The 144179-nt window shown below is 34.4% G+C and overlaps 1 pseudogene; it reads left to right on the top strand.

The window, feature by feature from the left end:
• Positions 1-4438: 4438 nt before the first annotated feature.
• LOC149533012 (26S proteasome non-ATPase regulatory subunit 11 homolog pseudogene) lies at positions 4439-87725 on the top strand (annotated as a pseudogene).
• The last annotated feature ends 56454 nt before the right edge of the window (positions 87726-144179 follow it).

Genomic DNA, 144179 nt, shown 5'->3' on the forward strand with positions numbered 1-144179 from the left:
GGCTTTCTAGCATGGGATCATAGAAGGATTCTCAAATTTTTATGATGTTATGAAAATTAGGTTGCTTTCATGTGATCATAAAGATAAATGCAAAGGTGTGTGATGCTACGAGGTTCATTGTCATCATGAGATCAAGAGCTAGATTTGAAAGGGCCCTGACATTGTGAAAAGTCAAGTGATCGGGAAGGCTTAAAATGATATGATTTATCATATCATCATAATATCATGAATGCATAATATATTAAATAATAATGTGATGTAGGGCCCGCCTAGGTACAATCAGCAAATGGAGGATGGATAGGTGGTAGTGGATAATTGGGCGAAATGAATATAAAAATAAATTCAAAGATTTCAACATAGTATTTCAAATGGTTTAAAGATTTAAATGATTTAAATGTTTTTATATAATTTTGACTATATAATCATTTAAATTTTTATTTTAGCTATGTTCATGACTTGAGAGCTATATTTTTAAATCAGTCTTAGGGGCATGATTTTTATCATAAATATGTAGTGTAGCATACCGTTGGAACCAAGAGGGGATAAGCTATCCATTTTTGGAGCTAGTTTTAACACAGATGGTCATCAGTGCATGCTAAAGGGGGTTTTGTGTTTTCAATAAGATTCTCAGTTATAGGCACTGATTTCATTAATTTAGTTATAGAATTTAGTTGGGATGCATTTGATATGCTTTGTTGGCTCATTTTGTTTGAAATTTGATGCATAATGATGTGTTTTGCTACAAGTATTTCACAATTTGCTTGATTTTGGTGGAAATTCTCAAAAAATTTGTCTTTTGCAATCAGTTATGATTTCCATCAAAATATATGAAATACTTTATGCTTTTGGAAGCCAAAATTATTGAAGATTTGATATACAATTGTAGAGAGAGATTAGAGAGATTATTTTCACTACTAGGAGATGGAATTTCAAGTGGACACATGTCATCTTGAGAACAAATCCAAGAATTCACTTCCTCCTATATCATTCTGTTTCTTTCTCATTGTAGAGGTTCTAGTTTTAGAGAAGTTTCTCACTATTGTGGTACTAGGTTGGCAGTTTTCTCTATGATACTAGCAGGGATCCAATTTTCACTGTGAAACCATGGTTGTTGATGGTTTTACTTTCTATGTAATTGAGCAGAGTTGTAGCAGTGAAGGTCACACATCCACTCTTATGTAGATTTTCATTTCATTTTCATGTATTGTTATTCTGAGATAATGAAATTTGATGCTAGATCATGTGAAGTATCTTAAGTTATATTTAGTTTTACCAATTTATGTATTTAGTCTTTCCAAGGATGAACATAAAAGGGGATTTACATGAATTATTTGGGTTTTCATATTCTGTCTCCTAATTCTTCATATGTTATTGACTTTGAGATTAAATCAATGAGGTTCATTTGATTTAAGGAAGATTGGATGAGTTGTATGTTAGATCTATTGTTGCTTTTGACTTAAGGAGTTAAGTAAATGCTTCAATGTTCTAATAGGGTTTCTGGGTGTATGGAGGGGATATTTCATAAGAATAGAATTTAGGGATTTTAGTTGATAAACTTAATTGTAATGCAATCAAGTTATGCCATTCTACTAGTAGTGACTCTATGTCCCAATGGATAAGGCACTGATCATTAAATCAGATGCAAGCTGAGATGAAGGGCATTTGCACAAATCTTTTTAATCAAATAAATTTATTTTTCCATGTTTTGTAGTCAGCTGAAAAGAATTAACCCTCACTTAGCTTATGGGTTCATAGGTTATGATCTGTAGCTATTTCATTCCTATGTCATTGCATGAGTATTAGAAGATAAAAGGGGTTTCATCTGCTATTATTAGGTTTAGGCTATATGTTTAATTTCACTAGTACCATATATTAGAACCTCAAGGTTAACCCACCTAGGTCTTACAGAGCCTGAAGTGAAGGAGTTATGCCTTATAGTTGGCCCAAGATTAAAGTCAGGTGCATCCATTATAGGAATTTGATAGCCTTAGATGCATTGGTCTAATTTCTTGGTTATTTTCAAAATGATTAAATCAGGAGCCAACAAGATAGCAACTCTACTAGGAAGATAAGATGGCAATAAATCTTGTTAAAATGGCAAGAATCTCTGGTGTTCATTGAATATTTTAGTCCTATTTTTAGTATGGTTTTGCCCCTCCAGGTCAGCCAACAAAATGGTGACTCTACTAGGGAATTGTATTGAATCTATGTTATAGAAAACCTTGAAAATTTAAAGAGGATTCAATACAGCAGGAAGAATTTGCTACAATAGTGAGGTAATTATGATGATCTTTTCATATCCTTGTTGAATTTTGTGTTCCCTAGTTAAGCTTTGTTCATGGATAGTAGTATGTTGTAATATTGGATGTAAATTGTGTTCTATGACTATTATAATTATATCTTCAATCAATTCAATCTTTGCAAGTGTTGTTGAAAAAGGTTCAAAGTCAAGAATCGATTTATGAAGTATATTCTCTTTTCAAGATGTTAGTGATCTGCAAGTTTTTCCATATTGAAAGTCTGGTTCAGAATTTACAAGTGGTAAATTGTTTCAAATCTTTTCTCACTAAGTGTGAGTGGTGTTTCTAGTCTAAATCTTTGTGCCAGTGTATGGTTTATTTTAATATTAGAGGCTTTTAGTATTTTTGGGTAGATATAGTTTGTTGGGAAAGAGGAAGTATATGTTTCTTGATTGATAATTTATGTGGTTTTATGTATCTACTAAAGTAGTTGATTTCAAAAGGTGAATCAATGTTGTGATTTCATTTTCCTCTTCAAAGAGGTGGTGGCTATACAAGGATTCTATCTAGGATGTGAAGGATTTCATGTTTGCACCTATGCTAATCAGCAGATCAGAGGTTTCAAATAGTAACACATAAAGGTATTTTCAATTTTCATATATTTTTCCTTCATGAAAGTTGAATGAACAAAATAGTTGCCTCCAGCTGGTATTTCAGCACTAAGAAAATAGAGGTAGGAGTTTAAATTTTTTAAGATGGATTCAGAGTCTAGGTCTGAAAATGATATGCCAACTCTTGAAAGTGTTCATGCAAATATTGCTTGGCTGAAAAGAGAAATTCATAATAAGACCATCATTGGCATAAGAAATATGATTGGTAATATTAAGGGTCTTAATGGATTTCAAACTTACATGAAGTTTAAATCAGTAGTTATGAATCTTGATGAGTCCTTTAGACCTAAGAAGTCTTCATGGCCAGTGGTACTCTTAGAATTTTTAATGCCACATTCTATTGATTCATTAGCAAAGTCAAGATTAGATAAGATTTTTGAAATCCAAGATTTTATCATAGAGATTGAAAGTGCTTTGATTGCTAATGAATCTAATGATAATGAATTAAATGAATCCATTGAAGATGATGACAAAGATGAGGAGTCTCAATTTTATGAATCATATGATAGTAATCAGCTGTTTGATGACATACATAATATGGATTCATCTTGTTATGATGATGATTGTAAAGAAGAGGAAAATTATAACAGCAATAAGAGTTTTTCTTCTAGTGATGAATGTAAATGTTATAAGATAATTGTTGTTGAGGTATTGACTAAAGAAGAATATGTATGGAATGATTAGAGTTCTGATTTTTCAGAATGTATTAGTAATGAGTCTTCTATTATAAATGTGCCAAGCTATCTAGATAATAATCATAGCCAAGGAAAAGAAATTAGTAATGAAGTTTTGTTAAGTATTGATGAGATTTTTGATTTGTTGGCTCATGATTTTGAAAGGTATGCTAATCTATCTGAGGATACTTGTGCTTTGCCATGTTTTGCATTTTTTAATGGTGAATTCATTTCCCCTAAATTTTATGTTGAAGAGGATATACCTTCAAAATATTGCCTGTCAAGTTTGGGAGGTGTATGTGATGGTAATCCATATATTAATACACATGACATTTTCTATGTTGAGAATGAAAATGTAGAGATTAGGTCTATTATTGGTTCATCTTTTTCTTGTTTTCATGAGGCCAAAATAAATTTTGATTGCTCATATGATGAGGAAAGTAATAGTAGTGAAGCGATTCATTCTAATGTGTTATTTGAGGAAATCATTGATACAGATCAGCATATTGGGAACATGCAATTTCATGATGACTCTTGTGGTTTGGTATCTAATCAGTTGTTTGATTGTGAAGAGATTGCAACAAATCTTCAGTCTAATTTATGGAGTACTAATATTATAGACAAGGAGAAATCAGATTTTTCATTCCCTTCATATCTGGATGCATAAGGTGAGTTACAAATTGATTCATGTAACTTGTTGAATGGAGTAGAATATCAAACTTTTGTGTTTCCAGTTGAATGTGTCTATGAATTAGCTAATGATGATCATTTTTAGTTTGATATCAATAGTTATGATCATGCTGATTCATATTTTCATAGTGAGCAAGATGAAGAAAACATGTCTAGTTTTTATATGGACTATGAGAATGGTGACAATTTTGTTTTTCCTAACGAAGTGATTGAAAATGCTGATGTGTTGGGTGAAACAAAGGAGAATGAAAATTGTAGTTTTCCTCATGAGAATGTCAATGGGAATCAGGTATATGATAGAGGTAAAAAAAAATTTTGAAGTTCAGTGGCCTGGGGCCATCATTTGTATATAGTAGGAGTAGTTTTCTTGCTTTCAATAAAGATGTTCGAGAGAAGTTTTTTGGAATGGTCTACTTCTTCCAGAGATCTAAATTCTTGCCATGCATACAAAGGAAATGCATCCCTAGATAGAGCCAATATTGGGACTTAAAATTGAAGCCCTAATTTTGAGTACTACTGATAAAATCAAACACCCCATGCAAGAAAAAATGCCCAGGCAAAATCCATAGGTATCTAGGCATCTATTCCAAAGAGAGAGAGCACTAATGGCATAGAGCAAGAAGATGACATCAGAACCATAGTTTGGAGCATAGTGGAGGATGAAATCAAGGAAAGATGAAGCCACAAGTAGAGAGGAACATGGGTAAAAGGGGCTGAGCATTAAGCACAGGCATATCTTTGAAAAATGTTTAATCCCATATTCATGCCGAGGTGGGTAATGTTGTCTTTTAAATACAAAAGCATGTAGATTGTAAGTGTCTTTAAGACATGAACCTTTTGTAAGTCTCAGGCATGAAAGAGGGGCCAACCATGGTCGGCTAGTTGGAGGACACTACGAACAAAATTTTGACCAAGTGATGATGTGTGATGACATAGAATTCGAGGAAGGAGATTGTGACACATGGATGATCCTAGAGCATTCAATACATTTCCAAGGGAAGTTACTAGATTAATATGATTGGCAACATAGAGACCAACCCAGGTGGCAGGTGATGTGGTGGTGATCATGCAATGATGTGGTGATGATGAGGAAATGAAGTGGTAGAAAATGTGGACTCGAGAGAAAATCAAATGTTGCCATGTGGCAGAACCCAAGAGGCCCATCATAAGATTGGGTGAGGAAAGTCTAGGGCCTCTGATGTTACAATCATGTCAAGAGATTGGGGATCATTTTCCAAGAAGCCAAGATGCTATGATAGCCCCCTTTTCTATGTGGTCAGAAGGATCTATTTAGTGGCTTATGATCCTACGAATGTCATAGGATCATGTAATGAATTTCAAACATCTTCGATGCTCCAAATTATGAAGTTGTCATGACATTAGGAGATAAAATTTTGGGTGCTGCAATGTTAAAAATTTGTCTTTGTCATAAGGTCTGGAGGATGCTCATCATATCATTGGAGAAGCTAATGAGGAGAATTGGAGAGCTACAACCCTACGACAGGTCATAAGATCGTAAAGATAATGCAAGGGTCATTACAATGCTATGGTAAAAGATTTCTAGCGTGGGATCATAGAAGGATTCTAAAATGTTTACAATGTTATGAAAATGAGGTTTTGTCATGTGATCATAAAAATAAATGTAAAGGTGTGCGATGCTATGAGGTTCATTGTCATCATGAGATCGGGAGCTGGATTTGAAAGGGCCCCAACGCTATGACAAGTCGAGTGATTGGGAAGGTGATGGGGTAAGGCTTATGATGATACAATTTATCATATCATCATAATATCAGGAATGCATAATGTTTTAAATAATAATGTGATGTAGGGCCCACCCAGGTACAATCAACAAATGAAGATGGATAAGTAGTAGTGGTTAATTGGGAGAAATGAATATAAAAATCAATTCAGAGATTTCAACACAGTATTTTAAATGGTTTAAAGATTTTAATGATTTTAATGTTTCTATATAGTTTTGACTATATAATCATTTAAATTTTTATTTTAGCTCTGTTCATGGCTTGGGAGCTAGATTTTCAAATTAGTCTTAGGGGCATGATTTTTATCAAAAATATGTAGTGTAGCATACTGTTGGAACTGGGAGGGGACAAGCTATCCATTTCTAGAGCTAGTTTTAACACAGATGGTCACCGATGTGTGCTACAAGGTGTTTTTTGTTTTCAATAACATGCTTAGTTACAAGCAATGATTTCATCAAAGCAGTTATAGAATTCAATTGGGATGCATTTGATATGCTTTGTTGGCTTAGTTTGTTCAAAATTTGATGCATAATCATGTGTTTTGCTTCAAGTATTTCACAATTTGCTTGATTTTGATGGAATTTCTTATAATTTTTGTCTTTTGAAATTAGTTATGATTTCCATCAAAATATTTGAAATAATTTATGCTTTTGGAAGACAAAATGATTGAAGATTTGATATACTATTGCAGAGAGAGATTAGAGAGGTTCTTTTCACTACTAGGAGATGCAATTTCAAGTGGACACCTATCATCTTGACAACAGATCTAGGAATTCACTTCCTCCTATATCATTTGCTTTCTTTCTTATTGTAGAGGTTCCAATTTTAGAGAATTTTCTACTTACTGTGATAGCAGGTTGGCAATTTTCTCTGTGATACCAGCAGGGTTCCAGTTTTCACTGTGAAACCAAGGTTTTTGATAGTTTTACTTCTTGTCTAATTGAGTAGAGCTCTAGCAATAAAGGGCACACATCCACTATTGTGCAAATTTTTATTTCATTTTCTTGTATTGTTATTCTGAGATAATGAAAGTTCATGCTAGATCATGTGAAGTATCTTAAGTTACATTTAGTTTTACCAGTTTATGTATTCAGTCTTTCCAAGGATGAATATAAAAGGGGATTTACATGAATTATTTAGGTTTTCATATTCTGTCTCCTAATTCTTCATATGCTATTGACTTTGAGATTAAATGAATAAGGTTCATTTGATTTAAGGTATCTTGGATGAGTTGTATGTTAGATCTATTGTTGCTTTTGACTTAAGGAGTTAAGTAAATGCTTCAGTGTTCTAATAGGGTTTCTAGGTGTATGGACATGATATTTCATAAGAATGGAATTTGTGAATTTCAGTTGATAAACTTAATTGTAATGCAATCAAGTTAGGTCATCCTATTGGTAGTGACTCTATGTCCCAATGGAGAAGGCACTAATCACAAAATTAGATGCAAGTTGAGATGAAGGGAATTTGCATAAATCTTTTTAATCAAATAAATTCAATTTCTCATGTTTTGTAGTGGGTTGAAAAGAATTAACCCTCACTTAGCTTATGGGTTCATAGGTTATGATCTGTAGCTATTTCATTCCTATGTCATTTCATGAATATTAGAAGATAAAAGGGGTTTCATCTATTGTTATTAGTTTTAGACTATATGTTTAATAGCACTAGTACCATATATTAGAACCTCAAGGTTAACCTGCCTAGGTCTTGCAGAGCTTGAAGTGAAGGAGTTATGCCTTATAGTTGGCCCAAGATTATAGTCAAGTGCATCCACCATAGAAATTTTCTAGCCTTAGATGCATTGGTCTAATTTCTTGGTTATTTTCAAAATTGTTAAATCAGAGGCCAATAAGATGGTGACTCTACTAGGAATATAAGATGGCAACACATTTTGTTAAAGGACAAGAATCTCTAGTGTTAATTGAATATTTCAATCCTATTTTTAGTATGGTTTTTCCCATTTGAGTCAGCCAACAAAATGGTGATTTTTATGGGGAATTGTATTCAATATGTGTGATAAGAAAACCTTGAGAATTTAAAGTGGATTTAGTATAGCAGGAAAAATTTTCTACAACAGTGAGGTAATTGTGATGTTCTTTTCATATCCTTGCTGAATTTTGTGTTCCCTAGCTAAGCTTTGTTCATGGACAGCAATATGTTGTAAGATTGGATGTAAATTGTGTTCTATGACTATTATAAGTCTATCTTCAATCAGTTCAGTCTTTGCAAGTGCTGTTGAAAATGTTTTAGAGTCAAGAATTGATTTATGAAGTGTATTCTCTTTTCAAGGTGTTAGTGATATGCAAGTTTTTCCATATTGAAAGTCTAGTTTAGAATTTACAAGGGGTAAATTGTTTCAAATATTTTCTCTCTAAGTGTGAGTGGCGACTCTAGTCTAAATCTCTATGCTAATGCATGGTTTATTTTAATTTCAGAGGCTTTTAGTATTCTTGGGCAGATCTAGTTTGTTGGGAAAGAGGAAGTATAAGTTTCTTGATTGATAATTTATGTTGTTGTATGTATCTGCTGAAGTAATTGATTTCAAAAGGTGAATCACTATTGTGATTTTGTTTTCCTCTTCAAGGAGGTGGTAGCTCTACAAGGATTCTATCTATGATGTTAAGAATTTCATGTTTGCACCTATGCCAACTAGTAGATCAGAGGTTTCAAACAACAACACATAAAGGTATTTTCAATTTTTATGTATTTGTCCTTCATGAAAGTTGAATGAACAAAATAGTTGCCCCCATCTAGTGTTTCAGCACTAAGAAAATATAGGTAGGAATTTAAAATTTTAAAAGATGGATTTAGAGTCTAGGTCTGAAAATGATATGCCGACTCTTGAAAGTTTTCGTGCAAATATTGCTTGGCTGAAAAGAGGAATTCATAATAAGACTGTCATTGGCATAAGAAATACAATTGGTAATATTAAGGGTCTTTATGGATTTCAAACTTACATGAAGTTTAAATCACTAGTTATGAATCTTGATGAGTCCTTCAAATCTGAGAAGTCTTCATGGCTAGTGGTACTCTTAGAAGTTTTTATGCCACATTTGATTGATTGGTCAGCAAAGTCAAGATTAGATAAGATTTGTGAAATCCAAGATTTTATCATGGAGATTAAAAGTGCTTTGAATGCTAATGAATCTAATGATAATGAATTAAATGAATCCATTGAAGATGATGTTAAAGATGAAGAGTCTTAGTTTTATGAATCAGAGGTTAGTAATCAGCAATTTGATGGTATGCATAATGTGGATTCATCTTGTTATGATGATGATTGTAAAGAAGAGGAAAAGTATAATAGTAGTAAGAGTTTTTCTTCTAGTGATGAATGTAAATGTTCTAAGATATTGACTGTTGAGGTATTGACTAAAGAATAAAATGTATGGAATGATTAGAGTTCTAATTTTTTAGAATCTATTAGTAACGAGTCTGTTGTTATAAATGTGTCAATCTATCCATATAATAATCATAGAAAAGCAAAAGAAACTAGTAATGAAGTCTTGTTAAGTGTTGATGAGATTTCCAATTTTTTGGCTTATTATTTTGAAAGGTATGCTAATCTATCCAAGGATACTTGTGTTTTACCACATTTTGCATTTTCATATGGTGAAGTCATTTTTCCTAAATTTGATGTTGAAGAAGATAAAGTTTTAGAATATGCTCTGTCAAGTTTGGGAGCTGTATGTGATGGTAATCCATATATCAATACACATGACAACTTCTATGTTCATAATCAAAATGTAGAGATAAGGTATATTATTGGTTCATTGTTTTCTTGTTTTCATGAGGCTAGGATACATTTTGATTGCTCATATGATGAGGAAAGTAATACTAGCGAAGCAGTTCATTCTAATGTGTTATTTGAGGAAATCATTGTTATGGATCAAAATATTGGGAACATGCAATTTCATGATGATTCTTGTGATTTGGTATCTAATTAGTTGTTTGATTGTGAAGAGATTGAAGCAAATGTTCAGTCTAATTTATGGAGTACTAATATTACAGACAATGAGAAATTAGATTTTTCATTCCCTTCATATCCGAATGCACAAGGTGAGTTACAAATTGATTCATGTAACTTGTTGAATGGAGTAGAATATCCAAATTTTGAGTTTCCAATTGAAGGTGTCCATGAATTAGTTAATGATGACTAGTTTCAGTTTGATATCAATAGTTATGATCATGCTGATTCATATTTTCATACTAAGCAAGATGAAGAAAATATGTCTAGTTTTTATATGGTCTATGAGAATGGTGACAATTTTGTTTTTCCTAATGAAGTGATTGAAAATGTTGATGTGTTGGGTGAAACAAAGGAGAATGAAAATTGCAATTTGCCTCATGAGAATGTTAATGAGAATTAGGTATATGATAGAGGTAAAAGTTCTTGTTGAAGTTTGGTGGCCTAGGGCCATCATTTGTACATAGTAGTATTTTTCTTACTTTCAATAAAGTTGTTCAAGAGAAGTTTTTGGGAATGTTCTGCTTCTTCCAAAGATTTGAATTCTTTCCATGCTCATGAGGGACATGCATCCCTAGATAGAGCCACTAATTTTGAGTACTATTGATAAAATCAAACACCCCATGCAAGAAAAAATACCTAGGGGGCATCCATAGGTATCTATGCATCTATGCGAAAGAGAGAGAACACTAATGGCATAGAGCAAGAAGAAAACAATAGAGTCAAATTTTGGAGCATAATGGATGATGACATCAAGGAAATATGAAGTTGAAGGCAGAGAAGAATGTGGGTAAAAGGGGCTGAGTGCAGAGCAGAGACATATCATTGAAATAAATTAATCCCACATTCATGATGAGGTGGGTAATGTTTTTTGTTAAATACAAAAGCATGCAGATTGTAAGTGTCATTAAGACACAAGGCTTTTATAATCCATAAGCATAAAGGAGGGGCCCACTATGGGTGGTCAGCTGGAGGACACTACAAGAAATTTTTTTATCAAGCGATGATGTGTGATGACATGGAATCTGAGGAAGGAGATTACAACACGTGGATGATCTTGTGGTAGTCATGACATCACCAAGGGAAGTTTCTTAGTTGATATGCATGGTGACATAGCAACCAACCCAGATGGATGGTGACATGGTGGTGATTTTGCAATGATGTGGCGATGATCAAGAAATGAGGTGAAGACATGGACTCAAGAGCAAATCAAATGTTGCCATGTGACATGACTTAAGAGGCTCATCATGAGATCAGGTGAGGAAAATTTAGGGCCTCTAATATTATGATCATGTCAAGAGATCGGGGATCAATTTCCAAGTAGCCAAGATGCTACAATAGCCCCCTTTTCCTTGTGGTCAAAAGGCTCTATTTGGTGGCTTACGATCCTAGGAATATCATAGGATCATGTAATGAATTTCAAACATCTTCAATGCTCCAAATTGTGCAGTTGTCGTGACATTGGGAGATAACATTTTGGGTGTTGCGATGTTATGAATTCGTCTTTCTTGTGAGGTCAAAAGGATGCTCATCATATCATCAGAGAAGCTAATGAGGAGAATTGGAGAGCTATGACCCTATGATAGGTTGTAAGATCATAAAGATAATGCAAGGGTCATTATGATGCTATGACAAAGGCTTTCCAGTGTGGGATCATAGAAGGATTCTCAACTGTTTGTGATGTTATGAAAAATGATGTTGTTTCCATGTGATCATAAAGATAAATGCAAAGGTGTGTGATGCTATGAGGTTCATTGTCATCATGAGATCAAGAGCTAGATTTGAAAGGGCCCCAATGCTATGACAAGTTGAGTGATCAGGAAGGTGATGGGTAAGGATTATGATGATTGGATTTATCGTATCATCATAATATCATGAATGCATAATGTTTTAAATAATAATGTGATGCAAGGCTTGCCCATGTATAATCAACAAGTGGAGGATGGATAGGTGGCAATGGTTAATTGGGAGAAATGAATATAAAAATAAATTTAGAGATTTCAATGTAGTATTTCGAATGGTTTAAAGATTTAAATGATTTAAATGTTTCTATATAGTTTTGACTATATAGTCATTTAAATTTTTATTTTAGCTCTGTTCATGGCTTGGGAGCTAGATTTTCAAATTAGTCTCAGGGGCATGATTTTTATCAAAAATATGTAGTGTAGCATACCGTTGGAACTGGGAGGGGATAAGTTATCCATTTCTAGAGCTAGTTTTAGCATAGATGGTCATTGTTGTGTGCTATAGGGGGTTTTTTGTTTTCAATAAGATGCTCAATTATAGGCAATGATTTCATCAATACAATTATAGAGTTTAGTTGGGATGCATTTGATATGTTTTGTTGGCTTAGTTTATTTAAAATTTGATGCATAATGATGTGTTTTGCTATAAGTATTTCATAATTTTCTTGATTTTGATGGAATTTCTCATAATTTTTGTCTTTTGCAATTACTTATGATTTCCATCAAAATATTTGAAATACTTTATACTTTTGGAAGCCAAAATGATTAAAGATTTGATATATAGTTGTAGAAAGAGATTAGAGAGATTCTTTCCACTATTAGGAGATGGAATTTCAAGTGGACACATGTCGTCTTGACAATAGATCCGAGAACTCACTTCCTCCTATATCATTCTCTTTCTTTCTCATTGTAGAGGTTCTAGTTTTACAGAAGTTTCTCACTATTATGATACCAATTTGGTAGTTTTCTCTATGATACCAGCATGGTTCAAGTTTTCACTATGAAACTAGGGTTGTTGATGGTTTTACTTCCTAACTAATTGAGTAGAGCTCTAGAAATGAAGGCCACACATCCACTCTTGTGCAAATTTTCATTTCATTTTCATGTATTGTTATTCTAAGATAATGAAAGTTGATGCTAGATCATATGAAACATCTTAAGTTACATTTGATTTTACCAGTTTATCTATTCGGTCTTTCCAAGGATGAATATAAAAGGGGATTTACATGAATTATCTAGGTTTTCTTATTCTATCTCCTAATTCTTTATATGCTATTGACTTTGAGATTAAATGAATAAGGTTCATTTGATATAAGGCATATTGGATGAGTTGTATGTCAAATCTATTGTTACTTTTTATGTAAGGAGTTAAGTAAATGCTTTAGTGTTCTGATAGGGTTTTTGGGTGTATGGAGGGGATATTTCATAAGAATGGAATTCGGGGATTTCTGTTGATAAACTTAATTGTAATACAATAAAGTTAGGTCATCCTACTACTAGTGTCTCTATGTCCCAATGGATAAGATATTGATCACTAAATCAAATGCAAGCTGAAATGAAGGGCACTTGCACAAACCTCTTTAATCAAATAAATTTAGTTTTCCATGTTTTGTAGTGGGGTGAAAAGAATTAACCCTCACTTAGCTTATGGGTTCATAGGTTATGATCTGTAGCTATTTCATTCCTATGTCATTGCATGAGTATTAGAAGATAAAAGGGGTTTCATCTGCTATTATTAGGTTCAGACTATATGTTTAATTTCACTAGTACCATATATTAGAACCTCAAGGTTAACCCACCTAGGTCTTGCAGAGCCTGAAGTGAAGGAGTTATGCCTTATAGTTGGCCCAAGATTGCAGTCAGGTGCATCCATCATAGGAATTTTCCACCCTTAGATGCATTGGTCTAGTTTCTTGGTTATTTTTAAAACTTTTAATTTAGGATCCAATAGATCTAAAGAAAGAAAATGAAATACTAAAACATGAGTTAAAGATAGTTGAACTTAAGCTAAGTCTTAAGAAAAATGGAGGAAATATTGACTCTGAAGTGAAAGTTGTAAATGCAAATCTGATATCCTAGCTAAGCAAGATAACATCTAAATTGGAATCTATTAAGTTAGAATATAAAAAAATAGAAAAATACAACACCATTGTGAAAGGTGAGTTGGTACAAACAAAGCAACAACTAGAAAAATTGTATACTAGTAGTGATAAGATTGAAGAAAAAATATGTGCACAAAGACCTAGTTATGATAAGATCAGACTTGGATTATTCCTTGGACAATCCACCAAGCAATCTATTGAGAGAAAAGAACCTGATTCTCCTAAAAATAATAAGGATATAAGAAAGAAAAATGATACACCTAAAGACAAATAGAATGTTGCTCACTCTGAGAAAGTCAAAGAATCTGATCAAGATATGAATAACAAAAGAAAGGAATCTTTTGCTTGGTGTGATGAACCTGAAGACACTGATGTCAATTATGAAGTTAAGTCTTTTAAACCTATTTTGAAATTTTATTGTCATAATTCTCATGGATATGGTCATTATGTAGTAGATTGTAAGAAATGTAAATTTGATAGTAATAATGCAAATAGTAGGATAAATAGGAACACTAACCATCTAGGAAATAAAAGAAGATCTCATAGCAATGAAAGTGGAGAAAGAAGACAAATTGTTTGCTACAAATGTAACAATCTTGGACACATTACAAGGAATTGCAAAAAATTGAAAGACAAGCTAAATTAATAGAAAAGAGATGTACTTGTATGTCAGCTATGTAATAACTTTGGACACATAGTGAAGATTTGCAGAATGGAAAGAAGAGACCTTAACAAGAATCAAAATTATAGAAGTAACAATAGAAGAAATGATGATAGTTTGAAGAGAGAAATGAAGGAGTAGACAAATGAATTAAAGGAATCATTTGTAAAGGAAAAGGAACCAGAAAACTCTCACATAGATATAGAAAATGTACTTAACAAGACAATGAAGTCACTTATTGTTTATGACTCTTCTTACCAGAATTAAGCATTCTTAGTGGAACAGAGTATCAGTTGTTGATAACTGATGCTAGAGGAAGTATCAATGGTTGCATAATTGATAGTATGTAGTAGACATTGAAATAATTCTACAATGAAGTGTGCATTTCCTGATAAGGTCAGGACAAAGATATATAAGAAGATTAAACTCTCTATTGCACAAAGATAGTATACTGAACTAGTGGCAGATATTACTGAACTAGTGGTAGACATGCATTTAATGCAAAGTATAGATTGAAAATAATTTAAAGGATGAAAACTAATTTTCATACATCATTTTCTTGTGCAAAGTTTGTGAGTGAGATTGAAGCAAGATTTGGAAAATTTAAGAAACCTACAATCATACAAAGTCACCAGCAACCCTAGTTCACAAAATTGAGGTATTTTCTAAATTATTGAGCATAATCTTTCAAGAATTTCAAGACAAGAAGTTTAAAATGTAAGCAATAGGCCTAGGTAGAATTTCAAGAAACACCCATTTGATTCTTTACTTGATGACCCCATTGGAGCATTTTCGTGAGTTCTAAAAAATGTTCTTCATATCAAAGATATTAGAGGATATATTCATTACAAGATTGAAAGAATAGGCGACTCAGAGATTCATAAAGATTTGGAGAAAAAGTGCAATAATGATTTGTTATTAAAACTTGAACATAGATATCTAGAATGTCTTAACCTAGTTAAGCATATGTTCTACATAAACTTTGAGAACACAAGGATAATTCTTAGCAAAGTACATGATGATTTTCCATGGCTAGGAGATTCTATCATTTGTATTTGACCTAATTCACAAGCTCATAGGTTTGAGTAATCAAGGAAGTAACCCTATAAACATTAAAAATGTACACAAACTTGTTGAGGCAAATCTCAACACATATTTTTATGGAAGAAACATGAAAGTCAACTCAATTCAAGATGATGGAGTGAGACTCATTTGCAATATTTTGGGATATAAGTATAATGATGGATCTAGGATAGATTCAATACCTACAAGATTTCTTCATGCAACTTACTTGGTAGTAAGAGGTGAATAGGTTAACAAGTGCAATATTATCATAACACAATTGTTGGATAACATATCAAGAATCAAGAAATCAAGGAGTGCAATTTTCAGATTTGAATCCCTATTAACATGCATATTTTTCTTAGCTACTAAGAAGTTTCCTACTAAAATAGACTACTAGTGGCCCAAGAAAAAGTAGAAGAACCTTGTAGATTAGCTCATTTGAATCTAAGGAGGAAATTGGTAATAGAATAGTTGAAGTAGTTGATCAAGAAGCCAAGACATCAATAGGATGCAAAGCATGGAAGGCTAAGGTAGAAAATCTAAACATGCAAATCATTAATGACAATAATTTTATATAATTGAATAAATACTATGATTTGTATAATAACATGGATAGGAGATAGCTAAAAAATGTTGTACTTAGGAACATGATTCTATAAGATAAGAGATTTGATAGTGTAAAAGGCCAAATACTCGAAGACTTGTATAATAGATTGCTAAATAGGAAGAGTAGAGTTGTAGAAGAAGGTAAGCAAATAAGAATGAATATGGTGAGAAAGTTATGTTCAATGAATAATGAGGAAGATATAACAAAAAATTTCAAAGGTATAGCACTATTGTTAATACATAAGAAGAGATCCTTTCTCCTCATAGGAGGAAATTATGAGGAAGTTAATAAGGAAACTCAAGAAGCTATAGTTTCGTACATGACTACTATGCCTAAGGTAAGTGCACAAACAAAGGAGGCAAGTCAGATGCCTAGAGATAGTGCATAGATAGAAGAGGCAAGCCAAATTCCAAAAGAAAGTGCATAGCTAGAGGAGGCAAGTCAAACACCTAAGGAGTGTGCATAGATAAAGGAAGCTAGTCCTACAATAAGAAATCCTCCTCATAGTTCTAAACCAAGAGCTACACCAAGTACTTCACCACATATCACTATTGGCAGTGAATCTATGCAAATAGATAATGCCAAAGTGATAGTTGACAAAATAGAGGATCCATTCAAGGATTTTGGTACTAGCATTGTTGGTAATATTATGGATTACAATAGCTTTGATGAAGAAAAGGATCAGGAGCCTATGAAAGAAGATGAACAGAAGATTGAGATCTCAAATGTAACTTTCACACCAACAATAATAACACCATCTACTAAAATAGTAGAGGTAACAAAAACAACAATTTCTACACCTCCTACTCATGTGGCAATAGTAGCAGACCAATCTGATGAAAAAGATGAAGCAAAGAATCTTATATCTTCTTTAAGTAAAATTCTTGAGAAGAAGAAATTTGCCAAGTCAATTGAGAAGACTTTGACTTCAGTTTTGAATAGAATAGAGAAAGTTGTGAGCCCTATTGACACCCCTGTAGATATTCAACAACATGTAGAAACTTTGTGCAAAACATTTGATAATGAGTTCACAACACTCACAAATGTGGCTACAATTCAAGCTCAAATAGAGCATGATGGTAAACTCCTCAACACTGTGTGCACTAATATGAGAAATGACATAGAAACCTTGAACATATGTAATAAAGTATTGAGGCAATGTATAGAGGAAGGAAAATAGGCTTATGCTAAGTTCAACTTAGCATATATTCATCTAAAATAATTTGATGATCAAATCAAGGAAAAAGTGAATGAACTTCAGATATTCACTAACAATTTTTTGAAGTAGAATCAGAAGATTGACACAATTGAGCACACAATACAACTACTTCATGATAGTATAAGGGAAATACAAGAAAAAAAGGAGAAAATTATGAAGAAGTTCACTCTTTTAAGAGTACACTTATTCCCTCATATAACATTGCTGGAGAACCAATTGGAAGAATGCTTATTAGCAAAATCTTCATATGACAAGTTTGTGGCTACAGACTTGAACATAATAGAATTGGTAGCATATGCTTTATGCATGCTTATTAGTGTATTTAATGCACTAAAGGATAGTTGGAAGAAACACTTTGTGTAGTTGAAGAAATTTTTTAGCTATTGCTTTTCTAAGTTTTGTTGTAGTTACTAGATTTTTGATAGTCTCCTTTTGATACCTTTGTCATTGATGTCAAAGGGGGAGACATATGGAAAATTTTATTATAATAATTATAATTGTAAGGGGGATCAATAAGTTTTAATAGGAAGCTATAAGGGATGTAACCTCTTTCATAACATAAGTACAATGTTTTTTAACTATGTTATGGTTATTTGTTTTTGATTGGTATGACAACATGTTTAGGACTTAGCCAATTTTCCCAAAATGTTGCCATCAATGCCAAAGGGGGATATTTTTGGCAATATGTCCAATCAATCAAATAAGGTAAGTTATGGTTGTCATTTATGGCAACATATTTGTTTTGTAGATTAGCACTATTCATTTGCAAAGGAAAATTGTTTAAGTATCAACCAGTGTTACAATAGCAAGATAGTTTTGATGATAATAGAATATTCTCTTGTGCAATTAACCAAAGATGCATGATGCCATAGTGATGATGTATACCAGTATTCCTATCCATATAGTCAATCAAATTCAAGTTATGAAGGAATTAGTGATGCAGTGATGACACAACATAGAATAGAGCATATCAGCAGAATGCGCTTAACAACTTGGTTTATTGTTTTTAATTATTATTTCTTTATGAGCTAACTCTAATAATGTTGTGTGAGCTGACTAAGGAAGAATTCAATAGTATGTTTGGTACAATAAAAGAACTTCATTTGCAAAGTTAGAAGTGTGATAGAGATTGATGATAATGATGTATGAACAATGATTTCAAAATTGATATGATCTTGTGAAATGAGAGTAACAAGTGAATGCGACATTGTGATATATGATGTGAAGCACTATTATGCTAGATATGATGTAGATTAGGTTGTGCATAATCACTCTTGTATGAAGAATTGTCAATTAGAAGATTTGAAAAGTACAAAAAGTATCTCAGAATTGTATGTATACTTATTTCTTGAAGATCTCATTATATAGTTTCCTGTTCGGGCAGTGGGCTCTACTTGCACACATTTGTATATGATCCACCAATTCCTAATAGGGTTGAAGCAACTCCTAATAGGGTTGAGGCTTCTAACAAGGCCTAGTCTCCTAACAGGGACTTGAGACACTATACATGCTTCATAGACTCCTAATAGGGTCAATATCCTCAACCAAATTCTTTATATAGTGAATCATCTAGTGAGTTTCATCCCCACTAGGGTTTTTCCTTGGCTAGGGTTTCCCTAGTTTAGAAAATCTGGTGTTATGATCTCTCTTTGTGTATGGTTTTTTATACTATTTAGCATTATTGGTTTACTTTCTTATGCATGTGGTAAAGTAATTAATAATATTCAATTGTGGACAAAAAGATTGAAAATATTGATTCACCCCCCCTTTTAGTATTATCTATTTCTAACATTCTCTCCTTCGATTGTGCAAGATTTATAAATCACTTTGACTAAGATCTTATTTTTAGCTTCTACTTTTTTGTTCACTTGAGGGTAGTATGGGCTTGATAGGGAATGGTATATCTTTAAATCTATAGTTAGTGGTTAGATGATGTGATTCACTAAGTGCCCCCCATGGTCAATTTTCAACTACAGTAGTATTCCATACCTTGTGATGATTTTATCATAAATAAATTTAACTGTGCTTACTAAAAAGTTGTTGCACAAGGCCCACACTTCTATCCACTTGGTAAGGTACTCCATTACCACCATGATGTACCTACATCTTTTGGTTTTACTTACCTTACGGGGTCTGACAAAGTCATACCCCCATCATTCAAATCACTCTTGTGCATGTGAAGGGTTGAGAGGTATGAATTCCTTCTTCAGTGGTTTCCCAACTTTCTAACATGTATTGCATGCCATGACCTACTCCCTAGCATCATTGTGCATAGTTGGCTACCATAACCCTACTAGAAATATCTTCTACACAGTTGTATTTGGCCCAAATTTCCTCTTTTAGAATGCACTATCCTAAAATTTGATTGGATCTCATCTTATCTAGTAACCCATTGATCAACTAAAATGTTTGATTCCTTAGCACCAGTTTCCTTCTCTTATTTAGTGGCATTTCCCTAGGAAATTGTACCATCAAAAGATAATCCATGATACTTGTGTACCAAGATGGTAGTACGACGATCTAGAACAATTGCACATCTAGAAATTTGTCATTAAATCCTTCAACTAGTTCTCCTAATTTGATCCTTGATAAATGGTCTATGCTCACATGACTTTTTCCTAGCCATACCATAATTTTGAATGTAAATTCTTGCAATAGTAATAACCACTTGCTTATCCTTCCCTAGATTATAGGCTTTTTCACAAAATATAACAATGCTTGATGATCCACATAAAATATGAATGATGTTGCCAATAGATAATGTCTAAATTTTTGTATTGTGTACACCATTTTGAGTGCCTCTCGTTCTGTTGTACTATAAATTTTCTCTATTGTAGATAACAATCTACTCGTAAAGTATACTAGATGATCTAGTTAGTGGTCACCTATTTGTGTCAATGTTTCTCCAATCATGTAGTTTGATGCATCAACATGGACATGAAACTCCTTATCCTAGTTTAGATAAGCCAAGATAGGTGTTGTAGCTAGTCTACTTCATTATGCTCTATATCCCACTTGTAGGGTTCTCCTTTATAGGTTAGTTTGTCCAGTGGATAGGATATTTTTGCAAAGCCCTTAATGAACCTTCGCTAATATCCAATATGTCCAAGGAAGGATTTGACCTCTGTTACATCTGTCAATGGTGGCATATCCAAGATTACATGGACTTTGTCAAGAACCATCTTTAATCTTTCTTTGTAAACTATGTGCCCTAATAGCTTCCCCTATGGTATCATGAATTTTCATTTTTTCAAATTCAGTATTAGTCTCACCTACCTGCATCTTTCCATGCATTCTTTAAGTGTAGTTATGTGCTTTTCCTCCACACTAAAAATTGATCGATCATCAAAAAATTCCTTAAAGTTCCCCACTAACATCTTATCAAATATGTGCAAGATTATTCTCTAAAATGTTTCTAGAGCATTACATATTCTGAATGACATCCTATTGTAGGCATATACCCCATCCTCAACTATGAACATTATTTTAACCCTATCTTCTTTTGTGATGGATATATGGTTGTATCTAGAGAATCCATCCATAAATGAATAGATTTTGTGCCCCACAACTTCTTCCAAAATGCTATTAGTGAATGGTGTTGGAAATGGATCCTTGATCCTTACTACATTCAGGCATCAAAAGTCCACACATATTCTTATCTGAGTGGTATCCTTTTTGAGAGATATCACAATTAGAGATACCTACTCACTTGTCTACACCCTATAAATAATGTCTGCTCCTAGAATTTAGTTGATTTCATTAGTGACCAGTGTGACATAATTTTTGTTCTTTTGGTATGGCCACTTTTGTATAGGTACTGCACCTTCTATTAGTGGTATCTAATGGACACATAACTCTAATAGTACCCCTTTCAGGTCCTTATACATCCACACAAATACATTCTTATATTCCATGAATATTTTGAACACTAGTACCTTCAAGACTGGATTCTAGTCATCTCCCATAAATATATTTTTTGGATTGTCTTCATCTCCTAAATTCATCATTTTTATTGTAGGCTCTTCATACTTAATAGGTTTTTATTCACTAAACATATGTGCAAGCATTTCATCGATCTATGCTTCTCCCTCCTTCACTTCTCTATACTCCTTTAGAAATTCATTTTCTTCTTTTGTATTTTCGACCCTAGCATGTTATAGCCTAGAAAGAGCTTGTAGTCCTCCATCTATCAATGGAGTAGGTCATTCACCAAGTCCAAGTCATCATCATTATACCCTCCTTTCAATCTCAATATTCCCTCTTTGTTAGGTTCCATTCTTTTCTTCCCCTTATCATCACCTCCACCTTCACCTTCAGAATCTGACAAGGTTGCCTCCTCTCCTACCATCTATGTCTATAAGTTGATTATAAATCTCCAAACTTTGCCTTGCATAGATAGGGTATTCCATTTCCAATCATGTTTCACCTTCACCTATACCATCCAACCTTGCCTAAGGATGGCATCGTACCCTTATCTTTTTAGTGGTATGACCACAAAATCCAAAATCCAAAATCCAATAAGAAATAAAATAAATAGATAAAATCAATTTAAATAATTTTTTTTTTCTCTACACTTAAATGCACATATCCCTAGGTGGGACTTATCTTTATCCTCTTTCCACTTTCTTCTCAACCACTCCTCTTTTCTCATTGGTGGAATTTTGTCTCACATGGATCAAACTCTATTATCCCATATTGGTTGTGAGAAGCCTCTCACCTTCATATTTTCCTTTATAAGGGAGAGCCCCCTCCTCATTTTAGACATCCACAATTTATCTATGATATATTCATGATATATCCACAATACATCCACAATTACACTATTGTTATGCTACAGGTTTGGAGAGCAATTTTTGAAGAAGGAGATTGAGCATCAAAGCTTTTTGTGGAGAACTTCTATCTTCTTGTCTTATTCTCTCTTGCATCCATGGTTTCTATCATGAGGTTTCATCCTTGAATTTGTCTATTATCTTAGAGTCATATTTATTTTTCATAGATTAGTATTGCATTGTTATTACATTTCCTTTCTTGCATTGTTTGGCATTCTCATCATATAGATTAGTTTTCATTTTCATTTGCATGTATATTTTTGGATCTTTGAATCTCTTGTTTCATGGTGTACTTGCATGGACACAAACTAGGTCAAGCTAAGGGTCTCCATTACAAACCCTTGCACTCCATGAATAGAGAGCTATGAGTCACCATTCAAGACCTCATTTTTGAGTAATCTTGGATATAATGACTCATAGAAGTGTGCTCACATTTTAGTCTCCCATTTTCATTCTTCCTCTTCTTCATGTCTTCTTGATTTTGTTCCTTCTATTATCTACCTTCTTCTATTCACCCTTTCTCTTCTTCCATACTTGATTCTTCTTCTTCTAGAACCATGAATCTTGAATATCTTGGTAGGGACCCTCACTTGAGAGAAGATGATCTTGACCTTCTAGCTAAATTTGAAAATTGTTGTCGCTCTAATAGATACATGGATGCTAACATTGTGACAAGAATGTTAAAAAAAAAAGGATAAATTAGAAACCTTTGCTAGGATCATGTGCAAGATCAAATAACAATATCCTTCTTCCAAATATTTTCCATCTTCCAAGTCTTATCATTATTCTTCTAAATATCATACAGATTTTTCATCTTCCAAGTCTTATCATGATTCTTCTAAATATCGTTCAAATTCCTTATCTTCCAAGTCTTATCATATTCTTCTAAATATCCTTCATATTCATCATCTTCTAAGTCTTATGATAATTCTTCTAAATATCATTCACATACTTCATTTTCTAAATCTTATCATGATTCTTCTAAATATCCTTCACATTCTTCATCTTCTAAGTCTTATCATGATTCTTCTAAATATCATTCAAATTCTTCATCTTATAAGCCTTATGATGATTCTTCTAACTATCATTCACATTCTTCATATTCCAAGTCTTACCATGACTCTTCTAAATATCATCCATCTAGGTCTTCACCTACTTCTTCTTCATGATATCATGCTTCTTCTACTTCTACCAAGAGTCTTATTCCTCTTATTGAGATAGATCATAATGAACAACATGAGAAGTCTTGTGATATGCTTATCTATAATTCCTCTAGTGACAATGATTATGATGATGATGACTATTATACTCCTACACATCCTAAAAGTCCTTCCAATCCTATGTTTATGCTTAAAGGGGATGAGTCATAGAAAGATATTGATGGTAATCCACATGAATCAAATCTTGAAAACAACATTGATAAATTTTGTGAACAACACCTAAATGATAAATCTGCATTTTTTGAGGAAGAGAGATTTTTTTTGTGCTGAAATACAACATCAATGGGATAAGAGTTCCTCTTATAAGAACCCTCATGTTGAAAATAAAGATTACACTCTTGAGCAAGATTATGTTAATGTTGAACCTTTGTCTTCTAATGCTCCCCCTCCATCTTCTACTTCCTCCACTATCCATACATCCCCTAAAGATTCTGAGTCTCTCAAATCTTCTACAAATCCTTCATCCAACAAAAATCCTAATGTTTTTCATGCAGTTCCCTATAGTTATCCTCAAGGGCTACCTCTTAAAGAAACTCAAGCTAACCTTCACTTGGCTACAAATACTTCCAATAATTCTAAACCTAAAGAGCCTAAGCCTTCATGCACTATAATGCCTACTTTAGCTAGTCCTTCATCATCTATTCCAAAGTCTTCCATAAAATTCCAACATGCTTCCTTCTCCTTAGTAGTGGCTTCATGTCAAGAGGACTCTAAAAATGATAAAGAAAATAATATAAAGAAAGATCAAGATCAAGAGCTCTCCACGTCATCTAGTTATTTTCATGATGTCTCTGATACATTTCATGGTTCTTTTGATCCCTTACGCCCTTTCTCATTTAGTCCACCATGTCTTAAGTCTTCTCCTAAGCAAGATCAAGATACTACTTGCACCACTAAGCTTATTAACAATAAAAATGACCTTAGTACACTTTCTCCTTCCAAAGATGATACTTCCATTAAGGTTATTAAAAATGGTGTTGTTACTTCTAATGTTGAGCCTATTGAAAATCAAGAGAAAATCTTTACACTTATGCTATCCAAAGATCCTTGTCAAGATCAAAGTCTTCCATCTTCTTGTTCTACCACTCCATATTCCCTTCCACTTTCTAATCTTCCTAAGTCTTCTCAAGCTTCAATTAATCGTATCAAAGAAATTGCTCCTATTAAATATTTTCATGTTCCTATCAAAAATTCTAATGATCACTCTAAAGATGCTAATGTCCTTGATTGGTATATAGATGTTAATGAACTTATTGATTACCCTTTTGCATCTTCCACATCCATCCTTGGACTTCCCCCACCGATACTAAATGTTTCACATCTTCCTTCCATCTTGGGTCCTTATGTCCCTTCACTTTCTCCTCCCAACTCTCCTAATTCATCATCCATCTTGGGTCCTTATGTCCCTCCCTCTCCTATCTTTCCTCAAGATCAACGTAGATACACATCCTTGAATCCTTTTCATCCACCCACTCACTTAAACCAGTCATATCATCCTTCTTCTTCCACAAGTCCCAAGTTCTTTGGAAGTAACTTGAATGTTCAATACAAGAAAAAGAAGAAATTCAAGAATCCATATAAAAAAGACCACCATGTCTCCTCTAATCGACATGGGGGTATAAAGTCAAAAGAGATATCTAAGAAAAAAATTATAAGACAAGTATGGGTTCCAAAATCCATCATTGAAGATATTATTTCTACATCACCAACAAGAAATGAAAAGAGGCCTATGGATATATGGATTCCAAAATCTCTCTTGAGAGAGTCTAATGTTGAACAACAATTGAAGTTGACACTCAAGATTCCAAAGAATTCCACTTCATCTTCTTCCAAAAGCATTCTTCTATTCCATGTGCGTAAACCTCAACCTCTTCTATTCACTCACCACATTCCTTCACATATTCCTTCATTCACATTTTATACATCCTCTTGCCACCCTTCAAGGTGTGTGTTGATGTTGATCTTGCCTTCATTTCCATCTTCCAATTTCACTTGCTTTGCATAAAGCCATATTCTCCATGTTTGTCTTCCATCTTCCTTTCTCTATTAGCATCTTTGAGCATATCATTTCAACTCCTTTGCATGTTAGGGTTTAAAATTTCAAGGAGCATTATCTATAAAGCTTGACTTCTTCCAAAAAACTTCAAAAAAAATTTAAAAAAATTGAAAAAAAAAAGAGAAAGAAAAAAAAATGAAAAATTTGAAAATGTGCCTTGGTGAAAACTTGGTAATTAGGCACCATGGTAGAAAAATTAAAGAGAAATGAATTCATCCTATGGTGAAAACCACTCCCTTGTGGCACCTTAGATAAATACCATGATGAAAATCTAACAATCAAGCATCATGTGTAGTTCTTCTACATCTTTCATCCATTTTGTCTTTTCTCTTTGATCTTGACAATGTTGAGCTATACACAAACATTTGGCTATTTTGTGAGCTATCTTATGATGATCTTGTTTTCATTTCTTTCATGTTTAGCCTTCATATATATTTTCCTGCATTCATTCTAGTCTTTTTCTACCCTTTTCCCATTTACCCCTTTGGTCTTGATCTAATAAAAATAGAGTAAAATACAATGCTATGAACTCTCTTGACATGTCTACTCCTTTGGATTCCATCTTTCCCACTTTTACATTATGCTTTCATGAATTATCTTATGCTAGCTTTTCATTTCTTGTCCAAATGTGTTTTACATGACAATTTTTTCCTAGCTTGGGTACTCTTGAGGAGTCAATCCTTGAAGATCACTTTCACTTGCTTCATACACTCCTTCCTTATCCATCATATTTATCAACTTGTTGCTCCATCATGTCCTCTACCTTGCTAGACATTGGGACTGCACGATGTGATCATGCTTGAGAGTTTGGTCCTTGTTTTTGTTTGGGGGCATTGTATATTATTTTTACATATTTATTGATCATGAAAAAATACAAAAAAATGATATATTTTAAAGTTAAAAAAAAAAAATTGATATATTTCAAAAATCCAAAAAATGATATATTGCAAAAATTCTAAAAATTGAAAAATGTCCTGAAAAAATGATCTTCTTAGTGACAACCTAGAAATAGGTGCTTTGATGTATCTCCAAAAAAAATTTATATATTCCAAAAATACAAAAAATAAATAAATAAATAAATTCAAAAGTTCAAAAAATAAAAAAAAATAAAAAGAAAAAGTGCCTTGGTGAAAACTTAGAAATAGGCACCTTGGTAGCAAAAAATACAAAAAATTTATAAAAAGTCCTAAAAAAATAAAAAATAAAAAATTCAAGTGGTGAAAACTTGGAAACGGACGCTACTTGAGGCCTTTGCACCCCTATTTCTTAGCACATGTCCTCAACACTTAGCCTTTCTCCATCATGCCTTGTCCTTGTTGCTTTGGTTTGGAATTGGTCATTGTCTAGGGGGCATAACTATGTTAGCTTTGGTCTCTAGGATGTGTTAGTCTTTAGGACACCTTGCAAATAGTGTTTTTCAACACCACCCCAATTGTATTTTTCAATACAACCGTTGACATTGAGTGTTTTTCAACACTTATTGGTTTGGTCTTACCTAGTATCATCATGTGATCTTCCCTTCCTGCAAGCATTTGATCCTTATCCTTGGAAGTCAGTATCAGTTAACACACTTAAATTTTAAATGCAACACTTAATGCTTGACTTATGTCATGATTTTTTCTTTGTGTGTTAACTATTATTTTTTTTTTTTGAGTTTCCTTGTCTAATAAGTCTCTCCATGATGCATCACTAGACGACTTGGGGCATGGGACATGTTTTTATTTGTTTTTTTCTTGCGGGTGTGGTCTTGAAACTCTAGAGTGTCTCTTGTTGTCCCCTTGAAACACTTAGGAGATTTGAGGCATCATCCTTGATTGTTTTTGTACAACCATTCTTATGGTCATCTTGGCATCTATGCCTTGATGTGAGCATGGTTTTGCTACATTAAATTGTTTAAGCTAACATCAAAGTCATCTTGACCTTTATGTCTTTGATGCTTATGTTAGAATCTTTCCACATTCTAATCCAATATAAATTACATTCATATCTTCATAGTTGCACTTGCGACTAGTGATGATTGTGTGATTTTTTGATGTCCATTAATAATGGCCCAATGATAAAAATAAGTTCTTTTACATTTTCTAATGAATGATGAACACAAAAATCCTATGTTACAGTTGCTCTTGCAAGTACACCTTTGCATTTTCATGTAGCTTGCATTATTAGACTTCATGTTAGTTTGCATTTTTAGGCTGCATTATGAGTTTGAGAGGGTTCTCTCTTCATCTTTATTGTGGACTTTTAATAAACTGTGGTCATGTTTTGATCTTCATTTCCTTATCTTCTTTCATAATCTCAATCAAAATTTCTATCTTGAATAGTTGATTGATTTTGGAGCATTCTCTTTCTTTTGGGGCATTTTCTTTTCTTCTTTCTATTTCTTATTATATCTTTCAAACTTCTATCTTCCATTTTCTTTTTTCTCACTTCTTTTCTTCTAAATCACCTTTGGGGCATAATATTTCATGCTTGATGATCTACCTTGGTTCTATGATTCTTATATCTTTCATCTTACATCAAGAACCTTATCTTTTGTTTGATTTGATCAAATTTATCAATTTTGTTGTTTCTCCTCTATCTCATTTCGATTTCAATCATGAGGAGGTAGTAATTATCAAATTCAACTTTGATTCAATTTTATCAATTTTATCCTCGAATTTTTCAAGTCAAAATTTATTTGTATTCTTTGTCCTAATGTGTTCTCAATTCGACCACACATCTAGGTTGTTTTGTGATCCCAAATCGACCTGACACTTCAATTTCTTTCTTTGACTACATGTGTTCCCAAATCGATCACACATTAGTCAAAAAGGGGCAAATGTATGCACCCTAAAATGGTCGCCTAGACTATGGGCCCCCATTATTCAATTTATCAATTTATCAAATTTCTTGAATCAATGATTTGCAATATTTTATTAAATCAATTCAAATCAATTTCCTTGATCAAATTCAATTATTCTATTTTTCTAAGGTTGATCATTTTATCCTATGTCTTATTTAATTAAAAGAAAATCTCCTCTTTTAATTAAATAAAATAAGTCCCCATTTAATTAAAAGAAAACCTCTCTTTTAATTAAATTCATCCACATTTAATTAATTAAGAGAAAAAACCCTCTTTTAATTTAATTAAATATTTCCTATTTAATTAAAAGAACTTGCTCCCTTTTAATTAAATAAATTAAACCCACTTGAAAAAAAAGAAATAAATAAAATAAATAAAATCAATTTAAATAAATTTTTATTTTCTCTACACTTAAATGCACATATCTCTAAGTGGGACTTATCTTTATCCTCTTTCCACTTTCTTCTCAACCACTCCTCTTTTCTCATTGGTGGAATTTTGTCTCACATGGATCAAACTCTATTATCCCATATTGGTTGTGAGAAGCCTCTCACCTCCATATTTTCCTTTATAAGGGAGAGCCCTCTCCTCATTTTAGACATACACAATTCATCTACAATATATCCACAATATATCCACAATACATCCACAATTACACTATTGTTATGCTACAGGTTTGAAGAGCGATTTTTGAAGAAGGAGTTTGAGTATCAAAGTTTTTGTGGAGAAATTCTATCTTCTTGTCTTATTCTCTCTTTCATCCATGGCTTCTATCATGAGGTTTCATCCTTGCATTTTTCTATTATCTTAGAGTCATATTTATTTTTCATATATTAGTATTGCATTGTTATTACATTTCCTTTCTTGCATTGTTTGGCATTGTCATCATATAGCTTAGTTTTCATTTTCATTTGCATGTATATTTTTAGATTTTTTAATCTCTTGTTTCATGGTGTACTTGCATGGACACAAACTAGGTCAATATGAGGGCCTCCATTACAAACCCTTGCACTCCATGAACAGAGAGCTATGAGTCACCATTCAAGACCTCATTTTTGAGTAATCTTGAATATAATGACTCATAGAAGTGTGCTCATGTTTTAGGCATACAAAAATAACATATGAATCAAGAAAATAGAAAAGTAACATTCACTACAAGGAAAATACATGCATTAGTCAACAAAATGGAAAGAATAGGTAAGAAACCAAGAAGCTTCATTAATAGAAGGCAAAGTTGTAGAGCATAATGCTATTGCAAAATACAAATGGAGAGGAACTTAGAAAAATTATTTACAATTTCCTTTCAAAGAGTTCAGCCATAACTCTAATTTAACCATGAAGGTCAAACCCCAAATAAGGTGGATTTGAGTTGTAGAGAGCAATAAATGAATATCAGAGTAGAATCTAATCTTGAAATCAACTTACTGTAGTAAAGTGACAGGAAGGGCAAAACAAATGCACCTAGCCATAAGAAATGAAATCCCATGAAATTTGATCATTATAATCATTAATGAGGCATGGAGATCAAAGGTGTCATGCAAAAAAGGCCAAAGAATGTCATTCAACATTAAAGAACAATCCTTGTAATGTGTCATAGCCATAAAAAATAAATTTGCACCATTGTAAAAAAAATGTGGGATGTGATGACAACAATGTTAACCCATCACGAAAAATACAAAGTTGATTCCAATAGTAGATCCAATATCTCCTTCAAAACAATGGACAACCCAGATGCATCTAGAAATATCTAAAGATCTATAGCCCAACATAAGAAAGATCTACCATGTGGCATGAAACCATTATTCGACATATTTCACAAATGCATGGTTGAAGAGACAACAATGATTTCATGATTTGAGAAAATAAGAAAAGTCACTCCCCAAAATTGCAAAAATGGTTAACGCAAAATGTTAACCCTTGTAGAAAACATGTGTTAACCTAAAACTTGGAAAATGAAGGAAAACAAGCCAACTTGGTCAAAGAAAAAACTAAACTAGCTTAGTCAATGAAGCAACCAGGCAAACTCAGCTTATGAAGGGATTGGGTTAACATGAGATGCTAATCCTGACCACATAGCACGTTAACCCATGTCAAAGAAACTAGCCCATTGAAGATCTCTAAGATTAGTTATCAATGATGGGTTGAATGGGGGGAAAAAAATGGCCAGCATTCTTGGCGACTCAGAGGGAATGCTTTCCTTCTAAACATAGATCAGTGGCCTTAAGCAATCTATTGGGCTTAGAGTCACTACCAAGAATTTACGTGTTATCCCACCTGCAACTTCACAAAATTTTGCAACAAAAAAAAAACAAAAAAGCTCTAGGGAGCTCTGGAAAAGGGAGTAAATGTGCTCATACACTTCTTGAAAAGCTATAAAATTCTACTCTATTATATACAAGTATCTACAACATAAAAAATCAAACAAATTCCTTATTTGGACCATTAGGAGTCCACACAACTGGTCCAACCTTAAAGAGTGAAATGGTGATAGGTTTAGGAGGCTCATGACCTAGCTAGTTTTCTTGCACAGGAGTGGAGAAGTTGCAATAGTAGGCTCTTGTAATGGAGGAGGCTTCTTGAAGCTCAGGATGACACATCTTGGAGAAGGGGTTACTTCTACTTCCTTGATTTGAAAATGAGCCAACTATAGCCGCATTTCCTCCTCTCTTGCTACATCAATTTTTCTTGAAAGATTCTCCTCAAAATGTATCTATCTCTCCCTCTCTCCCTCTTCTTGTTGGAGATAGGCCTAGTATACCATCTCCTCCTACTTTCTCTCAAACACCTGTTGCCTTGCAATCTCACCAAGCTACCTATCAAGGTCTAGAAATTGCTCATATTTCTCACCAATTTTCTACTCCATGCATCCATTTACTTACCCCTCTCCTATAACCTCTAGCCAATATTCCTTTAGAACTCCAACATCATATCTTCAAGATTTCTATGTGGAGATGTTGGGACTGGTGGAATAGGGGTGGGAGAGAAGTAATAATTTTGAGTATACTAACTATAACCAACTTGGGGCTAAAGATTGAAATTGGAAATATGAGGGTTGAGGAATAGAATTTTCATGATATGGGGGGAATAGTAATCATGTCTATGAAATGGGTCCATGGTTAAAGCTTCATAAAAACTACAATTTCATAGAAAACTTTGAAAATTACAAAAGAGCAAAGATGATCTTTACTTACCAATGCTGTTTCATCTTGAAACAAGTAAATGTGCACTAGAGTCACCATGGTGTTTGATGAATGCCTCCAAAGGCTAATGACACTAAGAAAAACTCCCAATTTCTCAATAAATGGACATCAAAATGGCTTCTAGTAGAATTGAGTAGCTAAAATGATTTTCCCATTGGGCATGCCAAAAATTATTGACACAAAAGTCTGCACCCTTGCTTGAGGTATGACCCTCAAGTGACCTTGTGTAAAATGGAAACAACCTCCAAGTGTGGGACTTGCACTATAAGGTTGAATCACCAGAGAAGGCCGACTTCCTTACTATCAAGATGCACCTACACTACCACTTGAGAGGAAAAAGGAGAAGAAATACATAAAATTAAATTGCCAAAGGGAAAGGGGGTGATGCACCAAGTTAGAAATATGGTTACAACCCTTTTTGTAACTACACTACACATACATGAAAGCACCAGAATACACTAGTCTTGACTCTATTCTATCTCCAAGAACCCATATGTAGGTTTGTAACTAGTTGAACTACTAAAAGGAAAGGAACTTCACTATACAACAACTGCTAACAAACTTAACATAACATATGAATCAAGAAAATGGAAAAGAAACATTCACTACAAGGCAAATACATGCACTAGTCAATAGAATGGGAAGAATAGGTAAGAAAATGAGAAGCTTCATTAATGAAAGATAAAGTTGTAGAGCATAATGCTACTACAAAATACAAATGGAGAAGAACCCAGAAAAATATTTACAATTGCCTTTTGAAGAGTTCAGGCATAACTTTGATTTAACCATGAAGTTCAAACCCCAACTAAGGTGGATTTGAACTATAGAGAGTAATAAATGAATATCAGAGTAAAATTTGATCTTGAAATCAACTTACTGTAGTGAAGTGATAGAAAGGGAAAAACAAATGCACCCATCCATACGAAATCAAATCCCATGAGATTTGATTATTACAATCATTAATGAGGCATGGAGATGCAAAGGTGTGGTGCAAACAAGGCCAAAGAATGTTTTTCAATATTAAAGAAAAATCTTTTTAATGTGTCATGGCCACAAAAAATAAATTCACACCACTATAAAAAAATGTAGGATGGGATAACACACAATGTTAACCCACCACAAAAAATACAGGGTTGACTCGTGTGGAATAAATCTGATTTTCCTAGAATAGGGGTGAACTATCAATGTAGATTTTCATTTAAATATGGATGGCCAAAATGCTACAAAAATCTCCCCAACATATAAATAAAACCCAACCATAGATCCAAGATCTCCTTCAAAACAATGGTTGACCCAAATGAATCCAAAAATATCCAAAGATCTATAGCCTAGCATAAGAAAGATCTACCACATGGCATGAAACTATTGTTCAACACATTTCCCAAATGCATGTTTGAGGAGACAACAAAAATTTCATGGAAGTAAGAAAAGTGACTCCATGAAATAGAAAAAATGGTTAACACAAAATGTTATCCCCTATAGAAAATGTGTGTTAACCTGTAGCTCAAAAAATGAAGGAAATGAGCCAACTTGGTCAAAGAAAAAACTAAACTAGCTCGGTCAATGAAGGAACTGAGCCAACTCAGCTCATGAAGGGACCAAGTTAACACAAAATGTTAACCCCAACCAAATATTTGTTAACCCATATCAATGAAACTAGTCCATTGAAGATATCTTAGATCAGTTATCAATGATGGGCTAAATGGGGGCCAAAAATGGTTAATAGTCTTTGGGAACACACCATCTATACAACAACTATGCTGTTTCTTTTGTGGTATAGTCTTTGGGGAGTTGTCCCTAGAGGTTGCATACATGAAATTGTATCATCTATTATCTAGTTGAGTCATATTGTATTTGACTTTGGCCCCCATTATTTTTATTATTATTATTGTTACCACCTTGTCTATGTTAGTTATTGTTACAGTACTAATGGAGACACAACCCAAGCATAGAATGGATACAATAGGAAAGGGAAAATTTTACTAACTATGAAAATATGCTAGTACACTTAGTGCAGAGAAACATACTCCAAAACATGCCCTATGGGCTTACAATAGCATAAATCTGGAGATAAATTCTTCTCCAAGTACCTTCTCTCAAACTCCACTCCAAACTGCCTTTTTTTGGCCCTGTTCAAGGTCATTTAATGCCCCTAACCTAACTTTGAAGCATTCTTAGGAGGTCTCTAGAAATTGAAAAACTGCGATAACTTTCAAACCGTGGGGCCTTTTGACCTGATTCTTTTTTTGAAATTCTCTAAATTACAATTACATTCATCCGACCAATTTACACCCTCTAATTTACCAAAATTATGGCTCAATTACATACTCCTATTTTTTGGCATTTACACGTATCCCAAGGTGTTCAAATACTCTAACCTAGAACATTGATAGTGGAACTATGAGAGTTGGAACCTTTATTTGACCCAAATGGGTATCTAGAAATGAAAACACATGAAACTAAAACTAAGTCTAAGTACATTTTTTTGGGTGACATAGGATTTCCCTTATACCTCTGGATGCTCTTGCATCAGACACCTAGGGTAGATTGAAAAGTGACTCTGTCACTTTATGAATGGTAGAGGAAATTCCAAATGGGAAACCTCAGCTGCTGATATCCAAGTTGAGTCTTCTATTGACTGTCCTTTCCACTTGACCAGATACTCTTCATACTGCCTATTTTTGGTACTCCTACCCACACGACTATCTAAAATCTCCTCTATCTCCTCCTTCTTAGAAGTATGAATTGGACATGGCTCTAACATCAGCTCCTCATCTGCACCATCATCATGATACTATGTTAAGTGGGAAATGTTGAAAATAGGAGAAATGTGAATTCCATTTGCCAACTCTACTTCATATGCATTTCCTGAGTCATGTTTCTTCAAAATTTTGCAAGGGCCAAATTTCTTCATCTTCATCTTGTTATAAGTACCGGCTGGAAATCTTTCTTTTCTTAAGTGTACCATGACTAGATCTCCTACTTGGAACTCCTTATGTCTTCTCCTTTGATAAGCCCTAGGTTTATACTGTTGGTTCATCTTGGTAATGTGTGCCTGGACCTCCTTATGTAGATGCTTGATATGTTTAGAAAATTTTTCAACTTCAACACTTGTCCTCTCCCCTTCCTCTATCTTCTTCAATTCTGGTGTAGTCCTTGGGCTACTTCCATATACAATTTAAAATGGTAATCTATCAGTAGTCCTGTTTATAGAGTTATTGTAAGAAAACTCTGCTTGTGGTAGAATCAAATCCCACCCCTTAGACTTATCCCCAACTAAACATCTCAGCAAATTGCCCAGACTTCTATTTACCACTTCTGTTTGCCCATCATTCTATGGGTGATGTGTGGAACTGAATTTCAGGCCTATTCTCAACTTCTTCCACAATGTTCTCCAAAAATACCCCACAAATTTAGTATCTCTGTCAGAAACTATACTCCTTGGGAGACCATGTAGTCTTACCACCTCTCTAAAAAATAAGTCTGTAATATGGACAACATCATGAGTTTTGTGGCATGGAATGAAATGTGCCATTTTGGAGAACCTATCAACCACCACAAATACTAAGTCATTACCCCTTTGTGTCCTCGGCAATCCAAGAACAAAATCCATACTTATGTCCTCCCATGGCTTTGATGGAATAGAAAATGGTTGATATAGTCTAGTATTGTGACTAAATCCTTTGGCCACTTGACAAACCTAGCAAATCTATACAAACTTCTCCACATCCTATGACATTTGAGGCCAAAAATAATGTTCTTTGAGAATAGAAATGGTCTTATCTCAACCAAAATGTCCTGCCATCCCTCCAACTGTATTTCTCCTTAATCACATTTCCCCTCATGGAACTCCTTGGAATGTACAATTGATTGCCCTTGAGCAACATACCATCCTAAATCAAATAGTCTAGCCACTTGGTTCTATCTACATCAACATGCTCTTTACAAGCTTTCTACGCTTCAACAAAATCAGGATCCTTAGGGTATAGATTCTTGAGTTCATCAAACCCAACTACTTCAACTTTCATCACTGTAAGCAACAACTATCTCCTACTTAGTGCATCTGCAACCCCATTAGATTTTCCACTTCTATGTTTCAACACAAATGTATAGCTTTGCAAGAACTCTACCCACTTCATATGCCTCTAATTTAATTTACCTTGGCTATTTAGGTACTATAATGCTTGGTGATCAGTATACAAAACAAATTCCTTTGGCAATAAATAATGCCTCCATTTCTTTAAGGCTTGAACTATTGCATAGAACTCTTGATCCTAAACATAATACTTCTTTTTTGCATCATTCAATTTTTCACTAAAATATGCAATAGGCTTACCTTCTTGGCTTAATATAGCCCTAATAGCACTACCACTAACATCACAATCCACCTGGAACACCTTTCTAAAATTTGGAAGTGCCAACATAGGTTGCTCAGTCACCTTCTTCTTCAGCATTTCAAAACTTCTCGCAGTGGCTGTAGTCCATTTGAACTCTTTTCTATCCCCTCTTATTGTGTCGGTCAAGGGTGCACATATGCCACTGAAATTCTTAATGAACTTTCTGTAAAAACTAACCAGACCATGAAATGATCCTACCTTAGTAGCACACCTTGGAGTAGGCCATTCCAAGATGGCTTTTACCTTCTCTGGATCCATTTTGAGACCTTCAAGTGATATAACAAACCCCAAGTAGACTAACTCCATTTTTGCAAAGATACACTTCTTTAGATTAATTAATAGTGTCTCTTCCCTTAACCTTTCAAGGAAACTATGAATATAAAATAAATTTTCTTTCAAAGTCTTTCTAAAAATTATAATATCATCCAAATAAACAATAACAAATTTTCCCAAGAACTTCTTAAGCACCTCATTGATAAGCTGCATGAAGGTGCTTGGGGCATTCGTCAATCCAAAGGGCATGACTAACCACTCATAAAGACCCTCCTTGGTCTTGAAGGTAGTTTTCCACTCATCTCCTTCTCGTATCTATATCTGATGATAGCCACTCTTGAGATTTATCTTCGTGAAGTACCAAGCTCCACTCAAGCAGTCCATAAGATCATCCATTCTTGGCAAAGGAAATCGATACTTGATGGTTATCCTATTTATAGCTCAAGAGTTTGTACACATCCTCCACTCTCCATCCTTCTTTGGTGCCAGTACTACAAGTACTGCACATGGACTCAGGCTCTCCCTAATCAATCCCTTCCTAAATAGCTCCTGAACCTGTCTATTTAGCTCCTCAATTTCAGTAGGAGTAATCCTGTGAGTAGCCTTCTTAGGAAAAATAGCTCCTGGGATTAAATCTATCTGATGACTAATTCTCCTTACCGGTGGCAATCCCTCTAGAACATTATCAAAGATGATATCTCCAAACTCACCTAGTAAATCTAAAACTTCAAGTGGTATTTCACTACTACCTTCTTTATCTTTCCTAGGAATCAAAGCATAGCACATCTGCTAATGTTTCATGCCATCTAAAAACTTCCTTCCATCAACAAGACAAATCCTAGCACTGCTACATACCTTTTTGCTTTCCTTTTTCATGGGCTTTAGTTTGTGGAAAACTCCATCCTTTGTTAGAGAGTATGTGTTTGCATGAACATCATATACTGCATGCATATCAAACTGCCATGGTCTACCCAACAATAGATGGCAAACATCCATTGGAATAAAATCACAAATAACTTCATCATGGTAACTCCCAATTTTGAACTTCATTGAACATTGTTCACTTACCAGGACCTTATGATCATCTTTCACCCAAGCAATCTGATAAGGCTAGGGGTGTTTCTCCCTCTTGAGCTTCATCTTAGAGACCATCTCCTCTAATACCAAGTTATCAGTGCTACCACCATAAATGATCACATCACAACATTTATCCTCACACTTGTACCTGATATCAAATAAACTCCTTTTTCCTAGTTCAATCTCACCACTTAGTAGGAACCTTTCATTTACTAAAGTCTCTCATTTTTTTGCATCCTTTGAATGTGGTGATTGTGCATCCTCATCCACATGAGCAACCCTAGCTTGACTCTCAGCTCTCCTATCTGTGCTTCCTTGTCATTGAGGGCATTCAAAGTCATGATGACCTTCCTCATTTCAATGGAAATAGGTACCATAGAAGCCTCCTCTTCCTTATCCATGTCCTCTACCTCTTCCTCTCTAATTTCCAAAGTCTTGATCACAGGAGCGGTTGAAACCCTCATTTCTCTGATTCCTGCTAGTACCCACATCTTCATTTTTATTTTGGGTTTCATTTTGGCCTCCAGATGACCTACCACTACCCCTTCCTCCTTGACCACACCCTCTTTTTCTCCCTTCAAACCTTTTATTTAGATTCTCTTCAACTCATAGGGAAAACTGGTATGCCTCCTCAATGCTGGTCATTCTTACTAGACTTAATTCCTCCTGGATGCTAGGTCACAACCGACTAATATAATGAGCAACCTTCTCCTTATTTGCTTCTACATGCCCCACTCTAATCAAAAGTCTATAAAACTCCTCTATATATTCCTGGACTAATTTTTTTGCTTGATTTAACCCATGCATCTTCTTAAACAAATCAAGCTCATAGTCAACAGGAATAAACTGCTTCTTTAGTTTGTCCACCATGTAATCCCACCTTGTGATCTTCTCCTTTCCTCTTCTATTTCTTTCCAATTGAACCTCTTGCCACAAAATTTTGGCATTTCCTTTTAGTTTGGCCTTTGCAAACTTAACCCTATCTAGATCCTTGATATCCTCATACTCAAAGTACTCTTCTAGTTCATTGATCTACTCGATCAACTCATCTGGTTTCAAATTTTTTGAAAATACACCCACATCAATTGTAGGTCTTTTCCCAAACTTAGTAATGGCCCTAAAAAGCCTCTCCTCTACCTAATTCAAAACTTCCCCATCAACTTCCCCTTCTGCTCCAATTTCTTCTTCTTCATTGTCTTCCTCACTTTCATCACTTGCAATAACATTTTTTCCTCTATGGAGCTCCTCCTGCAATGCTTGTACCTACCTTTGGAGGGCTCTAACCTCCTCAAGACTAATAGCTCCAGCCCTTCCTCCATGCTCTCTTCATAGAGGCATTTTCTTAACTCAAACACACAACCACAAAGTCCTAGTGCAAACTGCCTCATAGTTGATGCTCTGTCTACACACTCAAGAAAACCAACTTTGATACCACTTGATGGAGACACAACCCAAGCATAGAATGGGCACAACAGGAAAGGGAAAATTTTATTAACTATGAAAATATTCTAGTACACTTAATGTAGAGAAAAAGACTCCAAAACATGCCCTATGGGCTTATAATAGCATAAATCTAGAGATAAATTCTTCTTCCAGTACCTTTTCTCAAACTCCACTATGAACTGCCTTTTACAATGCCAAAAATGTTCTTAAATAGACCCTGAAGGGTTAAGGATTAGGAATACATTCTAGAAAGTTCTAGTTGGCATCCACCGACCAAATAGAAGGCTCCATAAGTCACTTTAGAAGTTGGCACAAAATTAGAAGAATCCAAAAATGGTACCTAAACTTCTGGGAGGCATAACTTTTGAACTATAGCTTTGATTGATGAACTGTTTACATTTTTGGAAAGCTCTCAAAGTTCTCTATAGCTCTATGGAACAGCTTCACTCATCCCCCATTTTTTGGCCCTATTTGAGGTCATTTAATGCCCCTAACCTAACTTTGAAGCATTCTTAAGAGGTTTCCAGAAATTGAAAAACTACGATAACTTTCAAACCGTGGGGCCTTTTGACCTGATTCTTTTCTAGAATACTCTAAATTACAATTACATTCATTCGACCAATTTACACCCTCTAATTTATCAAAATTATGGCTCAATTACATACTCTTATTTTTTTGGCATTTACACGTATCCCAAGGTGTTCAAATACTCTAACCTAGAACACTGATAGTGGAACTGTGAGAGTTGAAACCTTTATTTGACCCAAATGGGTATCTAGAAATGAAAACACATGAAACAAAAACTAAGTTTAAGTACATTTTTTTGGGTGAGACAGGATTGCCCTTATACCTTTGGATGCTCCTACATCAGGTACCCTCCCGAGGTTGTGTCATTTTTCATGTTCATTCTTGCTCCTATAGTGGACACTTCCTATGTTAGTAACACTTATTAATGTCCCTTTTTCTTCATATTGAATAGGCATTCCTTAGGTGGAATATCCCTCAATTTGGTAGAAATTGCAAAATTGGTTCTTTCGATAGGAGCCCTTTGTGTGGCCCCCCTCCTTATAGTCCATATACCATAGTTCCCCTTTTACTAAGTTAGGATTCTTTTTCAAATTTTTGAACTCCTTCATCATCTATAACATATCCTTCTGCAATGCTTGAACCTTCCTACTAGACTCTTCATTGTTATTGCTACTTTCAGAAGATGAATCATCTGAGTCTGACAATTTGTGTTTCTTCTTTTTGCTCATTTTTTGCTTCTCCAAATCCATCACATGATTATATGCATCTATGCATGATGCTGGAGGTACAATTTTCATATTTTTCCTTAATGCTAGCTTTAACTCTTCAAAAAACCATCTTTTCTTTAATCTGTCAGCTGGTTGGTTTTCCATTTTCCCCACTAGCTCCTTCAACCTTCTTGCATATACACGGAGTGTTTCATTCTTTCCCTATTTCATATTGTATATTTTTGCTACTTTTTCATTATGATCCCTTAGTAGTCAAAATTTTGCTATGAATTCTTTCTTGACATTCAGCCATGTAGTTAATTTTAGAGGACCAACATTTGAAAACCAATCAATCACTACACCCTATAGGGTCACCAAAAACTATCAGATCCAGTCATCTTAGTTTGTTACACCATTCACCATCCAAATTGTTTCACATGTTTTATAGTATCTCACTTGATTGGCCATCCCATCACCATTAAACTTTGATAATTCTTCCTTTGGTCCTACCATTGCTACTTTCTTTCAAATCTATAGTACTTGTTATGTACCCATGTTGTTCTGAGTACCAACATTGTTCTGAGTATCTTCATTATTTTGAGTACTCGCATTGTTCTACACAACCATGCTACTTTGGACAATGGTCCTACTTCTAACAACTGCATTACCTAATGTGAAGGGATCTTCTTCAAGAAATTTTTTTTGATTCTCTACCTATATCTATTTTTCAAGTGTCTCTAAAATGAAGAGTTTACCCCATGCTCATGCTCCTTTGGCACTTTGAGTCATGCAAGTACTTTCTCTTCCATTTAGGTTCTCTACTCTTGGTGTATAAAAGTTAAGGAACTCTTCCCTTGTCTCTTCCACCAAATTCAATATTTGTCAAATTTATTCAAACAAATCCTCGACTCTCCTTGATCTATTAGGTGAATGCACTCCCTCCATTAGTTCTCCTTCACCCCCTCAATGTCTATCAGTAAACTACTAAAACTTCTATCTGTGCTCTGGTTGTGCTAAAATTAATGCTTCCCATGTTGTGCATATATCATCCTTGTCTTTTATCTTATTCATGTATTTATTAAGTAGATTCAACATTAATCTTCATAACACCTCTTGTATATTAGTTTTGATTGGCAACGATGCCAAATTTTTACCGTACAAGGTAAAAGGATACTTATCATATTCAATAGATTAAGATGTAATACAAAACAAAGAATTTATTCATATATGCAATATAAAACTCCAAGTACAATGATTATAATGATTATGATATCCCAATAGTCCCTTCAAATGATGTACATATACTTTCCTGAAGGGGTGACTCAACCATCACATGCCCTTTGGAATACAATTCTACCCATTGGCTACAATATAGATTTTACCAACAACATTTCCATCCCATGCCCTTCTCTTTGGACATGAGTTATGTTAGCCCAAAGTTTCCCTCCTACCAAAAAATAAAATTCAAATAATGATCTATTTTAATGGTCACCTAGGGCCCTCATGAAATGATTTAACATTGGCCATATTTTTTGTTTCATGTTATGCCTTGTAATATTTTAAGTCATGATTGTATAATTTGCATGGTTGGAGGTAGTTGAGTGCTGACTAAGGTCAAGGTGGTGAAGGTTCACTTTGTTTTGAGTCTGATTGATCACATGATTACATTGGTATGCTATGGTTTAAGCTATGATGATGCAAAAAAGAAAGATCTTTAGTGTTTCAATAAATATCCTACACCGTTAGATCATCTAGATCTATGACCAATGCATAATCTCTATGAGTCATGAAATGGTGAAGGTTTGAGTTTCAAAGTAGTGGTTTCCTTATTTCACTTGATTGCAAGGGTCAAATAGTAACATCAATCTAAGATGGCAACAGTGTAGATGTGGTCTAACCTCAACTTTTGTAGGATTGCAATGGTTAGTAAAGAATGCAAAGTGTAGGTTGTAAGATAATGATGGTAAATGAATTGCAATTTCACAAGTGATAATAGTTATTAACAAAAGGTGATGGCAAGGTTGCAACTATGGATGGTTGAGCACTAGGCATAAGGATTGGATAGCTGATAGGGTGACATAACAATGATAAATGTTTGGTCCACATAGTAGGATTTAATGATTAAACCTTAGTTGACCAAGGGTCATGATCAAATTGGAAGTTGATGGTAGTAAGAGTAGTTCCTTAAATAATGAATTTTATCTTTCCAATCTCTTGCAAACACTTTCATCAATCCCTAGGCTTAATAAATGCAAAAGATATACTCCATTGCCATTTGTTGATCCACTTATTCAACCAGAGATTAAATAACTATCACTCTTGACCTCTCAGAGATTTGTTTGGTGTAGAAGTGATCCTCTCATGTGCAGATTTACTCAATAGCTAGATCTTTTCAAGTTCACAATAACTATTCTCTAAAATTTGATTGTAGTTGTTGGTTTCATCTCATGAGGAAAGTCATCCAAGTCATGCTTCCACTATAAAGGTAAAGTTTGTACTCTTTCTTAGCGTTAGATCTTCTCTGTTTCTCTAGTACTACCTTGGCATGCTACTATAAATTCCCTCTTACCTCTGAGTTATATTACTTTATGCCTTATCTCTTTCAACCACCGTTGTACTATGTAAACTTGTTTACCTTTCTTTGACATACTACGAATGTGTAATCTACATTCTCTATATCTCTTTGGAGTATGAATGATAAGAAGTGAAGTATTTTCCTTGTGTCACTCATATGGTTGTCTAATATATGTGTAGTTTACATATTAAAGAAAGTTTGTATTTATATATCTTTAGACTATCATAATAATAGCATTGTACATGTATGGATAGAGACTGATCTAGATGCCCTATTTTGGTGCATCACCTCTTTAGAATAGATTAGGTAGTTGTTTTCATGTATTCCTTCTCCATTTTCTCTTCAAGAATAGTTTAAGTACATCCTAATAGTAGAGGAAGCTGGCCTTCTCTAGAGACTCAACCTTATAGTTAAAGTCCTATAGCTTGGAGGTTGTTTCCATATTTCATGAGGCTATTCTTAGGTAAGAATTTGGACAAGGGTGCAAGTTTTTGTGACAATATTTTTTGGCACACCTGGTGGGACATCATATATTTTAATACTCCAAAGTTCGCTAGCATTGGGAAAAGATTCTTCTTCATGCTGAGGAGATAGTACTACCTTCAGTATAAAGCCTTAGAGAAGGCTCATTGTTCAAAAGTACTTGGTGACTCTAAGCTTCAAATGTATCTAGTCCCTAGACCAAAGTTGTTGTAATTCATGCCCAAGAGACACACAAGGGCATCTTCCAGAGGTAGGTTCCAGTATCAAGAATTTTCTCTTTCTAAACCAAAAAGAAAAGTTAGAGTATCCTTATCACCAGTTAGGAGTGGGACAATAGCACAAACCCCTACAAGATCTATCTCCACTCCTCCTATTGTTAGGTCTCAACCTAGGATGCCATCTGCTCATATCCATAGAACACTTTCTTATATGGCCATAGCTCATGCTTTCACCACCTCTAATGGTGGGAGCCTCCTCCTATTAGCCCAAAGGCATGACATACTAGTACCAACTCTCAAAAGTGTACCTGATTTTATTGGTGAAACCTCCACATCCCCTATTGAACATATTTAATAAGTGTCTAATGTCTATAATATTCATGACATCTTCAAGGATGATGGAGCAGTTAAGCTTCTAGCCTCATCCTTGAAAGGGAAGGCATTACAATGTTATAGATATTTGCCTCACAACTCTATTACTAATTAGGCTGGGTTAGGGGCAGCCCTGCAAGTATTTTTAGGACAAAAGTGACCACCTATTACTTTTAGAGAAACTTAAAACTATCAAGAGGTCCCCTCATGAATTTATGACTAATTTAAATTATAGATTCTAGAAAACATGGGACAAAATACCTACTGTAGTGAAGCTCTCTCCTGGTAATGTATTCTTGTATTATTTCAGAGCCTTCAATAGTTATATCGCTACCACCTTGCAATCTATGGGGGGAGACACTTTACCAAATGCTTATAAGGTTGCCATAAGGGCCAAAAATATTTTGATATAGGGAGGGAAGTTAGCTCTAAGGCCCCCAATGCCTTTCTTCCTTGACATGCCTAACCATCAGCCCACTGTAGCCCCTATTCATGTTCCCTCTATAAGTCAACCTCTTGTTGTGGCTCTAATAGCCCTTACATCCTCTAGTGGAGTTGATAGGATTGAGGCTATGATGTAGAAATTGATGCATAATGTACACTAAAGCATGTCTGATCAAGAAAGAAAGATGGAGGAGAATAGTGCAGTCATGTAGAAAATGAGAAATGAGCTAGTGACCATGAAGAGGAAACACACTCAAAATAATAAGCCTCTCCAACTCCAAAGTCATGCTCCCATTCATGGTAAACCCTCAAACTAGAAGCATACCTCCTATAATTAGAATAGACCTATCGACCACCCATAGTCTTCAAACAACAACCTTAACAGGGCATTAGTCCCTCTGAACAACCTTGCCCAACATCAAGATTTATACCCTTCTTGTAACTACTCCTATGGATATTGCATGTGCCAGCAGGAAAAATCTTACTTTTCCTTAACTATACCTGAGTGAGCAGTTGTCCAACAACACAATGCTACTTAGCCTATTGATACCTTTCAATAGGATGATTTTTCTTTTATGAACTACCTAGTGGAAGAACATGGTAATGTAAACTAGGATTCATGTGCTTAGAATACTAGGAGCAAGAAAAGAGTTGTGGAAGAGATGTCTCCTCAACCTCTTAATAAGCCTTCCACATAAAGTGCAGTACTACATGTATAAGCAGTCACCCAATAACATAATGCAAATCAATTTGGTGATGTTCCTCTACAATAGAGATAGGATGGAAGTAGAGATAATGTGAACAACCCACAAACTATCCTGCCTCAGACTTCTACTTCCAAGGCTCCTACCAGAACATCTAATGCTCCTTTTAGTGTGGTAGAATAGATGAGGAAGACCAATGTGAAAATTTCTATGTGGGATGCTATAATTACTATACCATCATAGAGGAGGTTACTGTATGAGTTAGAAAGCATTAAACTCAGATATCAACCACCTAGCACAAAGAATCTTGTGAGTTTGGTAAAACCATCAAAGGAGGTAGAAACAAGAAAAAAGGTTAAACCTCCTCCATTTTATGTTTCTCTACTAATAGGAGATAAGCTAGTTCACAACTTGGATGATTGATTCAAGAGCTAGTAGTTTAGTAATGCCCAAGTGTGAGTCTGATACCTTAGAAATAAAATATGAACCCATTGTTAGAGATGTGTTACAACTTGATGGTAGTACTGTCAAGACTATTAGAATCCTTAGAAATGCAGAAATGGCCTTACATGCATTTCTAGGTTGCACTATAGTTCAAGATATATCAATTACCGAGGTCAAGCCACATGTTTCCATTTGTTTGTCAAGAAAATTGACTACTCAAATAGGTGGTTACATATCTTATGATTGGTCATATATGTTTTTTAGGACTAGATATGGAACTAAGGCTTCAATCAAAGTAGAACCATTAGCCCTCCATTACATTGAGCACTATACTCCTAACCTCGTCAATATGAATTGTACCATCATAGAGCTAGATGAAAATAATACAACAAATGAGTCTGCCACTCCCTTATCTAATACACCTAATTTCCTCTTGGATGAATGGGATAATTCTTATCAGTTTGTTCCTATGTTAGAAACCTTAGAGACTGGCTTGGGCACATATTGCATATTAGAAAAGGATGCTCTTGTTCTTGATTTGATGAGAGCCAAAGAAGATATAAATGGGATATGGAGCATGTACTTTGATGGATCAAGAAATAAAAATGGGTCAAGGGCTAGTGTAATGTTGGTTTCTCCTACATTAGGAAAGTACTATTTCTCATTTAGGCTATAGTTTAGTTGTACTAATAATGTAGTTGAATATGAGGTTATGATTCAAGGTCTCTTAATTTCTTAGTAAAGGGGAATCCAAGCATTGAGTGTGTATGGGGATAGTGAATTGGTGGTCAATCAAGCAAGGAACCAAAATGTCACTAAGAATAAATTTTTCAAGTCTTACAAACATAGGGTATGGGATTTTCTAGAAGGTTTTAGTGCATTCAATATTCAAAGTATTCCTAGAAAAGAAAATAGACATGCTAAAAGACTTATGGTAGTGGGTGCATCTCATGATGTCCCAAGAAGCCTCAAAGATGAGAAGAGACAAATAACTAAAATGGTGGTCAGGCATATTGTTCCTGATAATGATATCAATTGGTAGGTCTTTGAATTTGATGCACAAATTATGAGTTTCTTGTAGAATAAAGAATAATTCTTAGATAGAATTCAATCAAGATTTCATGACCAATATGGTGATAAAATTATCAACCTTAGCTCCAAAAAATTACCTAAGGGTCTCATCACCTTAGAGAGAGTCTTCAACCCTGATGACCAAGTGAGAGAAAGAGGCATGAATCTTGCTACGAAAAAAGGAGACCATGTGCCAATCATAGTTTGTTGATGGAAGGATGCTAAACTTGGGGAAGGTATGTTCTAAAATTGAGCAAGAAATTTTTGTCCATCTATGTCAAGAATTTAATGATATATTTACTTGGACATATGATGATTTGCGAGGATTCGCCCCTAATTTATTCCAACATACTATAGATCTGATGGATAATGTAAGGCCCATTAGTAAAAAATAGAGACCAGTCAATCCTAAGATTGAGCCCCTAATGAGAAAAAAATAGTCCAAATTAATGGAGGCCAATATCATTTTCCCTATTAAGCACCCCTCTTGGGTGGCAAACCTTGTCCCAGTTAGGAAAAAGAATGGAGAGATTAGACTATGCATAGATTTTAGGGATCTTAATCAAGCCTCCCTTAAAGATCACCATCCTCTCCCTTCTATGGAAAAAATATTGTCTAAAGTTAGTGGTTCAAAGAGATTCTTCTTCTTGGATAGATTTTTCGGTTATAATCAAGTGTTGGTCAAGGAGACTGATAGATATAAAGCTACTTTCACTACCAAATGGGGTACCTATGCCTATAGTAAGATTCCTTTTGGATTAACAAATGTAGGTGTTGCATTTCAAAAAGAGATAGAGATGACCTTCAAAAATATGATTGAGAGGTTTGTTCTAGTCTACCTTGATGATATCATAGTATACTTAAAGGATGCAGTAGAGCATTTTGATCATCTTAGGTTGGTATTTGTGAGATGTAGAGAGTATGGGGTGTCCCTAAATCTAGGAAAGTGTGTCTTCACCACTAATGAAGGGAAATTATTAGGGCATATTGTATCTAAAGAGGGTCTTATCATTGATCTAGAAAGAAAAAAGGCAATACTTGCCCTCACTCTCCCTAGCCACAAGAAGGGTCTACAAAGTTTCTTTGGTAGAATAAATTTTGTAAGAAGATTTATTCCTAACCTAGCTATCATGGTGAAACCTCTTATAGATATGCTAAAAAATAATATGGCCTTCTCATGGACCAAGGAAGGGAAAGCAAGTTTTGAAGAGATCAAAGTAGCCATAGCTTTAGCTCCTACTCTCATCAATCCAAATTTTGATAAGGATTTCATCATTTATGCCTTGGGAGGTGAGTTGAGTATTGCTTTTTTCAATGAAGGACATAAAGAATATGAAAATAAATATAGCTATGTGGAAAAGCAGGCCCTTGTAGTCATAAGAGCTTTGAAGAAATTTAGACACTTGCTATCTCATTAAAAAATCCACTTGCTAGTTCCTCATGCTAGTGTAAAGGATTTCTTGTTGAGAAAAGACATTAATGAGAAAAGAGCTATTTGGATCACAAAGGTAATGGAATATGACATGGATATCTAGATCACCAAGCTGATAAGGGGAAGGGGATTGTGTGAACAAATGATCTCATCTCATGAGACTAAGGAAGAGTTTGTCTTGGTGTTGGCAGAACAATAGGAGGCACAAAATGAAAATCCTAGGAGTTGGATGGATGATATGAAGACTTTCTTAGCTAGGAATGGGTATCCTCAAGGGTTTTATAAAGCTAAGAGAAGATAGTTTAGATTATAGTCTATTCTTTATGCTATAATTCATAGTGTTCTTTTTAAGAAAGATTTCAATGGAGTCCTTCTAATATGTGTTGATACAAATCAAGTAGAAAGGATAGTCAAAGAACTTCATGATGGTCTTCATGGTGGCCACTCTTTAGAAAAGACTACTAAAATGAAGATTATGAGAGTTGGTCACTACTGGCCATCCTTATTCTATTATTTCCACAAACATATGAGGAGGTATGAGAAGTGTGCTTTCTTCTTAGGTAAGCAAAGACTTGTAGCTCTTCCACTTCACCCTATCCAGACAGATCAACCTTTTGCCTAGTGGGGATTAGATTTTATTGGTCCCATCAATCCTTCTTCAAGCTTTGGTCATAAATGGATTATAGCTACTACAAATTATTTTACAAGGTGGACAAAAGTAGTAGTACTAAAAGATGCCACATACCTTTAGTTGTTGAATTCCTTGATGGGATTGTAACTAGGTTTGGTGCTCTCTCAACTATTATTTCAAATAATGCTAAATCATTCATAGGAGCACATATTTGTACATGGGCACTTGATCATTATATTTACTTGAGCACATCCTCTAATTATTACCCTTAGGGTAATGGCTTGGTCAAGTCATCTAATAAGAATTTGATTAGGATCATCAAGAGGACTATTGAGGATAACCAAAAGTGTTGGCACTAGAAGTCAAAGACCACCCTTTGGGATGATAGAATAGTACCCAAGAGAGCCATAGAAAATTATCCTTTCCTATTAGTCTATGGCATGGATGCTAGACTTCTTGTCTCATTGGAGTTTCCTAATCTTGAGTTGGCTCATTAGCTAGAGTTGATTGAAAATGATGCTATGGCTATAGGAATGACAGATCTGATGGAGTTAAAGGAAAAAAGAGGTTAGGAAATACAGACCTTAGAAATACATCAATAACAGATGAAGAGGAGTTTTGATAAGAAGGCCAAGGCTAGAAATTTTAGGGAAGGTGATCTTGTGTTGAAATGGGATGCAGATAGTGCAAAGGCAATGAGACATGCAAAGTTTGATGCCTTATGGAGTGACCCCTATGTGATCATTAGTTGTAAAAAATCTAATGTCTTTAGTTGAGGAGGCCTAATGGAGAAGTCTTTCCCATTCTTGTTAATGAAATATATATTAAGCCCTATTTCTTATGAATATCAATATTTCATGTACATAGAGTAGTTTTTCTTTCCTATTCTTTCCTATTTTCAAAGAATTGCAAGGGCACATGTTTTGTTTTGTAGAAGAAGGGTTTGGTTCTAAAAGTTTTGCAAGTTGCAAAAGTAAAATGCATGTTATGTTTTAGAATGGAGTAGAGGTGGTAAATTGATGAGTTTCATAGTTTCAGAGACTCTATATCCCAATGGATCTTTTGATGGTCAATGGTCATATGCTAAGAAAGCTTGCATCTCCCCTGAGTCACTAGAAATGTTAGCCCAAAGTTGCCCTCCCACCAAAAAATCAAATTCAAATAATGATCTATTTTAATAGCCACTTAGGGTTCTTGTGAAATGATTTAATGTTGGCCATATACTTTGTTTCATATTATGCCTTGTAATATTTTAAGTCATAATTATGCAATTCACATGGTCAAGGGTGGTTGAGTGCTAAATAAGGTCAAGATGGTGAAGGTGTACTTTGTTTTGATTACACCTGATCACACGGTTACATTGGTATGCTATGCTTTAAGCTATGTTAATGTAGAAAAGGTAGATCTTCAATGTTTCAATATATATTTTGCATTGTTAGATCATCTAGATCTATAGCTAGCACATAATCTTTGCAAGTCATGAAATGGTCAAGGTTTGAGTTGCAAAGCAATGATTTCCTTGTTTCGCTTGATCGCAAGGGTTAGATAGTAACATCAGTCTAAGAGGGTGGCAGTGTAGATGCAGTCTAACTTCAACTTTCACAAGACTGTGGTAGTTAGTAAAGAATGCCAAGTGTAGGTTGTGAGGTAGCGATGATCAATGAATCGTAGTTTCACAAGCAATAATAATTATTAAAAAAAGGTGATGGGAACATTGTAACCATGGGTGGTTGAACACAAGGCATAACGATTGGATCACTAACAAGGTGGCATAATGGCAAGAAATGTTTGGTCCACATAGCAGGATATAATGGTTAAACCTCAGTTGAGCAAGGGTCATGATTGAGTTGGAAGTTAATAGTAGCAAGAGAAGTTCCTTGAATAATGAATCTAATCTTTTTGATCTCTTGCAACCACTTTCATTGATCCCTAGGCTTGATAAATGCAAAAGGTATACTCTACTACCATTTGTTGATCCACTCATTTAGCTAGAGATTAAATAACCATCACTCTTGAGCTCTCATAGATTTTTTTTGTGTGGAAATGATCCTCTCATCTATGGATTTACTCAATGGCCAAATCTTTTCAACTGTGTAGTAACTATTCTCTAGGATTTGATTGTAGTGATTAGTTTTGTCTTATGAGGAAAGTTATCCAAGTCATGCTTGCACTATAAAGATGATGGGGAAACAACCCAAGCATAGAATGGATGCAATAGGAAAGGGAAAATTTTATTAACTGTGAAAATATGCTAGTACACTTAGTGCAGAGAAATCGACTCCAAAACATGCCCTATGGGCTTACAATAGCATAAGTCTGGAGATAAATTCTTCTCCCAGTACCTTCTCTCAAACTCCACTCTGAATTGCCTTTTACAATGATAGAAATGTTCTTAAATAGATTGCAGAGGGTTAAGGATTAGGAATACATTCTAGAAAATGCTAGTTGGCATCCACCGACCAAATAGAAGGCTCTAGAAGTCGCATTAGAAGTTAGAACCAATTTAGAAGAATCCAAAAATTGTAACCGAACTTCTGAAAGACATAACTTTTGAACCGTAGCTCCGATTGATGAATTGTTTACATTTTCAGAAAGCTCTTGAAGTGCTCTATAGCCTTATGGACCAGCTATGCTCATCCCCCATTTTTTGGCCCTGTTCAAGGTCATTTAATGCCCTAAATCTGACTTTGAAGCATTCTTAGGAAGTCTCCAAAAATTGAAAAACTACAATAACTTTCAAACCATGGGGCCTTTTGACCTAATTCTTTTTTTTGGAATGCTCTAAATTATAATTAAAATCATCTGGACAATTTAGACCTTCTAGCTCACTAAAATGATGACTAAATTACATACTCCTATTTTTTTAGCATTTACACGTATCCCAAGGTGTTCAAATACTCTAACCTAGAACACCAATAGTGGAACTATGAGAGTTGGAACCTTTATTTGACCAAAATGGGTATCCAAAAATGAAAACACATGAAACAAAAACTAAGACTAAGTACATCTTTTGGGTGACACAGGATTGCCCTTATACCTCTAGATGCTCCTACATCAGACACCCAGGGTAGATTGAAAACTGACCCTGTCACTTTATGAATGGTAGAGGAAATCCCAAATGGGAAACCTCAGCTGTTGAAATCCAAGTTGAGTCCTCTATCAGCCGTCCTTTCCACTTGACCAAGTACTCTTCATATTGCCTATTTTTGGTACTCCTACCCACATGATGATCTAGAATGTCTTCTATCTCCTCCTTCTTAGAAGCAGGAATTGGAAATGGCTCTAACATCGGCTCCTCATCTGCACCATCATCATGATACTCTGTTAAGTCTGCAATGTTGAAAATAGGAGAAATGTGAATTCCATCTAGCAACTCTACTTCATATGCATTTCTTGAGTTATGTTTCTTCAAAATTTTGTAGGGGCAAAATTTCTTCATCTTCAATTTGTTATAAGTACCTGTTGGAGATCTTTCTTTTCTTAAGTGTACCAAGACTAGATCCCTTACTTGGAACTCCTTATGTCTTCTCCTTTGATTGTCCCTCACTTTATACTCTTGATTCATCTTGGTAATGTGTGCCTAGACCTCCTCATGTAGACGCTTGATATGTTTAGCAAATTCTTCAGCTTCAACACTTGTCCTCTCCCCTTCCTCTATCTTCGTCAATTCTAGTGCAGTCCCTGGGCTACTTCCATATATAATTTGGAATGGTGATTTACTTGTACTCCTATTTACAAAGTTATTGTAAGTAAAATTGCTTGTGGTAGAATCAAATCCCACCCCTCGGGCTTATCCCCAACTAAACATCTTAGTAAATTAGCTAGACTTCTATTTACCACTTCAGCCTATCCATCAGTCTGCGAGTGATGTGTAGAACTAAACTTCAAGTCTCTTCTCAACTTCTTCCAAAATGTTCTCCAAAAATACCTCACAAATTTAGTATCTCTGTCAGAAACTATACTCCTTGGGAGACCATGTAGTCTTACCACCTCTCTGAAAAACAAGTCTGCAATATGGATAGCATCATGAGTTTTGTGGCATGGAATGAAATGTGCCATTTTGGAGAACCTATCAACCAACACAAATACTGAGTCATTACCCCTTTGTGTCCTTGGAAATCCAACAGAAAAATCTATACTTATGTCCTCCCATGGCTTTGATGGAATAGGCAATGGCTGATATAGTCTAGTATTGTGACTAAATCCCTTGGCCACCTAACAAATCTGGCAATTTTGTACAAACTTCTTCACATCCTGTGACATTTGAGGCCAAAAAAAAAGTTCTTTGATAATGGAAATGGTCTTATCTTGACCAAAATGTCATGTCATCCCTCCACTGTATTTATCCTTAATCAGATTTTCCTTCATGGAACTCCTTGGAATGCATAATTGACTACCCTTGAACAACATACCATCCTGAATCAAATAGTCTAGCCACTTGTTTCTATCTACAGAAATAGGCTCTTTACAAGCTTTCCATGCTTCAGCAAAATTAGGATCCTCAGGGTAAAAAATATTGAGTTCATCAAACCCAACTACTTCAACCTACATTATTGTAACCAACAAATGTCTCCTACTTAATGCATCTGCAACCCTGTTAGATTTCCACTTCTATGCTTCAACACAAATGTATAGCTCTACAAGAACTCTACCCACTTCATATGCCTCTGATTCAATTTACCTTCACTATTTAGGTACTGTAATGCAAGGTGATCAGTATATAAAAAAAATTCCTTTGGCAATAAATAATGCTCCCATTTCTTTAAGGCCTGAACCATTGCATAGAACTCTTGATCATAAACATAATATTTCTTCTTCACATCATTCAACTTTTCACTAAAATATGCAATAGGCTTACCTTCTTGGCTTAATATAGCCCCAATAGCATTGCCAGTAGCATCACAATCCACCTGGAACACCTTTCTAAAATCTAGAAGTTCCAACATAGGTTGTTCTGTCACCTTCTTCTTCAGCAATTCAAAACTTCTCGGACTTGCTGCAGTCCATTTGAACTCTTTTCTATCCCATCTTATTGTGTCAGTCAGGGGTGCACATATGCCACTGAAATTCTTAATGAACTTCCTATAAAAACTAACCATACCATGAAATGATCTTACCTCAATAGTAGACCTTGGAGTAGGCCATTGCAACATGGCTTTTACCTTCTCTGGATCCATTTTGAGACCTTCAGGTGATATAACAAACCCCAAGTAGACTAACTCCCTTTTTGCAAAGATACACTTCTTCAGATTAATTAATAGTTTCTCTTCTCTTAACCTTTCAAGGACACTACGGATATGCAATAAATGTTCTTCCAAAGTCTTGCTGAAAATTAAAATATCATCCAGGTAGATAATAACAAATTTTCCCAAGAACTTCTTAAGTACCTTATTCATAAGCCGCATAAACATGCTTGGGGTGTTTGTCAATCCAAAGGGCATGACCAACCACTCATAAAGACCCTCCTTGGTCTTGAAGGTAGTTTTCCACTCATCTTCTTCTCTAATCTATATCTGATGATAGCCACTCTTGAGATCTATCTTTGTGAAGTACTAAGCTCCACTCAAGTAGTCCATAAGATCATCCATTCTTGGCAAAGAAAATCAATACTTGATGGTTATCCTATTTATAGCTCGAGAGTCTATACACATCCTCCACTCTCCATCCTTCTTTGGTGCCAGCACTGTAGGTATGACACATTGACTCAGGCTCTCCTAAATCAAGCCCTTACTCAATAGCTCCTTAACCTATCTATTTTGCTCTTTAGTTTCAATAGGAGTCATCCTGTGAGTAGCCTTGTTAGGCAGACTAGCTCCTAGGATTAAATCTATCTGATGATTGATTTGCCTAACTGATGGCAATCCTTTTGGAAGATTATCAGAGATGATATCTCCAAACTCACCTAGTAAATCTAAAACTTCAATTGGTATTTCACTACTACCTTCTTTATCTTTCCTAAGAATCAAAGCATAGCACATACACTAATGTTTCATGCCATCTAAAAACTTCCTTCCATCAACAAGAAAAATCCTAGCACTGCTACATACCTTTTTGCCTTCCTTTTTCATGGGCTTCTATTTGTGGTGAATTCCATCCTTTGTTAGAGATTATATGTTTGCATGACCATCATGTACTACATGCCTATCAAACTACCATGGTCTACCCAACAGTAGATGGAAAACATCTATTGGAATAACATCACAAAGAACTTCATCATGGTAACTCTCAATTTTGAACTTCACTAAACTTTGTTCACTTACCAGGACCTTATGATCATCTTTCACCCAGGCAATCTGATAGGGCTCGGGGTGTTTCTCCCTCTTGAGCTTCAGCTTAGAGACCATCTCTTCTAATACCAATTTATCAGTGCTATCACCATCAATGATCACATCACAACATTTATCCTCACATTTGCACTTGGTATGAAATAAACTCCTCCTTTGTTCTGGTTGAATCTCACCACTTAGTAGGACCCTTTCATTTACTAAAGTCTCTCCTCTTTCTGCATCCTCTAAATGTGATGATTGTGCATCCTCATCCACATGAGCAATCCTAGCTTGACCCTCAGCTCTCCTATCTATCCTTCCTTATCATTGAGGACATTGAAAGGCATGATGACCTTCTTCATTGCAATGGAAATAGGTACCACAGAAGCCTCCTCTTCCTTGTCCACATCCTCTACCTCTTGCTCTTTGATTTCCAAAGTCTTGATCACGGGAGCAATTTAAACCCTCATTCCTCTGGTTCCTACTAGTACCCACATCTTCATTTTTCTTTTGGGTTTCATTTCAGCCTCCAGATGACCTACCACTACCCCTTCCTCCTTGACCACACCCTCTTTGTTTCCATTCAAACCTCTTATTTAGATTCTCTTCAACTCGTAGGGAAAATTGGTATGCCTCTTCAACACTGGTCATTCTTATCAGACTTAATTCCTCCTGGATGCTAGGTCGCAACCCACTGATATAATGAGAAACCTTCTCCTTATTTGCTTCTGCATGCCCTACTCTAATCAGAAGCCGGTAAAACTCCTATGTATATTCTTGGACTAATTTTTCTGCTTGCTTTAAGCCATGCATCTTCTTAAACATATCAAGCTCATAATCAACAGGAATGAATTGCTTCTTCAATTTGTCCACCATACGATCCCACCTTGTGATCTTCTCATTTCCTCTTCTATTTCTTTCCAATTGAACCTCTTTCCACCAGATTTTTGCATGGCCTTTTAGTTTGGCCTTTGCAAACGTAACCCTATCTAGATCCCCGATATCCTCATACTTAAAGTATTCTTCCAGTTCATTAATCTAGTCGATGAACTCATCTGGTTTCAAATTACCTAAAAATATACCCACATCAATTGTAGGTCTTTTCCCAAACTTATTAATGGCCCTAAAATGCCTTTCCTCTACCTGATTTGGAACTTCTTCATCAACTTCCCCTTCTGGTCCAATTTCTTCTTCTTCATTATCCTCCTCACTTTCTTTTCCTACGACAACATTTGTTCCTCTATAGAGCTCCTCCTTCAATGCTTGTACCTACCTTTGGAGGGCTCTAACCTCCTTAGGACTAATAGCTTTGGCCCTTCCACCATGCTCTCTTTGTGGAGGCATCTTCTTAACTCAAACCCACAACCACATAGTCCTAGTGCAAACTGCATCATAGTTGGCACTCTATCTACACACTCAGGAAAACTAGCTCTAATACCACTTGATGGGGAAACAACCCAAGCACAGAATGGACACAACAGGAAAGAGAAAATTTTATTAACTGTGAAAATATGCTAGTACACTTAGTTCAAAGAAATAGACTCCAAAACATGCCCTATGGGCTTACAATAGCATAAGTCTAGAGATAAATTCTTCTCCCAGTACCTTCTCTCAAACTCCACTCCAAACTGCCTTTTACAATGCCAGAAATGTTCTTAAATAGACCCCAAAGGGTTAAGGATTAGGAATACATTCTAGAAAGTGCTAGTTGGCATCCACCAACCAAATAGAAGGCTACAAAAGTCACTTTAGAAGTTAGCACAAATTTAGAAGAATCTAGAAATGGTAACCGAACTCTTAGGAGACATAACTTTTGAATTGTAGCTCCAATTGATGAATCGTTTACATTTCTTGAAAGCTCTCAAAGCGCTTTATAGCCCTATGGACAGCTTTTCTTGTCCCCCATTTTTTGGCCCTATTTGAGTTCATTTAACGCCCCAAACCTGACTTTGAAGAATTCTTAGGAGGTCTCCAGAAATTGAAAAACTGCAATAACTTTCAAGTTGTGGGGCCTTTTGACCTGATTCTTTTTCTGGAATGCTCTAAATTATAATTAAAATCATCCAACCAATTTAAACCTTCTAGTTCACAAAAATGATGGCTCAATTACATACTCCTATTTTTTTGGCATTTACACATATCCTAAGGTGTTCAAATACTCTAACCTAGAACACTGATAGTGGGACTGTGAGAGTTGGAACATTTATTTAACCCAAATGGGTATCCAAAAATAAAAACACATGAAGTAGAAAATAAGACTAAGTAAATTTTTTTGGGTGACACAGGATTTCCCTTATACCTCTAGATGCTCCTCCATCAGACACCCAGGGTAGATTGAAAATTGACCCTGTCACTTTATGAATGGTAGAGGAAATCTCAAATGGGAAACCTCAGCTGTTGAAATCCAAGTTGAGTCATCTATTGGCCTTCCTTTCCACTTGACCAAATACTCTTCATACTACCTATTTCTGGTACTCCTACCCACACGATGATCTAGAATGTCTTATATCTCCTCCTTCTTAGAAGCAGGAATTGGACATGGCTCTAACATTGGCTCCTCGTTTGCACCATCATCATGATACTCTATTAAGTCTGCAATGTTAAAAATAGGAGAAATGTGAATTCCATCTAGCAACTCTACTTCATATGCATTTCCTGAGTCATGTTTTTTCAAAATTTTGCAGGGGCTAAATTTCTTCATCTTCAGTTTGTTATAAGTATCGGCTGAAAATCTTTCTTTTCTTAAGTGTACCATGACTAGATCCCATACTTGGAACTCCTTATGTATTCTCCTTTGATCAGCCCTAGCTTTATACTCTTGATTCATCTTAGTAATCTGTGCCTGGACCTCCTCATGTAGATGCTTGATATGTTCAGCAAATTCTTCAGCTTCAACACTTGTCCTCTCCCCTTGCTCTATCTTCCTCAATTCTGGTGCAATCCTTGGGCTACTTTCATACACAATTTGGAATAATGATTTACCTGTACCCCTATTTATAGAGTTATTGTAAGAAAAGTCTACTTGTGGTAGAATCAAATCCCACCCCTCAGGCTTATCTGCAACTAAACATCTCAGTAAATTTCCCAGACTTCTATTTACCACTTTAGTCTGCACATCAGTATGCAGGTGATGTGTAGAACTGAACTTCAAGTCTCTTCTCAACTTCTTCCACAATGTTCTCTAGAAATACCTTACAAATTTAGTATCTTTGTTAGAAACTATACTCCTTGGGAGCCCATGTAGTCTTACAACCTCTCTGAAAAACAAGTTTGCAATATGAACAACATCATAAGTTTTGTGGCATGGAATGAAATGTGCCATTTTGCAAAACCTATCAACCACCACAAATACTAAGTCATTAGCCCTTTGTGTCCTTGGCAATCCAAGAAAAAAATCCATACTTATGTCCTCCCATGGCTTTGATGGAACCGCCAATGGCTGATATAGTCTAGTATTGTGACTAAATCCCTTGGCCACCTAACAAATCTAGAAATTCTATACAAACTTCTTCACATCCTGTGACATTTGAGGCCAAAAATAATGTTCTTTGAGAATGGAAATGGTCTTATCTTGACCAAAATGTCCTACCATCCCTCCACTATGTTTCTCCTTAATTATATTTTCCCTCATGGAACTCCTTGGAATGCATAATTGACTACCCTTGAACAACATACCATCCTAAATCAAATAGTCTAGCCACTTGGTTCCATCTATAGCAATAGGCTCTTTACAAGCTTTCCACACTTGAGAAAAATCAGGATCCTCTGGGTACAGATTCTTGAGTTCATCAAACCCAACTACTTCAACTTGCATTACTATAAGCAACAACTATCTCCTACTTAATGCATCTGCAACCCTGTTAGATTTTCCACTTCTATGCTTCAACACAAATGTATAGCTCTGCAAGAACTCTACCCACTTCATATGCCTCTGATTTAATTTACCTTGGCTATTTAGGTACTGTAATGCCTTGTGATCAGTATATAAAACAAATTCCTTTGGCAATAAATAATGCCTCCATTTTTTTAAGGCCTGAACTATTGCATAGAACTCTTGATCATAAACATAATATTTCTTCTTTGCATCATTAAACTTTTCACTAAAATATGCAATAGGCTTACCTTCTTGGCTTAATAAAACCCCAATAGGTTTGCCACTAGCATCACAATCCACCTGGAACACCTTTCTAAAATTTGAAAGTGCCAACACAAGTTGTTCTATCACCTTCTTCTTCAACAATTCAAAACTTCTCGTAGCTGCTGCAGTCCATTTGAACTCTTTTCTATCCCCTCTTATTGTGTCAGTTAGGGGTGCACATATGCCACTGAAATTCTTAATGAGCTTCTAGTAAAAACTAACCAGACCATGCAATGATCTTACCTTAGTAGTAGACCTTGGAGTAGGCCATTCCAAGATGGATTTTACCTTCTCTGGATCCATTTTGAGACCTTTATGTGATATAACAAACCCCAAGTAGACTAACAAACCCCAAGTAGACTAACTCCCTTTTTGCAAAGATACACTTCTTCAAATTAATTAATAGTTTCTCTTCTCTTAACCTTTCAAGGACACTACAAATATGCAATAAATGTTCTTCCAAAGTCTTGCTGAAAATTAAAATATCATCGAAATAGAAAATAACAAATTTTCTCAAGAACTTCTTAAGTACCTCATTCATAAGGCACATGGAGGTGCTTGGGGCATTTGTTAATCCAAAGGGCATGACTAACCACTCATAAAGACCCTCCTTGGTCTTGATGGTAGTTTTCCACTCATCTCCTTCTCGAATCTATATCTGATGATAGCCACTATTGAGATCTATCTTTGTGAAGTATTGAGCTCCACTCAAGTAGTCAATAATATCATCCATTCCTGGCAAAGGAAATCGATACTTGATGGTTATCCTATTTATAGCTTGAGAGTCTGTACACATCCTCCACTCTCCATCCTTCTTTGATGCTAGCACTATAGGTATGACACATGGACTCAAGCTCTCCCGAATCAAGCCTTTCCTCAATAGCTCCTGAACCTATCTATTTAACTCCTCAGTTTCAGTAGGAGTCATCCTATGAGCAGCCTTGTTAGGAAGACTAGCTCTTGGGATTAAATCTATCTAATGATTGATTTGCCTTACTAGTGGCAATCCTTCTAGAATATTATCAAAGATGATATCTCCAAACTCACCTAGTAAATCTAAAACTTCAAGTGGTATTTCACTACTACCTTCTTTATCTTTCCTAGGAATCAAAGCATAGCACATATGCTGATGTTTCATGCCATCTAAAAACTTCCTTCCATCAACAAGACAAATCCTAGCACTGCTACATACCTTTTCGGCTTCCTTTTTCATGGGCTTCAGTTTGTGGCGAATTCCATCCTTTGTTAGAGATTTTGTGTTTGCATGACCATCATGTACTACATGGCTATCAAACTACCACGGTCTACCCAACAATAGATGGAAAACATCGATTGGAATAACATCACAGAGAACTTCATCATGGTAACTCCCAATTTTGAACTTCACTAAACTTTTTTCACTTACCAAGTCCTTATGATCATCTTTCACCTAGGAAATCCAATAGGGTTAGGGGTGTTTCTCCCTCTTGAGCTTCAGCTTAGAGACCATCTCTTCTGATACCAAGTTATCAGTGCTACCACCATCAATGATCACATCACAACATTTATCCTCACACTTGCACCTAGTATGGAATAAACTCCTCCTTTGTCCTGGTTGAATCTCACCACTTAGTAGGACCCTTTCATTTACTAAAGTCTCTCCTCTTTCTACATCCTCTAAATGTGATGATTGTGTGTCCTCATCCACATGAGCAACCCTAGCTTGACCCTCAGCTCTCCTATCTATCCTTCCTTGTCGTTGAGGGCATTCAAAGGCACGATGACCTTCTTCATTGCAATAGAAATAGGTACCATGGAAGCCTCCTCTTCCTTTTCCACATCCTCTACCTCTTCCTCTCTAATTTCCAAAGTCTTGATCATAGGAGTGGTTGAAACCTTCATTCCTCTGGTTCTTGCTAGTACCCACATATTCATTTTTCTTTTGGGTTTCATTTCGGTATCCAGATGACCTACCACTACCCCTTCCTCCTTGACCATGCCCTCTTTGTTTCCCTTCAAACCTCTTATTTAGCTTCTCTTAAACTCATAGGGCAAACTGGTATGCCTCTTCAACACTAGTCATTCTTATCAGACTTAATTCCTCCTAGTTGCTAGGTCACAACCCACTGATATAACGAGCAACCTTCTCCTTATTTGCTTTTGCATGCCCTACTCTAATCAAAAGTTTGTAAAACTCCTCTATATATTCTTGGACTAATTTTCCTATTTTCTTTAACCCATGCATCTTCTTAAACAAATCAAGCTCATAATCAACAGGAATGAATTGCTTCTTCAATTTGTCCACCATATGATCCCACCTTGTGATCTTCTCCTGTCCTCTTCTGTTTCTTTCCAATTGAACCTCTTGCCACTAGATTTTGGCATGGCCTTTCAGTTTGGCCTTTGTAAACTTAACCCTATCTAGATCCCTAATATCCTCATACTCAAAGTATTCTTCCAGTTCATTAATCTAGTCGATCAACTCTTCTGGTTTTAGATTTCTTAAAAATACACCCAGATCAATTGTAGGTCTTTTCCCAAACTTAGTAATGGCTCTAAAAATCCTTTCCTCTACCTAATTCAAAACTTCCCCATCAACTTCTCCTTTTGGTCCAATTTCTTCTTCTTCATTATCATCCTCAATTTTGTCACCTGTGGCAACATTTGTTCCTCTATGGAGCTCCTCCTGTAATGCTTGTACTTTCCTTTGGAGGGCTCTAACCTCCTTAGGACTAATAGCTTGACCCTTCCACCATGCTCTCTTCATGGAGGCATCTTCTTAACTCAAACCCACAACCAGACAGTCTTGGTGCAAACTACCTCACAGTTGGCATTCTGTCTACACACTCAGGAAAACCAGCTCTGATACCACTTGATAGGGAAACAACCCAAGCATAGAATGGACACAATAGGAAAGGGAAAATTTTATTAATAATGAAAATATGCTAGTACACTTAGTGTAGAGAAATAAACTCCAAAAAATGCCCTATGGGCTTACAATAGCATAAATCTGGAGATAAATTCTTCTCCCAATACCTTCTCTCAAACTCCACTTTGAACTGCCTTTTACAATGCCAAAAATGTTCTTAAATAGACCTCGAAGGGTTAAGGATTAGGAATACATTCTAGAAAGTGCTAGTTGGCATCCATTGACCAAATAGAAGGCTCTAGAAGTCCCATTAGAAGTCAACACAAATTTAGAAGAATCTAGAAATGGTAACTAACTTTTCAGGAGACATAACTTTTGAATCGTAGCTTCGATTGACGAACCATTTACATTTCCAAAAAATCTCTTGAAGCGCTCTATAGCCCTATGGATAAATTTTCTCATCCCCAATTTTTTGACCCTATTCGAGGTCATTTAATGCCCCTATCCTAACTTTGAAGCATTCTTAGGAGGTCTCCAGAAATTGAAAAACTGCAATAACTTTCAAAGCGTGGGGCCTTTTGACCCGATTCTTTTTTTGGAATGCTCTAAATTATAAGTACAATCATCTGGCTAATTTACACCTTCAAGTTTACCAAAATGATGGCTCAATTACATACTCCTATTTTTTTGGCATTTACACTTATCCCAAGGTGTTCAAATACTCTAACCTAGAACACTGATAGTGGAACTGTGAGAGTTGGAACCTTTATTTGACCCAAATGGGTATCCTGAAATGAAAACACATGAAATAGAAACTAAGACTAAGTACATTTTTTGGGTGACATAGGATTTCCCTTATACCTCTGGATGCTCCTACATCAAAAGATAAATTTTGTACTCTTTCTTAGGGCCAGATCTTCTCTCTTTCTCTAGTACTACCTTGACATGCTATTGTATATTCCCTCTTGCCTCTGAGTTATATGACTTTCTACCTTATCTCTTTCAACCATAGTCGTACTATGTAAACTTGTTTTTTCTTCTTCGATGTACTATGAATGTTTGTAATCTGCATTTTCTATAGCTCTTTGGCCCATGAATGATAAGAAGTGAAGTATTTTCCTTGTCTCACTCATATGGTTGTCTAATCTATGTGTAGTTTACAAATTAAAGAAAAGTTTGAATTCATATTTCTTTAGATTGTTATAATAATAACATTATGCATATATGGGTGGAGACTACTTTGGACACCCTGTTTTGGTGCATCACCTCTTTAAAATAGATTAGATAGTTATTTTTATGTATTCCTTCTCCCTTTTCTCTTCAAGAATAGTTTAAATGCATTCTAATAGTAGAGAAAGCCAGCCTTCTCTAAAGACTCAACCTCATAGTTCAAGTCCCACAACTTGGAGGTTGTTTCCATGTTTCACAATGCTATCCTTGGGTGAGACTTTTGACAAGGGTGCAAGCTTTTGTGACAACAAGCTATTTTGAAAATATTGAAAGTTGAAACATTTTTTAATTTATAAATATATTTGTTTCTCTTAGATATTAGGCTCATCTTATATGATGGCATTGACTTTAATTTGTGAATAATCATGTAAGTGAAATCTTTTTTCCTTTAATTGTTTAGCCATCTCTACTACATAACAGGCTACCTGGACATCTACTAAATTGTTAGTATTAATTGAAATCCTTTTCATACTAATTTCTATTAGGTTTACCCTATCATCTCTAAAATCTACCCTTGCACCTAAAAGGACTAGATTGTCTTTTGAGACCTTGTCAAAATTTACCTTCCCCCATCCTTTGTCCAGTATACTCCATTTAATCTTTGTTTTAGTTTATTTTTCATTGTATACATCACCTTGTCTCTTTTTTTAATCAAACAAAGAAGGCACATGGACATGCCTATTGTCATTTTATATTATTAGTAATAGAATGAGGGATAAAGATGTGCCTGACCTAGTGAAGGTTCTTGGAAAAGAAAAGCTTGACAATGTAGGCATTTACTTTTGATATTTATTGCTTCCAACAATTGTCAATTTGAGATTCCCATGGGGTGATAACTTACAAATGCTAGATGATTTTTTTCCATTCTCTAATTGAATTTTCTTCTTGGTTTCAAATTTTGATGGTTTCACTAGAAATATCATTATTACATTCTTTGGTACTAATATCACTAGTAGTGTGGGCAAGCTTGTGGGTGCTCTCTAGCTATTAACTTTAGTAGCATAATCCTTCTTTAGATTTAGTTCCATGTTGATATTCTCCTTGTCCTATTTTCATGGATGTGAACCATTAAATTTTTTTGTTGTACTTGTGTTAATGTTTTTGATTATTCCATCATTTTAATTTCTCAATTGGATACATTCTCCATCATTCTTTATCTCACATTTAATATACTTAACCTAGATGTTTGCCTACAATTAGTACAAGAAAATCATGACTAGTTTTCACCTTTTAATATTTGTATTGTATTATTTTGTTACTATATGACCAAAAAATGGGCTAATGTCTAACATACTATGAGAAAATCAGAAACTCAATAATCATATATTAACACCCTATAGTCTACCATGAAAGCCAAATGAATCAAAGAAAGAAAAATAAATTTAAAACTCCCTCTTTCACTTGTAGCTCCCATGTCCTTCTTTCTTCTACATATGATGTAGCTCCAAATTTCCTATAGTGTACAAAATATTGAAGAAAAATTCTATGATAGGGATAATGCTATGAGAATACTTTAAGATGTGATTTAAGCATGAGAGTAAGAGCAAAAAAATGAGAAAACTAGGGACCGAAAATGAGAGAAAGAATGCTCATTTTATAATCAACACACAAGGTGAGAGAATTGGATTTGTTACCCTTGGATATGTGACTTGGCAAGATATTACTTTGAGAATCCATGACACATATGACAAAATGCTAAGTGTAGGATTCTATGATGCTCAGAAGTCAAACTTGGCTAAAGAGGGAAGTGAATCTATGACACGTCATATGACACCTCAAACCCACTTAAAGTCAAGAATCTATGACAATGGAGGCCAAATATGGATGTGTATACGAGAATAAGAATATTGGATTATGACATATCTTAACCAAGTGTCAAAGGAGAATCTACGACATGTCATGCCCACATGTCATGATGATGTCAATATTTGGTGGAATATTTGAATTAAAAATTCTTTATTCCACAAAATAGAAATTAGTGAAAATCGAATTAATGGAGGAAAATATGACTTAGGAAATTAAGGATTTCCATGGTTTGCAGATGTTGAACCAATTAATCAATAAAATATCAATTAATTGAGAATGTTAGTTAAGAAGAATAATTAGTGAAATTACATAGGATTAAATTATGGGTTATTTAATCCTATAGAGAAAATTAGTAGATGATTGGCCAGTTTGATTAAATAAGTGTGATAGTATCCTTTGATGAAGTGTGATGATAATGGAGATTGACTAGAATGATGATGGATAGACCAAATCCATGTTCAAATTGATTGATTGATTGAAATTGATAACATGCCAAGGACACATGACATGAATTAAAGATACATAACATTTAACTGATTTTGTAAATGTTGCAAGATTGAGATTTATTGATAAGGTTGATCATAACAACATCCATGGACATAGACAATATTATTAAAATGGTTTGATGATGGCATGATATGACACTGAGGGATTCGAAAATGTCCATGATTGAATGACACGAATGATAGTTTGAATTAGCACTGAAAGCCACAACAATGCCTAGGATTGGACAAATGATGATGGATTTGGGATTTTTGACATTTTCTAGGTTGATTAGGATTGGTTTTGGGTGATTCTAAGTTGATTTGAAATGGATTTGAGTTGATATGAAATGATTTCAAAATGATATGAAATTGATGTGAAAGAGGATACAAATGATGAAAGACACTGTTGAGATATGAAGTTGGCCAAAAGATTAGAATTAGTGGATTGAGAAAATGGGATGAATTAGTATGAATAAGTGATGAAAATGTAGATGCAAACCATTTTGAGCATCTACATTTTTCCCCTCTTTGATACAATGTGATTTAGAGCATTGTGTCAAAGAATGCTAATGAAAAAGCTATAAAAGCATACCATAATAATGGTGGTATATATTTATGCCCCCTCAAGAAATTGACCAACATAGGCATATGATAGGTCAATTTCATAAACAACAAGAAAACAAAACCATAGCAACTAACGGATCAAAAATTAGAGCTAAAACATGAAATTTATGGGCTTTGAAGTGTAAAAGGGCATCATGACCAATACAAAAAAGGCCTCTTGCACATCCATCTAGGTAGAAACACACTATAAAAGGGCTTGGAGAGGGTTTTGAAAGTCATTTTTACCATTACTTTTGGAAGAAAAGAGCTTTGGAGCAAGGATAATGGACTAACTACCTAGGGAGCAACATCATGGTGAATGAGTGTGCACCTTCCAACGGCAGGCATACACAAGACCTTCGATGAGTACATATAGATTTTCTTTGTGTTTTTTATGTTTTTTCATTCTTTTTCCTAATTTTCCATGCTTTTCCATGCTTTTTAGGCACCTAGGAGTCTGTCAAGGTCAAACGGGGTCAAATGGGGGTCCTAGGACTAGGTTAGGGCATCCAAATGCCCCAACTGTGCTCAAAATGAATCCAAAAACACCATGGGAACACTTTCCATGCCCAAGTGTGCACTAAGTGCACTTGGTTGACCAAGTGCACCCTAGGCACTGTTGGGAGCCCCAACTATGCCCTAGGATGCTCTGAGAGTTCAAATGGGGTCCAAATGGTCCCAGATCGACCCAAAACTTGGGGTGGACTAGCATAACCCTAGGGGGATGTTAGAAACATGTTAAAAGGTAGTCAAAGGTGGTCAAAGTGGTCAAAATTTGATCAAACTTAGTGTAGATGTAGTTCAAACTTAGGTAAATGCGAACAAAGAATAGTGGAAAGGGTGCAAACAGACTTGGAATGACCCAAAAATTGGACCACATGTTCAAAAACCTAGGAAGAGCTGAAAACATAGGTTAACTATGGATAGGATGGTTAGAAAAAGTCAAATCTAATCAAACTTAGCTCAAATGGAGGAAAAAGGTTGATAAATGGATAGGGATAGTCTCAAAATGATGCAAATGAGCTTGAAATGACTCAAAACTTGGTAAACATGTTTAAAAACCTCAAAAGAGTTCAATACATAAGTCAAATTAGTCAAACTAGAGTCAAACTAAGTCAAAATTGGGTCAAAAGTAGGATAAACTAGATACAAAACCATAGGAAGTTGACATAGGCTATATGATTATGCAGGAGGAGTTGCTGCTATTATGGATGAGGGGACATAGGCCACAAAGTCTTGTGTTGCATCACCAAATGATAGCTAGTGAGTAAATCTTGTCTAGTCTTGGTTTATATCATATTACATTCATGCCAGAGGTGAGGGGGAACATGGCTCTACTGACAACTTTGACAGAGAGATGGCACTCAAAGACTAGTACATTCCATTTGTAGCCAAGGGAGGTGACTGTGACTCTAAAGTATGTATGGTACATCCTCAGGATTCCTATTCATGGAGAGTTAGCAGTGTATGACCTAGCTATAGGATGATTAGCACTACATTGCTCATTTGGATGTGGAGATGAGGAGCTAGGGACTTGCAATTATGAGATTGGATGGGACCTGTTAGTGGCATGCCATGAGTAGTTGATAGTGGTGATCTACTAGGTGATTGGTGAGCTATTGATACTAGATAGGTAGGGACATGGATTTCCCATTAGATGGGGCTAGGTGTTAGAGTAGATGGTGATGGAGGTGACTATGTTTGCCTAGGGCCCATGCATGTTGGTGATGTTGTATTACTGTCTACATCAAGTGGCATATAGAGGTGGGCTATCATTTAGCATTGGTAGTACATTGTTACAGATCTAGGCCTATGAGCACATTGCAGTATTTAGGCATTTAGGCCTCTTGTAGAACAATATTTAGTGGATGACATGCCATATGCATACAGTTATAAGGGTGTATTGGCACGAGGGCTAATAGGGTACATGAGGTACTTCTAGCATCAAATAGACACTATGACATAGTCCATCTAGAGACCTTATAGAGATTTCCCCAAATGGGATGATGATGATATTCACCTACCATACTATAGGTAGGAGTGCTATCTCATAAGGTGCACAATTATTGGGCACTTGGTCATAGAGATGTACTTTCCAGAGTAGGTGTAGAGACAGTTTGGTGAGATATAGCATGTATCGACTGGTCTAGCATTATTTGCACAATCTAGAGTAGATGTCTAAGAGTGGGGAGCACCCATCAAGACACAAGTTACATATGCACATCTAGAGGAGTTACAACTGAGGATATGGGGGGCAAAAATAGATGTAGTGGATGCATACACCATGACAGCATATGATAGATGGTTTGCACAACATCGTCCTAGGCCTTTGATAGATCTGGCAGTACTAGTACTACGAGCGAGGTCTTAAGAAAAGAAAGATGAGGAGGATGATGAGGAGGAGGAGGATGGGGATGATGATGATGAGGGGGGAGATGAGGATGTTGAGGATGATGTGAGGGGTGATGATCGGGATGCTAAGGGGGAGGATGAGGGAGATGATGAAGAGGATACTAAGGGAGAGGGTGAGGGAGGTGATGATGAGGAGGGTGGAGAGGGAGAGGATGAGGGAGATGATGATGACGAGGGTGGAGATGGTGGGGGTGGGGACAGTGTTGGAGGCAAGGATGAGGGAGAAGATGAGGATGACTATTGAGAGGCTAGGGATACAATTGCGATGGATGTGGAGGAGGATCCAATGGACTATGCTGATAAGGCACTAGTACCAGTATAGGTACGGCTTAGTCAGTTAGAGATGATGGAGGTGATTAGAGGTCTATGGAGTCAATTGGATCAGGTTATGGTAGAGAGGGATGCAATAACAAGAGAGAGAGAGAGAGAGAGAGAGAGAGAGAGAGAGAGAGAGAGAGAGATACAGTTGCAACAAAGAGAGATCAAGCTATGGCTGAGAGATATATCACAGTCTGTAGGGTGGAGATGGTAGTTTAGGAGTCTCAAGAGTTCATTAACAATATTAGAGATGAAAATTTTTGGGAGATGGTGATGATGATGAGTAGGGCACACATGGAAGCATAGTACTAGAGAGATCAGTATGAGAGAGTGGTACCACTAGGGCAGAGAGTAGAGAGATTCTATGATCAAGATCTCACTCCCATTGGACACATAGGACATAGAGTAGTGCAAGGGTGATGGGGCCTATGAGGCCACTACAGAGAGTAGGGGGATCATCCTTAGGGCTAGACATAGGCTATGAGGTGAGGGACAACACAGGATGACATTGACAAACTCATGTACAGAGGGGCTTCTCTATTTTTCTTTTTTGGTTTTTGTTATGCTCTTTCATGGTTCATGCCTATAGGCACTTAGTATTGATGTAAACCATGGTCATGTACTATAATACTTGTATGAGACATCTATAAGATGTATTTGTGTTATGATGACTATATGAGATGGATTATGCATATGCTTTAGATGTTTTATATGGATGCATTTATGCTTTTTTATGTGGACTTTTATATGATGACATCACACATTGATTCATCACATGTTATGCATAAGAAATGCCATAATTTATTTTTACCACATGTTTTTCTTGTGAATGAATGCCTAATGCAATGTAAAGGATATGGAATGAAATGTAAAATGATATGCAAATGAAATGTAAATGACATGTAAAATAAATGCAAATGAAATGTCAAGATAATATAAATGCCATGTTTATGCAAAGATGTATTGCTTTGGATCATTTTGGACTTTTGACATATGCATGCATTCATGACAAAAATGCTTTTGATGTATTAGAGTACAAGACCAAGGTAACATATGAAGAAGACATAGAAGACAGAGGAGATGATATGAGGAATTTTTAGTATTATGAGAAGACTTTTGCTTTTGTAAAGTGCACTATATGTCAAATGGAGCTTTATTTTAATATGGCAAATGGAATGCAACACATCATGGCATAAAGGGACAGAGTGCAAAATGAAAACTTTTTGCATAAATAAGCATGATGCAGATACAAAATGACCTTGTCCTTCCTAATACATATATACATGCCCTAGACTCTCAAAGGTACATTGTAATAGACAAAAAATAAAAGATGACCATGAACCATTCAACCACTCTCATAGATCAAATTATATCATTCAGTGGCATAGGAACATGATCAAACAAAAATAAATCACTCACTAAATAGCATGAACCAAAAACTATTCTTGTCCATTATTACTTTCATTTTAGTGTTTTAGGTCTGCAGATAATGTTTGAAATTTTTTTCATGTGATAGTTTGGTTTGTTGATTCAGTTGATAGGTTCATAGTGACATGTTGGATTGACTATCGATTCACATTGCTCAGATAGTGTGGTTGTCGTGGGAGTGTAGTGCTTTGAATTTCAAACTATAAAAGTGTAAGTGTTTATGCAAAAGGGATGATTGTATACATGGTTTGTTACAAATTTTTGATGGGTTTTTTTATTTTTAGGGTTTTTGGGGATATTTTATGTTTTTGTGTGACTGGTTTCTTTAGGACATTTTACAATTTTTAGTGATTTGCTTCAAGTCATTTTTATGATTTTTATGGATCTTTTTCAAGATGTTTTATGATTTTTAATGATTATTTTAGGACATTTTATGATTTTTAGTGCTTTTTTTAGGACATTTTATGGTTTTTAGAATTTTTTCAGGATCATATTTGAATTTTTAGGATTTTTTTCAGGATCATATTTGAATTTTTAGGGGTTTTTCAAGATAATTTCTGAATTTTTAGGATTTTTTCAGGATCATAAAAGCATATACAAGTGTTAGCTCTAGTTTGTTATGCGATAAGTCTAATGGATAAATAGTGCTTAGGGATATGCCCCCAGTTCAAATTCAAACTCATGTACCATGGAGGTAATATGCCCCTAGACAAGACACAAACTATGTACAAAGGCCAATGATAGGGTATGTATAGGCTCATGATGTGTTAGGTAAGATAACAATGGATATTAACTAGTTCATGAGCCATGGTCAAGGAGACAAGGATGTCTTGTAATATGATGGATATGATCATGGAATGACAAAAAGAGAGGGGGGAAAAAACTAGATGGAATCTTGATAGATGGAGGAGCAACAACTGATTACACATGGTGCCTATTTGCCAGGTTTTCACCATGGTACTTTCCCAAAGCATCTATTTCCCAGGTTTTCATCAAGGCATCCATTTTTTCATGACTTTTTTCACTTTTTCTTTTCTTTTCTTTTTTGTGACTTTTTTCTATTTTTTGGATTTTTTTAAGGACATTTTGCCATTTTAAAAATTTTTTATAGGAATTTTAGATAGAATCAAGTGTAGTACTTGTGAAGATGCATGTTGTTGATGAACATGGGCAATGGTTCACCCTCTAGATTTGCAAGCTGATATACTTTGGAACCAAATGATGCATTAACTACATAAGGTCTTTCCCAATTTGGTTCAAATTTGCCTTATTTTTCTTGATCCTACCGAGCCTTGTAGTTCATCTTTAGTAATAGATCACTAATCTGAAAATGACAACCTTAGAATTTCTTGTTATAGCTCAATTTGAGTTGATGTTGGTAAGCTTGCAAATGTGCCAATGTAGCTCATCTCCATTCATCAAGAATTTCCAGCTCATGGAGTCTAGATATTTGGTAGTTTTCATCATCAACAACATCTTCTAGGGACACTCTCAATGATGGAATTTCAACTTCAATGGGAAGTATGGCCTCAGTGCCATAGACAAGAGAGTATGGTGTTTCACCAGTAGGAGCACACACACTTGTTTGGTAGGCCCAAAGAGCTAGCTGGATTTAGTTGTAGGTGCCAGTCTCGACTAGAATCATTGACAATCTTTTGGAGAATCTTAACAATGATCTTATTAGATGCTTTTTCTTGGCCATTTCCCTATGGATGGTAAATACTAGAATATCCATGGTATATGTTGTACTTGTCATAGAGCTTATCTACATATTTTTTTTGAAATGAACTACCATGGTCAGTAATAATAGCCAAGGGGACTCCATACTGACATATGATGTAGTTTAGAATAAACATTGAAATCCACTTACTAGTGATGAAGATCAAAGGGATGGATTCAACCCACTTGGTAAAATATTATGTTGCTATGATAATGAACTTATGACCATCAAAGGATAGAGGAGAAACAACTCCAATAAGATCGAATGCCCATTGTGAAAAGGACCATTGTGATACTATTGGCTATAATTCTTGTGCTGGTGCATGGATAAAATTGCTATATATCATACACTTATGATATGTTTTGGAAAAATCACTAACATCTTATTCCATGGTTGGACAATAGTATCCAACTCTGACAAGTTTCTTAGCTAGAATCAGACCATTGAAATGACCTCTACATATACCTTCGTGAACATCATGTAAGGTAGTTTAGCTTCTTGTGAGTCAAGGAATCTAAGAAGGGTTTGATCAAAGGATCTCTTGTAAAGGGTGTTATCGATGATGATGTACATCTAGTAGTTTTATGGATAAAGGCTTGATGGTTATTTTTGGATAAGTTGGGTGGTAGGATTTGGGCATATAGGTAATCATAAATGTCTTGATACCAGAGAGAATTGGGACCAAAAAGTTCACACACAAACTCAGATTGAGGGAGCTCAAATTTTGGAATCAAAAGTTGCTCCACAAGGAATTCATAGTGTTCCACATTTTGAGGCATATCAATCATAGAAGCAATGGAAGCCATAGCATCAACTTGCTTGTTGTGTTTTCTTGGTAGCTAACGAAAAGAGATAGTGACAAATTTAGACTTCAAGAAGTCTTCCATCTACTTGTAAGGCATTAACTTATCATCTTTGGTTTCATAGTCATCATTGACTTGGTGGATGACCAACTGGGAATCACCAAATACCTATAAATGTTGAATGTCCCATTAGATAGCTATCTTGAGTCCTATGATCAGTGCCTCATATTCTACTATGTTGTTTGTACAATGGAATGCTATTCTATATGACTTGGGGATTATTTTGCCTTGGGGAATGATACACATAATGCCCACTCCTGAACCATTTCATGTATGTGATCCATCAAAGTAGAGCTTCCATTCATTAGCTATATCCATGTTAAATATGGCTTCATCCAAAAAGTCTATCAACATAGGATGATCATCTATCATAGGTGCTTCTACTAACTAATTGGCTATCACTTTCCCTTTGATTTCCTTTTTGTCTACATGTTCTATGTCAAATTCACTAAGGATCATGACCCATTTGGCTAAGTGTCCTATGAGAGTAGCCCTTCTTAGGAGATACTTTAGTGGGTCAATCTTGGAGATGAGCATTGTTTTTTGATGGAGCATGTAACGTCTTAGCTTTTGGGCTAAAAAGACAATAGCAAGGCAGGCTTGTTCAATGAGTGAATAATTTAGTTCATAGCCCACAAGTGTTCTACTGATGTAATATATGGCTTGCTCTCTTCCTTGTTCATCATTTTGTGCTAAGAGAGCTCCTAATGCTATATCAGTAGCAGATATGTATAGAATGAATGGTTTTCCTGGAATAGGAGCCATTAAAAATGGTGGATGTAGAAGATAATCCTTGAGCTATTGGGAAGATTCTTGGCATTGGTTGTTCCATTGAAAGGATACTCCCTTATGTAAGAGGTGTTAAAAGGAGTAACACTTATTTGCTAATTGTGCAATGAATTTGTAGATGGACTATAATCTTCTTTGTAGTCCTCTTAAGGATTTTAGATTTGTTGGAGGAGGCATGTCAAGTATTTCTTTTACTTTCTCAAGATCCACTTCAATGCCTCGTTAAGAAATAATGTATCCTAGGAGCTTTCTAGAAGCAACCCCAAAGACACACTTTTTTAGATTTAGACAGAGCTTATAGCTTTCCATTTTGTTGAATATATGATCTAGGATGCCCAAATGATCTTTTCTTTTATAGGATTTGGAAAGTAAGTCATCAACATAGTCTTCCATTAGGATGTGGATGAAATCACAAAAGATGGTAGGCATTTCTCTTTGGTATGTTGCCCTAGCATTTTAAAGACCAAATGGTATAACATTCCATCAGTATGTTCCCCAATGGCATGTAAATGTTGTTTTGTGTTGATCTTCAAGGGCTATTCTTATCTAATTGTAGTTGGAAAAGCCATCCATTAGTGATCATACCCAGTTGTCATGTCTACAATGATATCTATATTTGGTAAAGGAAAATCATCCTTGGGAAATGCCTTGTTAAGATCACAAAAGTCAGTACATATCTGGATGCCCCTAGAGTGTTTACTTATTGGTACTAGATTAGATATCCACTCTACATAATCAATGGGTCTGATGAAGCTGACATCCAATAATTTATTCAATTTGGGTTTGACAAGGAGGGCAACTTTAGGATGCATTTTTCTCAACTTTGTCTTTACTAATTTCATTCTTGGTTTTAGTGGCAAGTGATGAAGGACTAGTTCAGGATCTAATCTGGGCATGTCTACATAAAACCATGCAAAGTTGATCTGCCTCTCTAGAAATAATCTGACAAATTCATCCTTTTCCTCTGGTGATAAGGAGGCTACAAAATGTATAACCTTGGAGTTGTTAGGAGTTCCCAGATTAATCTCTTTTGTCATTTCCACGAGTAATATTGATCTTTCCCTCAATGGAGGTGTGTCCAATCTTCCATCCTCAGGTGTCTCAAAGAGGTTGTCACCCTTGGGTATGTCCTTTATTTTTACTTTTTCATGGTCTAATGGCACCTTTTAGTTTCACCAGGAGACCTACTTGTGTCTTTTTTTTGTTATTTTCTCAATTTTATGACTAGAAGATGGAGTTGACTACCTAAAATATGCCATGATGTTTAGATCAGTGGAAAATCACCTTGTGCTAAATCTTCACAAAGTTCAAAGAATTCTATGATGGCATCATCATTTTCAAACTAGTCAAATGTTGGTGGTCCTTGTTGGTCCCAATCAATGAATTTAGGGAAAACTCGAGAAATGCCATCATCGATGTTGAATAAGCTTTGGCCAAAGGCATAGATATGGATATTTTCTTCAGTGATATCATTAGGATCATGTTTAGAAGCAGGAGGGCTTGGATCCTAGAATTTTTTGATCCAAGGTGAATAATTGGATTGAGTGATAGGTGGATTTACATGTTTATCTTCCATAGGTAGGCTATTGGGGTCAGAAAACATATGATCAAGTCCAAGGGAGATATCAAGATCATCAATATTGGATACAGATTGGGTGGGTTTAGGTTGGGTTTTCTTAGATGCCTTGTTATCATTTGAAGGATTCACATCCTTAGACAAGGATGACTTGGTATTAGGAAGACCCAAAAAAAATGGTTTGAATCCAATTCCCAAGCTATGAGGTCATCTTGATGTAGTGATGGGTTGAACAATGCCTTTCTTTTGAGGTCCCATACCACTACATCTATCATATCCCTTTTTTTGCATGATGGTGAATCTAGGTCCATACTTGTTGGGGGATATAGGAGTGAGTTCTTGTTCTACTTTAGCCTTTTTAATCCATGTAGAGGTAGTTTCATAGACATGTTCTTCATGTAGTTTGCCTCCACTAGTGAAAGCCACAGAAGGTTTCTTTTGAAATGCAAACTTAGGCTTGTTCTATATAAGCTGAGGTTTACTGTATGACTTGGGAGATAAAGGAAGTTTCCTAATGTGAAAGGCATGTGACATGGGGTACTCATTGCAATCTTCATCTTTTATTTTGAGATTTCCTTTGGATGTGGGTGTGAGTATGGAAGGATCAACATATTTGGAGGGCTCGAGTGGACTTGCTATATGGTTTGTTAGGACATGGTATGTTGTGGTTCCTTTAAGATTGGCAAAGAATTGGAAAGGATCTAGATCACTCGAAATGGTGACCTCTACATTATTATAAGATAATTTTAAGCACTAGTGGTATGTAGAAGGCACTTTTTTCATAGCATGGATCCATGGGCAGCATAGTATCATGTTGTAGTTCATTTCTATATCTAGAACCTGGAATAAAGTGTTCTTAGTAGCTGGACCAACTCTAATAGGTAAGATGATGACCCCTATAGAAAAGTGTTCACCATCATCATAGGCTTTGATTGTGATCCTTTGAGAGGGATCCACATCATTTTTAGAATAACCCAAACCTTTGACTACTTTAGGTGTACAAATATTTAACCCTACTCCTCCATCTATCAAGACACATCTAACTTTAACATTATGGACAAAGACTTCAAGGTGAAGGGGATCATTGTGGTTTGGTCTCTCTTTAGGAATATCCCGAGGGGAAAAGGTGATATGTTGTGATGCAAATAGGTTCCCCACCATGGCTTGGAACTGGGAAACATCAATGTTATCTGGGACTACTAACTCTTTAAGGGCTTGATCTAAGATCTTTTGATGTTGGGGAGACACACATAGTAGGTCTAGGATGGATATTTGCATAGGGGTCTTGTTGAGTTGTTCAACAAGGTTATAATCAAATGAAGTAAGAGTAGTAGGTCTACTAGGGGGTGTAGGTCTAGTAGAGGTAGTAGGTCTAGATGGGGCTCTAGGTAGAGTGATCTTGGTACATCATGTAGTGACAACACAATGAGGATCTTTAGCCTTTAATGTGAATGTGGATATGTTGGAATTTGACTCATTGAAATAGTTAATAGTGTAGTCATATCTAGTGAGTGTGTAGTTCACATTACCTTGTGAGTTTGAGTTTAAACTTGAAGGTTTCTCTTTGTTATGATTACCCAAAGCATATTTGAAGATAGTATGATCAAAGTTGGATGTTAGTAGTGATGGATTGAATGTGATAACACCATCATCAATAAGGTCTTGTATTGCATGCTTTAGTTGGAAACATGATGAGGTCTTATGTCCTTTGGTGCAGTGGTAATTACAAAAAGTTTTGTCATCCCACCAATTTGCTTTAGTTAATGGTTCAAATTTAATTAGGGGTAACTTTAGGAAGTTATTATTGAGTAACTATTGAATCAAAATTTCAAGAGGTATCCCCAATGGTGTGAATTTTCTATCCTTGGTTCTAGGATGTCTTCAGGGTTTTTCCTACATGGAAGGCTCAATTTTCTATTGTGTAGGTGGTGTTTGATTGGGAGTTTGTGAATTTTTAGGGTTTTCACCTTTCAAAGTCAATTGAGGTTGTGCTATGCTAATTGTACATGCATCCACAATACCATCATTGGTCACATTCTTGTTTTTGGAGAATTTTTTTTCCTTGCCATTAGATGAGTTGGTGTTTGTGTTTTCCTTGTTTGTCTTGAGGATTCCCTTATAGATAAGAGCATCTTCAATACTAGCCCCTTTTTCATCAGCTTAGAAATGGTGCTTGGAATTTTGATTTTATGTTCATACATTAAATCAAGGACTAAGTTTTCAATGCACAGGTTAAATTGTTGTTCTTCAAGAATGTTTAGCAAGCATTGACTGACTAAGCTTCTCCAATGCAATAAGAGTGTGATAAATAGTTCACCCGTCTTCTATTTAGTTGAGCACAAATTAGAAAGTGTCACATCATTTGTAATGTTGAAGGAAAAATGGAGATGAACTTGTCTATGAGTTCTGACCAAGATTTGATAGTATTGAGAAGTTTGGAGTACCATTCAAGTGCGGGCATGCCTAGAGAATGAGGGAACAATCTCATGAGATAGGTGGGCTCATCACTATGTTTTGTATAAGAGGCACAAAATTCTCAGATGTGATCAATAGGGTTTCCTTTTCCTTAGTATTTTTCAAACCTTGGAGTCTCAAAGTGTTTTAGGAATGGAGGAATATATAGACTTTTGTCAAATATATTAGGATGTAGGTCCCTTTATGTATATAGAGCCTATTTATTTTGGACTCCCAATGCCTCGACTTGTTTGGAAATTTTTTTGAATTATTGTCATAGTTCTTCATTAGGTTTTTGTATGATAGCTTTCCCTTCAAGCCTTTTGTGCCTATGAGTAGACCGGTTGCTATGGCAAGAACTATGTCTACTCAGTTCTAAAATTTCTATAACTAATAAGTCTAGTGATGTGTCACTAGGTGGTGGAGGTATGTTAGCACCATGAAGACAAAAGGGTCCCTGTTGTGACACATGTTGGGGTACTTGTTGTGGTATTTGATGTGGCAGTTGTTGCGGTATTGACTATGATTGATGTACCATGTATTGTTGTTGTTCCATTTATTGTGGTTATTGTTAGGATACCTCTATTGGTTGTATGTAAGACCATGTATGTGATTTTTGCTGTAGAGGTATCTATTGGGGTTATTGTGGCACATGTTGTTGTTGTAACAAATGTTGCTAGTATGAAATTTGTTGCTTAGGGCATCTTTGGTATTCCAACTATTTTTTGAGTTGGTCCTTGAGAATTGACCACCATGTTGGTATTGTTGCTTTAGAACCTTTGTGTCTTAGAGGTTTCTCCTTGGGACATCATATTGACTTGACAATGAGGTGCATTTCTTTTGGGAATAGGTGTAATGTCAATAAGACTTTTCCTTTGTGAATTAATAGGGGTTTTTGTAGTTTATGTTTCACATAACATACTTGTGAGAGGCTCCATAGCATTTGATGTCATAATACTTGGTAGAGTTAGGAACAAAGGTGTACTTTGTTGATTTGTCTCCAAAGGAGGCACATTTGGCATCCCTAGAGCACAAGTCCCTTTAGGAACATCTTATTGTTGCACCATGTGATTGAGATCAAGTCTTAATGTCCTTTTGGGATACTTGTGAAGACTATTGTTTCCCTTCATTGGTTATGGTTCATCAAACAAGGGATTAATGTTGATGTGTTCAAATGTACTTTGGAGGATTTCAATGGTTGATTCTAGATGGGACCTTATAGGTGCTATTATTGTATTTGAAAACTCCAAAGGTTTTTTTCCCTTATCTAAGTCCAAATTGATTGTGGGTTGTATGTTTTCAATTGTTGTGTTGGTTTGATGTTTGGATTTAGGTCCCTCCACATTTGGATTGAACTTGACAATTTCTTGGGCTGCCAAAAGCTTGAAGTTCTTGCAGGAATTTTTTCCTTGACATGCCCTAGCCATTTCTTCATTAGTGATGCCATAATTAGTGTCAAAGTCATCACTTAGGTGTACAATACCTTGTTGTGTGTTTGGAATATTATAGTTGAAGGTATTTGAGTTGGGTTTGCTGAATTCAAAGGAGTGTGTTTGTTCATCCTTGGGTGTGGTTGGTAGACTTCCACCTTTGGGTGGTATTGGCACAAACATAGGTTCAAATTTAGGACTCCATTGAACCATCCCATGTGTAGGGGAAGTATTTGATGGAAACCTCATTTTAGGTGCATTGTTTAGGGTTTATTGCATCGTCTCTTGGTTATGGGGATCTTGCAGATACATGTTTAAGGGGTCTACAAGTAAAGGTTGTGATGCCTCAATTTGGTTTACATCAAAGGTTTGTTGGGTTTTCTTGCTCTTGTTTTTTCTTGGATAAGGTTTTGGTTGTGTTACCACCTCAGAAAAAAATGGTTGATAAAGTTCTTTAGGTCTTTGAGTTGATTGTGTCCTAGTAAGTGTTGGCATGATACCTAAGGATGCAGATGAAATGGAGGAAAATGTAAATGGACTCCCTACCTCCCAACTGTAGACCTAGACTACCAACTAAGCTTAGACAATACCAAGTGTTCCCTTGGTGCACTTGGGGCACTAAAGATAAGTAGTTGGTAATTAGGAAGTGTGCAATGGGTAAATACAGGTGTTAGGGTGCCTAAAGTGCAAAATGTGAATGATTTGAGTGTTTTAGAGTATTTTTCAAGGTTTAGGGATGTAATGAAGCCTATGGAAGTGTAGATTAGGGTTTTGGAACCTAGAAGGAAACCCATAATTACCAAGTGTGCTCTTAAACTACCAAGTGTGCTCTAAAACTACCAACTATGCACCTGAAGTGTGTAGTTGGTAAAATAGGTCAAAACTTGATACTTAGGATATGGGTATGCAAGATATGATTTTTTTTTGGATTTTTAGAGGTTTAAGGATGTTATGCAACCTAGGAAAGTGTAAAATGAGGTAGGGTTTTGATATACAAGGTGAAAATGTTCTAGGGAAACTATGCAAATGCAAATGCAAAGTGACATTTTTGGGGGTTGAGTAAAGGAGATGAAGATGATCCTATAGTATGAAAAATGAAGGTTAGGGTTGGATTTTTGACTTGATAATGATGCTAGGAGTTGATGTATGCAAGTTGGACTTTGCAAGAGATGGTTTTCTAGGGTTGATAATGACATTTGGGATATGAAAAATGAGGATAAGTGATCAAGAAGACAATTTGGTTGATAGACAAGTTCATAGGGTTTGATAGTGAGAATGATGCTAGGATTTTGAACAATGCAAGATGAAGAGGATATACCACTAAGGTAAGTCAAAATGATGTTTAGGGACACTAGGAATATGATTATGCTAATGATAAAGGTATATGCAAGGTTTTGAACTTAGGTGAAATCTTTAGAAAGTATTTTGTCTAGGAGTTTAACCTTGTGATAATGAACTTTGGATCTTGACCAAAAAGTGATAAAAGATAGAAAAGATCAAATTGATAAAAAATGACAAGGTCAAATCTATCAAGACATAGATAGATTTTGACCAAAGAAAAATGATAAGAAAAGATAAAAAGACTAGTCAAGATCCATCATCCATCAACACTAGGAGATACTCTAAGACTCATACTTTATTCAGATTTTTGACTAAATTCAAAGATTTTGGGTTCAAAATGATGTTTAGGTCACTCAAAATGGTTGTTATGCTGATTGGTTATTCAATATGGACATTTCCTAAGATAAAAAATGAGGTTTTGGGTGCTATATGTCATTTTGGGTCACATGCAAGATGAGGTACTATAGAGGCTTCTAAATGCAGTTTTAGGATCCCAAAATGCAGTTTGGAGGCCCAAAATGGTCATACAGGTGCCCAATTGTGCCCTAACAGCACCAAGTGTGCTCCAATAGTACCAACTATGCCTAGGGTGTAGTTAGGGATAGTTTGGGTGTAGTTGGTAGTTTCATGGCATAGTTGGGAAGCTGGGTTGTATGTCTGTTGAATCTGAGTGGGGCGGTTGCCAAATTGTTCTACTAGAGAGCCAAGATGCTAGGGTTGATGTTGTAATGGATTAAGAGATGTATAATGAAGGTTAGAATGTATGGAATGATGTCCTAAGTGAAGAAAATGAAGGTTATGGGGTGCAAAATGCAAATTAGGGCCTACTAATGCAAGGGGACCTATCTAGGTACTTGTGAACACCTCTGAAGCCTCAAAATGCTATCTAGAAGCCCAAACTGGGTTCTCAAACTACCAAGTGTAGTCAAAAATTGCCAAATATGCCTATGGCTAGTTTGGGCATACTTGGTAGTTTCAAAGTGTAGTTGGGAAGCTAGGCTGAAACTAGGGCAATTTTAGGTGCTATGGTTTCTAGATTGATGTCATAGTGAGCTAGATAGTAGAGGACAATGCTAAGAATACAATGAAGGTTCAAAATGATGTGTATGATGCCCAAAATTATGGTTAAAGTGTGCAAGATTAAGTTTGGGCATGCAAAGATGCAAGATGGGAGATGCAAAGTTCAAATTTTGAGGTTGAAATGCAAAAACTAAGGGAGGCAAACTAAACCCTAATGGATGCAATATGAAAGGTAAGCGATACTAAGTGAGGACTAAAAGATGCAATATGAAACCTATATGATACAAGTATGAGGCTCAAAATAAGGTGAGTGCAAGCGAGTTCTATGCAAGGAAGAAATCTATGTTATGCCAAGCATGTTTAGGATCACAAATGGCCATGTTTTCCAAATCTTGAATGTATTGGACCAAAGTTTGAAAAGTTTTAACCAAAGGTTGTAAAATTTTGACAATGTGTAATGTTGTGACAAGGTTCAAGGTGTAAATTTGAGAGTTTTTTTTTATCTTGATTAATGTTTTACACACATGCAAAACACATTAAGATAAGAATAGTTGTTGTTAAAAGTGAACAAGCACACCATGATCTAGGCTTTAGAATTGTATACACTGAATTCCTACTTGAACCAAAGTTCATCCACCCTAATCTAGAGTGGACAACCTAGGATCTTGGCACCATAGGCTCCTCCTTACAATGCACTCACTTCTCGGGGCTACCAAGATCCACTCCCCAAGGGGGATGACTTCCCAAGGGATTGTTGTCTCTACTAAGGAATGAGAGAATTTAGGATCCTTGAGCCAGTGGATAGAAAGAATTTTGGCCACTAAAACACATTTTTTAGTAAGGGCATTCCATTCATCAAGTGAATGATAAACTTTCACAGAAGGTCTCCTAGCCCTGAGAATTGGGGTTTGACACACCACAAGGGTACTAGAGAAGAGCTATCACATAGAAATACTACAGACATGACTTTCACTATAATTAAGTTTTATATATTGGCTCAAAAATTGACCTAGCTTTGGCCCATTACCACTCTAAAGTTGTCCCTTGGCATACCCAATATCAGATATCTTGGTCCAAAGCAAGCTTCAATATAGAATTTGCATGGATTTATCTTGCACCCAAGATCCATGAATGGTGAGGGGAGAGGATATGTCCATGCAGCTCCTAGGGATTTAAACACTACAAAAATGCCAAGAAGAAAAAAAAAGTTCATTTTAAGTAGCAAACAAAGTGTTATCTAATCTAGGAAATCCACACACATGGTTTTGACAGACACATGAGGTCTTGGACAACATCTTGCAAATAAGAATTAGTAGTTTTCAATGATTAGTCTTCATACAATGATCACCACATGCTGCAAAAAAACCATCAGTAACACAAAAACCTCTAATCTAGGTCCTAGAAGCAAACATAAACCATAAGTGCAAATTTTGATTGAAATAGGTGCTTTCTGTAAACCAAGTGCACTCTGATAGAGTAGACTATGCCCCAGAAGGCTAGAATGGTTTAAAATGGCCCCAAGTGTACTTAGATAGTGTAGACTACACCCATGGTGTAGTTAAGGCTCAGAAGGGTGGAGTTGGTAGTTTCTGGGCATAGTTGGGAGGTCAGTGGCAAGTTTTGGGGAAAGGGTGCCTAAGCAAGACCCAAAAACTAGAAATTTTGAAACCTATACACCCAAGTCTACTTAGATAATGTTGATTGTGCCCATGGTGTATTTGGGGCTCAAAAGGGCATAATTGGTAGTTTTTGGGCATAGTTGGTAAGTTGGGAACAACAAATAGGGGTTGTGGTGTCTCTTAGGCCCCTAAAACTGCCTCCTAGGGGTCCCAAGTGCACCTTGACAAAGAAGAGTCCACCCTAGGATAGAAAGTTAAAAAAATGTATAGAATTAAAGAATATAACCATATTAATAGACCCCCTAATTAATCTAGGTGTTATAAGTAAGTGCAGATTATCATTATACCCTTTCAAGTGAGCTCCTTCCTTGCACCTACAAGCACAAACACAAGAAACCCAAGTTAGTTAAGCATGTTCATGTCAGGTTCACCAAATGTAAGACAAAAAAATGGGCTAATGTCTAACACACTATGAGAAAATAAAAAAAACTCAATAATCGTATATTAACACCCTCTAGTCTATCATAAAAGCCAAATGAATCAAAAAAAGCAAAACAAATTTAAAACTCCCTCTTTCACTTGTAGCTCCCATGTCCTTCTTTCTTCTCCATATGATGTAGCTCCAAATTTCCTATAATGCACACATTATTGAAGCAAAATTATATGAAAGGGATAATGCTATGAGAATACTTGAAGATTTGATTGAGAGTAAGAATGAAAAAATGAGAAAACTAGGGATTGGAAATGAGAGAAAGAATGCTCATTTTATAATCAACACACAAGGTGAGAGCATTGGATTTTTTACCCTTGGATATGTGACTTGGAAAGAGATTCCTTTGAGAATCCATGACACATATGACACAAGATTCCAAGTGTATGATTCTATGATGCTCAAAAGTCAAACTTGGTTGAAGAGGGAAGAGAATCTATGACACCTCAAACCCACTTAAAGTCAAGAATCTATGACAATGGAGGCCAAATATGGATGTGGGTAAGAGAATAACAATATTGTATTATGACATATCTTAGCCAAGTTTCAAAGGAGAATCCACAATGTGTCATGCCCACGTGTCATGATGATGTCAATATTTTGTGGAATGTTTGAATTAAAAATTCTTTATTCCACAAAATAGAAATGAGTGAAAATGGAATTAATGGAGGAAAATATGACTTAGGAAATTAAGAATTTCCATGGTTTGCAGATGATGAATCAATTAATCAATAAAATATCAATTAATTGAGAATGTTAGTTAAGAATAATAATTAGTGAAATGACATAGGATTAAATTATGGGTTATTTAATCCTATAGAGAAAATTAGTAGATGATTGGCCAGTTTGATTAAATAAGTGCAACAATATCCTTTGATGAATTGTGATGATAATGGAGATTGACTAGAATGGTGATGGATAGACCAAAGCCATGTTCAAATTGATTGATTGATTGAAATTGATAACATGTCAAGGACACATGACATGAATTAAAGATGTGTAACATTTAACTAATTTTGTAAATGTTATAGGATTGAGGTTGATTGATAAGGTTGATCATAATAACATCAACAAACATAGTCAATATTATTAAAATGGTTTGATGATGTCATGATATGACACTGAGGGATTCAACAATGTTCATGATCGAATGACAAGAATGATAGTTTGACCTAGCACTGAGAGCCATGAAAATACTAAGGTCAGATTGATAAGATTTGATAGATTGATAGGTTTCCAAGGCATTGAAAGCCACAAAAATGCTTAGCATTGTACAAATGATGATGGATTTGGGATTTTTGACATGTTGTGGGTTGACTAGGTCTAATTTTAGGTGATTTCAAGTCGATTTAAAATGGTTTATAGTTGATATGAAATGATTTTGAAATGATATTAAATTGATGTGAAAGAGGATACAAATGATGAAAGAGACTGTTGAGGAATGATCAAGTTGGCAAAAAGATTAGAATTAGTGGATTGAGAAAATGGGATGAATTAGTATGAAAAAGTGATGAAATCGTAGATGTGAACCATTTTTGAGCATCTACAGTTACCTATTCTTGTAAGGATTGGCCTTCCTAATCCAAATGATATTTAACTTGTATATTGACATTATTTGTGTTTTCTCTTATCACTTTGATAAAAAAAAATTTGATGTACAATGTTAACATGTAGAGCTATGTGCTATACTTATGGTAGAGGATCATGATTTGTTTCTATCTATGTATATTTGTGCTTTTTAACCCATTCTTATAAGCATCATCATGATTTCTCCCTATGATTTTTTTATTTCTATGTTGATGTTATCTATGTTCTCTCATGTTGCATTGACACAAAACTTCTTATTTTGCAATGTTGCCTACAAATTTTATGGAAAGGGGAATTGTTTTTCTTTAAGAGGTCATAATATGATATTGGAATAGTCAATGGATTTTTGATGCAATGTCCCCATCAATTCACAATGGATGTTGCAAGTGTAGGGAGGCATAAAACCTAAAATGGGCTATACCCTTTACATTTTTTAGTTTTTATTATCCATAGAGGACAATAAAAAACTATTTTGTTATGTATTATTCTATTTTATAAACTTACGAAGGCAATTGAAAACTAATTACTCTAGACTTCTTCATATTTTGATGAAATCTTCATACTCAATCTCTACATAGTGGATGATGCATAGAGAACTGCATTTTAGCATAATAATTGTACAATCATTTTGAGGGGCGAATGGGTAATAGTCTTTGTGTTGTGGAGGTCTCTTCTATTTTCTCTAGTTGAATTATTATTAAATGGTTCTAATACTTAAGTGGGGAGGATGAGAATTTCTATCTTTCTTGAAGAGGGTTTTCATTATTTTCTTGTTATATTGTAAAACATTTAAGCTAAGAAATTAATCTACACCAATGAGTGCTATGTTGTTTTCCTCAAATTTTAATTTGATTTTTATCCAAGGATGTTGGATCTATTGGTATGTTTAATGTTGTGCCAAAATCTCAAGCTATCAATGAATGTCACAAACACTAGACTTAACCAGATCCATGAGAGGCAGTTAAGCCATGTCACGAGCCCCAAAGGAGGTGCTAACCACCAAGTCAACAATCTCCCCTCAACACCAATTGAGGGCCCCACACTGAAAGAATGAAGGAGACCTCCCAAGATTCAAACCCTTTACCCAAGGCTCTAATACCAATTATTGGTATGTTTGTTGTTATCCCAAAAGCTCGAGCTATCAACAAATGTCACAAACACTAGACTTGACTAGATCCACAAGAGATAGTTAAGCCATGTCATAAACCCCAAAGGAGGTGCTGAACACCAAATCAATAAGACCATCCTCCTAATTAAGGTTGAAACAAGTTATTGCTGGGAATGTGTAAAAGCACTTAGTTCTTAAAAACTTGTCTATTTATAGATGACATTTTTTGTGTGATAACCACATCTTTTCTTCGATCAACTTTAACATGTAATGATCAATATAAAGTTAATTGGGTATTCCTAAGATGCTTCAAAAAATGCTTTCGGATTTGCAAATGAAGTGGTGTTTGTGTAAATTAAATATATGATACTTGTTAACCTGTATGGCATTTGTTAACTAATATGATATGTTAACTGAGATTGTTTCCCCCATTAAGAGATTACACTATGTTGCAACTACAAGGCACAAAGTCTTGTTACTATCATGCAAAGTAGGCTTTGAACTATTGGTTACTAATGAAATGTAAATAAAATCATTATTCACTATTTTTTCACTTATAGGAATTTGCAAAAAAAAATATCACTTCAATGTTATCTTTGTCTATTCTATTTTAGATGTAACTTGAGATATACTGCAGGCATAAATTTGAAATTTTACATGTTCTATATGATATCTTTAATCATTTTATCTCTTTTTGATGTACAACTTTGGAAATGTTTGTATTTTTTCTCCTTGGTAGTTGTCTTCTATTGCAACAGCTTACCAAGAGAAGAGGAGTGAAGAACATAAGAGCCCCCTCGCAGCTCTATGATGTTTTTTTTTTGTAAATTCCAAAAACCAAACTACAAAAATTGCCAAAGGTATACTCAATGCAATTACAAAAATCCTAGGGACTTCACAACTTCATAATTCCCTTTTGTGGGGAAATGGTTTAATGGACCCATGCAAAGAAGTGTACATTCTTGAGGGAGAGGGTTGAAGCAAGGCTGGCTACTTTGTTGATGGAAAACAAAGAGTACCAAGATGCTTTGGCCCTCCTTTCTAGTCTTGTAAAGGAGGTTAGGAAGTTGTATTACAAGATATTGCTTGTGGATATTGACTAATTGGAAAGTAAGCTTTATTTATCTTTGAGAAATCTTCCAAAGGCTAAGGCTACCTTAACAGTGGTACAGATAGCCGCCAATGCTATTTTTGTTCCTCCGACACAACAAGGGACTATTGATCTCCAAAGTGGAATTGTTCATGCAAAGGAGAAGGATTATAAGACAAATTTTAGTTAATTTTTTGAGGCGTTTGAGGAATTTAATGTGCTTTAGGATCCTTGTGTAGTGTTTAGTTTGAAGTAGATGCTTCTATGTAATATCATGGTTAAACAAGCAGATGATGTTACAAGTAGAGGAACATTTTTTTAGTTTTCTTAAGACTATATGTATTTATATAAAATATTAATGAATGAATTCCCTCCCTCAATGAAAAGAACATTGTTTGATAGATTGAGGCAACCCTTCATTTACTTTTGGAAAATACTCTTGGTTCCTATTGATTTTTCTATAGTATTATAATAGCTGATTGGAAAATGATTGCCATTGAAAATTTCTCTAGTTCCAGGCCTCATTTCTTCAAAAGTAGGGCTAAATTACATGGGAGTGGAATTGGATGCAATGAAGGTTGTTGTAGATGCACATTCAAAGTGATCCTTGAAGGACTTTGAAGTGGCACTTAGGACATATCAAGCACAATTGGAAGAAGACCCCATTGTTAACAAAGATATTAGCATTATATGGAATGGCATACACAAATCAGCACAATACAATCTTCCTTTCCTATCACCAATCATGCTAAACTAATAATAAACAATGTTCATTTTTTTTTGTCTAGGATTACCTCCATCATTAATCATATATTGTCCTCAATGTAAATTTTTCAAAGAAATGAATAAAGTTTTTACTTGTTTTCTATTTGTTTAATTTAATTTACTAAGATATAATAAATTTTCTTCTGTGAAAAATGGGAATAATTGTGTTATTTGTGCTAGCATGCATACCATATAACTCCTTATGCTATTTTATGTATATTCTACCCAACTCCACAATTTTCCATCAAAAGAGAGAACGCTGATAAAAGTCATTTATTAATCGAGAGCATATATAGATAAGAAGGGAAAATAGTTCATCATTTCTTTCCATTAAAAAAAGTATAAGAATCTATGATCATTCTCAATTAAAAACCCTTACTTGAGATTGTTGTTCTATGAGTTTCTTCAACCTCAATTTTTCTCTTTTATCAATGGATAAAATAATTTTTCAGTTTCTATTCTACTTATTTCTTCAACCTTGGTTTTTCTCTTCTGCCAAATGGATCAAATAATTTCATGCAATTGTGCTACAAGATTTAAAGGACCAAAAGTTTCTCCCCATGGAAAAAAATCTATTAGTTTTCTTCTTGCAGTGGTATTGAGCTGTAATGGATTATAGATTGTAATTAGGTTGTAATCACTAGATTGTAATAATATTGGACTTGATTTTTGGTGGACGTAGCCCAAGGTTTGGGTGAACCACATTAAATCTTGGAGTCTTGTGTTCTTTTTTGTATGATTTATTATTTTTTGATATTGTTTATATTTGTATGTAATTGTTATTTTTGTCTATGGTTTAATCCTAATAAGTGGTATTAAAGCAAGGTTTTTTTTTTTTAAGTTATCCTCTATAGGAAAGTCTCACGGTTGAGTTGGAGTCTCATGGTTAAGTGGGAGCAATGGTAGATGAGGGTAAGTTGAAGGTGGAGAATTTTAATAGGAAAAACTTTCAGTTATGGAAGACACAAATGGACGCAAAGTTGATGGAAATCCTAGCAAAATTGTACAAAAAGCCTTCTATTTCAAACAAGGTATTTCTCATGAAGCATTTATTTAATATGAAGATGGAAGAAGGTGGATCTTTTTCATATCATTTAAATGAGTTTAATACTATTACTAGTCAGTTATCTTCTGTGGGTATTAATTTTTATGAAAAAATTAGGGCTCTCTTGATTTTGTGTTTTTTTTTTGAAAGCTGAAATGACTTGATAATGGTTGTGAGTAATTCTATTTCTAGATCTAACACCCTAAAATTTGATGATTTGATTGGTGTTATTCTAAGTGAGGAAACTTGTAGAACAACCTCAAGTGGGTCTACATAAGGAAGTGCTTTGAATGCACAAAGAAGATGCATAATGACTAAGAGAGGAAATAATTTTGGAAATCATGAGAAATCAAGAAGAAACTCAAAAGGAAAGAGGTCTCAATCCAGAAGACCAAGAGATTGTTGGTACTATGGTAAACTAGGGCATAAGAAGAAATATTATTGGACTTGAAAGAAAAATGAAGGAGATAAACTTGAAGGGAACAAGGAGGCAAATGTGGCAAGTAACAAATTTAAAGAGGATGATTTTCATCTTTCTTTAGAAAGTGTTGATGATTCATGAGTTTTAGATTTTGATACTTCATTTCATGCTACACCTCATAGAGATTATTTCATTAATTATGTCCAAGGGATTTTGGGCTTGTTTATTTGGGAGATAATGAACCCTGTCAAATTTTTGGAAAGGGAAAAGTTAAGATAAAGTTGTATAATGAGAATCATTAGCTACTACATGAGGTAAGACATGTTCCAAGGATGAGTAGGAATTTAATTTCAGTAGGGCAACTTGGTGATGAGGGTTGTGTAGTTATTTTTAATGATTAAAATTGGAAGGTTTCAAAAGGTACCCTTATCATAGAAAAGGGTGAGAAAGTAGGCACCTTATATCTTTGTACAGGTCACATTGTTCCTTCTACTTTGATTTTTTCAAAGAAAAATGAATGTTCAGGAACAGCTGTTGCAGTTGAGTAGGGAGAACAAATAGTTCTTATAGATTTTGATACAATACTATGGCATAAAAGACTTGGGCACATGAGTGAGAAAGGTATGAAATTATTTCATTCAAAAAAAATTTTACTAGGTCTAAAATGTGTTAATATGGATTTCTCTGAAAGTTGTGTTTATGAAAAATAAAAGAGAGTGAGTTTTGTGAAGAGTGAGAAGAAAAAGAAAAGTGAGAAACTAGAGCTTGTGCATATAGATGTATGGGGACCAGCTTAGGTTTCTTCCCTTGGTGGCTCTCATTATTATGTTACATTTATTGATGTTGCAACTAAAAAAGTATGTGTTTGTTTCCTTAGACATAAATATGATGTATTTCAAACTTTTAAGAAAAATCTAAATGCTTGGTTGAAAATGAGACTAGTGAGAAATTAGCATATCTCAGATTGATAATGGTGGTGAGTATTGTAGTCATGAATTTGAATATTATTGCTCCACTAATGGTATTTGTAGATAGAAAACTATTCCAAGGACTCCACAAGAAAATGGAGTGGTTGAATGCATGAACATGACTATAATGGAACATGCAAGGAGCATGAGGTTGCATTATGGGTTTCCCTTAAACATTTGGATAGAGGCTGGCAATACTATTGTATTGATTAACAGAGATCCCTCTACTCCTTTAGGCTATGGTATTCCAAAGGAAGCATGGACTGGTAATATGATGAGTTATTCTTTTCTCAAAACCTTTGGTTGTGAAGCATTTTCTCATATATATTCTAAAAATAGAGCCAAAATAGAAGCTAAGTCAAAGAAATGTGTATTTGTTGGATATGGAATTGATGGACTTGGTTATAGGCTTTGGGATTTTGAAAATCATAAAATTGTAAGAAGTAGGGATGTCATATTCAATGAGAAAGTGTTGTGCAAAGATTTGTTGTAGAAAAATGAGAAGAAAGAAGATGATTATGTAGTGTTGGATGATACTCCAAAAGATGATGTTCCAACAATAACTCATGATTTAGAAAAATCACAACAACAAATACCACACACACTAGTGAATGTTAGATGGTTAAAAAGGATAAGTAGAGCTCCAGAAAGATTTTCTCCCTCATTGTATTCTATTTTACTTATTGATTCTAGTGAACCTAAATGTTATGATGAAGCTGTGTAGGTGGATACTACAATTTATTGGGAGTCTACAATGATAGATGAAATGGACTCCTTGCTAAAAAATAAGACTTGGAATTTATGCAAGTTACTTGCAAGTAAACGTGCTTTACAAAATAAATGGATTTTTAGGTTGAAAGAAGAGGATAGAGTTAAGAAATTTTTAAAGCTAGGCTAGTTGTAAAAGGATTTTAATAGAAAAAGGGCATTGATTTTGATGAGATATTCTCTCCTATTGTAAAAATGATTTCTATTTGCACTGTTTTAAGTATTGTGGCCACTGAAGATTTGTATTTGGAGTAGCTTGATGTTAAAACAACCTTCCTTTATGGTGATTTGGATGAAGAGATATATATGGCACAACTATTGGGATTTGAGGTCAAAGTTAAGGAGAACTTAGTGTGTAGATTAAAGAAAAGCTTATATGGCTTGAAGCTAGAACCTTGACAATGGTATCTAAAATTTGATAGTTTTATGCATGAGCATGGATATAGTAGGTGTCACTGATATCATTGTGTTTATTTTAAGAGGTTGGAAGATGAAAACTACATTATTTTATGTTTATATGTTGATGATATGCTTGTAGTTGGGTCTAACATGGATCACATTAAGGAGCTTAAAAGCTAGTTAGCACATACATTTGCTATGAAGGATTTTGGGATATAAAAAAAAATCCTTGGTATGAAGATTTGTAGAGATAGGAAAAATAAAAAATTGACATTATTTTAGGCTAATTATATTGTGAAGGTGTTGCAACATTTCTCTATGGAGAATGGTAAAACTGTTAGCACACCTTTACTTAGTCATTTGAAATTGACTAAGGAGATGTGTCTAAAGACATAAGAAGAGGAGGATAAGATCTCCAAGGTACCTTATGCTTCAATTTTAGGAAGCTTAATGTACTATACAGTATGTATAAGGCCAGATATTGCACATGTAGTGGGGGTTGTTAGTAGGTATATGAGTCATCCAGGGCTTGAGCATTGAAATCTTGTAAAATAGATTCTCAAATATTTGAGAGGAACATCCAATAAGTGCTTACATTTTGGGGGCTCTACTATTGATTTACATGGCTATGTTGATTCAAATTTGGTAGGGGATATTGATACCAGGAAGAGTACTATAGGTTATGTATTTACTATTGGTGGGGCAGCCATGAGCTGGGTTTCTCAGTTGCAGAAGGTTAATGTTTTATCCACTATAGAGGAAGAGTATGTTGTTGCCATAGAGGCAACCATGTAGATGATATGGCTATAATCTTCTTATAAGATTTGGGACACCCTCAAAAGGATAATTTTTTTTTATAGATAATCAGAGTGTTATTCATCTTCTGAAGAATTTTTCTCAGCATTCAAACACAAAACACATATAGGTTCAGTAACATTTCATTTGGTCAGTTTTGGATGATAGATAGTTAAAGCTAGACAAGATAAATATAGATGACAATCTAGCAGATATGTTTACAAAGGTAGTTACAAGGGAGAAGATGAACTCCTCTTCCACTTTGGTTGGTCTTCTAGACTAAATAGAATAAAAGAATAGTTGCATCTAGGGTGGTTTTTGATCTAGTGGGAGTCCCATGTGGTAGCAATATTACTACAGGATCAATCTTCAAGTAGGAGATTGTTGTTAGTGTGGAGCCTAATTAGTCCCTAAGTGGGATATTGTTAGTTTGTGGTGACTGATCAAGGATGTATTGTACATACTTCATATTAAAAAAAATTGGGTTATAGCCAATGTTGTGGCTGATGTATGGTCGACATATGGCCGACATGTTGTAATCCTAAAGTGGACAAAATACTTTTATAAAAGGGCTTATGGTTAGGTATCTTTTATGTGTGTGATGCAAAAATTGCTTCTTGTAGTGGTATTGAGTTGTAAGAGATTATAGATTGTAATTAGGTTGTAATCACTAGATCATAATAATATTGGACTTGTTATTTATTAGATATAGCCTAGTGTTTGGGTGAACCACATTAAATTATTTATTAATGACTAGATGTTGAGTAGTATGAGTAGCAAGATATAATTGTGCTATGGAAACAAGGGGTTTGAGGAAAAATTGTGAATCTTTACTAGGCATAATAGTCTTCCTTTTAGGAGAATAACTTGTAGTACAAGAGAGAGAATGAATTTTGGTAAGAAAATCCAAATGAACCTATTGCACCCAAAATAATCTAGCAAAACTAGATGAACTATCACCCTTCTTTCTTTGTGATTACACATGCTCAAAATTTTCCAATGTGATAACCTATAATGTCAATTAGAATAAGGAACTAAAACTCAAACAAAAGCAAGAGGCTTTTGAATGTGTTTGTATCTCTAGTGGAGTCGCCAAAAAATTGTTGGTTGGATATTTTGTAACCAATAATTTTGGGTAAAATCTAGTCACAAAATATGATGACCAACCAGAATGTGTGAGATAGAGTCTCTCATACCTTAAAGAGAAGGCTCCCCCTTCCACTATTCCTTGGATCAACTCAAAGTAAGCAAGAAGTTGAGAGACTTTGTAAAAGGGTGTTACCAATATTCTTTCCTCTTAACTTTTAGGAAAAAATCCACTTACCCATAGAGCAAGTAATGGGCACTATGAAATCTCTAACTACACTTCTATCTAAAAGTTGAGAATGGTGATGTCAATAAACCAACACTAACTCAAAGGCTAGCTAAAAGTGTACTAATTTGGCTCTAAGTGTGGTCATAATTCTATATGAATAAGTTTTATTAATATGGCACACAAACATCTAAAATTAAAGATATTTTAACTATTTTTTGAATCAAGAAAGAGACATAAGCTATAGACAAAGCTTCTAACTATTTATCTCCACAATTGTGCTGGAAATCTGATTGAAAAAGAGCACTATCAAAGAGAGAGATTGTTGCAAAGAAGGAAGATTGTTGAAAAAGAATGTTTTCAATCTTTATTTTGTCACTGATGTTAGACCTATTATTTTCTAGAATGAAAATTTCTTATAAGATCCAAGTGCTATCACTTAGTTGATTGATGAAAAGGATTTAATTAACAAGATGTAATAAAAGTACCTAAGGGAAAGGTTGAGTTATGGTTTTGTAATAAAGTGCAAGGATCAGTTAAGACAATGATAAAATGATGTATTAACACTATACTTGAAGATATAGATGTTAGCCACACTTAGAAACACTAGAGGAATAAGTTGTAACAAGGTTGTCTGCAAAGCTTAACTAAGTTCATTAGTGAGTGTTGAGCAAGCTAGTTTGAGTTGAGAATATTTTCAATAGGTGTCGAGAAGTTGTAAAATCTAGTGTGCGCTAAGTAATACAGAAGGAGCTGAGTGTGTTCAGGTGTCGAGCAAACTTCATGTATCGAGCATTAGTAAAACTTAGTGGATGTCGAGTGAATCCAAAATAGGTGTCAAGCATCAGTAAAATGTAGTTGGTGTTGAGTAACATAGTATGGGCCGAGCACTAGAATTTCAATAGTGTCAAGCTGCTGCATTATTTGAAAAGTCTAAGATTCACCAAATCTGAGTCAACAATGTTGTTACCTTGAATTTTGTGAACCAGATGGAGGATAAGGATGATGAGCCGGAGGCACAAAATTTTAGATAAACCATTTTTGAGCAAATTTTGGAGGATTCTTCATGATGTTTCTAGAAAAAAAAGATATGGATTAGATTCAATGAATCCTACTTAATCCATTCGAACTAAAATTGAAGGAGGGAAGAATCAAGTGAGAAAGAGGATTATAGGCCACTATTTAAGGAGTCATAGGCCAAGAAACAAGAGTTGCTATCATGCCAAATTGCAAAGTGGTTGAAGGTCATCAAGGTGAAGGCATCAAGGAGAAGGAAGAATAGAGCATAGAGACTCTACTTTGATAAGTGGTTAGAGAGAGAGGAGTGCACTAGTACATTGAGCATGAAGACTCAAGGAGAAAAATTCTTGAAAAGGAGGACAAGTTATCAGAGCCACAGAGACTGAAAGCTGGGCAATGTTATGAGCTAAAAAGTGATCTGAAATCTATAAGTTAAGTTGTGAGTTGTATCAGGTCAAAACCCCTTGTTGTTGTTCTAAAGCCTTCTAACCAAGCTGATTTCTAATAGTGTGGTTAAATCCTTTAATCAAGTCACATTTAACAGTCTGTTGTAGCCTTTAACAGGGCAGGCCTTTCACAAGGCATTACTTCAGAAGAGTGTGAATTGAGTAGCAATTTACTGGTGGTTTTTCCCAAATTGGGTTTCCACGTAAATCATCATGTTATGTATTGATTCTTCATGTGTTATTCTTGCATGTTGATTTTTAGTAACTTGCTAAGTAGGAAAGTTTAAGCTTGGATGAATGAATAGTTTAATGGGCTTACTTTACTTGATGAATAAGTTTTATTATGACATTTGGACCTTGAATAATTGATTCAATCCCCCCCCTTCTCAGTTATTCTAAAGCATTTCTAAAAAATTTCTCCTAATCAAAGCTCCATCTTCAATTGTTTCTTAACTCTTTTTACACTTAATTATCAAGAACAAAAGATTACATGAATCAAAGATAACATTTGAAAATCTTAGAAAAAGATTCTAATTTGTCCAAGTAACTATATCACTCAATCAAAGTTAAGTCTCAATTTCTCCTCTATTTTCACTTTTCCATCAAAATACTGCTATACTAACAACATTTTGCTTGCACAATTTCTCAAGAGCTCTTTTGCATACAATAAAAGATGTTTTTTACAATGAGGGGGCACTCCTTTATATAGGAAAAGGAGTTGAGAAAAAGATGGAGGAAAAAGTGGGAGCAACTCAACCAACTTTGACCAAGTCTAACTAGAAGAGAAATTATTGGGTTACATTCAACTGCACATGCAACTCACATTACATGTAATTACATATTTTCATGCTATGCATCATCTTTGATCTACAAATAGAAAATAAAAACAAAATAACAATCTTAAAGATTGTTCTTTATTGCCTTGAATTTGATAACAACATCATGCATTATAGGAAGATCAAAAATCTCCATTGTCTTTGATATTGCCTCTATCCCTACTACATCTTCATATGTTGATTGCACAACCTTAGAATTTGATGCAAGAGAATCTAGCAAGTGTTTTTTTAAAGGACAATTTTTTTCATTGTGTGAGAACCAAATTCTTCAAAATCTAAATCAACATTGATCTTGATTGTATATTCTAAACTCACTCTTTCAACTGTGATTAGATTACCATGTTTGCCAAGAATCTAACATCCCATTTGTCCCAAATCACATGTGATTCCTATTTCTATCCACTGGCAATCTCCAAGATTTTTCTAAAACTTTGTAACTAGTTTTCTCAATGTTTCCTCTTTGTAACCTGTAAGCCCTTGATACCTAAAGAACATTTCATAGGATGGAAGCATGTCAAATGAAACCATGGAATCTAAATCAAATTTAGCAATCCCATCCCAGTCATTGAGAATCTCCTTCAAATCATCTTCTTATTGAGTCAAGGAGGAAATCTATAAATGTTTTTGTAATGGCTCAAACTCCTTCAAAAATGACTTCTCCTATCCAAGACTTGGTAGCTTCAATCATATTTCTTTCATTGCATGCCTACGACACAATAAGAATAGTTTGAGAAGTTTTTTTCCAAATGACTTCATTTAAGTGAGTAACCTCCTATTTGAGTTGATTATTCTTTTACCATAATTCATGATTGATTTTTGACACATTAGCTAATGCATCTTGAGCATCTTGCAAACAACTCAAAGGTGACTATTTCTAAATTTCTACCTTAGTAAACTTGTAATAAAAATGGGTAAGTTCTTCAATAGGTTTTTTCATCAGTGGCACAACAACTTCTACAAACTTGGTTTTCTCTGACTCAACTAAGATCCTTGAAACAATCTTATCCTTCAAAGATTTGGACTTAGTTTTCCTTATAGGAAGGATCCAAAGGTACAACCACTTTCCTTCTCTTCATTGTGATCTTCCTCAACCATGCAAGTGAGGTAAAAAATTTATCTATTGAAGCAAGTAGAGTGGAGATCATTGCCATTGATCCTGATTGTATCTCTGTTGTGATTGAACAAGATTTAGTTTGCACAATTAAATTCATAGGTGGATGATGAGAGGATTCCGTCATGAAAAGCTCAAAACCTATCAGAGATGTATCAAGTTGAGAAAGTTGACCCTTTATGAGAGTTGTAAATTTTTTAACACATTTCCCAAATGTTCATATTTTTCATTTGTTAAAATGGGAGGAGCAGATGAAGAAATAGGAAAGCCCAATGTATTGACTTTTAAAACTAGAATAGAAGCTGTGAAAATAGTAGAAAATGAATCCACATCATCATCTACCTCATCTAGAAAAGGTGCTTCATGCATGGATGGTACATGAGTTTGTGTAGGTCTTGGGGGAGATATGATCATTACTTCCTTTTCTTCTTCCTCATCTTCTTCATTTGATTCTTTTTCTAATTGTTCATCTGACTCCTTTGACTGTTCCTCTGACTCTTGAACTAGTTCAAGGATATGAGATGATTTAAATCCCTTTCTTCCCTTCAAATTCAATTTAAGGGACTTCTTCACATTAGAAGAAGAAGAATTATCTTTTCCTATAATTTCTAGCTATGACTTCCTTCTAGGAGGACCAAAGCTTCGACAATCCAAACCCAATTTTGGATTAACCCTTTTCAGGCCTTTAATTTTAAGCCACTTTTTGGTGTTTTCTAAAATGTATTAAAATCTATCAAGGATAGATGTACCTTCATTTTGTTTCCATTGAATGGGAATAGGGCACCTTTTACCAAAACCTGTCTGATGATATTCGGGATCAAGAACATTGCCATCATCCTTAATTTGGAAATCTGATGGGATTTCAAGTATGTTAAGATCAATAATTTATTTCTAAGTTAATCTACAATAATCCATCTTCATTATATCTAATTCTATCTACATGTCAATCCAAACATCCTCGATGCAATGAACATGTGTAAAAGCCTTTTTGATTTGAGAATTCATTTCTCTGTAATCAAAATCAAATCTAGCTTTGAATTTCTTCAAAGTGACTAGCTATAATTCTACTTCCATTTTATTTTTCTTTATGTACAAAATTGATCAAATAATTACTAATTACCAAGGGTTTGGCAAAAGAAATACCAAAACTAGGCCTATGCAAAGCATGCTAATCAGATTGAACTTGCATGAGTTATCTAGCTAATTCCATCAGAATGATCCTATCAATAGCATACCTAGGTAAGGTATATGGCTCACCTTTGAAATAATCAACCCTTAAGTAAGTAGAGGTTGGAAACTGGATAAAGATACAACCATATTGATTTACCTTTTTCCAAGCTTCATCAAATACCCTTTTGATGGATAACTTCCTATCAAATAGACACCAAAAATGCCCAAAGAAATCATCCTGAACTCTTTTGTGATGGAACTTACTATTAGACAAAGTGATTTGATCATAATAATCAAAAATTGGAATCTCAAGACAATCTCCTTTGGTTGGGAGTCCAGAGAAATATCCCATGGTAGTAACATTATAAACAAGATAGGAATTCATGTAGAAAGGCATTAAATTTCCTACATTATGCAATTGTTGATAGAGAGTAGTTCTAATCAATTCTCCCAAAAGATATGTTCTTTATTTTCTATGATCTGGAAGATGAATTTGTACATCCATGGTTTAAAATCAATGGAATCTCTAAGACCACAAACCTCATTGAGAAGAATGATAAGATCTTTGTACTCTTTCTTGAAATTAGATTTATGAATGGTCTTTGGCTATCTTGAGAAGTTTTTTCTCTTGGTATCTAACAAATATTGATTCACATACTTCTGATAATCTCCCTTTTTCTCATTCCATATTTCCAAAAATGATTCTTTGGTTAGATTTACACATTTTTCATTATGTGGAACTTTGAAAATTTGTTCGATAACTTTTGAATCAAGACTAATAATAAATCTACTATCATCATCCTTGATCATCTTTGACATTGGGCTAAAACACTTTGTGCATCTGAGAACAAACTCAAGTTCCATGGCAGCCATGGGAAACATAGATACTGAGTGAATATAACTTTTCTTGATATGTTTCATCTCATGACCAACAAGAGTTTCTATTTTTCATAGAAAATCATCCATGTCCACATGTTCAATCTTTGTGTCTAACACATTGTCAAGAATGAATGTGACATGAGATGGAGTTGCATGAGAAAACTCTTTATCAAACTAGTATTTCATTTTTCTCTTAGATTGATATGGTGAGGGCATCTCTTGCGCTTGTGTTGCAACAACAAAAACCCAAAATATAAACACATCATTACAGGACATTGCCATAAAGGTTGATTCTTGATCAGCAACAAAGGTTTGAGAATGGATTTGACGTAAAGGTTGATTCTTGATCAACAAAAAAGGTTCAAGTATGGATTTGGTACTTTGTAGACCCAATGAGTTAATCTCAAAAGAGACACCATACATATGCTATAGATAGAAATGGAAGGTGAAGTGAAAGAAATATGAAAGTGAAAATGGAAGGAGATGGATATGTCTAAAGGTGGAGTACATGGGAATGTGTGCAAATGAAAATTGTTGACTTTTAAAAAGTGACATGGGCTTTCAAGATGCCTTTACATGGAAAATAGATTACATGTATATGCAACATGTAATGAGTGGAAAGTGAGACGAGATGTGACTATAGATGGAGAATGAACTTACATGTAAGTGTAGATGATAGATGAGATGAAATATGTAATGACACAAGATATGGAGTAACATGTAATTGCTCATGGAGCTATAAGTGCATATGGAAAGATGGAAATGCAATGTAACTTGAGGTGAAGTAAATTTTATAGACACCGTTGAGAAAAAATAAAGTCAAAAGTACATGGGAAAACATGCACATGGCATTTTTTACCTTTTAAAAAGTGACTTTTAGTTAAACATGGGTTTTAGAGATGCGATTACATGTAAGACTTTTCATGTAATTATGTCATGTGATTGGATGTAGAAAGTGAGAAAATGGAAATGGAAAATGAGATTACATGTACATGTGAATGATGGATGGGATGAAATACATGTAATCACATTTGAAAAATGAGATGTGAAGTGTTGTGGCATGGAAAGATGAAAATGGAATGTGATGATGCTCTTGCATGAAGTGAAACATGACCAAGTTCTTGGGAAAGAACTTGAAACTTCTCCAAAATGAAGAAAAATTGAAAAGAAAATAGATAAAACACAAAAAAAAACTTCAAAAGAAGAACGTACATTTGGAAAAAAATTCAAACATGTCAACAAGAAAACCACTTCAACATGAAATTTTGAATTTGGAGTTTGGGGAAAAACCAAAAACATGAAAATGATCAATTACATCACTTTTAAAGGAAAAATACACTTTCCATGGCAATAAAATCAACAAGTGTAAAACATCAAGATAAAATATGCACAAAATCAGCAAGATAAGCACAAATTAATTAGCAAGAAGAAAAATGTATACTTACATGATGATTGTGTGCTGAAAATGGAGGAAGGAGCTCCATTGTTGAAAAGTTCTCCAACAAACTTGGATCCTTTCAAACTTTGCAAGAGAAATTTGTAATGCATAGAAAATGGGGCATTTTCACTGCACAATACTAAAAATGTGCCACAAAAATGCTCCCAACTTCAACATTTTTAGCAAATGCAAGCTCTTGGGATGTTTTTGGGAAAAAAAATGGATTTTCAAGTGCATTACATGTGGTTTTTTTCACTTTAGAATGAAATAAAGTGATCCTTGGTGCATTAAAATTGGATAAATATGCCAAAATGCCTCTTCTTGAAGCAAACTTGTGATCCTCAATCACTCTAAAATGGATGTTTTTTCAAAAATGTAGGTCAATAAGAGCATGAAAAATAACATTTTCAGCATTGAGATTCAACATTTTTACCATGAGAACACTTGGATTTGCAAAAATGACCCTAAAGAAAAATATTTGAAGATATTTCATGAAAAAATCCAAGATTTCTATGCAAAAATGTGTTCTTGTGAAGAACTTCCATGGAGTTTTTCTTCAAACTTCAAAAACAAGTTTTAGAAGGGAAAGTACATGTGTTTGAATGCAAAATGTACCTTTTGGAGGTCTTTTTTATGTATTAAAAATGCAACATAGAGAAAAATGCACCTTTTAGAAGCCGTTACATGTTTTAAAAATATGTTTTTGGCCCAAAAAATGGGTTTTGGAGATGTATCTACATGTCTTTGGTGCAAAATGTACCTTTTTGGTGTAAAGACATGTTTAAGTTACTTGCATATGTAAACCAAGGCAAAAACTTTTCTTTTGGGTGCATATGCATATAACACATGTAGCTCAACTTTTTGATGTCATTACACATTTAAGTTGAGTTTACACATAATTGCATCAAAAAGGTCCACTTTAAGAGATAATTGTACATATAAGTTGAATTTATATGCAATTGCATGAAAAAGGTCCGCTTTAAGAGGTAATTGCACATTTAAGTTATCCATTTAAGCACATGTCAATTTAATTTTGATAAAATATTACTTAAGCAAGAAACACACTCAAAAATGAAAGAAAGGATGATGATGGCCTCGAAAATCAACTTTAAGCAATTGAATAACAAATTCAACTTAGAGAAATTTGAAACTAGTTATAAAAAGTTTCATACTGTTACCTACATTTTGTGGTGACAAAATGTAGGACAATAGTACATGCTTATGTACATGATTCAACCTATATAGAGTAGCTCAGTCACAGTAATGACCATCTAACTCTACCTTGTAAATGACTATATGTTTGACACTAATAGACAACATTGGTTAGAGATACAAACACAGATCTGTCAGAGGTTGAAAGAGGCAGATGACACACAAAAGAGTTATGTAGATGTTAAGAGAATATCTAGAGAATTCTCAATGGGAGAAAAGGTTCTATTAAAGGTAAAACCACAAAAGAGTAATATCAAGTGCAAAAAGAAATCCAAATTGGACTCAAGTTATGTGGGACCCTTTGAGATGTTAGAAGTTATAAACTCGATAGCCTATAGGATTGCACTACCTCCAGCCCTTGCCAGGATGCATGATGTATCACATGTATCATATCTTAAGAAGTATATCACCCATCATGAGTATGTAACTGAATATTGGAATCTTTTGCAAGTATGAGACTCAGGGGTGGTGAAAATAGAGTTGTTCAAAATACTCAAGCTGCATAAGCTCCACTTACAAAATTGAAACATAACCCAGTACAATGTCTAGTTTGACTAGTATACTGAGGAAAATTCCACCTAGGCAGATTATGATGAGATCTTTCAGAAATTTACCCATCTCTTCTCTAGGACCGAGGTATAAAATTTTTTGTGACTATCATTTTTTTTTAAACTATGCTTTGTTTACTTATGTAGAATTTTGTTTTCCTTTTTCTAAAGTTCATCAGGGATGATGAAACACAAGGGGGAGGGTATGTTAAATCCTAAATTTTTTATCTTTTAAAATAATCTTATAGGCCTTGTAATGGTTAGTTAAAAACTCTCAAATATCATGATCTTGTGAAATGAAAGTTATGGTTAACCAAATTGATTCATGTGAAAATGACTTGTTAGTTGATATCTAATATTTTGACTTAAAAATGAATGCTTATATTTTCAAGATAAATGTTAGTGGTGGTTAGCTGTTATGAAAATTATCAGTTATTATGTTTTCTTGATAATTCAATTTAAATGGAGGAACATGTATTATTGTGGAATTGTGAATTTCTGGTTGTAGGAAAAAACAAAGGGGGGAAGCATTGCTATATGAGATTTAAGGAATCGGGCACCAATCTAGTCAATTGTCAGACCATCAGGTATGGGTTCTAACTACTTTGGTGAAGGATATAATGGCTAGGCAACAACATATACTTTGGACAATCATGAGCTACTTGATCAGTTTTTATAACAAGGGAAATATTAAACATTTAATATCTTGAGAAAACTATTACCTGTCTTTTACTTGTGAGACCGTGGGATGGTCATGTAATGTCCCCATTTATGAGACCAATTATATGTTAATAGAGTTCAATATATAAAATTAAATAATTAAATAATTAAATACAATTACAATTCTATTATATAATTATAGTAACATTGATAAAATTTATTTAATAGAAATATATACAATAATTGACATATATATCTCAAACTTAAAAAAGGATCTAATAATGATTAATAATAATATTAAATCCAATATAAAATAAATAAATAGAATTTATAATTCTAATAGTTGATGATTAATTGAAATTGTTGTATCAAAATATAAGCCTCAAAAGAATATATTATTAATAAACATTAAAAGATAACAATATACATTATAATTTAACCAAATGAACAAAATGACTAGGTGACCAAAAGTCACAACTCACTGTATGTGACCACATATATAGTGGTCTATGACAAAAAGGGGAGGCATGGAACCAAATATAAGGATATATATATTGGACACATATTCAACAATCAAATATAGGTTGGAGAAGTTGAAGCGGTAGGTCTGTAGGGAAAAATCAATAACCAGAGTGAAAAGTAATATATATAAATCAAGGGTGCCATAATACATTGAGGATATTACATAGTCAATAGGTTTTCAAACAAAGATATGAAGAATAATAGAGGGACAACATCATCCTTTAATCAAGATTTAGAACATACACATATTATATAGAAGACATAAAGTAATTTATATGAGTTTTTCATACATCTAGGAAAGAAGAACTAAACATGGAACCACATAAAAATACAATGGAATCCATTGGAGAATATATACCTAGAAAAGAACATAGGAAAAATAATGGAGAATATATATATTATAGAGGAAGGAGAAGGATCACCACCAACTCTTCCTAGTCAACATTAACCAACACTCCATAAGTATGATAACCTATGATATAGAGATCATTACATACAAAGAGACTATAAGGTAGTGAGGAATTTATCCCACCTTTCACATATCATATCAGTTTGTAGACTCCAATAAAATTAATGCTACAATAGGCATATATAAACAACTTGGATTTGTTTCTAATTATTCCCAATGGTTAGTCAGCTTAATACCCTAGTAACAAGTATTGGGCATCCTTTCACAATGATTCCAGATAACATACTGACTTGATTTTATTTTGTCAACCAGGAGTATAAGCTTGAGAGGCTAACTACAAAGTATATGATTTAATTCTTCTTCAAGTCATTACAACTAAAGCAAAGGAAATTTTGAAGGAGACTTAAGCTAGAAATTGAAACAACAACTTAACTTAACACTTAAAGTAACACCATAAATAGTAAACCTATCTATGCATCTAAGTTGTAGGAACAATTCACTAATTTTGCTATCAATGGCTACAGGAATAGTAGAATTCTACCTTGCAAAGAAACAAACAAGGAAATGAAATCTATTCTAACAGAGCATTTCACTCACCAAGTGGACCCCCTTGGATGAGTGAATATAAAAGATAATCAAGAAGGAAGATGTAAACTTGAACTTTGTATTCTATTCATTCATGGTAAGAGATTACACCTAATTAAAATAGTATCACACACTGGTGTTATGAAAATCAATCGATTCTATCTTTCTTCCCCCAAAAGAACTTCTTCTCAAAGCTATATGATGGGGTCAAGCCAAATAATAGAATGGATATAATAGGAAAGGGAAAAATTTATTAACTATGAAAATATGCTAATACACTTAGTGCAGAGAAACAAACTCCAAAACATGCCCTATGGGCTTACAATAGCATAAATCAGGACATAATTTCTTCTCCCAGTACCTTCTCTCAAACTCCACTCCGAACTACCTTTTACAATGCCATAAATATTATTAAATAGACCTCAAAGGGTTAAGGATTAGGAATGCATTCTAGAAAGTGCTAGTTGGCATCCACTGACCAAATAGAAGGCTCAAAAGTCACATTAGAAGTCGGCACAAAACTAGAAGAATCCAGAAATGGTAATCAAACTTTCGGGAGGCATAACTTTTGAATCGTAGCTCTGATTGACAAACCGTTTACATTTTCAGAAAGCTCTCAAAGCACTCTATAGCCTTATGGAAAAGCTTCACTTGTCCCCCATTTTTCAGCCTTGTAAAAGGTCATTTAATGCCATGAACTGACTTTGAAGCATTCTTAGGAGGTCTCTAGAAACTGAAAAACTGCGATAACTTTCAAATCATGTAGCCTTTTGACCTAATTCTTTTTTTGGAATATTCTAAATTACAATTTTAATCATCCCTCCAATTTACACCTTCCAAATCAACATAATTATGGCTCAATTTCATAGTCCTATTTTTTTGGCATTTACACATATCCCAAGGTGCTTAAAAACTCTATCCTAGAACACTAATTGTGGAACTGTGAGAGTTGGAACCTTTATTTGACCCAAATGGGTATCTAGAAATGAAAACACATGAAATAAAAACTAAGTCTAAGTACATTTTTTTGGGTGACACAAGATTGCCCTTATACCTCTGGATGCTCCTGCATCACTATAGCAGGCATTACTTAAAGGAAACAACAATAACTTCCTAACTCGATAATCACTTCATCAATGAGGATCAATTATAGACTCATAAAGTTTGCAAAAAAAAATCATTAACCACAATTAAATCCTCCAAGAATATAGTAGGTTGAGGGAGCTATATTCATGTGTTGCAACAACAAAAAGCATACAATGACTTGCTCATTTGTGGTAGTTTAGCAATCTGGTTGGCTTTGATTTAGTGCTGAGGTGCTAATCTTTGAACACATGTGGAAAGTACCTGCAAAACATTGAATGCATATGACTTCTAGATACAAATATTTATTTCATCATCAATATTAGAGAAAAAGTGTAATGTTAAAACTATAACTCTTGCAAATCCTATGGCTATAGAAAGAAAATTTCCCAAGACATATCATGGATGAGGAAACATTTATTAGCATGTAACATTCCTTAGTTATACCATTTTTGTCCATAGATTCTAGAAAATATAGCATATTTGAACTATCCATACTTCTACTTCATGTCTTAATGTGTGTGTGTGTGTGTGTGTGTGTGTGTGTGTGTGTGTGTGTGTGTGTGTGTGTGTGTGTGTATTACACACACACACACACATTATATATATATATATATATATAACATGTACATAAAAATATAAGTTTATTTTATTAAAACCATAGAGTCATGATTGTTTCTACAAGATAACTGCTTTAAAAAATGATAAAAGGATCTCAAAATAATGGCCTTTTGGAGGCTCATCATTCTCCCCAATTGAGGAACTATGAAGTTCCTAATTCGAGTATGAACTCTATAATCACTAGCCATCCTCTCCCCTGGCTCATTCTTAACATAGTTGAAGTACCCATAATTTTCCTTGAACCTTCTCTAGGGCTGAACTTCATTTTTCATATCATGATCCTCTGCATTGTCATTCACTACTAGTAGTGGCTGCAGGAGAATGAGAGGTTGATACCTTAATGGAAGCTAGTATTTGCACTAATTTCTCCCCAAATCAATATGCCATGGAATTCTAATAGTAGAAAAAGTCAAATTTTGAGGAGAGTGGGGTTCTCTTGTCTTTAGGTCATGTGATATCCTTGTCCATAATTGCCTTGAAGAAAAAAATGTTGTCTCAATATCTTAAGATGATTGTTGTTCCCAGTCTACAAAGGTTCATTCTCTAAATAAACATACTTTACTAGCTCTAGCAGGGTTTCCTAGAATAGAAATCTAATTTAGAAATGTACATCTAGTGTGCTGAAATTATAGTCTTATGAGAAGAGGAACTGTCATTTCATTATCCCTATAAGGTGCAACTTGATGTTCCCTACTTATCTCATTCTATATCTAAGACAAAACTGCTCTCAAGTACACATCCCCTACATACAAGAATGAGTTCCACTCTATGTCATTAGGTATTGCCAAATTATGGAGATATAATTCACATAATAAATTTTTCAAAGGCATTGGAACAGATTGGAATTCTTCATAAAACTTATGTGGGGTAGAAATGGAGGGATTAAAACCTTCCACAATTCTAGTAAACTTGAAATTTACAAGTTGCTCTTTGAGAAACAATGCATACATTGGTGATGGTGACTTGCATTCCATTAATTCAAGAATCAATCCTATGATTTGTTCAATCCTTCTTTTTAAAAATTTATTTTGGTCTAAGCTCTACTTCAACTGATAGCTTTTTTTATTAATAACATGTTTCAATTTCTCTAGTTCCAACTTCCATTGAGCTCTTTCCCATAATAATTATTGAAACGATTGATTCCTATAGTCAAAGTTATAGATAGATTGGGTGGTGGCAATGGTTCTTAGTTAAAAATGTTTATCCAATTAGATGTTGGATGAGGAATTATATTGGAACTTTGTGCCATGGATCATTCCCCTTTCTCTATATCAAGTATTGTCACCATATTTTCTTCCTTACTGGATTCAGTTGTTGTTGTAGCTAATGTATCTAGCCCATCTTGATTAAATTTTTTAATTACTTAACAATTTCTTGTTTGAATTTTGGGTAGTCCTCTAAAGGAAACTCTATGGAATTTTCACTAGTATCCTACATAATAAGGCTTTCTTCAAACTCCTAATATACTTCAAACTCACCAAACTCCTTATCACTATTAATAAGAACATAGTTAACACTATGGTAAACTTTGGTTATTGCACTCATTATCAATGGCTATATTTTGTTGCAATTTTTCCTCCAAGGAAGAATCTTTTCACATTCAAAAAAATTAGGGTTAATCATTGGAATAGAGGTTTTAGAAACCTTATTTCCCTTAGAAATCCTTGCACTTCACCTCATATGTGGTGTGGATATGCATGGAGGATTCTTTCATTTTCTCTTGCTTATAGGCATTTCTACCATAGGTTCTTTAGGAGGTTTTTATGAATCTTCCTCCTCTTGTGAGTGCAAGGGTTCATTAATATTACTCTTATCATCAAGTTGTTGTTCTAACTTTTTTTCTTTAGGTTCCATAACTTTATCTTTACCCTTCCTAATAGTATACCTATGCTTAACAGATGATGGGGTCTTGGGGGGAACTAGCAGCTTCTCTATTTTTTCTTTTCTTTTCGCTAGCAATGGAGGCTTCAAATTTATAAATCCTCTTCTTAGTCATTCTAGAGCTAGACGGAGAGGCTTTAGGAACATTTTCAATCCTAGGAATAACCTTACAAAAACTAGTAGATGTCCTTTCCCTTCATCCAAAACCCTGACCTCTAGGGCCGACCAACCTAGGCTCTACCTCATTTAACTACAAAACTCTTCCCACACCCCAAATGATTTCTTATTTAGTTCTCTTTCCACAATTAATTTTATTAAGAAATGGTGAGAGATAGACTAATCCTTTCTTTATTGTACTAAAGAAGCTTTCTTCTTAATAAGGTTAAATAGGAAATTAAGAATATTTACCTATCTATAATCATGCCATAGGTGAGCCAAAATCTTGAAATGTGGGGCATGTAGGTACTTGTAACAACCTTCACATGTGAAGTACTAAATGATAAACATTGTTGGCTAGATAAAATCCATTGAAAAGGATAATCTAGAGGTACTCTAATTCTTGGCAATATCCAATGGAGGGTCCTGATGTACACTAAATTGTGCCCTAGCTATATGTAGGTCAAAATATTTTTCCCAATTTTCTCCTTCCTAGGGTAACCTAGTAATCTTGGCCACCACTTCTTCTACAAACTTAATTCTTAGGCCCTTAAATATTGCAATGTCATCCTTCAAGGTGCTCATGAATTGAAGAGCAACCTCATCATCAAATCCTTTTAGACTAAGACAATAATCCAACCATCCTCTTTTTCTAAACATCTTGCAACTAGCTGCATCATCTAGAAGAACCCAGTGATCAACTGACTCATACCTCTGAAGAACTTTTCCCATTGTCGTCTTTAGTAGAATTTAGAAAAATCATAATGTTTCATATATTTGATGATGGTGAATCAAAGTTTGCAATGTTACAGCGCCAAATACCTCAAACAAAAAAAATGGTGTGTAATTAAAGTGTTTAATGCACAATATCTCATAATATCCTTCTTGCATCAAGTTTCATAATTTCTACTCATGTACAGGTCTACCACCTGAACAAGCTGCAAATTATCATCAAAATCTAAGTGAATGCTTTTAATGTCCTTAATTTCATAATCGAACAATCATAGAAGGACAAGTTATCAACATGTGAAATTAGTCATCTCAGTTAACTTGTAAAGTTTACATGCAATTTGTGATTTGAAAATAAATATTTAAATATTTTCCTCCCCCTAAATATGAAAAGGCATGAAAAGGCATGGGTCCCACTAGACTAGGATATGCAAGACTAAATAAATTCAAACAACACAAGATCCTAACAAAGTATGAATAGAATAGAATATATGCAAAGTTATGTGGTATATACCTAGCAATTGTTACATGAAAGATGTTCTAGAAAATATTATCAGAATTGATAGAGTGATGGCATGGAATGGAAAGATGGGAAAGAGAGAAGGTGAAGTGGAGTTGAGTGGATGGAGAAAGCACTTTCAAGAAGAAAGTGTTTATTATAAAGGTCTTGAATGAAATCAAGAAGTAGCAAAAGTAGAGGTAGGAGACCCAAACTCTTTGGTTATAGGAATGAGGATATCTTCACTGTGTTGAAACTATTGCAAGAACTCCTCATGACTAACTAGTTTATTGTAAAGCTTGAGGTGATTCCCATTACAAAGTAACTTGAATTGAATAGGATCAATGGTAGACAACTCAATTGCACCATTTGGAAATACACCAATAATCTCATATGGTCCTAACCAGTGAGTTTGAAACTTTCCCAAATTGTGTTGATATTTGGAGTCATAAAGGAGTGCCCAATCTCCTATAAAAAACATTTTTCATTTGATAAATCTATAATGCCACTATTTCCTCTGGTGTTGGATGAGTCCAATGTTATTCAATTCATATTTCTATCATTCATCAAGAACATTTAAAATTAAGATGCAATCTTGTTGTGCAATAGTAAGTTCTATACCAAGCTCTAGATTAGTCCTTAATGTTTTATATTCAAGTTCCATGGGTATTATAGCTGGCCTACCATAGACAAGCTCAAAAGGAGTAAAATCTATTATGGATTTTTAGGTGGTTATATGAGTCTAGAGTGCTTCAGGAAGGAATGTTTCCCAGTCCTTCCTATGGAGTGCTACTATCTTGGTAAGAATGGCTTCCAGCTCCATGTAGTAACTTCTACTTGACCATTAGCATGTGGATGATAAGGTGATGATGTTGACATTAATGTAAAAGTTTGTTTATTAGTGACTCATACTTAGTCAATTCATTAAGATTCTACTGAGCTTATCTTTTAGTTTGTAGTTGTAACCAACTACTCTAGTTACTACCAAATAATATAGCTACTACCAAGTAATATAGTTACTACCGAGTTCTATAGTTGCTACCAAGTTCCAAAATCTTTATATAGTTCATGACAAACAATATCTATATATCCATTTGGTGATAATACTAATCGAGCTTCATAGTAATAACCAAGTTGCATAGTGTCAACCATTTTCTCTAGTATCTACTGAGCTTGCAGTATTAGTGATGAGAATCTAGTGTTGATTGAGCCAATGCATGTCAACCAAGTGATTCAGTTTATACCGAGCTTGCATTGTTAGTGTTGACTAAGCCATGGAGTGTCAAATAAGTGATTTGGTTTATATGTTGAGTTTCATAGTGTTCATCAAGTCATACAATTGTTGACTAAGTTCAAGCTACTTGGAATTGATTAGTATGAACTGAGCTTCTATGTCTATCAAGTGCATGACAATGTCGAGTATTGATAATGGTTGTCGAGTATTAGAACATCACTGAGTGTTAGTAGTAGGGCTAACTTTGTAAACCTGATGGAAACCTATGTTCCAACCAACTTTGATGAATTGTGATTTGGATTAGTATATATGTAATGAATTGTATCATATCCAAATAAGTAAGTATGAAGCAAATATGAAGAGAAGAAGTGTGAATTGAAGGCTACAAGTAGTATAAGGGACAACAAAGATTTATCTATCACAACAAGGTGATCTTTACATTTGAAAGGAATCTCAACCAACAAATCAAGTTGTAGATCAGAGATTAGCCATGGGTTCATCCTAACAACTGTATCAATCAAATCCTTGAATAGGATAGACTTAACAATCTTTGACCAATCTCTTAACCGAGTGCATACTTCATTTTATTTTTTGTAAATCCTTTCACAAGGTGGACCTAGCAGTCCTTATTGCTCCTAACATGGAAGATCATTAGAAGTGATCAATTGTAAGCCTTAACAGGCCAACTTTATGCTATAGTACTAAAGATTGTGGGTATCATCACCACCCAGTTTTACTTTCTAATTGGAAGGTTTCTAGGTCACCATATCTTGTGTCAAATTTCTATGAATGTTTATTTGCTTTCATTATTTCATGTGTGCAATTGGATTAGAATATTATATGAAGGATTAATTGGTGAAGTTAAATAAATTTTTATTCTATGCTGATTCATCCCTCCCCTCTTAGTATAGCCTATCTACCTAATATTTCCAACAATTGGTATCAGAGCATTATGGTTCTTAGAGAAGAAGTTTAGTAGCTTGAGCAAAGATCAAAGGCAATGGAAGTATACAGGCTAAATAAGGCTATTGAAAATGAAAATTTGGATTTGGAAGCCATTGGTCAACTAAAGAAGGCAAAGGAGAAACTCTCTCAATCATTGAAAACAAAGAAAGATCTTGCAGTACAAATGAATGATAATTTCTACACTGAAGAAAGAATTGAAGATATCTATCTAGAAAGAAACTTAGATGAAGCTAATGAAGCAATCAAAGACCTATTAGAAAAGAACTTCAATCTTCAAGAAGAACTCAAAAAGTTGAAAAGAGAACAAGAAATCCAATCAGTAAGGTTATGTGAAGTCATGGAAGAAAAGACAAAGCCAAAGAAGAGATAGAAGAAAAGAACAATGAAACTCAACACCTATCCCTTCAGAAAATAGACTTTATTGATCAACTCACTAATGCAAATGAAGAACTCATGAATATAAGATCAAAGAATGAAAGAATGCATAATTATTTAAATGCTGAAAAGAAAACCAATGAGAGAATGTTGAAATCACAAGAAAGCATGAATTAGTTCAATGAGAAAAGTTAGTACAAAAACAAAGGCAAAGTTAGAATAGGATAAACAGAAGAAGGTGAATCATCCAAGAAAGGAGCTCAAAAAATTCAAAGGCCTACTTGCAATCATTATGGTAAATTAGGTCATACATAAAAAAAATGTTGGAGTAATGGTAAAGAAAAATTCAATAGAAAGTGCTACAGTTGCAATATGCATGGTCATAGAGCAAGTGAATGCAAGGAGAAACCTAAGTTTGAAGGTAAATGTCGCAATTGCAAGAAACAAGGACAAAAATATTTTGAATGCAAAAGCAAGATATTGAATCTAGTAGAATAGATTATGAAAGCAATATTTGGATGGGACTACAACACATGGTGTAGATGCCACTACTAGGTGAATTTGGGCACATTGGAGAAAACTATATGGAATATCACACAAGGAAAAGAGACACCACTAGAAGATGTTTCATTTGTATAGAACTTGGATAACTTGCTAAGAACTATATGAACATAGGAAGAATTGAAGATGAAAAGAAAGCCAAAGCTAACAATATCAAAAAGAAGATGAAGTAGCAATGGATACTAAAATCTCCTAAGAATGTAAGTCCAAGTCATAAAGAAGATGTCACTCAAGAGTTGGGTGACTCAAGCATCTCAACTTGAATCCCTATGGGAATAACTAGAATTGAGACTCTGAAAAAGACATCTCTCATCAGTTCTAGCCAACAAGAAGAAGAGATCCATATCCACTTTCAAGATGCACAAGGATCACCCAATAATTGCAAAAATTTAAAAACCTTACCAAGATAGTTCGGATAACAAGACTCTACCAAGCAAGGTTGAGATACACTAAAGCATCGTATGTAGAAACCAGGTTATTGATGATACCATTGTAAGGAAACTCAAGTGCAAAAGCAACTTCCTACACTAATCCCTTAAGGAAAGTATTTCACAAATTCTTATTAAATCATTACAATTTCAGATTTGATATTATGTAAACAATAATATTGCAATCAACCATGGATACAAAAAATAGATAGAGAAAGAAAACACATAAACACAAAGATATGCCAGTGGAGAAAAACCTTTTGGTAAAACAACCCCAACCGTCCAAAACCTGCATAATGTATTATCTTCAACACAAAATTTTACAACACACTTGCAATGCAAGTTCTTTCAGGACACAAAAGATCAATCTAGTAGAAACATACCATACCAACAATACACTTTCTCTCTCTCCAATCTGCAACCCTAAAAATGCTTATATCATGTGTTTTCCCTTTTAGGGCAACTTCCAAAGAACAACTATATTAGGGTTTTACCATTCTCCAATATAACAAGCCTTAATAGGAGTTGGAAACTCGAGTGTATAGTACTCAATGATCAATTGCCACATGTCCTCACATCTTTAGCCATCATCAAATCTTCCATAGATAGCTCTTACACATCACAGGAATCTATCATAACCATTTCAGCCATGATCTCCTTACACACAATTCAAGATGCTAACACATACAAGTGGAGTGACACATCAACATGCCAACTAGACATGTACACTCACACTTAATTACATTATTTGCAAAAAATACATTTACAAAAAAAAAAAAAAGAATAGGAATTATTCAAGGTTGAGACACCTTATTCCTAACAACTATCAAGTTATAACTCTATTGAGTAAGGTTGGGCTATACTAAAGTATTGTGTATGGACACTAAGTTGTTGAAGACTCTACTAAGTAATATTGAGAATATCGAGCTATGAATTTTTGTCGAGCATTTTATGACAGAATCGAGTGGAAGATAGTCTATCACTGAGTGAGTGATCATACCAAATCATTTATGGCAACTAGAAAGTAAAAATTTGTTAAAAGAAAGAAAATTGAACTCATTTTTCACCATGAATTTTCAAGAGTTATTTGTGAACAATGATTTTTATGTGATTTGTGTGTTTGTTGTTGAAAGAATTCTTGAAGTCTTTTGAAACCCTACAAGACTATACTGAGCATGGCTTATTCTAGCAACAAAGTAAAAAAAGGATGATAAATGTTGATTGGAGGAGCAGAATGTGAACATTTGGCATTCAAAATTAGTTCAACAATTGCAAAAACACTCAATCCAGTAGGTGTACAATCTCAAATTCTGCCCTAGGTATTGCTCATACATGTTATTTGTTCATATTAAAAATGTTCTATTCAAGAGCTAGGCACACATGAAATACATGAGGCATTGAATGAGTTAAGTGTGAATGGCATTCTAAAACTTGAGCATCAACATGTGGAAGTCAAGGGCTTGACTCACGTCTCATGTATGCCAAGGGATTTTCAAGCAAAATGGATAAGATTTATTCTAAGCCGGGTTCACAATGGAAATTAATGGTTGGATAAACTTATTTTGATAACAAGGAAGATTATTCATTGAATCACTAGCCTTCCAATGTTGGACAAAGCCAAAGAAACCAAAATCCTAGGTCAATTTGAATTGGAGAAGTGAACTCTTGTTGAGTGGGATGGAAGAGGAATGAAGATAAGTGAAATCACATACATAGAACTAAAGTTTTGAATCCATGTGATCACCCATAAGACCTACAACTCTATTCATCTCAATGGTGTGTCATGTGAGGTAGTACATTTGGTCCTCAAGGTGGTAAAAAACAAAATGTCATTCAACCTTGTTGAGTTTTTATTGAATCAATTCAATAAAAACATGGAAAGCATCAAAGGTTCCAAGAAAAATCCATGTAAGTTTGGTTCACTCATAACATTTTTATTTTTCTTTGTACAAAAATTCTTCCCTTCTAAAAACATAGTTGTATGGAGAAAAGATATACCTATTCTATATTAGATTAATGAATACATAGCAACGATGGGTGAAAATTTTGACAGTATAATGGATAATTACTTTGATACATTTAAAGAAAAGATGAATAATAGATATAGGATACCAAAGTAACTTGTAGAGGACTACAAAGATGATATATGTGTCATGGTATACTATGATAGAGATTACATTCAGGAAGTTAGACCAAGGGTGGAAACTATTAAGCTTATTGAATATGAGGTTAACATTGATGATAAAAAAGATATCATTGAGGCTCTACTAAATGAGCCTGTGGATCTTGAGGCACCATACTTTGGAACTTATGAAGAAGAAAAGGAAAGAATAGAACTTGAAATTAAGCTTCCTCAGGTAGTTGAAAAAGGTAGAAAGAGGATAGCAAAACTAAGACAAGAAGGTTCTACTCTTTTGCTAATACAAGGAAAAGGTGATGATGTGGAAGAAGATGATGCAGAGGATGAAGAAGAAGAAGAAAAATATGAGGACAGAGAGCCTCCCAAGAAGAAAGGATCAGTTATCATAACATGAACTACTAAGTCATCCACTGCTATATTCTCAAGAACACCAAAATCTTGGAAGAAATTGAAGTTAGGTGAAGAGGATGCTGAGAAAATTATTTTTAAAAGGCCTCCACCTACTTTTCAAGAAAAGTTGGAGGAATTGGAAGAAGGAACTGGCATGGCATGTTTCAAATTCCTCAAATATGGATCAAGGAATCCTAAAGAGAAAAGGTAGATTGAGGGCATACTTATGTCAAAGTTGGGCAAGTGGAAGTACTCACCTAGTGAGCTTGTACAATAGATTCGTAATGAGCTTATGCAAGCAATTAAACCTAGATGGGAAACTACAAAGTAGACTACAAAAGATATCTTTCAGTAGACTTTGAGGTAATTCATGTTGAGTCTCAATAATAAGGAAGTGAAAGAATCAATGAAAAAAAATGGGAAGAATGTCACTCTCAAATTAAACACATGTATGATATTCTTAAAAGACATTGAGTATGTAGTTACAGTAGATACAACTACATGGAAGAATATCTACCAATTACATCTTGACCTAGTGATTTTTCTATCAATGTGGATGACAAGGATGATGAAGAAGAAGAAGAAGATGTGGAAGTAAATGATGATGAAGAAGATGATGTAAATCTGGATGATAACAAGGAAGAATAGGAAGCTACTAGTGGAAGTCTTCTAGAGATTCAAGGTATTGAGGAGACTGATGCAGAAAAGATTGCAACAATAGTGACAAGCTCATTTCCTCACTCTATGAGGAAAGCTTTAATACCATCAAGCTTTGAGAAAGCTTTTGTTAATTTGGCTATGGAAACCACTACAACACCAAGCACTAAACTAATCTCTGCACCTATTTAGTTGAGTACTACATGGACTAAAGTGATCAACACTTCACCTACCGAGTAGGAAGTGCCTCCATCATTAGATTTGACAATGCAACAACAAGGTATTTCTATTGTCAGTGCCATATCTATTTTTTTTTTCTAGCCTCTTAATTTATACAATTGTTAAAATTTCACATGTGTTAATAACAAGTACAATGATAGTTGAGAACCCATCTCAACTGAGTACTAAAGTATCAGACAAGGGTAATAAAATTGTTTCTCCTACACTAAAAGCAAAGGATAAAGAAGAGGAAATAGAATTAGATGAAGATATTATTATTCCAAAATGGGATATCACTACCCTCACTACTAATAAGATGAAAATCCTAGGGAAATTATAGCATAAAAGAGCTAAGTAGCAAATGCTTAGAGAACAGAAAAAGAAGGAAACCCAAGTGCTAGAAGATATAAAAGATATATTTGTGAATGCACTAAGTATAGAGGTTGATAGTACACAAACTATTTTGAATCAACTAGTAGAAGTTGTCCAAAAATCCAATGAAGATCTAAATGGACAAGATAAGTTGCTACAAAGAGTAGAAAGAAAATTTGAAAACAAAGTATTGGAACAAGTGGCATAGAAAATCGCAATAAACCAAGTAGAATTGTCTACTATTGTTGTTTCATTGGAGACATCTGTAAATAATGTCTTTTTAGTATTTGTTAAGTTGTGTGATAAATCTATCCTCACTCACAAAATTAAAGGTAAATCTCAAAGATAGATTTATATTTGAAGGCAAGTACACACTAGTTGTCACTTAATCCAAGCTATAGTTCTACTCACTAGATCAGATATCTGAAAAATTTGCAAGCAAAGTTATTAAGGGAAGAAGCTAGGATTAGGGCCACACTTGTAGAAATCCAAGGCATGATTCTTCCAAACATGGATGCATTTCTTAAACATATTACACATGGCAAGACACTCATCCATGACAATAACTTCTCCATAGTTGATCACATGATGGACTTATCAACAGAAGTGCAAATTGCTTTACATGCAAGCAAGGTGTTATAGGAAAATTGGGACAAGACAATGGAATTGATTTTGAAGGTACATTCTAACTTCTTGTCACATTTTGGCATTAACATGTAGTATAAACCTTTGACATTTATGTCAAAAAGGGGGAGAAGATGTATATTATATAAGAATGGGGGAGAAGTAATATAGAAAGGAGGAGAAATATATGAAAAGACATGTGTAGAATATATGTATGGGGGAGCAAGTATAATATAAGATGAATGTATATATGAGAAGTATATGTATGGAGGAGTATCATAGTATTATACAAATACATGAACAAATAATTAGAAAACATCTTTTACAAAATCAATTTTGAAAAATCTCAAAGATAGAGTATGTTACTGAGTTGTAGATATAGAAAGGAAATAAAATAATATTTTTAAAATTTTGAACATTCAATTTGGATTGATAAATTTTTTGTCACTAATGCCAAAGGGGCAGATTGTTGACATTAAGGTCAAATTTTTTTTATTAGTGACTCACACTTAGTCAATTGGTTAAGTTGCTACCAAGCTTATCTTTCAATATGTAGTGTTGACCAAGTGCTCCAGTTATTGCTGAGTAATATAGTTACTACTGAGTAATATAGTTACTATTGAGTAATATATTTACTACCGAGTTCTAAAGTTGCTATCAAGTTCCAAAATCTTTATACAATTCATGATGAGTAGTATCTACTAAGATCTTTAGTGACAGTGCTAACCAAGCTTCACAATATTAATCGAGTTGGACAGTGTCAACCGTGCTCTCTAGTATCTAACAAGCTTGCAATATTAGTGATTGGAATCTAGTGTTGACCAAGCCAATGAGTGTCAACCAAGTGATTCAGTTTATATTGAGCTCGTAGTGTTAGTATTGACTGAGCCATGGAGTGTCAACCAAGTGATTTAGTTTATATGCTGAGTTTTGTAGTGTTCATCAAGTCACACAAGTGTTGACCAAGTTCAAGCTACTTGGAAGTGATTAGTATGAACTAAGCTTCTATGTCTACTAAGTGCATGATGATGCCGAGTGTTGAAAGTGTTTGCCAAGTATCAAAACATCATTGAGTTTGTCTTCTAAACCTGAGTGTTAGTAGTTGGGAAAACTTTGTAAACTTGATGGAAACCTATGTTGCAACTGACTTTGATGAATTGTGATTTGGATTAGTATATATATAACAAATTTTCTCATATCCAAATAAATAAGTATGAAGAGAATATGAAGAGTAGGAGTGTGAATTGAAGGCTACAAGAAGTATAAGGGACAAAAAAGATTTATCTATCACAACAAGGTCATCTTTACATTTCAAAGGAATCTCAACCAAAAAAATAAGTTGCAAATCAATGATCAGCCATTGGTTCATCCTAATAGGTGTATTAGTCAAATAATTTAACATGATAGACTAAATAGTCTTTAAAAAATCTCTTAGCCAAGTGCATACTTCATTGCATGTTTTGTAAATCCTTTCAAAAGGTTGACCTAGCAGTCCTTATTGCTCATAATAGGGAAAATCATTAGAAGTGATCAATTGTAAACCTTAATAGACCAACTTTATATTGTAGTACTAAATCTTATGGGTATCATCCTCACCCTAGTTTTACTTTCTAATTGGAAGTTTTTTGGCTCACCATATCTTGTGTCAAATTTCTATGAATGTTTATTTTCTTTCATTCGTTCATGCATTCATTTAGATCAGAATATTAGATGAAGGATTAATTGGTGAAGTTAAATAAAGTTTTATTCTATAATAATTCAGCCCTCCCCTCTTAGTATAGCCTATCTACCTAATATTTCCAATAGATGATTTACCATGCTGAATAGTATATTCTTGCATGACAACAACTATCAAATTTGATGTAAATTGAGCTCCTTGATCAAATGTCAACTTCCTAAGGGACTCCAAACCATGTGAAGATGGATTCATACAAGAACTTGGCAACATTTTTATCGCTTGGGTGTTTCATGGGTTTAGCCTCTTCCCATTCTGTTACATAGTTAGTGAAAACTAGAATATAGGATTTTCCTTATGAAGAAGGTTCAATAGGTCCTACAAAGTCAATCCCCCATTTATCAAAGGGTGCAAAAGCTACTTGAGGCTACATGGGCATTTCATCTGATTTAGTGGGGCTTCCCATATGTTGACACTTGTCACATTTCTTTATGTATCTAACTACATCATTGTGTAAACTTGGCCAATAGTACCCAATTGTCAAGATTTTGAAGGTTGTACTTTTAGCTACAAAATGATCTCCATGGGGCTCATCATGGCATGCCCTTAAGACATCATATCTTTCATCTTTTCTTATACACTAACATATTACTTGATCAAGTTTGGTATAGAACATAAATCCAACAATCCATGAATAGTTAAAGATCTTCTCTATTAGTAGCTTTCTTTTTTTGGTAGAGAAGTGGACTGGCATCTTTCCTATGGTTTGGTAGTTAGTAATATTTGCATACCATGGATTTTGTGCTAACAATAGAAAAAGGAGTTCATCTAGAAAACTATTGTTAATGGTTGTAGGATCATGAGGGACATGCAACCGAGAGAGAAAGTCAACTACCAAATTGGCCTTCTTAGGTTTATCAAGTATGGTGATATCAAATTCTTACATACATAACAACTAGTGAGCCAATCTTCCTAAGATTGTAGGATTGTTCACCAAATACTTAATAGCAGAATGATCAGTATGGACAAATATTTCATATCCAATAATATTGTGCCTAAATTTATTAAGGGTATAGATAACTACAAGTAACTCCTTTTTTGTGACTGTGTAGTTAAACTATGCACCTTAAAAATCTTTACTGATGAAATAAATGACATGTTCAACTAAGTCTACCTTTTATCTTGTCATGAAACCTATAATATAGTATGATACATCTATATGAATGTGGAAATGTAGTCCCCAATTAGGTCCTCTCAAAACAAGTTTTTTGGTAAGAACTTCTTTGAGCTGTAGCAAAGATGTATCGCAATTAGAGTCTCAGGCAAATTTAGAATCTTTTTAAGCAAGTTATAGAGGGGTGTTCTAAGTTGACAAAAGTTTTTGATGAATCTTCTATATATCTAGCATGTCCCAAGAAACTTCATACATAATTCTACTTTTCTAGTGTAAGCAAGGTACTAATGACTTCAATCTTTGCTAGATCTACTTGGATACCCTTAGATGAAATGAAATGGCCTAGCACTACACCTTCCTCCATCATCATAAAACATTTCTCACTATTTAGGGAAAGGTTATAGTCTTGACATCTCTTGAGTACTATCTCTAGATTGGTTTTTGCTTCCTCAAAAGTAGTCCCATAAATAGTAAAATCATCGATGTAGATCTCCATAAAGTTAGAAAATGTGTTTGAAAAGATACTAATGACAACTCATTGATATGTGGCTAGGGCATTGCACAAGCCAAAAGGTAAAATTGAGTAGGAAAACATTCCCCATGGGTAGGTAAAAGTTGTTTTTCTTGATCCTCTAGAGCTATTTGTATCTGATTGTAACTACTAAAACCATCCAAAAAAGAAAAATACTTTTTTCCAGCTAGGTTATCAAGGACTTCATCTATAAATGGTAAGGGAAAATGGTCTTTTTTAGTGGCTGAATTGAGCTCCCTATAATCTACACAAACTTTCCATTTTTCTCCCTTCTTGGGTACTATAACCCGTGTTGGAAATATAGATGAAGTAACTGAGAGGGGAGGGGTGAATCAGTTACCAAAAAAATAAAACCACAAATCTTCGAGATGTCTTAATATTTAATCACTGTTAATACTTGGTAGCCACATAGATAAATACTGAAACCTTGTAGATGTGTTGTTGACCTATTAAGCATTCAAAGTGATTAACATGTATGAATAAAAGAAATAACATGAACACAAGTGACACCAGATTTAATGTGGAAACCCAATATAGAAAAAACCACCAAGTAACTAGTCACCTAATTTTCACTCTTCTAAAGTGAGCCTTGTTAGGAGCCAACCCTATTAAAGGTTACAAATACACACTGTTAGGTGTGACCTTGTTAGAGGATTTAATCACCCTGTTAGGAGTGGCTTGGTTAGAGGTCTTTAGAACAATTCAACTGAACTGTCACCTTGTTAGAGGATTTACAAAATGGTTGTTGACCAACTCTGTAAAGAGATTCTAGATTCATTGTTACAATGATTAGAAAGCAAAAATGAAGTGACCTGAATGATATGCAACTTATCTTTTGCTGATTATAGATCTTTTTTATGCTTTACTAGATCCTTACCAATCAAATACAACTTTCTAGCTCCTCCAGGATATCTAGTCCTTCATCAAAATTCGCTCAATATTTGCTTATTCCATCCTCATCCATATATTCACTCTCATGCTTGAATTCACAACTTGAACATCTATATATACCTTTCAGATTATCAAGTTGGCTCAAATATAAGTCGGCTACATTTACAACTAAAAAAAATCATTACATCAGTCGGGTACATTTATTGCACAAAACAATTGAACTTAATATCAAAACAATAAAATCCTACACTGGCCAACCCAGTTTGGTAACCACTACTCTAGAATGGTTTTCTAGTGTTAACCAAGTGAAGCTTGGTAAACACTACAAACCTTGCAAAAACCCTTTAGAGATCGAGTGAACTTGGTTAGCATTGATCTTCCTTTGCTGACCTTGTGAGCTCAGGAGAAGCTAACTTTCTACCACATTTCCTTTGATGATCGAGTGAGCTCAGTAGACATTAACTTTTTTTCGTTAACCTTGGGAGCTCGATCAACACTAACTTTTTGCTACAAAATCCTTCGATGCCTGAGTGAGCTCAGTAGACATTAACTTTTCTACATTAACCTTGGGAGTTCGGTTAACACTAACTTTCTGCTACACAATCCTTTGATGCCCGAGTGAGCTCGGTAAGAATTGATTTTACTGTGTAATGTTTAGGAACGTTTGGTAGACACTGTAAATTGCTTTTTTGATCATCTGAGCTTGGTAGACTCTATCTAATGACTGATATAACATTTGTGTAACATCAAGGATAATACATAATTAACAATTGTATCCAAAAATCTCTCTCTTTGGCATTGATGGCAACACAACATGTCATAGTAGAATGAAATTTGAAAACAAGTCTTTTTTCTTTCTTTCATTTTTTTAGAACAATTTTCTCTATTAGATAGCAAACTCTCCCTCTTTTAGTAATCTCCCTCTATGAAGTAATTACATAGCAAACTCTTCCTCTCAAACAAATTTCAGAAAGATATGATAGTAAAACTCTCCCTCTTTGACAACACATGCCAAAGACAACACAACTCAAATGAATTTTAATGTACCTTTAGTACTAATTCATATGCAATATTTCCTAATTATGCTGCATTAACTGATAGATCTTCAACTTGGTATGCATTGATGCATCACTAAAACTTCATTTTAGTGAACTTCAGATAGCGGAGTGACCCCTAACTTATCTCTTAGATACAAGAATGCATCCTTAGGTAATGGCTTTATGAATATGTCAGCAATTTGTTTCTTTATATGGACATATTCCAATCTAATCTCCTTATCTTGCACCAATTCTTTGAAAAAATGATACTTTATTGCAATGTGCTTGGTTTTGGAATGCATCACTGGATTCTTAGATATGTTGATTGCACTTGTATTATCATAGAACATAACAACTGGTTCTTTGATTTCCACCTTCATGCCTTCCAACAACTATTTAAACCAAACAATATTAGAACAGTTTACTGCTGCAACAACATACTCTACCTTTGTTGTAGATTGGTATGTACAATTCTGCTTTTTGCTTGTCTAAGAAACCAACCTCTTTCCAAGAAAGAATGCTCCTCCACTTGAACTTTTTTTTTCATCAAGGTTTCCTGCCCAATCATCATCAGTAAACACTTTCAAATCCAGATTACCTCCAAATTTGTACAATAAACCATAATCTTCAGTTCCTTTCAAATATCTCATTATTCTTTTGATTGCCATCATGTGATTTTCTCTTGGTTTTGCTGAAAATCTTGCTACAATACCAATTGCAAGGGCAATATCTGGCCTAGTATGAACTACATACTGCAACTTTCCAATCATAGATCTATACAATGTTTGATCTACTTCTTTTGATTCATCTTCCTTGGTAAGTTTTAATCTAGTACACATAGGTGTCCCAACTATTTTACAGTCTTTCATACCAAACTTTTTCAGTATCTCCTTGATGTATTTTGATTGAGTGATGTAGATACCATTTTTATTCTACTCAATTTAAAGACCAACAAAGAATTTGATCTCACCAAACATAGACATTTCAAATTCCTTGTTCATTTGTTCTAAAAATTCTTTGCAAAGATCATCATTCCCTGTGAAAATAGTATCATCTACAAATATTTATGCTAAGACAATCTTATTATCTAGTCCTTCCTTTATATACAAGCTACTGTTATCATTAGTTCTTTGAAAACCAATCTGAATAAGATAGTTATGCAATCTTTCATACCATGCTCTAGGGGCTTGTTTCGGACCATACAATGCCTTGTGTAATTTGCAGACCATGTTCTTCTTATCTTGATCAACAAAATGTTTAGGTTGTTCAATGTAAACCTCTTCATCTATTATATCATTGAGGAATGTTGACTTGACATCCATCTAATAAACTTTGAATCCTTTGTGAGCAGCATATATAAGTAAGGTTCTGAATCCTTCCAATCTTGCAATAAGAGAAAAAGTTTCTCCATAGTCTATTCCTTCTTCTTGAGCATATCCTTTGCATACTAGTCAAGCTTTGTTTTTTGATACCTTACCATCTTTAGTCAACTTGTTTCTAAATACCCACTTAGTTCCAATCACATTTTTATCTTTAGGCCTAGGTACAAGAGTCCATGTCTTGTTTTTCTCTATCTTCTCTATCTCTTCATTCATAGCCTCAATCCAACTATCATTTCTCAATGCATCTTTGATATTTCTAGGTTCAAAATCAGCAAGTAAACAAGAACCTTTCAACTTAATTCTTGTCATGGTTCCTTTAGATTTGTCTCCAATAATCTAATCTGCTAAATGATGTCTTCTGACATATTTTGCTAATATAGGTTCTTTGCCTTTTGAATGAATTTCATTGTTATCCTCTTGCACTTCAACTTCAGGTTCTGGTTGTTTTGGCTTGATAGATATTGGATCGGGTCCTTCAAACTTGGTAGACACTTGCTCGGTAGCATCTGAATGTAACTCGAGTTGATGTAGCTCGGTTTGAACTTCCTATAACTTGGTTACTAATGACTTGGGAGTAGAAGATTCCTAATTGACTGGTACTGTATCTGGTTCAATAAAAACAAACCTTCTATAATCTTCTAGTTCCCTTTTGCTTTCTTCTTTAGTCCTTTCTGCAAACTCATCAACTTTCACATGTGCACTTTCTATGACTTTGTAAGTAGACAAGTTCAAACATCTATATGCTTTACTTTTGCAAGAGTATCCCAAAAATATTCCTTCATCACTTTTCACATTAAATTTGTCTTTTCTAAATTCTTTCAAAATGTAACATTTACTTCCAAATACTTTTAGATAACTTACATTAGGTTTATAGCCATACCATAGCTCATAGGGAGTTTTGAATGAGTCCTTTTTTAGCTGTACTTGGTTCAAGGTATGAACTGTAGTGCTAATAGCTTCCTTCCAGTATTTGATAGCAATGCTCTTTTCAATCATTAAGGTTCTTGCACAATCCATGATAGATCTATTCCTCCTTTCAGCTATTCCATTTTGCTCAGGAGTTCCAAGGGCTGATACCTGTCTTTTGATTCCTCTTTCAATGCAAAAGTTATTGAACTCATGTGAAATGAATTCTCCACCTCTGTCTAACCTCAAGCATTTCAATCTTTTACTTATTTCCTTTTCTACTCTAGCCAAATACCATTTGAATTTATCAAATGCTTTTGATTTGTTCCTTAGATACATGACAGTCATCATTCTTTAGTAATCATCAACAAAAAGAATGAAGAAATTTTCTCTAGTATAGCTTTCAATTCCAGTGGGTCTACATAAATCAGTATGCACAATTTCTAATATATCTTCAAACTGATAGTTTTTACTTTTAAAACTAGTCTTTCCCATTTTACCAATCTGACAATTCTTGCATAGACCGACCTCAGGTTTCTTTATGTTAGGAATGCCTCTTACTTTCTTGAATTTTCTTATCTTCACCAAATTATCAAAATTGACATGACACAACCTTTTATACCATAACCAACTTTCTTCAACTTGACCAATAAAACATGAACATTCACCTAGTTCAAGATAGAACAAGTTACCTTTAGTTTGAGTGCCTAATCCAATCATCTTTCCTTGGTTATTCAATAGTCTTTCTTTTCCATGCATGAATTCCACCTTGAATCCAATATTGAGTAACTGTGTCATGCTTAACAAATTATGTTTGAGACCTTCAACCCAATAGGCACTATCACATATAAGCTCTTTGGTTAGAGAGATTCTTCCTCTTCCTTTTATGTAATGAGGTTCATTATTACCAAACCTTACACTACCACCATCATAGTCTTCAACATGTTTAAACTTAGTTTTATCACCAATCATATGATGAGAGCAACCACTATATATAATCCATGTATCAGTTTTTCTTACATGAGAAATAAGTGCCATCTTATCTTCCTCATCACTATCAGAATCATCTTTCACAACAATGTAGACAATTTCATCTTCTTCTTCATCATTAGAATCATTAGAATCTTTAGCCATAAAACATGTTTTCTTACCTTTATCCTTGAATTATTTGAAGTCTTTCTTGCCATTGTACTTGTAACCTTTCTTCTCATCTTTGTTCTGCTTGTTTGGGCACCTAGCAGCAATATGACCAACTTCTTCACATGAAAAATAGATTAGAGGAACTTTACCTTTATATTTTCCTCTGCCTCTAGAATATTTCCTTGCTAGTAGAGCTTCAATCACCTCAAGATCACCATCTGAACTTTGGTCTGATTCATCTTCACTTTCTGATTGAGATTCCTTTTTCTTTTTGCTTTTCTCCTTGAGTGAAAGCTTGGCTTCAAATGTTGATTCAATGTTCTTGGAAGCTGGAACATAGTTGTCAAAGTTGTCCAGTTCAAATTTAGTTAATCTTCCAACTATGGCCTCTAGATTTATCTTATGATTTGCTTCACATCTTCTTTCTTGAATTGCAGAGACTCTAATTGCATAAATGGGTAGTAATGTTTTGAGAGCTTTACTTGTAACTGTCTCCTCCTTGATATCTCCTCTAGATGCTTTGATTGCACTAACACATGCTTTGACTCTTTCAACATATTTGGAAATGTTTTCATCCTCTCTCATTTTCATTTGATTAAATTGTCCTCTCAGACTTTCTGCTTTGGATCTTCTTACGTAATCATCTCCTCCATGGATTTCTTTTAGCTTTTCCCACATTTCAAAGGCAGATTTGCAGTCCTTGATGTCATCAAATTCTTCATAACTCAGAGTAGGTGATATATCTATCATCATAATGTTGTAGGTCTTCTTTTCAGCAATATCATTGACAGATAGTGTACCAACTAGTTCTACATATTTTTCATTAAGGTATTTTAGTCCTGTATCTCCAATAGAAGCTAGATGAAGTCTCATCAACCCTTTCCATGCTAAGAAGTTGTCCCTGTTAAATCTTGGAATTTACCTCTTATAAGACATCCTAATCATTGGCTTAGATCCTTGAAATTTTATCCTATAAGCACCAAAAGCACTGATACCAATTGTTGGAAATATAGATGAAGTAACTAAGAGGGGAGGGGTGAATTAGTTACCACAAAAATAAAACCACATATCCTTGAGATGTCTTAATATTTAATCACTGTTGATACTCAGTAGCCATGTAGATAAATGTTGAAACCTTGTAGATGTGTTGTTAACTTATTAAACATTCAAAGTGATTAACATGTATGAATAAAAGAAATAACATGAACACAAGTGACACCATATTTAACATGGAAACCCAATATGGGGAAAACCACCAAGTAACTAGTCACCAATTTTTCACTCTTCTAAAGTGAGCCCTGTTAGGAGCCAACCCTATTAAAGGTTAAAAATACACACTATTAGGTGTGACCTTGTTAGAGGATTTAATCACCCTATTAGGAGTGGCTTGGTTAGAGGTCTTTAGAACAATTCAACTGAACTATCACCTTGTTAGATGATTTACAAAATGGTTGTTAAACCAACTCTATAAAGAGATTTTGGATTCACTATTACAATGATTAGAAAGTAATAATGAAGTGACCTAAATGATATGCAACTTATCTTTTTCTGATTATAGATCTCTATTATGCTTTACTAGATCCTTACTAATCAAATACAACTTTGTAGCTCCTCTAGGATATCTAATCCTTCATCAAAATTCACTCAATATTCACTTATTCCATCCTCATCCATATATTCACTCTCACGCTTGAATTCACAACTTGAAAATCTATATATACCTTTTAGATTATCAAGTCAGCTCAAATATAAGTTACAACAACTGAAAAAAATCATTACATCAGTTGGCTCTATTTATTACACGAAACAATTGAACTTAATATCAAAACAATAAAATCCTTCGCTGGTCAACCCAATTTGGTAACAACTACTCCAGAATGGTTTTTTGGTGTTAACCAAGCGAAGCTTGATAAACATTGCAAATCCTGCAAAAATCCTTTGGAGACCAAGTGAACTCGGTTAGCACTGACCTTCCTTTGTTGACCTTGTGAGTTCGGTAGAAGCTAACTTTTTGCCACATTTTCTTTGATGACCGAGTGAGCTCAGTAGACATTAACTTTTCTTTGTTAACCTTGGGAGCTCGGTTAACTCTAACTTTTTGCTACAAAATCCTTTGATGCCTGAGTGATCTTGGTAGACATTAAATTTTCTTTGTTAACCTCGGGAGCTTGGTTAACACTAACTTTCTGCTACACAATCCTTTGATGCTCGAGTGAGCTCAGTAAGAACTGACTTTACTATGTAATGTTCAAGAACATCGATAGACACTATAAATTTCTTTGCTGATCATTTAAGCTTGGTAGACTCTGTTTGATGATTGATATGACATTTTTGTAACATCAAAGACAATACACAATTAACAATTGTATCCAACAACTCAAGGTGAGACCCATTGGCAATCAGAGATGGGGTATATAAAATTAACACTTAATAGTTACTACAATTCATTCTAAACTATATCTTTTAAAATAGGGCTAACTCTCCTCTAAGGCTGTTAGATAGGTTTGAAATGAGGACTGATGTAAATCTTGTGAGTGCAAACCATAGGATCTAGTCCTTTCATGTCCATGTAATCCCAAGAAATTTTTTTTATATTCTCCTATAGTAATTGTAACATAATCTTTTGATGGGAGGGTGATAAGGCATTGTTTACATATAATTCTCCGCTTGGACCAACTTCCATATTAATAACCTTATTTGCCATGAATAATTGGGAAATAAGAGAAGAATCCATCTCATAAGGTAATAATGAGTGGATAAATTATGAAACTTCTAAATGAGGTGAGTTCAAGGATTGTAATATGGTCTCTAAGATACATTCTTCTTGAGAACACACTTGAGACTCTACTCTATATTCATTCGAAATAATGGATGAAATTATCTCATCTTCTTCTTGAGAAGCTATAAATGATTCTTGACCTATCATCATTAACTGATGGATGAAATTGACCTCTAGATCATCATCACCCAAGTCTAGCCAGATTACTTAGTCATCTAGCAACAATGGTTGAGCAGGGGAGTATAAAGTTAGGTTCTTAGTATGGATACCATTGGATATTGTCATCTTTCTAGATCAGAAAGCTATATAAGCATCTATAGTAGCCAACCATGGTCATCCTAAAATTAAAGGATGTCCTCCAATATTAGCCTTTGGGGAGAGGACAAAAAAATCAACTAGATACTCCCAAGAGTTTTAGGTGACTATGAAATCTTCTATCATTCCATCTGGCTTAATAATAGAGATATCAACAAGCTAAAGTATGGGGGGTGTTTCTCTAAGGCTAATAATATGTAGTCAAGACAATACCTACTTTTTCATGACATTTATAGATGCTCCTACGTCAACTAAAACATTTTGATCTTGGATCCCATGGATAATGATTGTAACCATGTGACTCCTAGGATCATAATATTTAGGTACAATTAATTCCTCTAGCATTTAATCAAACAAATGTCCTAAGACATGAATGGTTTTTGGATCTTTCTTCCTTCTTGGTTGTTTAACACATGCTTCCTTAATAGCTTTAGTATAGGCAAGGACTTCCTTGATAGCATCTAGTAATGGTATTTTTACTATCATTTTCTTTAGCTAATTAAGAAAATCAATTACAATATGGTTTTTTGCAGGCTAGTTTTGTTCCATCAACCTATGAGTGAATGGAGGTTCTTTGGCTATAAGAGAGGTCTGCTAATTTGACTCATTAGACTATTCAATTGATGAATCTTCCACTTCAGTTATTATAGACTTTTGGGGTGAAGGAAGAGTAGTGCTTGACCTTAAGTGAATATAATTCAAGGAGATAGCATAGCTTTGTTATTGAGCTTGTTGTTTAGTATTGTTGGGATTAGGATTAGGCTAAAATAGTAGCTAATTTTACTTGGGAGGATAATTAGTGGCTATAGGAGGAGGCATTAAAGTCTTCTACTAAGGTGGTGGCATTAGGGATTGTTGTCTAGGTTGGGTATTCCAACTTTGGGGTTGTTGCCAACCTTGCTGAGGTTGTTGCCAATTATTATTTCCACTAAAACTAGTATTTTGATAATTTTTCAATTGATTGTTATTATTATAAATTTTAAGAGGATCTTGTGGCATACCTTATCTTTGAGCCTATTTTCTTCATTGAGCAATGTAAAACATGTCTCCATTCTCATCAATAGCTTTAAACTCATTAGGTATTGGTTGTGTTTCCAAACTTGCAACAGACTTACATTTACAATGTCTTTTCTTTTCCCTACAATGTGGATAGTATTCAACTAACATGGCATCATCTTCATCTTTCTTCTTTCTTTCCTATATGGTCTCTAGCTAAGTGGCTACATCATTAATGATGTCTTGCTTGAAATATGACAGCAAATTAGATAATTCCATCTTTGATACTCTTGAACTGCCATTAGACTTATGTGGTACATCTCTAAGTTCCTTCCCTTTCTTCATAGTGGCCATGGAATAATTCAAATATATATCATGTATATCAATCCATTTTTTTTGAGTGATATCTCCTCCTTCCATAAGATTTAGAGCTTCAATGCTTCCATCATTCACACCTCTCAAAGAAAGATGTTTCTTTGATTCTTCATTCAATTGATGTTGTGTATTACACTGTAGGTTGAACATGAACCAAGAAACATAATCTTCTAGGTTTCATCATCCTTTTGGGAAATTTTGAAAATTCCATTCCCTTTTAAATCCCAATCCATTTAGTATTCTTTATACTTTGTGAGAAATAAGTTGCTTGTTATGGTCCAATCTACTACAGTGTTGTCACCCAACCCCATGAACCATCTTAGAGAAGCTTCCTTTAGGGTACAAGGAAAAAATTTAGTTTGTAGGAATTAGTTGTATAGTCATAACTTCACAAAGTATGTCAAACTCAAAGAGAAAGATTTTAGGACCTTCAATGATTAGGCCATAGAACTTGGGAAGTATAGCAGCATGTATGTTCTTCAAATTTTGGTTACCCTACTAAGGAGGGATAGGAAAAGGAAATGTAGGTTGAGGCTGAGGCTAACCCATTCCTAGAGAAGGTATTGGTGGTGGTAGTTGATAGATAACAAGGGCAAGTGGATTATCTTGGTATTTAGGTCCAACAAAAAAATCATTCAAATGCAAGGATTCTTCACAAGATGAGGGTATTCATTCTTGAGTAGTAGTGAATGGATTTTCAAAAGTTTCTTCTTCTTTGTTCTTATTGTGAGGTTCTTTAGGTTCAAGATTAAAAATGTCTTCCTGAATACTATGAGGAAGAAATCTCCCAAGGAGGTCTCTTCTTCTATGCATGCAAAATAATATGAAATATAAACTAACATAATGAATTAAGGGTTGAATTAGATTGACACCTTCCCTGACAACCATGACAAAAAATGGAGGTCAACTTAATACCTTAGTAACAAAGCATTGGACATCCTTTCACAATGATTCCATGATTAGATAGAATCATGTATTTTCCTAAAATAACATACTAACTTCATTTTATTTTGTCAACCCAAGAGCGTAAGCTTGAGAGAGTGACTACAAAGTAATTCTCTAATTCTTTTTCAAGTCATTACAACCAAAGCAAAGGAAATGCTGAAGAAGACTTAAGCTAGAAACTAAAACAACAACTTAACTTCACACTTAAATTAATGCTACAAATAGTAATCCTATCTATGCATCTATGCTATAGGAACAACTCACTGATTCTATTATCAATAGCTATAGAAACATCATAATTCTACCTTGTGAAGAAACAAACAAGAAAATGAAATCTATTCTAATAGAGAAGTTCACTCACCAAGTGGACCACTTGGATGAGTGAATAGAAAAGACAATCAAGATAGAAGATGTAAGCTTGAAATTTGTATTCTATTCATTCATGGAAAGAGATTACATCTGATTAAAATAGTATCACACACTGCTATTATAAAAATCAATCTATTCTATCTTTCTTCCCTAAAAAAATATTCTTCTCAAATCTACAATAGGTGTTACTTAAAGGAAACTACACCGACTTCCTAAATCTATGATCACTCCATCAATGATGATCAATTATAGACTCATAAAGTTTGCAATAGAAATATCATTAACCATGATTAAATCCTCCAAGAATATAGCAGGTTGAGGGAGCTATATTTGTGTGCCACAACAATAGAAAGTATACAATGACTTTCTCATTTGCAGTGATTTAGCAATCTGGTCAGCTTTGACTTAGCACTAAGGTGTTGATCTTTGAACACACATGGCAAGTACTTTCAAAACATTGAATGCATATAACTTCCACATACATATATTTATTTCATCATCAATGTTAGAGAAAATTTGTAATGTTCAAACTATTACTCTTGCAAATCCTATGGCTACAGGAAGAAAACTACCCAAGACATAGCATGGATGAGGAAACATTTATCAGCATGTAACATTCCTTCATTATACCATTTTTGTCTATAGGTTCAAGCAAATATAGCATATTTGAACTATCCATACTTATACTTCATGTCTTAATGTGTATATATATATACATAAAAACATATGCTCATTTTCTTAAAACCATAGAGTCATGATTGTTTTTCTACAAGATAATTTCTTAAAAATAGGATTAAAGGATCTCAAAATAATGGCCTTTTGGAGGCTCTTCACCCAATACAAAGAAAATAAACTTCATATTTTGCAAGAAGGCAACAAAGAATAATTATCTTTGATTATTGTTGAATGTTTAATTGTTATTGCTTTGTTTAGGAAAATATCCACAACATCACTATACTCTTCTAAAAGAATTGGTTGAATCCATAATCATTATTATATCATTTGAAACTATAGAAATATTAAACTAACAAGACACAACTATTTCACATTTAATAGGCTTTGCTCTATCATAAATATCAAAGAATACAAGATATAATATTTCTAGAGCTAGTATCATTTAGATAGTGCATTTATATATACAAGACTAAAAATTGATTGAAATAATGTCACTTCTTATACCAAGACTATCAAATTAAAAAAATTGAGATATTATGCTAGATAAACAAGAACAAAATTCTCTTATAACCCAAATCAAAGTATAAGGAAAGTTTTAAAAAGATCCCATCAAGGGACATTACAAGTCAACAATTGTAACTATATATATGTATATATATATATATATATATATATATATATATATATATATAACACCATGTTATTTGCTAACATCTATAAGTTGCACCTACATGTATATATACGTATATCTGTGTGTGCACAGGTAATATAATGATAAAAAGAATTATACATGCTCTCAAAATTACACTCATATATATGTGTGTGTGTGTGTGTGTATGGACAACTATAGTTAGAATTCAATAGCATGATGATACTATATATATATATATATTTGATATAAACCATGAGAAAGTATAATCTTTATGTTTTATTATGACTCTATATCAATGAGTAGTTTCCACCTCATCAGTGTCAATCATTTAAATTTTTAATTATGAAGTTCTTGTAATTGATATCATACTCTTTCTTGTAACCATAAGCACGAGAGGCTTTATCTTCTTTCCTCACAATTGAAGGATCATTATTTCATTTTCTTTTTTTCTTGTCATATGATTACTATGAACCAAAGTATCTTTCTTTTCTTTCCATCAATATTTTAGAACATATTACCATACTTGAACACTGGTGTTGGGCCACAAAAGTGAAAGTATTATCATGTGGAGTTGTTGCCATAGGGTCACATCAACAGATTGAATTGATTTCATGGGTCATCAAACCATTTTCACAAGTCCTTTCTTATTTCATGCTATGCCTTTCTCAATGAAAACTTCTTTTTTAATATCATTGTCAAATGAAGGAATATCATGATCATGGGTCTAGTTACATATCTAGGCCATAACCAAGGCTCAAAAGTAGTAAGATTTTTTTATTAGCACCAGCTCTACTCATCCTTTATTTATGACTAGTTTCTTATCTATGCATGTTAGGTGCATATCCATAGAGACTGATCCAATATAGTTTCCTTAAGATTGATTGTACAATTATTGTTTAATGCATAATATTTTATGTTTGTACAAGGGTTGCTCCATGATTTGGCATAAAGTATTTATTTGACTTATACATTGGTGTTTGATATGTACTAGTTGTGATAAGAATTAGAATGGTATACACAAAATTGGATTGCTAAGGATCTCATAGTTACCAACAATCTCCTAAGATGCACCCAAGACCAGTAGAGTCAAGAGTAAATGGTTGCAGTGAAGAGGTATACCTACAAAGAAATAAACTATTAATCAATATCTAAACTACATGAACATTTAAAAAGGAAAATTGTTTAGTCCAAGTCAGCTCCAAAATGTCTAAAGTTTATTTAGTTCTCAAGTCATGTAGTAATGATTAGGTTGTTCATTTGACCACTTGAATTCTTGTCCAAGGTAGGTTAGAGGCATGCTTGCCACATTTTATCACTAGAGGTTAGGGCGCTACATGACATAGGGAAAGTTTTTGTGGGATTCCTCAACCTTGTTTGCTACTTAGCTGACATTCTAACATTGGAATGCTTGGATGGAAGGACTATAGAGCCCCAAGCCTAAACATAGGTAGGGAGGGTCCTTCTCATAAGAGATTGTGTGGAGATATGATAAGGTTTTTGATTGGGAGATTAAGCCTATGCCAATGATTCTCCTCTTCACTAGATGTTGAGGCTTGCAAAATACATCGACAGTTATTATGTTACAAGTATGAATTCTAAATCTTTTACTTGTACCTACTTTGATAATACTTTGAAATGTATAATTGTAAATATAATTAAATAGTTAGTTTCTTTCAAATTTAATTGTAGAAGTTAGTTATGGAAGTTAAATTACTTGTCTTTATATTAAATGAATATAGTCATTGCTTAAATTTTTATTATATATCTTGTATAATGAATTTAGTTAATAGTTTCATTTCAATATGATGTACTTTTTTTTCAATTAGTTTATGTCATTATGTTATGATATCTAGTTATAATTTGTAATGTTTCATTCATCTGAGTGCTTGATGGTGAGTTATAAAATGTTGCATGGTCATACAAAAGGGTTTTCAAGTTTGTACAGTAGGCAATTTTTTAGGGTGAGTTTAGTAGCTAGTGTGTGGATCTTTTGGAGATCATAGGAGAAGGTTGGAAGTCCATAAAATGAAGGAAAAATGGAGTTCATATGGTGTAGCATCTCACAAGAGACCAAAAGGAAGAGATGAGTGTAGAGGGTGTAGAGCCATATGGTGGAGGTAGGGAAAAGGAAGTACAGTATGAAGGTCATGCAATGGACGTAGGGAAGGTCATACGCTTGTGTTGGGAGGATGAATGGTGAGATAAGGGAGTCTATGTGGTGATGAGGTGGTATATTAAATGAAGGTAGAGGCATCCATACAATAGGAGGGAGGAAGCTGACAGACGGTGTACAGATGAAGGGAAGAATTCCTAGTCATGAAACAATAAACTTATAGATTCAAATTCATTAGATAAAGCCAAAAAGGAATGGATATTGAAAATGAATAATCCTTCAATTAATATTTTCCAAAATATTATGCTCTAATTTTCTAGATCCAAGTAAAGCGTTTTAGGTGATGGAATAGGGGAAGGGTTGAATCCCACCAAAACTAGAATAGCTAAGTAGGGAAGTTTTTCACTTCTAAAGTGGAAAACAATAGAGAATCCCAACTAGAATTTGCAATACAAAGAAATAATCTAAATCACATACCAATGACTACCTACAAACTTTGCTTAAATACCCATTAGGGAAACCTTTCTGAGGGTGTACAAAGATAGTTGATGGCTACACATACCTAAAATAATAATAAAAAGGTTTGTGATATACTAAATCAGTTAGCCCATTAGCAATAGCTCGATTAATAATTTATTTTATAATGGAAACATTACAATCCTCCTATCCAAAAAATTTATTATAATCAAGAAAATGTAGTGTCAGATGCTATAGAATGCATTTTCCCTCCCACGTTGCATCATCCAACAAAAAGTGTCTCCAACATACCAAATATTCCTTCACTGTGTGATTCTGCAGGATCTTCTCATGTACTTCAATGATCTTGCTCACTTCCAATATGAGCTTTCCTTCTTCATTGTGTGGTGGAAGGTCTATAATTATCATGATGTTATATCCCATGGCTTTCTTAAGGTAGGAGACATGAAAAAAATTATGAATAAAGCTCCCCTCTAGAAGTTCTAGCTCATAGGCAACTTCACTAATGCAACAAACTACATGATAAGGGCCATAAAATTATAGCTTCAGTTTTTCTTTCCCTCTTTCCTTCAATGAGAATTTTTGATATGGTTGAAGTCTAAGATAGACCAAGTCTCCCACTTCAAAACTTCACTCGATTTGGTGTCTATCAACATACATCTTTTGTTGATTATGCACCTATTGTAAGTTTTTCTTCAAATATCTTAGGATGTCCTATCCCTCCTGAAGCTAGACCCTCACCCTTGGTGCACAAGTATCATCCAATACTATTTCAATGAATGAAAGGGGATCATACCCATATAGTTCTTTTAAAAGTGTCATCTTGATTGACATGTGGTAAGTGGTATTGTAACAATATTCCCCTAGGTGCATCTATTTAACTCATGCTCATTGTTATGTCAAAATGTACTTTCGAAGATAGCCTTTGAGCCACTTGTTCATAATATTCATTTGTCTATCTATCTAAGGGTGGTAAATAGTACTTGGTGACAATTCTATTCCTACTAGCTAAAACTATTCTATCCAGAAGATACTAATAAATTGTCCATCCTGATCACTAACAATGTTTCAAGGTAACCCGTGTAGATGAAAGACTTCTTTGAAAAAAAAATCGACTACCTTTGCAGCCTAAAAATATGAGGGGATGGAAAATAAATGTGTATTATTTGTTAGTTTGTCAACCACTATGAAGATAAAATCCTTTCCATTCACCTTGGGAAGTCTAGTAATAAAATCCATCAAAATACTTTTGCACTTCCATTTTGGAACAGGCATATGTTGCAGTAACTCAATGGGTAGAGTATGTTTGGATTTATTTTGTTGGTAGACCACACATTCTCTTACATACTACAATACATCTCCTTTAAGGTCTTTCTATGAAAACCTCTGCCTAAGATGTTTGTAAGTTTTGAGGAAGCCTAGGTGTCCCACTAATGGTGAGTTGTTGATGTAGGAGCATCTTGACCCTTCATACATTATGCTGAATTTCATAATATTGTAATATTTAAGTCATTTAGATTTTCCTATAACCATGTTGAAGAAATGGTAAAATTCTTAACTTTTCATTGTGATGTATTAAAAACTAGAAAAAAAATACATTTGCATTGTAATGGGAGTGCTTAAAGAAGCATTGAAAAATGTAAAAGGGTTAAAAGAATGTGTTGGGTTGGTTAAAAAGGTGGTTGGGAAGTTGTAAACCACCACAACCACTTTAAAATCATTGTATTGGTCGTTCCAAATAGAGAGAGAGATGAATGAGAAGAAGAATAGATCATTTTGAAGCAATTGGTTCTCAAGAACTTGTCATTTTGATTGGTTTTAATTGTTTTAGTGTTGGTTCTAGGTCTTGTATGGCTATGTACAGCCTAGAACCCTTATATTTTCTATACATTTGAAAATTTTGAGGATGCCTAGCTATAGTTAGATTTATATATTTGGTACAGGAATATTTGGATGAAAAAAAAACTCTAGTTGTATTCATTAGAAATATATATGAACTAGCTTTCATTTCCAATTGGTTTGAGTCATTTTCATTTAGATATGTGTCAGTTATGTTCATTTTAATGAAGACTAGTTTTTAAGGATTTGTTTTGAAGTTATGATTTGTTTTGAAGTTATAGGAAATGATTGGTGCTTGTAGAACAATTTATGAATTAGAAAATTTAATAGCTTATATATTCAGAAATTAGTCTCATATATGGTTTATGGATAATTGGTTTGGTTGCAATTGGAGTCATTTTGAGGAAGTTATTAGATGTCCTAGGTAGGGTTTCTATTTTTACTTCTAATTTATGATAGAGAAAATGGGTCTACATGAAAAGACTATAACATGTAGTGGATTTATTATTTTTGACTAAGATTTGGATATGTTTTAATATTCCTAATTTGGAACAAATTATCCAAAGGGTTTTGAAAGAAAATTTTAGAGTTGAAAGTTATGAATAATGTACTTGAGTATAGAAGTTAGGATATCCAAATGAAGAAGGGTTGATGATTTTGTGTTTGAAAATGCTTTATTTTTCCTCATGAGAGGTCTAAGAATGAAACTTATTTCATAAATTTTTAAGGGGTACTTTAGTATTCCAACATTTGGTTACTCCATTGATTCTATTTACATCAGATTGGTATCAAAGCTAGTGAAAGATTTGGTGTTTTTGTGGGTAGAGATATAACTGGTCATATGTGGATCCATCATAGCTGCAATAAGGATGCATTTGCAATTGTGTATGTGAAGATCTCATCAGAAAAGGTCTTGGTATTGTCTCTATCAAAGATATGTCTAGAGTAGGATGTTGAGAGCAACCATTGAGCAAGAGTGGGAAGTGCATCACCAGATTGAGTATTTTGTTGGGTAAGATGACAATAAGGTGGTATGAAGAAGCAGCATGAAGTGTGATGGAAAGTAGCTAGTCTTTACTCCATTGATGGGAGTTCTTTGAAAAATAAAGAGTATGTAGTAGAAGCATGGACCCAGTGATAAAGATAAGGAAGTGAAAGATTTGTTTGCAGAACTCTCTGCTGCACATTTCCATGGGACATGGAAATCTTTTAAGCCTAGGAGTTTGATGCGGGAGCATCTTGACCCTTCATACATTATGCTGAATTTCATAATATTGTAATATTTAAGTCATTTAGATTTTCCTATAACCATGTTGAAGAAATGGTAAAATTCTTAACTTTTCATTGTGATGTATTAAAAACTAGAAAAAAATACATTTGCATTATAATGGGAGTGCTTGAAGAAGCATTGAAAAATATACAAGGGTTAAAAGAATTTGTTGGGCTGGTTTAAAAGGTGGTTGAGAAGTTGTAAACCACCACAACCACTTTAAAATTATTGTATTGGTCATTGAAAATAGAGAGAGGGATGAATGAGAAGAAGAATAAATCATTTTGAAGCAATTGGTTCTCAAGAACTTGTCATTTTGATTGGTTTAAACTATTTTAGTGTTGGTTCTAGGTCTTGTACAGCTATGTACATCCTGGAACCCTTGTATTTTATATACATTTGAAAAATTTGAGGATGCCCAGCTATAGTCAGATTTATATGTTTGGCACAGGAATATTTGGATGAAAAAAAAACTCTAGTTGTATTCATTGGAAAGATATATGAACCAGTTTTGATTTCCAATTGGTTTGAGTCATTTTTATTTAGATATGTGTTAGTTATGTTAATTTTAATGAAGACTAGTTTTTAAGGATTTGTTTTGAAGTTACAAGAAATGATTGGTGCTTGTAGAACAATTTATGAATTAGAAAATTTAATGGCTTATATATTTAGAAACTAGTCTCATATATGGTTCATGGAAAATTGGTTTGGTTGCAATTGGAGTCATTTTGAAAGATTGTTCCTTCATGATCCAAGAATTCATAATGCTTGTAGTGAAAATGAAAGGTTTTCTTCTCCATGTCTTCTTCCCTTATGTAGACCTAATGATATCTGGAATGGAGATTAATTTTTTAAAAATAAACTGCATAATGTAATTCATCCAACTCATCAATCCTTGGAATAGGATATCTATTTTTATCATCTTTTTGTTCAATGCACAGTAGTTCACACACATGTGCATCAACCCATCCTACTTTTTAAACAATACCACTGATGATACAAAATGGATAGAACTAAGATGGATCCATCCTTTCTCAAGTAGTTCTTGAATTGTCTTTTCAATCTCATCTTTGAATTTCTTGGGATGGCGATAAGCTGTGGTTATAACCAGTTTGGCACTTACTTCTAACATTATAGTATATTCAAACACTTGATGGGGAGGTATTCCAGGAGGAATATCTATAAAAAATTCATCATGATCACTCAAAATATTCTAGAGATTGTTATCCTAGTGATTTGTCTATTGTCCATTTACATGTTCTACCAAAACAAAATAGTGTGCAGCCCAAAAAATGTATCATGACAAAAGATTGCCTCTATTTGATGTGTTGAAACTTGTTTTAGTCCCTCATTGTCCATTCCATGGAGAAAAACCTTCTTTCCATCAACAAAAAGGGTAAATTCCATTCATTTGAAGCTCTGAGTGTATTCATCAAGTGTCTCCATCCACTGTATGCCCAGAATAACCTCCATATCATCTAGGTTCACTATGAAGAAATCATCTATCACCATGTGATTAGCCATTGTGATACTTAGCCAAGGAACAAGGTGTGTGTAGGGAAAAAGAGTCCCTCTAGTGACCTTGACCTAGAATACAACATGTGGCTCAATAGGTATACCTTTTCATTTCACCAAAGAGGAGTTTATGAAGTTCAGAGTGGCTCTACTATCAAGCATCACCATGACTCTTTGTCCTTAAATGGTTTTCCATACACAAAAAACCATACACCTTAGGCTACTAGCTAAGGTTATAGTTCCTTTGTGCCATACCAATGTTGTAATTCTCTCTATACAGTTATACTAATCATTTTGGTGTCCTTGTGGGGATGGTTGTCTTCAGAGGGTAGATCTTTCTGTTCTTCCTCATCATTAGAGCCAACTTCAATGTAGTGAATTTTTCCTTTCTTAAGGCATCTATACCTAGGTTCCCATGGTCCCTTGTAGTTGAAACATAGTTTATTCCTTTAGAGCTCCTATTTGATAGCTTCATCCAATGACAACTTCCTTAATGGAGGTTTATTATCTTTGTCCTTGGGAAACACCAACAGTTTGGAATGTGAGTAACCTTGAGAGAATGATGTTGATGATGATGCCATACACCAAGCCTTCCTAATGGCCTTTGACAAGGTGGAAGAATTGAACCCTTTTACCCAACCCCTCAATGGTTTTTTCAGTTTGACCATGAAAGGCACTATCTATCTTCTTTTGGAAATGTTCGTGACCAAAATAGAGAGTTTCTAAAATTTTGCAATGTACTAATCAACCAATCTAGTTTGCCGTAGTTGTGTCATTTCTTTGAAATTGAGTTTTGGATCTTTACCATCAAATCAATCTATCAATCTTTGAGTGAATTTTTCATAGGTATTTATTTGGTCATGCCCTAGAGTGATGGTTCCATGATGCCAAAATTCATGTACCCTCCAAGTATAAGACTGCAAATTTAATTACTTCTTCTTCTAGAATTGGATTAAGTTGGAAGTAACTATTGACCTTCATTATCCATGCTTGTGTAGATATGGATCTAGATCCTTAGTTTTTTCCTCCCCAATATCTCATTCTCATTTTTGCATAATCTTTGTAGGATATATCTTCCTCCAAATTTACATTCTTCTAATCTTCTCTTAACTATTCTTGAACTTCCTCAAAGGTTGTCTGTTTCCCTTTATGTGGTGCCTCTATCCATTAGGGAAAAGATGGCATGGAAGGTTGAGAGTGTCTTGGATGAGGGTTTGATTTACCTAACACCGAGTCCATGTTGTGACCATTTTTTTCACTGGATATTTTATTTTCTCCCAATTTGTTGAGATTTTTTTCCATGAGTCATTGAGTATCATTGATCTATGCCTAATTCCTCACAAGTTCTCTTAGTAGTGCCTCAAGTTTGGTAGCCATGGGCTTCAGTTTTGTAGCCATTCTATTGACTGAATAGGTTCTTCTTCTCTTCTAGCTATAAACTCCCATTCACTATCCATAGGCTAGCAGGATTGAAGCTCTGATACCATAGTAATGTTTTGTTTGTCTGAGTGCTTGATGGAAAGTTAGAGAATGGTGGATGGTCATATAGAAGGGTTTTTCAAGAAGGTCATATGGTAGGAAATTTTCTAGGGTGAGTGTAGTAGATGGTGTACAAATCTTTTGGAGACCATATGGGAAGCCCAAAAGTCCAAATAGTGAAAGAACAATTGAGGTTGTATAGTGTAGCAACTCATAGGAAACCGTATGGAAGAGATGAGTGTATGTGGTGTAGGGCTACATGGTGGAGGTGGGGAAAAAATTGTACTATATGAAAGTCACATAGTAGAGGTAGTGAAGGTCGTACGGTTAAGAATGCAAGCCACATGGTTGTGTTGGGAGGATGAATAGTGGTATGAGGGATTCTATGTGGTGGTGAGGTGGCATACAAAATGAAGGTAGAGTCGTTTGTATGGTAGGAGAGAGGAAGTCAAAAAATGGTGTATGAATGCAAGAAATAATGCCCAGTCATGCAACCATAAACTTATAGATCCAAATTCATTAGATAAGCCAAAAAAAAAAAATGGAGATTGAACACAAATAACCCTTCAATTTATATTTTCCAAAAGATGGTGCTCCAATTTTCCAAATCCAAGTGAAGTGTTACATGCGATGGAATAGGGTGAGGGTTGAATCCCATCAAAATTTGAATAGCCAAGTAGGAAAAACATTTCACTTATAAAATGGTGAACAATAGAGAATCCCAACTAGAATTCACAATACAAATAAATCATCCAAATAACATACCAATGACTACCTAAAAGTCATGATCAAATACCCATTAGCAAAACCTTTTCGAGGGTGTACAAAGACAACCAATGGCTACACATACCTAAAGAAACAAAACAAAAATGGGTCTGAGATATACTAAATCAATCAATCCATTAACAATAGTTTGATTAATAATTAATTTTAAGATAGGAACATTACATAATCTTAGAGTATGTTCTCTATTTTCAGCTTAGTAAAAATATTATATTGCACTCCCCTTGTTGGCATTTTTCTCTTTATACTATTCCCAGTCCCTTAGACCCTTGTTGGTCTCTAGTTGGACATTAATAAACTTATCTTATCTTATCTTCAAACCTTTCCACTTCAAATTAAACTCAACGTATTGTACTACTTCTACCTTTAACTAAGAATACATGGAATCATGAGTGACTTGGACTCTACTAGGTGTAATCTCACTGGTAGATTGACCCACCTAATGCAAGCTTCTAAGGAACACTCAAATGGTTTTCAAATCAATATCTCCTCTCCAATCCCATAAAATTAATGCAAACTAAAGATTAAATATCAATTGAAGTTAAGTGCATTCAACCATTGTCTTACCACAGAAGGCACTCTTACCATCAATAAGAGGTTAGTGCTCTGGATTTGTTTGAATCAAACAAGTAAAAATCCTCAATAACTTCCATTTAGCTAAAATACTTTAGTATGAAAATAAATATACTCCAAGTGATAGGTTGAGAAAGCCATGATATACTACAAAGAAATATTATTTGATCTACCATGAAGTACCAACAATGAATTATCCATTACTTTGAAAGCATCATAGCAACAACTTCATCAAGTCTCTCCCTTAGCTATTTTACTCTACTCTAGCTCTCTACTACCTCTAATCTAATGAAATACAAATGAGAAGGCCTTGGAATTTCATAGTAGTTCCATTACAATGAAGGGAAAATATCAATTCAAGGGCTAAGATTTCTTCCCACAAACCCTAATTAGGATTGTCAAATTTGCAACCAATCACATAAAGGTTGAGGGAGTCACCTCTTCCTTACATGCCTCATGGCCTTTCACTAAACTTAATTTATTTTTCAATATTTTATTTTTTAATTTTATCTTATATATTTTAATTTTATTAGTTATTATCTATTACTAAATCCTATTTCAAAAAGGGGGCATTACATTCCTATAATATTTTTTCATTTATCATAAAATATCATTAATTTTGTTTTCAAATTGTAGTACTACTCTTATTCTTGAATTGCAAAAGTTGCTTACAAAGATAGAAAAGAAAAGAATACATTGGATTGAATGAAGGCCTCAGAAGAAGTAACATTGAAGGCCACCTCATTTTTAGAATTTGTCTTTGCAATTTCTCAAACTGAGGAAACTATACCATTATGAATTCTACCAAACACCAAATTCTTTCAGAAAGCAAGTATATAATATTATATACCATCAAAAATAAATTGATAGGATGAAGCAAGATTATTAAAAGAAAACTAAAATTGTAACTTGTTGAAGCAAAGCTAATTTCAACAAGGCTGAATTGAAAAAGTAGAAGACAACTTTCCCTTGAGATAAGAGTTCCAATTATAATTAGAGTGAGGGAAACATTAAAAAAACATCTTGATAAAAGAAGTGTTGATGTCATAACCCCTCCCTAAATGAAACCCAATAA

Source organism: Cupressus sempervirens, chromosome 10, assembly GCF_028749045.1.
Source record: "Cupressus sempervirens isolate cs-2001-9-10 chromosome 10, ASM2874904v1, whole genome shotgun sequence".
In the NCBI taxonomy this organism is placed as follows: domain Eukaryota; kingdom Viridiplantae; phylum Streptophyta; class Pinopsida; order Cupressales; family Cupressaceae; genus Cupressus; species Cupressus sempervirens.